At 40.1% G+C, this 129,122-nt stretch overlaps 1 protein-coding gene across 1 annotated transcript; it reads right to left on the bottom strand.

The window, feature by feature from the left end:
- Window positions 1-23,213: 23,213 nt before the first annotated feature.
- Window positions 23,214-65,976, bottom strand: LOC119721379 (nuclear receptor subfamily 0 group B member 1-like). The gene is made up of 3 exons (XM_038191439.1): window positions 65,770-65,976; window positions 62,200-62,992; window positions 23,214-27,752 (listed from the first exon to the last, which is right to left on the bottom strand). Exons 2-3 carry the CDS (start codon window positions 62,936-62,938, stop codon window positions 27,511-27,513), a joined length of 981 nt encoding a protein of 326 aa, XP_038047367.1. The 5' UTR covers window positions 62,939-62,992; window positions 65,770-65,976; the 3' UTR covers window positions 23,214-27,510.
- Between the last annotated feature and the right edge of the window lie 63,146 nt (window positions 65,977-129,122).

Genomic DNA, 129,122 nt, shown 5'->3' with positions numbered 1-129,122 from the left:
TCGGGTAAAATGGCGCACCGTAGATTTTTCGCCTCTGGCTCTAGTGCCTTGCTAGAGTAAAAGTGTTGCCTATAATTTCACGGTAAGTGAAATTTCATCATCAAGCTCTAAACATTCCTGTTCATAAAACTAAACTTTACCAACCCGTTACAAAGTAAGCGGAGATATTTTAATTTGCGTGATTTTCCGATTTTATTTTGAAGTGCACAATGATTCCTTTTAAATTAAATGCGCCCAAAACTAAGAAAATATGTTTCTGACAAACTTTTACATGGAGTTGGGTATATGAGTGGAGATTAGAATCGTTTATCAGAATTTGTCAACTTTACAACAACAAAAAAATCTTAATTAAATGTTAACTTGTGATTTTCTGAGATTTGTTCAAGTGCGCCACGTTAGGGAACACTCGGCCGATTCTGTGCCCAATTTCCGGACACCGGCCGCCATTTTTTAATTTCGGACTCAATTTAATGACACTGAAATTGTTAAAAGGTAAAAGTACCTGTATTTAACTGAGTGAATTTTAAGTTTGTAAAAAAAAAAAAAAGATGTTTTGCAACGCTGCATGTGGAGTGTCGTGTGTATCCGTTGAAGTGCGCCACTATACATGTATATAGAGCCAACCTCGCCCCCAGTGCTTACTTTATTTCCAACCCCGTTTCCAATAGAGCAGGTAGTGGTGGGCGCGTACTGCTCGACACCCTGGGGACGAGGTTGATATGGAGCCATCCCAACCATTCCATTTGGATGACATTGCCTGCCATGATTGGTCACTAGTGGATGTCATTGTCATCAAGACATCAACGCATCACTGCCATCGTCAATACAATTCAAACAATTGTCACAACCGATATTTATAATCCCTTTCCAGCTCAAGCCTTAATTTCCTTCAAATTCATCACTTGTCAGTTGAAAGTGAAACTGACTTTGGCTTCCAGTATCCTTGAGAAAGGTCTAAAAAGCCGGCATGAAACACCGCCCTCGACCTCCCACCGAGTCGCTAAAATCCCTCCCCGCGTAACCTAGAACTTGAGACTGACGTACGCGCGTGCCGTTCCATTCAAAGCGGTCAGTGCGACAGCAGCAAGGACGCAACGAATTGAGGCCAAGGCCACGGCAACCCAACCGAAAGCGATACGCGTTTCACTCGGGCTAACCGTTTGGTTTATATTAGGCCACGGGCCGGAAATCGAAAGAAAAAAGGGCCAACTATAGAATATACCGCAGTAAGCGAATAAGAATGCTATTTTTTGTTACCTCCAAAAGAAAAAAAAACGTGACCGTGACATTATATATGGTGGTGTTGTTTTCATAGGAGGATACAATGGAATTTGATCGATGGTAATTCTAGGTCTCTTTGTAAGGATTCGTTTAGTTGTTACCTAAATTACCCCGCACCTATATTTCGGCTCGGAGGACCAGAAGATATTTAATTAGTTGGCAATGGAGAAGCAGTGTTCAGGAGAGGGAGTCCATGGTTTGGATGAAATTAAATTAAATTTCTGAAGTGTTGGATTTCTCAAAATGTCAGTATATACCTTCAAGAGAAAACTATTAAAGTGGGTCGTTTGATTCACCAGATGTTTTAGAAGAGGACTTTTCGAGTAAAACAAAATCAGTTCACATTTACTGACTGACTATAACAAAAGCAAAATGTAAGTACACATCAATTCAATTCAATTCTATTCTATTCTATTAGACATTTATTTCCATATTGGTGAAAATCAAAGGACAGTAAACAATTACAGAACAAGTATATAAATCACAGATAATCAAGAACTAATTGAAAACAAAAACAAATTAATGACATGAATTAGGAGTACGCCAATATATGGGGGCATTTTCAGAAGCCAAAAGAGGCTCATATTAAAATGCCCGTGGAAAAAACTTTACAGAAGAATAACAAAAGAAAAAAACCCAACTTTATTCAAAGTTGAAGAATAAATGAAACATTTAGAACAATATTTTGTTCGTTGTTATATTACCCATTTCCAATGATCATTAGAAATTGGTTGATAAAAAAAACATTCACTGCCACGGCAAAACAAACTGAAATATCATGCAACTGGACCACTACACAGAAGACCAATTTTATGAATGTCTTTCTCTCGCAAAAATGATATCTATCTCTCTACATCAAGAAATATGAAATATTAACCATTTCGAGGCAGATATGAGTCAAAATATCATCACCTCGCCACACGAACCAACACGGACAATTTCGAGGTAAACAAAAAAATAATACGAGACAACCTTCATCAAGTAATTTTTTGTCAGCGTTATATGCACGAGGCCGCGCCATCGACCGAGGCGTATTTTGCTAACCTCGAATCAAAAAAGCCACGGCCATTGCGCGCGCTTGCAATCGAATTTCAAGGCTTGTAAAAAGAATGAAGAGAAATATTCATCCTTCCAACAAGATGTATGCGATGATGTTGGGGGTATTTTTTTACGAAAGGAAAAGAAGGTCAATAGGTTGTAAGTGGTCCAAATTCGAAAACAACTGTGTTCTAACGTTGGCAGTTGAAAACAATGATCTTTTTTTAAGTCGCATTGGCAAAAAAACTATATCAAGTCAAATATTGCGCCAGTGAAACTGACGGTTAAATTTTATATCAGAGTGTTCTTTTGCAATTTTACTTGAAGCATTGAAAAATATCATTTAATTGAAAGTATGATTTGTTTGATTTTTTTTTTTTGGCTTTAAGAAGAGTCCTTTCCACAGGCTGACACTGTGATTTTTGTTGAAGTTATTTCGTTCCCGTTTCATATAGACTCTGAAGGTCAGACAGTACTTCCCTCAAATTTCTTTTACAATCACCGCGGGGGAAAAAAGTCAAAACTTCAACAAATTCCCGCACAAAAACCACGTCTCAACGGACATGTTTACAGAATTTGACCGTAATTGGTGCTGAAGTTAATGACTGGTTGTTTTAGTTAGAGGCCACGTGCCTGAGGCACGAGCCAGCGGGCTTGGTGCGTACCCATATACCGTCCCCATCACGCCACTTTTCCCCGGGGAGTTTTCTCGGTGTCACGCGGCCGAGGACAGGAACTACGGAGATTAATTAGCTTGACCAGTTGCGATGATTTATGTTCTTCTTCTTCACGCAAAGGTTCTGAAGCGAAATTGGTGATAATTAATCCCACCTGTTTGGCATTGAACTTGGTGGTCTCGGGGTCATTGCTAGGTTAGGTCATCGTGTCGCTGTGACCCGGTCAATGGCACTTCTAGTGGTGAGTTTAGGTAGGGCGCGCATGCAGGCACAAAGACGCGGGCAATGAAAGGGGCGATTGTTGGCCGTATGAATCGGTGGGCTGTTGACCGCCTTTTGTCCCGGTAGAGGATCACCTGTCCTATATCAGCACGGACTTCCAAAATCCATAGTACTTTTGGAGGTCAAACACCTTCTCCAATTGTGTACATAACCGTAGTTACACTATCAAAAATAGGCCAACTTCAATAACTTCAAAAAAGGTCTTCGACTTTCAAATAAAAAAAACACCACATTTACAAATACACTTGAATTGACCAGGTCGAATTAGGCTACACAGGGTATATTAAATGCACTGCAAAAAAAAGTTCAGCTTCGAAACGTATAGGTCAAACAGCTAAGGTTTTCAAATAATGCAAGGTAAAATTGAACAACTGATATGGATGCATAAATCAATCTTTTCAAAAAGACCGTTTTCGCAAACTGGCCGTTAAATAAATATACTTCAAAACAATCGGATTCTCAATGGAACAATACTTCTAGAAAGCAAACAATGTTGTTTTTCGTTTGCTCAATTCTGTTTATCATCATTGCGCCGCTGGTAGGTTTCTTACACCGGAGACAATTCGAAACATTTTGGTTTCCTTGTTTTTCCAGCAAAAATTAATGACTTGTTATGAAGTTGACATGAATCCGCACTGTCGTTCCATCAAGGGCTTCATATGGTGGAAAATAAGCCTTTTTTTCTACGGATTTTCGATATGTAACGTGAACCCTGGCCTTGCCTACGTACCTACATGACCTTCCCTACCCTCAACAAAATTGGTACATCCCCTCCTACAGATCCGTAGTCGTCCCGATACAATACCTTAACAAGTCATGTCTTATTCCGTAGTGTAATTTTTTTGCTGGTATGGTAGAACTGAAGAAAAGATTAAAATTATTTGACCCATGTGCGTGTCTAGTTTGAATGATTGTTGTTTTAAGAGGGACAAAGCTAATACAAATATTTTCTTGGACTAACTTGGTTGGATGCAACGAATACAACCTCAGTTCAACAATATTTTTATCAAACAAAAATCAGAATAATTTCCATGCCCGAATAGTCCTTCAAAAATAACTAAATCAATAAATTATTGTCATGCTTATACGCTTTCCATCGTATCAACAATCTCAAAGCGCTATAAAATTGTTGCTGCCTTTCTTAACCTTATACGGTTGATATTATATCTTCATATAGTTGTGAACTAATAAGCTCATATTTGGTTAAGACTGAAAACATACAAATAAATAAACCCCAAAAGAGGAAACAAACAAGTAAATACATAAAAACCCTAATAACTTAATATAAACAAAGCTCTCATTTTGGTTAAGACTGAAAACATACGAATAAATAAATTTAAAAAAGAAACAAACAAATCAAATTTAAAAAAACCGAATAACTTAATATAAACAAACAAACAAAATTAACGTGAAGGAGATTAGTTCAGAAAGTACCTTTTTAACCCTTAAAAGTAAAAGATATAAAAGTTTTTTGAAGAAAACTGCATTTTTTTGCTACAAATATTACCTTTCTTCCGTTTCAACAGAGAACATTAGGAAGTTTGAAAATAACCTTAATAAATCCAAGTCTCAGAATATTTCCTTCATTTTATGACCCAAAAAAATCCAAAATGATGATTTCCAATTTTACCAAAATATTTCCAATGCTGTTAACCTGTATTAACAATAAACGTCCAGTACTCTCAGGTATAATGAGCATTTAAAATTGGTATGTCATGTGAAATGTCATGGCTAATTAAACGTATACTGAATCAGCGATATTTTTTTCCTTCGTGACCTTCAGTGTTTCATGCATGTATCTATTTTTACTGAAAATGCAATGTATCATGCATGATAATGGTCAGCAATGTACTGCTTTCAACCATGGTATTTCAAATGGGCGAGCGACCATGCATAAAAACCAAGCACATGTGCCCGGCTCGACTTAACCAGTAAATAACAGGCAAACTAAAATAAGCACGGAAAAGACTTACCATAAGGTTGTTGTTTCTATTTTGAGAGTACTACATAATTAGCTAAAATCGCCAACTAAATCTAAAAAAAACCCCACTATATTTAGATAATTAAGGGAAACAGTTATTGAGAAAGTTAGGTATAACCATACCAAATAGTTGGTATGAAATGAACCCAATATAGTTGGTTAATTCATTATACCAAGTTTTTGGGAATTGTCTCCCCCAAAAAGTGTACAGGCACTGGATATTGTGACCAACGTTCTTCAAGAAGTTAAACAACTCATTTACATCTCAAAAGAGATTATGACCTATAGTGACTGCCGTACATCCATGCAGGGCCCCAACTATATGTATAAGAGGCTCTACCAAATACTCTTCTACTCAGAATACCCAAAGTACATGTATATATCTTTGTGCAGCTCCACACGATTAAAGTAGTTGATGTTCCTTCCAGGGCTTGGATCGTTTTGATCAAAGATGAAACGGGAAATGAGCAGAGGCAAAAGCAATGCACCCCAGTTTGACCTTCTGTATAAATTAACTTTGTCGGCCCCTAAGCCGTACAGATCTGCGTTGAACTTGGTTTAAATACAGAGAACAAAGAAGGAAGAGAAAAAAAATATTCAAAACCAGTCAGGAAAGATTTTGATCTAGCTGGACAGCTGATGGATTTAACCCTGACCCGAGCTCAAGTTGAGGTCAAGTAGGGAAGAGAGAGAGACGGAGAGAGATGGTTCAGAGTGTAATGAGGGTAAGTCATTCAACAGCAGTAGGCTGTTAAGGTCGGGGAGTTGAAGGTCACGTGTCATGCCCTGGGGACGTGAATCGTTGTGAAGATTGACTTGTCTGCATGTTGAACAAATTCGATAAATGTTATTCATCACAAACTCGCTGGATTAAAACACGGACGAGTGGGAGCCAAGAGTTTTTTGTTATCTGCGATTGAGATTATGTAAAAAATCAGGCAAACTTAGGTTGGTATAATTATGAAATTGATCAAAAAGTACAGATTCGCGTGCAGAAAGCTCGGCCAGTTACGTGCAAACAGCATTCCGGAATAACACATTGTTTCGTGTAATTAAGGCCACTAACTAAGCATCTCCGAATCTGGGCATTGTTTGGGAACATATGGCTTTATTATTACAATGAATAACCAATAACAACCGCCAGCATACTAGGGATACTTCGAAATTATCCACTTCGTCTCAATAACCTAATCTGCAGTAAAGTGATGAATTAAAACGCACTATAGCTCGCGTCATTATACTGCTTTAACTAATGACAATTAGGAAGGGCAATCACAAACTGTACGTCATAAATAAAATATTTTTCCTGACACGCGGAGCAATTCTCCTGGTTGAAAATGAACACTGCGTTCGTAGATGACCCGTGACGCTGCCTTGACCCTTTGGAAAGGTCAAGTGGCCAGAACGCGTCACCAAGTACAAGTTCATCCGAAACGCAGCTGTATTCACCAAAGGTTTTTACCGTCGTGTCAATCGGTCATTAAAATATTGTTCATAATAAGTCAAGTGGTCGTTATTTTATGGATGCCTGCCATTAGGGATCTGATGAAAAGGAATTGACGTGGCGTTACTAACGGCCAAAAAATACAATTGCAATGCAGTTTTGTTTAAACCATCTGGACGCCAATAAAGTTATTAATAGACAATTTACAGCGCAAATTCCAAGTCAGCAATATTTGTTTCAACCGAGTTTTAATCGAGGAGCAGCCATTAATTCAGATTTTAAAAACAGTTCTACGTAAAACAACAGGATATGCTGACAATTTCCATAATAAAGCTTCTTTCTTTTTGACTCGCAGAGAAAGAGTCACATTATCGCCAAAACCGTTTTGAAGATTTTTTCCAGTGATTCAGTCTTATATTAACCGAGTTCTTTCTTTGTTAGAACCAAAACAAACGCTGTTTAATGAAACTACAGGATTCACACATGAATTGTAATATTCTGAGCTCAAAATTAATAAACTTTATTGATGGTTCTCGGTGAACTACATGCAGAGATCAATTAAAAAAGAGAAGAACATGGCGTACAAAATATATTTGGTATCCGATCTGTCAGAACCCTACATTCAAGTTCACTTTCCGAGGAAATGTGCTGGAAATGAAGGTCTAGACTAGTATAGTGGTCACAGACAAGAGACTGGTCTATCGATCTTCTAAGGATATACGCGCTTTTTTGTAATTTGGAACGATAATAGCCTATCACATTGGAAATCAAGGTCTGGACTCTCAACAATAGAGACCATCTATCTTTTCTCTAAGCTCAGTTGCAACTCCTCGTTGAGCACCATAATTTCTTGCTGAACATTTCCCGTCGTTGTTCCGGGTGAGTCTCATCCCCCAGCGGGCAGAGCGAGAGTAGTCGACCGGGCGCCCGTTTGCTAAAGCCTCCCGCGCCACCACGCCCACGGTCTAGCCTTGATCGTAGTCATCATGCACGCACTCCTCGTCCCGATTTTTTTCTTTTTTTCTTTTTAAATAATAATATGGTGGGCAAGTAGATCGCTTAATTTCATTACGCCGGTGGCCTAATTGTTTTGTTTGCATGCACTTTGCGTCATCCCACTCCAGCCTGGAGGACAATGATGGCTAATTATACCAAAAAATATCAAATTGAATCATGACACGGCGCGCCATACCATGATGTCAACAAGTTCGATCGAGGGAAACCAGCAGATGGGACTTCCACTTTTGGTAGGAAAAAATGTCATTCAAAATTCTGAAGGTAGAATTTGTTTGATTTATGCAAATTGACGACATGTAGAGTTCAAAGGAGAAATTACCGGTACCAAAAGCCAAAAAGTGAAATGGGGAAAAGGAACTGATAATCAGGATTAATAGCCCAAAACTTCGAACAGTCACAGAGAGTTCAGAGGACCGACTGCCCCTCTCTAGCCCCTACCTGCGACAAGCCCATGCACGCACAGAAGCATCGAGTGTTTCATATTTTCATAATTCAGCTAGCCTGTCGAATTCCTTAACTTGGGTGAAGAAGGGCTTAACTCCACACGTATGGAAAATAGCCTATATAAGTATATAGGAGTTGGGACTTTTTTTCCTTAACCAAAGTGGGTGGATGCCTGAGAAAACATGATTTTTGGGACTTTCTTTTACACAGAAAGAAGCCAACGTGTTTGAAATATGGTCTGGGGTTTAACTCGTGCGGGTCCAATATGGTATTCGATTTTAGTAATTAACTAAACAACCATAGCCTAACTCATTCAAAGTAGCCCATGTGCAGTGGTATGTGCTGCAGAGAACCAGCATGCAACGCATTGTTTCGTATTCTACCAATAACCCTGTGTCAATTCCAAGGACTTATGCACAGTAATTATCATTGTTTCATCAATAATAGCTGATGTATGACGGTCGTGGGAAGGCATACGGGACGGGATCTCCCTTCGCCAGCGATAAACCCGCTGGACCGTGGACATGCCATGAACATTTCAAAGCGACGATTGCTGCCAATGCCACAGATAGCTTCCTCGAGATCATAATTATGTTCCCGCACATTATTCAAATCACGCAAACCTGAAGTATAAATACATTGGAAATGAATGACAGAGAGAAGTGAAATCCTTGGAAAATCCACAAACCCTTTTTTCACCGTTATCTCACTCAATTGCCAAAAATAACATCACTTTCAGTCACGATTATCTGTGATTGTTTCGGATCATCGCAAAATGTCTAGGTTCATTGCAATCGATATTTCAAACAATGCAAGGATTAATAACTAAACCGAAATTAGGCACTGGCTTGGTTCAACCATCGCAAACTGTTGCGAAATTTCCTGAAATTTTAATTAATGCCCACGCGTAATGCCGAACAAATTTATTGTCTATTTTACAGGGCTGGTCGGAGTGCTCATTTGCGTGGTTGGCTCATAGTTTAGGATTACAGCGTGTGTAGCGTGACGGCGCCACGGAGAGCAGACAGTGTAACCAGGGAGGAGGAGCACGGTCTCGCTTGGCTTGTCAGACCGTAGTCCGAGGCGTGCGGTGGCCTTGAGGCGGGTGGGACTGTCTCCCCGTTGGTTGGGGACAGGGACTCCCTACAGGCTGGATCGCTGGCCTTGAGGCGGACTATTGCCTCTAGTTTGCATCACACCATTAAGATATACACCATGAAATTGATCTCGGCACATTTTATACAGCGTTTATGCAACCTATCCTCCTCCTCGGCTCCACGAGCCACGCCCCTTGTAACCCCCCCTCAATAAACAAAAACACTCTCACATCCGTTATAAAAACACACTGAATGTTGGTTTTAACTTAGATTCAATTCAGTTCTTTTGAATCTTTGCAGTACCACAGGTGTTGATAAAAAAAGTGTCAAAAATACAGTAAAATATTGTGAGAATGTGGAGGGGACCTGGGCTTTTCGATTACATGACCGCGATATCTTTGCAACGATTTTTTTTTTTTTCAGAACTATAGCAACTCAAGTGAACGCTGCAATAATGGAATCACTGAATCGATTAAAACTTTACAACCACAAAAAAATAATTGAATGAACAAACGAGATGGTTCAATCATCCCTCTCAAGCATCATGTTTTGATTTGAACAGACAAGGGGAAATTACAAGGCGAACGAACAAAGACAATCACTCATCGAGCACAACCAAGGACGAGGTCGTTTTTGGCAACCGAATGGGCGCCGACAAAAAATAAAAACGAACAACTTCCCTTGACGTCCCGTGTTGAGCCTTGAACCAGAGGCCGGTGTTGCCTCAGCCCGTCCGACGCGGGCTGAGCTGCGTAAATTCCCCCTGGCGTCGGTAAAGGAGTAACCCACGCGCCATAACCACGCGTCTCGCTAAAATAAGGTTCGTTGGACTAAAAACTTCAGGTGACAAATTCGAGGGGATTTTGAAATCACAAAAAAACAACGCCTGACTGGCGACTGGGGTATAATTCCCCGAGTCTGAAGGGCACAGGAAGCACAAATCATCAGGGGGATTAGCTGTTGATGAATTGAAACAATAGGCGGAACGTGGAAACACCTGAATCAAATTCCTTCCGACATTTGTGACAGGTGATTAGTACGTGACAAGATTTTAAAACGGGATACCTCTAGGCGGATATTTTTAAACATCTCTAATAAAATCACATTACATACAAAAAATATATGTGCGATTTGGAGATAATTATAAAAGCACTCAAACGCCATAACCACTCGTTCTATTTTGATATCAATTTTGAACCTTGAAAAATGTTAAAATATTAATTTTGAAGAAAAAAACATCACGCGAGATATTAAAGACGAGCAGTTTAGTGAATAAAGGCACGAAAACTACCATTCGTTAAAACAGATCATCGATGTTCCTATACCAGATTTGCTTTGATTTATTTTTCCGTTTTCAATTTATATAACGACTGTTTTATGATTATTTTTTTCCCGGATATAGTCCTTCTTTACTCGAAAACTTCAAAACTCAACCCAGAAATTTGTGGTGCTAAGAACGCATTTGACAGCGGTTTATCGTGACAAGAAGTACACATATAACAGAGGCGCAACATGCGTTCTTCAGATAACAATCATGTTTAATTCATACTTCCTATGTAAAATCTTTCCTGTTTCGTGGGTGTTTTTCATTCACCAAATATATCCTCGGCCCGACCTCAAAAGGTCTTCAAGTATACGGGGATCGGGGCACAAGTGTTTCGAGTCCCCCCCCCCAAAAAAAAAATATGATCAGTTACATTGCAAGGTCTGGGAATTGCGCCCGGAGCGAGGTTGAAGCGAGCGCGAGGACGCCCAAGATGGTGGGGTCTTTTAATGTCATGAATTATTCATGAAGGTCACGTCCTCGATTACCCTGAATAATTTACAGACTTAATGGAGGAACAGATTCGGCGGTCGTCGAATTATGCGAGAAAAAAACGCGCATCCTTGTTTCATTTTTCATGCTCGTTTGTCAGAATTGTCAACTTGCAAGACAATGACGGTGGCACGGCAATGTCAATGCGCAAAAGCCAACTAAATGAATACGTTTGCCGTAATCCACAAACAACAGACTTTTATTTCGATATTGGATCGAATGTACCGCGGATTCAATTAATGAGAAAAAAAAGATTAAACTATTTCATACCCCGAAGAAAAAAATTAAATCACCACACAAACTGAAAACTATCTGTTAATTTTTTGTTTACGTTTAAATCTTCATGAGTGTAAGTACACATTCGTGTTTTGTTTTTGACCAAAAAAACCCTGAATCTACAGGGTGGTGCAAAAAGAAGGAAACCCACTTTTGACAGCAATTTCACCTACTTGTTGAGCATGTTTATAAACATTCAATTTAATGGTATTAAAATATTGACTCTTTTAAATATAAGTGACGAAAAAATGATTGCAAATGCATATTTTGTCTCTGAAAATGTTCATGTGCCAAACCCGTTTGTCCACGGACGGCTTTATTTCATCCGCTTGACTGAGTGAAGACAAAAAAACAACGCCACTACACTAGACTTAGGCTATAGGCCTACACGTGGACAACAGTGATTTCGGTGACATGTATTCAAATTAGCATAATAACACTATTCTTGCGATTTTTCACCACGTATGGTTAAAGAGCTATACCTCACTGCATTATAAACAAACAAGAAATAAGTTAAGTAGGTACGTTTAAATTCCTGTCAAAATGAAATTCCTTCTTTTTGCACCACCCTGTAGCTTGACAAATTTGCGACCAATTTGGAATCACCAATGCCGAAATTACAAAGCAGGTATGCCATGGTAATTCAAAGCGATACTTGGATAGGTACATGCATATTATTCAAGCTAGCTTTGTTTCCTGTAAATATAATGTCCAGTGCTGCATAAGAGTTTCTGGCAACCTGTGCACTCTGCTCGTCAAACTGTCCCAACTCATATCGTTAAGCGCCTGTCTCCTTGAACGAATTTTTACGACGATCGTTGGCCTTGCAAACACTGAGATGACATATGGACAGGCAGTAGATACTAACAACAGAAAAAAAAATGGAAGTCCACACAAATTAGCGTCGTAAATTTCGCATGACTAATAAAAACTCGAAACACTGATAAATTATTAGTGCACTTCAACTCTTCTGGGCGCGCATACGGAGGTCAAATTGCTAAGGTCACATTCAAAACTTAATTTCCTTTTGCTGGTTTTCGCAAATTTAAGATCATTGTCTGGGAAATTGAAGCTTCCTTTCATTAACACTTTCCGTGTTCAAGGACTTAATGGAATTACATGTCACAGCTTGGTTTTAATCCATAACGACAAGGTACATTAAATGGGTACCCGCCTTTTTTTACCCAATTGTGGCCAAAATACAAGATCTTGAGCCGTAATACGATGGCCTAAGAAGGACACCGCAATATCGCGGATTTCCTTCACAACTTGACGGATTTCATTCACAACATCGCAGATTTCCTTGGCGGATTTCCTTCAAAACATCGCGGATTTCCTTCACAACATCGCGAATTTCCTTCACAACATCGCAGATTTCATTCATAACGTCGCGGATTTCATTGGCGGATTTCCTTCGCAGCATCGCGGATTTCCTTCACAACATCGCGGATTTCTTTCACAACATCGCGGATTTCCTTCACAACATCGCGAATTTCCTTCACAACATCGCAGATTTCATTCATAACGTCGCGGATTTCATTGGCGGATTTCCTTCGCAGCATCGCGGATTTCCTTCACAACATCGCGGATTTCCTTCACAACATCGCGGATTTCTTTCACAACATCGCGGATTTCCTTCACGACATCGCGGATTTCCTTCTATATACCGCGGACTTTCTTCACAACATCGCGGATTTCCTTCACAACATCGCGGATTTCCTTCACAACATCGCGGATTTCTTTTACGATATTACCAATAACTTTACAACACATTTTTCACTTCAAAAGTGGTGAATTATGCCGTAAATTTGTCGAAAGGTCATTAATGTTTTCACGATGTATTGGACGTGATCGCGTCGTCTTATTAATTTCTTGTTTTCCCTTTTTTAATGCGATTTTCCCGGGGCACCAAATTAAAGAAAGTGACGTCCCCTATGGGCTACCTGACAAGCTGCCGGGATTGACTATTTAGCGTACCGTGGATGGACACAATTAACTTGTTTCCAGTCGTCAGTACTTTCCGCTTGTCGTTAAGAGAAAGCCCACGTGATTATTTTCTTGATCGAACGCAAGTGAGGTCAACTCAATCGCGACTGATTCGCATCTTCCGTTCGGAGGTTAGTAACCCAAGACTGACCGTGTCGCGGGGAGAGTATTTTTGGGAGAGATGTTGTTTTTCGATGACTCATTTGAGTTCACACCTATAGAGATAAAAATAATGAATATTCTCCATGCGTCATCACCCTGGCGACGCGGTGGTCAAACTCGTCCTGGCCCACTCCCAAGAAGCCAAGGTCGAGAAAGTCGATGACACCATTTCAAGTGTTCAACCGGTTGACAGAATTTGTTGGTGTGCTAAAATTGCCGCTTGCCCGTAAAGCGAGTAAATTTTTGATAAGGCGCCTGGGAGCACGTTTTTTGTTGCATCGGTATAGATCTTGCATCGTGGATTTCACTGATTGTTTTATGCATCATGTGGTAATCGGTGACCTGGTTCGCAGACCGAGTTGCTGATTTGGTTTCGTAATTGTTTTGATGGATCGTTTTAATTTGATATATCCATGAATTAAGAAAGGGCAAACATTAAGAAAATGAATAAAACATCATCTGTACTGAAGAAATTGTTGGCAATTGTTGCTCAACTTCTTGTCCAACGTTGGTGAACGAACTACACGTTTAGACAAATACTTCCCAGAAAGTTGGTATTAATGGTGTTCACGAACCGAACAATTTAATGCGAGAATATACATTATTGCAAAGACAGGTTACCAGCCAAAAAGTCATGGAATGTATTTGGTTTGCGGCTGGTTCCCCGCCCGATTATTAGCTGAGCACCTCAAGTTGCTCAACAATTAGCTGCGCTTTGAAAGTGGACCCAGATGCGAACAGGGGATGATGCTGCAAGATCCGCACAATAAATCGTCCATTCAACGACGCGCGACTGCCGTGTATAACACCAATACATCATCTCAATCATCGTCTAGTTTTCTTCCCAATTCAATTTGCTTTTCCTTCTGATAAATTTGCAGTGGCCATCTTTTGCAAAATAACGACAAAGATACATGAATGTCCCCCCGGTACGCGGTCCGTGGGCGTTCAATAAAGACTAGACATGAGAACAAGGTTAAACGGGGAGATGCGCTGTCGAGCGCGATCGTATGTCAAAATTCCGCCGAGGTTGCCAGTGGCGATTTGAAGACCGAGTTCTCCAATTTCCCTGGAGAGGAAAAGGACATCCAAAATACCTCGAGACACAAGTCATCAAAAAAAAAGCTATCCATTAAGATGTCATCTGACGGTTAGAAGTAATTAAGAGGTCTAAATGGAATTGATGAAATACAAGGATAAGAAAGTGAAGGCTTTTATCTTTAAATTAATCTTAAAGGGAAGAATATTGTATTTTCCGTTCTAGATTTGCAAAACAAAATTGGGTTATGGAAATTAGGGAAATGGTTGGGGTTTCTATTAGTGACCCTTGGGTGTTGAGCTTGGCTGAACATTTGAAAATTAATTTCATGGCATTTGGCCCCCAAAAAATGAAAGTGAATTTTTTTATACGAAAAAGGTTGTAAGTCGTGTAGTGAGTGACAACCGGTAACCAACCAACCACGGGGACTGCTTAGTGACGTCATCCGACTTGTGGCCAATAGAAGCGCAGAACTTGCGATATGCAAGGTAAAGTTTTGCATATCACAATGCAGTGAATAACTCATGTTTACATTAAAAGTTAAATGGTATGGAGTTTAAAACAAATGCTTTATCGTACATAATGTGTTCAATCTTCCTGTATAAGGACGAAACCTTATACTGTTTTAAATTATCGAAACTTTCGGTCTTCTGTAGAAAGTAGTTTACGGGAAAACAAAACGATTAATAAATCACTTTGGAGCGATCAGCCGTTCACAAATAAGTTTGAAATCAATCAACAACGAAATAAGACAAGAGATGACATAATGGTCTTTCCTTGCGAGAACAACAAACAAGGTGATGAAAGCACAATTAATATTGCTGATGACATCACCCAGTCCACGGTGCGCCATTATCGTTATTACAAAACAGTTACATGATGTCGTTCGCGCCCGATACGTCCTTGCCGACCAAATTAAACGGCGATAATTGAGCTTGCCGGCCAGGAAATTTAATGAAAGGGCAAACAAAATATGGCCGACGGGTCCCGGCTCCAAGTAAATTCTATGATTACCTTTTTTTTTCTTCTTTCTTATTTTTACAAAAGCCTTGAAAATTAGACTGGTTGCCAAGCTCTCGCTCGATTTATTATCCTTCACCCACGCTAGATGACTGAATGTGGGGGGCGTGGTCATTCTGTCTGATTTCTTCGTGTATACCATTTTCTCCCTTTTGGTGTGCAATCGTGATTTGCAATCGGGGGGGGGGGGCAATAAATGCTCAGATTTCACTATTACAACGTATAATGAATGTTGCTGGTAGACCAATGTGACTCTGCTATTATTAAAGGGAATGTACAACATTTGCTTTTGCTGCAATTTTCAGAAATAAATGGATTTGGAGGCACACCAGGAGCCATGATTTTACAGGATGCTTTATTAGTAGATTGTCATTCTCTTACAATCCAGTAACTATTTCGTGATAACTTGATCACTTCGTTTTTTGATGTTTGCAAATGTTGTATCTTCCCTTTAAAGTTGTATTAACATTATCTTTGGGAGTCTATGATCAAACTGTAATTGCTAATGAGTACATGACGAGCCAGCTGAATACATGTTCAATCCATGTTGAAACAGACAAAATGCAAAGTTAAAAGTAACATCATGGATCAGCGAGCTGGCGAGGTCGGTGACCATGATTTTTTTTTTTTATAAACTGTGGCATACCTGTATAAAAATTGGCGATTTATTTATAGAGACACTCGATGGTCTTTTCAAAACCGTGTTCTTATATAAGTATGTTATAAGAATAGAATGACCAGCAGGTTGAAGACCATTAAAAAAATATTATCTTCAGCATTTAGCTTGAGTGATTTTTGTTTTTGAGGGTCGTTTGTAGCGCGTTATGATACTGGGTTGATGAACCCGTTCCGCGCCACATTTTCCAAAAGTAACATGTAGGCCTACCTAACGCAGGCCATTATTGTTAAAGATAATATATGACAATAGAGGAACTATCTGAGCGTCTTTATTCGGTTAATCTGTCGAAGGTTTTGTCAACAGTTAACTAAAAAAAAAATGAAACAAAATAATAATGACGCATTTTTTTTTAAAGTAAGCTTCCTTTTCATTGTTTTTATGCCTGTCCGGTTAATGCTTTTTAAATCGTGTGAACTCTCAAAAACGGTTCTCAATAACGGTTGGATTAATTTTGTATCAAAGGACGGCCAAATATTGAAGGGAAAAAACCCTCAAATGCCCAAATTATTATTTACACTGAAAATAAAAAGTTAAGACAGGGACATTTCTTTCCGACTGATACCTTGCGTGTAAAGCATTTGCATTTTTAATGTGTGCCCAGTTAAACCCTTTGCGTAATGTATTGTATACGAATAGAGATAATACATATATAATCCAAAAATATCACAACATATATCATTATTGCAGCCCCAGGCATCCTTGAGCAGACATCCGCTTTAAGGTCGGAGAGGCTCCAGTAAAATGTTGTGATCGATCCACGCGATAAACAAGGCAAATCGTTTGTCCTTGAGTGACGCGTATTGCATCAATGCAGCGCTGTCTGCATTGGTCACAACATCCTATAGTAATTACTAATTTTTGTCCGTCCACTAATTGCGTACAGGTAAAACAAATGGAAGTGAGACTATTGTCTCGATGCGATGGCGAGACCAAAACACAACGACACATGCTACACTGGATTACCATTTTTACATTGGGGACATGTATACTTTTGACTGATTATATAACACCTTTTTCCAAGAGGACCAAACATTACTTTGGCAATTTGCCACACAAAAACTAATTAGGCCTACATGTAGACTAGTCCACAAAATTTGGGACTACTGTGTATGGGAGTCCCGAAACATAAGGTAATGACAACATGCAAAACAAGAAAATAGACTGGCACCTGAAACAACCAGTCCAACAACCCTTCAGTACTGCATCAATCAACTGTGGCAAATGAAACATCTGGCACGTCTGGTACTACTCTCTATTTCTACACATTTCTCATTAGTCAGCCACCAGACCAATAACAAAGAACGAAGAGGTCAGTCTCTTCAAACAGTTGGACCATGGTAGGACATGTAACAGTCTAGTCTTCAGCCTCATTTTGAAATCACTTGATGTCCCTCTCAAGTGCAAAATACTGAAGAAAAGTCGCCTTTAAAAATTGAATTGAGTCTTCAAACTTGGTTGGTAAAATACTGAGGACCATGTCTTTGTCCATGAAAATTTTGGAGAATTTCGCTGGCTAAAGAGTGAGTAAAGTTGGCTTGATTTGTGTTGCATGTTTTCCAGCACTCAAGGTCCCAGTCTGCATGTGGACCAATGTAAAGTTGTACCATGGAGTTATAAAACACAGGCATGACCCTGCTTGTGACTGAAATTGAGTGCCAAAAATTAACTGAATATATACTGGGTTTTTTTAAATGGAAAATAGGGATAGACGACTGAGAAATGGAAACGGTTTGGAAGCTGTACTTAAAATCAATTACTATTTACTGCTTTTATTAAGTGCAGCACATAAGATGTAGCGTTTTTAGATAATCAATTATCAATTCGCATCACTCTTTATTTATAGTTTTTATCAAACGATAAATAAATATATCTGGATTTATCATTTTTTTCACATTTATCATTCCTGTAAATAACTACTAATCGTAATGACTCATAGTTTCCCTTGCACATACATCCACACAATGTGCCTGTGTGGTAGGGCTATTTTAATGGCCTTGATTGCTGCCCACAGCCTGTCAACCCTTACATAATGATTCCAAGTTATTGGTCATCTGACATCGAAAGTTTCTCGGTACAAGCCAAGTTACTAGACCATTGCCTTGAGGTGTAATTGCCCATCCAGTCATTTTCATTTCTGAGAATACATGACTAAAATGTTCCCTTCAATTTTTTTTCATAAGTATTTCTCACAGTATAAGCACTGTCCCATGAGCAGTTCTTTACTGTAAATCGTCAACTCATTTCAGTGCATTGTTCATTCCAGTTCCATTCACTCAGTTCAATTCATGCAATCAGTTCTCTTTTCCTCAGTTAAACAGTTGAATATGTCAATCAATGTATGTAAGAAATTGTTAAGGAATTAAGTCGCGGTTAACACAGTGTATTGACTAACCGATTGACGCCCATGGGGCCATCGCAAATTAATCCTTTGAAAAAAAAATATATATAGGTGGAATTAACAACCAATTTTCAAAATTTTCAAAATGGCTACCATTGCTGGTACCTATATTAAGGGTTGATCTTCGATGGCCCTATGTTGCCAAATATCAGTCTTATACTCTGATTGTGTTCCAAATGACATGCTTGTATCATCAAAGGCATATATATCTGCCGTACTTTATGCACCACTTTTTCATCATCAAACAAGAGGAAAAACAGCAAAGAAATAGGAAAGGTTGGCATGGAGGAGTAAGATCAATGAGGTTATTAAGTGCTTTGTAAGACTTCAAAAAGTAACATTTAATAAACCATAGAGGGGAATTTCAATTCCTTGGGTCTTCAATTTCCGAGGTACGCTTGAAGTCATGCGAGTCACCAAACATACGCACACACGGCTTCAACTTTTCCCCCACAAAGGACCTCAGCGCGGCCGAAACAGAACAATTTCCCGGAACCCGAATTGGAGTACAAAGGTGAGGTCTTTTTATGAATAAAAATAATCATTGAATCATCCGTGTATTACATAAGAGCAGATAATGGGGAAATGCTCCCATGAATCGACCCGGAATATACGAACTGCAAATAAAAAACGCGCGGGAACTCGAAGGCCGAGTTGGAACCGGTTTCTTTTTGCCGCAGCTATAGACGACCTTGCTCAGTGTTTGCTAAACTTGTAGAAGTATGTTCGGCATTTGTACGGAGACGTGGAACGACGTGGCTCTGTAAAGAGTTACATAATACTATACATGGGCGTCGCCAACATTTTTTTCTAGAGGGGGGTAAAGCACATTTTTTTTCTGAGGGTGGACAGGGACATTTTGCCCCCAACCCATTAAATTAACAACAATATGATTTCGGGGGGCAAGCCGCCCATGATACTATAGATAGGCGTCCAGGGTATTTTTGGGAATATTTTCCTCCAATAACTTGCAGTACTGAGGGGATAATCCGGTGCGAGTTACATTTTCAACAAGAAATCACAACAGAAATAAAAGACAGCAAACCTATATCTGTGGTGAGCTATCATGGCACAGAATTCACACACAAATCCATAAAAACATAGGCCCTTGTAGAGTGTCACGTTGTATACATGTACATGTACATGTATCATCATTATACGCAAAAACATACACGAAAAGGAGAGCAGTGGTACGACTTGAGCAAGTCTAGACGCCATGAAACAACAGGCGACCTTCGCACACAACAAATAAAGGCGGGGTTTCATCAGACAGCGTTTGGCAAGAAACCGAGAATTTCTGGGCGAGGCCACCGTAACTGATTCGCAAGGACACAAGCTGTCGGCTATGGTTGTTATTATGCAAGGTCAAATGGAACCGTATCTCATTAACAAAATGTAAGGGCAAGAAACAGCCATATCATCAAGAAAACTCAAGGCAACTTGACCAGATATTTTATAATTTAATAAAATTAACATGGTCGTGTGAGGATTTGCTTTTGCATAAAAAGAAATTGATTTATCAGGATTATATAACACGCCACGCTATTCCTTCCTCCATGCTTCAACAACAGAGTACTAGGACTAGGTGTCCGAAAATCCAATTGAATGCCGGAGTTAAGGGGTCTTAATGATAACTCGGCCATTCACGGCAAGACCTTTCAATTATGGATCCCTAACTTTGTCATATTTCGGAGATGAGGCAAGAACATGGATTGAAGACCACAACTCTCTATCCACTAGTAGAAAATATAAATGACATTTTTTTCATGAGAACGTCATGTCACAACAAACATTATAGGGCCTACATCAGATTAAAACGCGGGCAAGGATTTTTCTTCGATAAGTCAACAAATAAGACCCATCAATCGGTGGAAAATTGTGTCAGCAAGTTTGCAACCATTATGTTGTCATGTTTAGATGGCGTATCAGGAGGCCACGCGGCCACGAGGATGTTATCGCAGTGTTTGCACTAGCCTGACCCAGATATTACATATTTTCCCTATCACTGGCAACCAAGGCCACAATTAACGCATAAGGCTCATGTGATGCGTCACGTGTAGGTTGTGCATACGTGTACAGACTACGTCTATACTTTATGCTGACCTTCTATACATAGATACAGCTACAGTAATGTGAGACAACATAATGCACATTCAGAAGTGTATGTTCAATCACTATTTATTTTCTCAGTTCTGTTCGGATAGTAATGTCACTCACATTGTTTATACTCGGAAAGTTACCTATAGACCTTAATGCGTATAGCGGCCATCTTAGAGGGCATCTTTTGTCATTTTATTTCAGTAACAACGAATGCGCAAAAGGTTCACTCATGCGCATCCCAGCCAAACAAAGGCTTTGCCCTCTAAGATGGCTGCTATACACATACGGTCTATTGTTGATGTTCCCTAACGAGGCGCGGCCCCTAAACGTGGCGCACTTTGATTTTTCGCCTCAAGCGCCTTGCTAGAGCAAAAGTTTCTCGTGAAATTTCACAGTAAGTGAAATTTCATCAAGCTCTATTCATTCCCTTTCATAAATCGTGAGTTTACCTACCCGTTACAAAGTCAGCAGAGAAATACATTTTGGCATGATTTTCTGATTTTATTTTCAAAGTGCACAGTGAACCCTTTGAAAATGCGCCCAAAAATGAAATAATTTTCTGACAAATTTCTTGTTGCGTATGTAAGTAGAGATAAATAATGGTTTATCAGAATTTATCAACTTTAAAGAAATGTTTAAATGTTTAAACTTGGGATTTACTCAACTGCGCCACATTAGGGAACACACAGCCAAATTTGTGCCCAATTTCCGGACGCCACCGCTTTTGAATTTTGGACTTAATTTCATGACACTGAAACTGTTCACGAAAGGCTCAACAGCAAGCGTTATGCAGGTAAAGTATCATTGTTTAACTGAATCAATGAATTTGAAGTTTCTCAACAAAGACGTTTGGCAACACTGTGAGGAAAGTTGGGGGAAACGCCGAAGTGCGCCACGTTAGGGGACTCCACTACAGGCCTAAATCGCGCATTTTGTCGGCGAATGCCGGGATTTAGGGCCTAGGCCCAATTATTTTCATGCATTTTCTACACAGAAAGAGAACTCATTTTTCGCTCATTAAATTATAAATACAGTCCAGATAACTTCATAGAAAAACCCATTAATACATTACATGATGCCAACACTATCCAGGTTTCTATGCCCATCATGCATACAAGTGACACTTAGTGGGAAAGTCAATTGCCCCATTACAAAATTAGGCCATGGTTGATTACTAGATGCAGTATACCGTCATTAATCTGAAATTCGAACAACCGATGGTCTCAGTTAATTAAAAAAAGAGTACAATAAACTTACCGTCAAGGCCAGTCATGTATGCAAAGTGTGTCAGGCACTGTTGCTGTTTTTGGCCTAGTATTCATGACTAGTCAAATAATAAAACTATAACAAACGGAGAGAAAATGGCGAATTCACTTTTGTCCTGAAGACGAGAACTTGAAATTGGCACTCCTCAAACGTGTCGGCCATTTTGTTTGAATTCCTGCGCGGTTTTACCCCAGTCACCGATTGTTCGAAGAAGCCGGAAGTAATTTTAAATAATGTTCCATTTTGGAAACAAGAAAGTTTAGGAAAATCATATGAAACATAAGATTAATAATTTTACTGACATCATGAAGGAAAACTAGCTTGGTTTGTTTTTAACATGGCGTACGTACCTATAGCAGAGCAAAAAGGGTCTGTGGTAAAAAATATCACTTGTCCTTGAAGTTCCCGCATGCGCACATCACCCACACGACGTAGAACAAAAGATGACTCTCACTGCCAGCAATGTAATCATTTGTGTATAGAGATAACTTCTGCCCAATTTCAAATCACAACGATATCCAAATTTTGGTCGACACGTGCACAATTTGATAGTTTTGGTATCATGCAACTCAAATAGGCTTCTTGTCAGGTAGAAATGGAGTTAACCGTGTTTGTGTCGCCTCCCCCCCCCCCAAAAAAGAGCCCCAATAAAGAGACCCGTTTTGTCTTTCCCAATTGTTCTAACAGAAAATTCCCCACACTGCACGCAATACAGGGTGTCCCCAAAAAGTTGTGCAAGCAGATATCCTTTAATTGCTCAAAAACTACTTAGCATGAGTATTTCATCTTGGGTGGAGCATATCATTTACACTCTGTGTGTATATTCAGTTAAAAAAGCCAAGGAACTCCGTTGATGCACACCAGAAATCTAACATATTATAAATGGCTATAGGTTTTTCACCCATTCCAACGGGATGGAATTTACACAGTTAGCTTCATTTACATCCGAGTAAAAAGGCCCATGACAATCTGATGCAGCCTTTTACAATCTGTTAGATCTCTAGTTTGCAAGAACGGATTTCCATGGCATTTTCACTGATTATACACAAGAGTATAATTAATATGCTCCATCAAGATGAAATTATCAAGTTAAGTAGTTTTTGAGAAATTAAAGGTTATCTGCAGTGCACTTTTTTAGGGGTGGGGGAGGAACCATGTATGGCAATAAGCTATGACATGAACAGCAACTTTAACAAGCACAAGAGTCAAGTTCTTGTTTTGTACAGTTCTGTTGTCTGATTTTATTTTTCACCAACGACACAAAGAATAAAGCCTTACAACAACACGCAGACACAAGAATTTCTGTTTGCACAAAAAAAGTAAACAAAATCCACAGTGATCAACCAATCAAATGGTTTTCCCTTAAGCAACAGGATCTCGCCTTGTTTGGCTGTTACATCACGAAGTGATTTCAAAAATAAGAAATAAAAAAAAAATTACTGAGTTATTACAGACAATACTTTTATGTTTAAAAGTCCAATATACTATTGAACTAGTTTGAACTAGTGCTACGTATTTACAAATGACTTTGTCTTCTTTTTTGAACTTGAAAATAGGGATCTTAGTTTTATGAGAAAGGGAAAATTATTATCAAACAAGCTGAAGGGGGGGGGGGGGCATCAGAGCACTACTAACCTGTACCCGATTCAAGAAATAAATTATCTGTACTTGGTTAATGATTAATAGTCGAGAGTGTGTGGGGAATTCTACCTGTCATCTTGCCTTGAATATTGCATCTTGACTCTTCTAGTTCAGTAACCCAGATTCAGGAAAGATGGGGAACAAGAGTGTATCAACACCTCCCCCCCCCCCCAACCCACTTAAGCGATACCTTGATTTCCTCCATTCCATTTCTGCTGGTTCATAACAAAGTTGACAAAAAAAGGACATTGAAAAACAAACTATGGTGTGCATTTGTAGAGTCTTGTAAAAGTATAAATGTTGACAAAGTGAAGTTAATAAATATGAACAAACAAACAACCAACTATTCTCTTCTCGAACTTATTTACAGGCGAACAAACACAGAAAGTCTTTGTTAACAACGGGGGAAAATGCAAAAAATCTTAAGTTTAAATATTTATACACTATAATCTGTGTTTCATTAATACAACTACAAACAATAAACAAGCAGTATTTCAGTGAGGCTCAGGTGTTTAAACAACAAAAAAATATCTGTTCTGATTTTTTTTTCTTTCTTGACTCGAGAACTATTATCGCTCAATCTTTTCCTCATTCCCTCCATTTTGGAATATTATTGTTCTCTTAGTCTTAAGCCTGCAGCGATATTTCAGTAAAAGGACATGTTCTCTTTCCTACTTTGCTTTCAAACACAAAATCTGCATCTTACACGTACTAAAAAATGAAGAATAACTTTTGATCCATTTGTGATACAAGAAACGTTTCTGTAAGTCTTGCGTATCTACTCCATTGTACTGTAAACACAAACATAAAAATAAGGCATTGAGCAGAATTGTTGATTATTTTTTACTAACTTTTTTCCTCCAATCATAAATAGTCTTTACTAATCGCAATAAATAATCTGGGTTTATAAATAACCCACAACACTTCCTTTTTACAACTGTCCCCTTTTTGGAACTTTCTCAATACTTTTTTATTAAGACTCATTACTTTTGAAAACATCTTTCAATTTCGAAACGTTTTCCAAGCAACACACTGGATGTTTTTTTTTTTACTAAATATGAAAGCAAAACAAAACTGAAACATCGCAAAGCGTCTTATACAAAATGCGGCATATTGCTGACGGAATATGTAACAATCGTGAATTCTTGAATTTGAATAAGATAAGTAAAAACATGTGGAAAAAGCAGAATCTATGAGTGAAACAAATCTGTCTAATCACACATTTTACGACAACAATATCTGAACATCGTCACTGCAGTGTCCCTTGTATTTTTTTTATCTCTTTACTGTCACCATGGTGACGAAGGGAAAAACCTTGCGTTCACTGACAAGGCCACAGTGCATTTCCTGTTGTTCAAATTATCTGCTTCACAACATAATATAATTAACGAGAAGTTCTGTGTGTAGTCTGAACTCAAACGGAAGTGGAAACATGTCAAGCTGCAATTTAACATGTGAACAAACAAACATTTAAAACAAAAAGCCAGAAAGCAATTATGTGACTTCCTTTTACTTCCAAATCTGTACGGCATCTCTAGTAACTAGAAACCTGCTGGCACTGAGTAAACGTTGAGCCAGATATTTTACCTAAATTTAAATTACGGCACTATTTTGAACAGTGTCATCATCACAGCATCACAGACCACACTGGCACAACACTGACTTTTAAGCCATTTGAAACAAAAAAAACGGACCAAAACAACAATTACACACAACACGAAATACATACACTAATCAAGTAATCCTCTGTTTTACTTTTTTTTTCTGAGAAACTCCAAATACTTTAAAAACTCTGTACATATCGCTTGCCTTGATTACAACTTTAGGTGGGAGAGATCGAGTAGTCTTACTGTACAGTATACGGCAGCCTGTCTTCTGACGGCCCTATCAATAAATAAACATTTTCTAAAATCACCTGTATGCATAGATTTCCAAAGCCAAATTTTCAAAGATTCCTCATCATCCCCCCCCCCAAAAAAAAAGTCGGGAAAGAAAGTAGTATCCAGACGCCACTTCTTTCGTCGTGTGCAAAGTCTATGGAGAGTCGACTGCATTTTCAAAGTATGTTCTCAACAAAATTGGAAAATGGAAATGTTTCTCAGTCCCAGATTCATGCCTTTTCGACATTTTTGTGCAATGACTGACCATCATTGAGATAATATACGATGAAAAAAAGTGGCGTCAGGATGCAACAATCTTTCCCAAAGTTAAAATTTCAAATGAGGTGACTGATGAACCAGCTGCAATCTAGACTTCTGTTTACCTTCTGAAAGATAAATGTTAGCATCTTAAGTTTTCTTCTTCTTCTTTTTTTTTGAATCTGATACAATCAAATCAAATCAAATCAAAATCAGCGATTTGTATCTCAAAAAACAATTGTAATACTATGCGTGTACGACAAATACTTCAAAACAAAACAAATTAAATTTCCATGATTAAGCTCAGTGAACACGTGGAACATCTCTATTTTTTCTCTAGCAAATATATTCTGTAAATTGGTCTGCTTTGAATAACGAGCATTGAGTAAAGAGAGCTACATTAATTAAACGGTGGGTTTTGCAGGATTTTTTTTTGTTAGAACCAACTTGGTTAAATAATTGAAACATTTATGATCATTTTGCATTTCCTGGTCCTTATGTGCAGCAAAAGCATGAGTAAAGTACATGTATTAAGCCAGTTCGGTGTCTCGATGACGTAGTCCAGGTCAAAGGTCATTCAGGATAAAATCACTGACGCGATGTTACACGATGTTAGGCGAATACCCATTCTGCTTGTAATTAACGCGCGAGCGTCTCGCGATCGTCTCCTTGCGCGTTCATGCACCTTCGAAGAGCATTTGATTATCCCGAATGACATGTGACCCATATCATTGTGCGCAACGCACGCACAGTTGAAACACCAAACGGGCTTATTGAACTCAACCGTAAGTGCAACACAACAAACTGGTTACTATCCAAAAGGGATGCAATAATGTGACGACAGTATGCACGATTAAAAAAAATACTGCGTTCAGTAAAATGGTAACAAATTCCCCAGTTTTTCCATTTAGGTGGTTTTGTTTTGAGTGCTCATATTTTTTTCTTGGATTACCATTGTGCAATAACTCTGATTTTACAATCTTAGATTTCTCACATGACATTGAACATGATAGACTGGCCAACCAGTTCCTTCCCCCCTATTATTAATGCAGGATACAATTTTGTTATACACATAAAATATGAATTCCACTTTGCAGTTTGTACACATTTGTATCTTCCAATTTGTTTTTGTTGTTATTTTTTTTTAAATTAAATTCAAGTAACAAATGTTGGTCATTAAACTCGGTGGCTTCAAAGTTGGCATATATTCCAATGAGTTTTGAAATTTGCACAGCTTGGGTTTGCGACACTTGACCTCCCAGTTACAAACTTTATTGGTTTCCTTTTCCGTCTAAAGTTCTATTTTTTTTTGTTTTTTTAAAAATAATTTTCATGGAAACAAATTGAGAACTTTCAGAACCTAGGCTGTCTTTCATCAAAGTATATGATGTGCAACTCTCTACTGAGTTGATATTGTTGTTGACTACCTACAGGTTGGCACAGGATGGCTAACACTTTTCAAGAAATCAACCTGAAGAAATACAGTGAAATACAGCAGTGTTCTTAAAAATATCCTCCTTTCTGCAGGATTAAACAAAAAATGCATCATCTATAGAAACATGTCTGGGAGGTCATAGCCCCAAATAAATAAATAATCATCAAACCCAAGATGGCCATCTTGCCAACGCTCATTGGAATGAATCTCTGATTTTTCTCCAGAGCGTCGCGTCTCAACAGAGGACGTCAGGGGAAGGAAACGAGGACGTCGAGTCCCCCTTCGTGATGTCCTCAGTGCGCCGTCATCATCTGCTCCAGCAGGTCCTCCATGGGCACCCCGCCGATCAGCTCCCGGAAGAAGAGCTGGCTGATGACGCGGGAGCGGATGTTGCGCAGCGGGGGAAGACTGAGCAGGACCCGGGCAAAGCGCAAGGGGTCCCGGGGCCGCGTGGCCGCCACGTACTCGCTCAGACGCAGCTGGGCCTCGCTCTGAAGGGTCTCCACCATAGCGGGGTCTACCAAGCCTGGAATATCTGTACACAAACAGAGAAACAGAACAGAGACAGATATTAACGAATGTGCACTGTTATTATTTTGTTTGTTTCCACAACACATTTGTTCATCTAGAAATATAGGAACCAAAAAAAAAAAACAGTTTCATTCATCATGATGATGCCATATGTTAAAGGCTAAAGCTTTCAGATTTTCCTATGAAAGAATGTTTATCTCTCTCATTTCAGAGGAAAATCATCCAAATCTCAGACTTAACACATGTTAAGGTTACAACTTTGAATTGGAAAGATGCGATACATGCATTTGATCAAATAACAAATGAGAAATCCCAAAATCTCAGTCTTTTGAGGAAGCGACGTCAATTTCAATCACAAAATCAGATCTTTTGTCATTAGACATGTCGCTTCTGACCTGAATCAAACAATGCTTTATTGAGATACCGAAGGACATGGGCATCACGAGGGGGGGGGGGGGCTTGTCTCCCCCCCCCCTTGACGAGCACCACAAAAAAAACACAAAAAAAGGAAAAAGAAAAAGAAAAAGAGGGGCGAAATCATATTTAATATTTGCTAATTTAATGGGTGGTGGGGGGGGGGGGCAAATATCCCTTTCCACCCTCCAAAAATGATCAATTGGGAAAATGCTGGGAAAAAATAGGGATTTTTTTGGGAAAAAATGTGCTTTGCCCCCCCCCCCAAGAAAAAATCCTGGCGACGCCCATGCCGAAAGAGTCTGTCAATCAACTGTCCAATGTTACTCAGTGCATAGCACAAATGTTTACCCATCATGTCATCCCTGTGCGTCATTCGCCGAGTGTCACGATTAAACAAAAAATAAGAAAGAAAGAAGAATAAACAGATGATCCATTATTGCTGCAGCCCGGTCGTACATCTTGTGTGTCTAATTAAGCATGGTGTGGTACCATGACTAATTAATTTCAAGTGATTAATTTCAAGAAGATGCTGCACACTGGTGCGCATTGTGTGCATTGTCTGGGCCCTGCACGCACGATGGACTAACCTCAACGGTCTATCACACCCCCCCCCCCCCACACACACACACACACGAAGGACAACCTAGTAGAAACATAAAAGAGACCACTCTTTGAAAACTGTAGACCCTTGAAAAAAACCTTCTTTGTTAACTCACGTTATATTGGGGATATTGCTTGTTCCTGGCGAACTTGAGGGACAAAATGAAAGCAGGCACAAAATGCGAGTCAGGAGATAGAGGATAAAGTTTTACAGTCTTCAGCAACTCTCAGCCCCCATTGGGGTGGCATTGCTCTATGGTCAGATTATTCCATGTTAGTCAATATCCAGAGGTAGAATTACCTGGCTGAATTTCTAATTTTTTTTTTGAAACAAAATTGGAAGGAATGCTGAAAAATTTAAAAAATCTATTCCGATTTCTGTTTAGAATTTCATCTGATACAGTCAGCAGATGAGGAAATTAAAAACCCACTGACAATGATTATGATTGACTTGCGTGGCAATGGACAAAAACAAACATATGCTACTCAAAATCAAATTATTTCTATGCATTGTTCCCCGGGGAGCCCATAAACTTGCTCTCGGGGATTCATCCCCTGACTAAGATTACCAATAACCCCTGCTGTTTTTACTCCCATCAAACCAAGGCCAAACTGTTCTAACAACCGAGATGTACAAACACGGGGCTAGGCTTACTCACGCTTGCCTGAAACAGTCCAAACAAGCGCGGCGCGCGGAGTGAGCGGACACTAAAAATACACCGAGGGATGGGAACGAATGCCAACCAAAAAAAACAACAAAATGCAACAACCGGTAAATCAATGCCCCGTCCCTGAGTCCTGCTCCGTGATTGGTCAACCGGGGCTGGCCTCGGACGAGGGAACCAATCAGAGGCAGGCACAAGCAAGGACAACCTTGTTCCCATAGACAGAAAGAAAAAATAATGTTTTAGAAAAATAGAAAGGGAGGGAAAAAACACATGGCTGACTCTCTCTCTCTTCCAAGGACGATGAAGCACTCAAGGACGTCAGCCTGCCAAGGTCATTACTGTTAGTCCCAGCTACGCTAACAACAAGGCCAGATGTTGATTACTGCAGGGCGCATAAAAAAAAATAATAAGGGCCGTCTGATTTCTGCGCAAGGCCATCCAGACTTGTGCTAGTCATTACTGGCAAGGCCGGGCTGTATTTTCGGTTCTGCTGAAACCCCAAAACAACACAAAGATCCTTGTCTTTATTTAGCATTCATGGTCGTCTTTGTCTAAATTACATGGCAAAAAAAATTACTTTGTTTCAACATTAGAGGCAGTGAGAGTTTCATTGTTGTGATTCCAAAATTATTTGAGGTATTTTTTTTAACAGGGTTTTTAATTATTTCATTCAATTCAATTCAATGCAATGCAAAATTTATTTCTTTTAGATGAAACCATGACGCATGAACATTGAGAGATATCAAAGAAAAACAGGGGGGGGGGGGGGAAATAAAAAAGTATTCAAAGTTCGCTTTAAAAAACTTTAAAAAGAAGTATCAATTCCTCTGTACATGTAACACTGAACAACTAAATCAAAATAAACTCTTTTCAGCCCAACTTTTATTTCGTCAAATGTTTGATCTTTTTAATGTTCACTTTTTATAATATTCACATGCATCCCGATGTTTGTTACAAAAACCCAGTCATTTGTAAAAAATCTGAACTGACATACAGTGGTTTATGTCCTCGAGACAACTAGGAAAGAAAATGAAACAGAAAAGCCCGGTTCAAACATAATAGAGAACACGGTGGGAAAAAGACCAACCATTTTACTAAATTGTTTTTTGCATGGACACGAAGTCACACGATCAGACACAATTTCCATTAAGGTAATTGCCATCAACAGAAATATGATCCTTCGAGATATTTTGACAATTAGTGGGGAAAATAAGCTTTTCGTCAGATTTCGACATGAGTTTGAAGCCTTTTCAGAGAAAATTTCTAAATCATGTCTCAAAAAATGCAATTGTTTGTTTGGTTTTGCAATTACAGGGGTGTAAGGCCTTTTACTTTTTTTGTAATTTTTGGGGGCAGTCATCAGATATTACAAAGAACAATGAATGTTTAGTTAAGAAAATATTACAACTAATAATGTGAATCTACGTATATAAACATGGATGTAAACAAAGTTGATATCGTCGCTAGATATTGTCAATTTTTTTTTAAATTGAGAACTTCAGTACACACTGAATCCATTAAAAAAGGGAACAAATGGGGTAAACATAAATGCTATTAATAACTAGAGTGATCTGTAAGTTTCACAGTCTGGCACATGAAAATGTGTTGTTTGTACATGAAGTTAAAAATGTTCCACGATGTGCCACAAATCAACAAAAGGATCACTGTTCCCAGAAAACCAGACAAAATACCCCGGAACTACCCCCCAAACATTCCTTTTGTGCGCGTAGGCAAAGAGGGAACATGAATGTATTACTTTGTTAAGATCACAATTGAATATGCTCACCAGACTGTTAAGCAGTCGAATTTTCAAGAAAGTAACAATTCTGGCAAAAACAGCCAAACAAAAATAAACTGTTTTTTTCTTCGATGGACATACAGCTGCGCATGCATTGCTTAACAGCAAAACCTGTACACTGTACATCAAACAGTGGGAAGATGCTTTAGTTTAGTGGATGAACATTAATATAACCATTAAAGTTGTTTTAAATGTCAGCTTTTGCCTAGTTGAAGTTGTTTTCTGGAACCACAGAAATAAAACAAACTTGGCAAATTAACTTGTGACAAAACAGAACACGATGCACATGTTAGGCCTTCTATGCCTGTGTAGAAATGTTCAGATTAAACACCAAAATTGAGAACAAAATTGCCGTGGGTTCTTAAAGGCATTAACACAACAGTTCTGACGATGTGTGGTGCATGTACTACTAAAAAAAAGAAGACATTTTGTACTCAATGTGAGTAGACATTTTTAAAATACCGAGTCAAATTAAACAAAGTATTTTTAGTAAAGAACTTTGAGACAGTGTAGTGTCGTCTCCCAAATCTGAAGCAAAAACTCAAAAAACTATCAACGAGTGCATTGACACAGTTTGAAACAAGTGAGCGTATTCTCATTCACTTTGGAAACATTGTCAGAATTTGAAGAACAGAACTTAACCAAAACGAAACAAGAAAAGTTGTCTTTTATCCACAACCAACAGGTATACTTGTACCATAAACTCTTTGCTTTAATAACCATATATACAAGCTTCTTTTCTTCCTATATTAATATATTTAAATTAATTCTCCATCAAACATTCATTAAAACACAACAAGTTAAATGGTGGGGATGTCGCTGCACACGATTTCAAGTCGAATGCAACCAATAAATAATGATAAATAAATACATGTACATACTCAAAGCATGACTGGTTTGATAGTCACTACAAACTGTCTCTCTCTCTCTCTCTCCGAATGAGGAATTGTCTCTTGCTATGATTGCACGGCCTGTTTCTTCGATTCCTCCAGGAGTATCTTCAGTTTGCTCTCTCTGGGGCTCGGTAGACCGTTGAGGCAGTGGGGGCTGGTGCAGGAGCAGGGAGCCCCGTTGTAGTAACTGTCCGTTAGCAGTCGGTACAAGATGGAGCTCTTTGAGTCTATCTGCGGACAGTGGCAGCCGGAGTCGACGTGGTGGACCGCTGACCACTGCGTGGCCGCAGCCGCGGCTCGGGCCATCATCTTGGCTTTGCTCTTGGACGGCTGGACGAGGTTGAGGGGCTGACTGGACTCAACGTAGGCATCAGACATGATGTACATCTCAGGAGGGGTGTCAGGGTTACGCTGCTCCCACAAGAAAACAGTCAGAATCTCACCAGAGTAATTCTGCTCAGATGCGATGGCTGAAACTCGGTTTGATGGTTGATGCCAATAATCCAGTTGCAACAACTCTTTCTTTCCTTGTAGCGGAGATTTGGTACAAATGTTAGGCTCTTGTGTTGCAAGTTTGCAGACAGACTTGATGATAGTTATCCCACTGTATGATGGCTTGTGACAGAGTGATGACAGATGTACATGGGTGGCTTGTAGGTAGACAGGACGCAGAAAGTTGTTGCCCAATACAGAATTGCAGAACAAAGTGACGGGAAAAACAGCCAGCTAAGAATCCAACACGCTCCACTGTTCAATTGTGGTTTTACCAAACTGGTTCAACACCAAGCCAGCGCCTGAAGAAACATGTGAAAACTCAGTTGTGACACAAGCTTTGAAAACTGCCCACGTGCGCTGCTACACGTATGTGCGGCACAATAGGTATCTGTGTACAGCCTGTCCGATGATATTAATGGGACAAGAGTTCCACACGACCGTCCAGTGAGTTTGACTGGTGGAGCGGGTTATGCAGCAATACTTGGTGGTGAGCCAGGTAATAAGCCACAGGATGTATCACTGTTATCCAATGAGAGGGCTCCGTAACCACGCACAGATCAAGAGTCCTCATGTGTCCTTGATGAATTATTCATTAGTTCGGGCTGATCTAGATCCACCCATGTGTGACACTAGTTAGGGGAGAATTTGCCTGATAGACCACACACTGGCCATCTATGTAATATACTTGTTTGACTAAGGTTGGTCATCTTAATTCAGTGATCTCCTTCCAAGGTTGAAATTTCAGCGGGGAGTATTTGGGAGGGAAAAAACAACAACAAAGATATCCTAGTTACTGGAGATGATTTGCATGATAATTACTATCTGGCCCTGATGGTGACTGCAGGACACTGACCAGTCACTACTACTGTCATTCATCTGGAGGCTCACCTTGGCAACAAGTCATCCCTGAAGCCACTGATTGGCCAAGCACAATGAAAGTGGGCGGGGTTTACTGGAAAGGAATGCCAACTATCAGCCAATGGAATGGGCAGGACTTTTGACTCACTGCACTGAAGGCCACGCATGCCGAATGAATATCTGGCTACTGTGAGATATTAAGCCTTGAAAATTTTAAAATGAAATTGTGAAAGGGGGGGGGGGAAATTCCCCAGTTGTGTAAATATAAAATCGAAACCATGGCCCTAGGCTATGGATGATAAAAGACTAGAGCCAAAAGAAGAAAAAAAAGGTGCCAACTTTTATGATTGAATACTGTGACAAAGTCAACATTCCAACATTTTTTTTGCATGATGCAACAACATAGTCCATTGTGCATGCTCATGAATATATCCCTTTGATAAACGGAAGAGAGAAAACCTTTCATGAATTTAACCTTGGGACATCTAGTATGTGTTTGTAGGCTGTGTTTGGTTGCGTGGGATGCATTATGTAACACCGCTTTCAGCTCTCCCCCAAAATGGCCTTGCAAAATGTGTTGCTAATGGACATGCAATGCAATATATGCATGCAGTATGTTCCGCCGGTCAGTCGGTCGGGCGTAATGAACTGGACCAAACCTTAAAATGATTCCTGAGTGATTCGTTATTAGTTGGACACTAATTAGGCAACAAACACCGGAGACTGTGCGTTGTTTGCTTCATTTTTTAAGGGGGGGGGGCAACAGATCAACAAGGCCACATTACACATGGCAAAAACAAGTCAGTGCCAGCAAGAACTACAATACGAACACCCACGGAAAAATACTGAGAAATAATGAGTGGGCCATCTTACCATGAAACAACATGATCACTCGAGCATTGTGATAATGCCATAATGACCAAGATAGAATGTGCTTTGTGGCTTTAAACATGTTTTTATTTACTGTTTTCAATTGTCTGTTTCTTATTTACCACTTTTTTAGTTTCAGTTCCATTTTGGTTTACTTGTTTTTGCTCTCTTTTTTTTACTAGAAATTTGGACGTGGGGCAACTTACATTTCTGTTTTGACTGGTGACAGCACATGTTCAATTACTTGGCAAGAAAATGCTTAAATATGCAATCAGAGGAATACAGTGCAATATGAAATACGGGAAAAGCTAAATATAATTCTTCCCCAAAATGTTGAATTACGACAAGTTTTTTGCCAACCACAAAAGAGATTTTCACACGTAGCCACTTGTTGATGCTAGAAAACATGGGAAAAAATATTCACACATTTTTTTTATCAGGGATGATGATGCAGTATTTTTCCAGCCACTGTGATGATATTCCTAATCCCAATTCATGTACATTTACAATGCAATGCCATATGTAGTTGAACTATTCTTAACCTCAACAGTATAATTTGATCACCAGAAATGTTCTTCGGTCAAATTTTATGACACGTACGGCTTACTACAGATGGATGTGAACGTTTTGTATGCAACACATTGCCAAAACATTCGCGATTATTACATGTAGGAATATGTATATCTGAATCCTTCATGTTTCTTTACTGCTCAAGTTTGTCTCCTTGTTTTATTACAGGGAAAATGTACATGTACATACATGTGCAGAAAACCATGGAGCTGCTCTCAGAAATTTCTCAGTCAAGCATGTCTAAATATCTGTCTGCTGCCCTCTGTTGAACTGCTCTGGCCAGTGAAACCATCCACAATGCATTCAACAACAAGTCTAGGGATTTTTTTTGTTGGATTTCAGGGAAAAGGGACTGAAAGTGCTACAAGGAAAAACTCCTCAGGGATTATACAGTTAATTATAATCTGTAAATAGTCTGGTAAACTTGAAACTTCTTTCATTACATTCGTTTAAGCTAGTTATGGCTTGTTTACTTTAAAAAAAAAAACAATCTTTAAAAAAAAAAAAATCCTTTGTATTGGATGGCAATTTTGAGAACCATGCACTTTTTTTTTTTTTTTTTCAACTTCTCAATTCTCCTTAACGACAAAGGAGGCGTTTCTGCAAATGAAATTTAATCTGTGATTTTCCCCGCACAGAACCAATAGGTTCCCAGTATAACGTTCAGAACACAGACCACATAATATTTTCCCCATCTTTCCGGCTTCGAGGTTGCAAATATTCACAGCGCCGGCCTTGAACCAGTGGCTGCGCCTGCTATTGTTAATTTGTTCATGATGAAAACTCCAGCCAAGTGCAGTTGAAACCGGAGTCTGCGACAGAAGGCCTTGATCTAGTTTCAGACAAAACACTCATGTCTGTTTTTTTTTAATGGAAACTTCCTCTTCATGGTAATGTAACCTAAAAAACAAAATACCCGGCGCCAATTTTCGCTACGGTTTGGGGGTTTTATTGAAGTCTTTTTGTGCCTTGGAATCAATTTGTTCATCTTGCATTCTATTTAATGTGTTGGGGAAAGAAAAAGAAAAAAAAAAAATTTACAAAAAATAATAACTCACCTAAGTCGGGATATTGGAAAAACCACATGCCAAGTTATAAATGAAAAAAAAACAAATTCCTCAAGACGGGTATGCAACTGGGAATTTAGAAAAAAAACAAGGAAATTTCAAACCACGCAAGACTTTGTACAGTGTTTTTCAATTTGTAATGGCATTCGTGAGACATAAAAAACGAGGAAATCAGCGGATCCGAGGAAAAGTTGCATGCCCGCCAAGAGGAGCTGAGTTTCACATGAAATCTCCTAACTAGCGAAGCTGCCAATTAGACAGAACGGGGTGGTGAGAAAATGAAATTGTGTCCAAGTGCACTTATGTATGGACAACAAAGTTGAGTAATTATAGAGACATAAAACAATTTCTGTTGGGAATAAAGAGCGCCCTCAATGATCTCTGCACAAATCCAATAGGATTTAGGGACAGTTTTGGAAGGCCTATATATAGGATTTTGTTTTAAAGGGGGTGGCTGAAGATTTGAAGTCTACATGTAATTTAAGACATTTCTACAGGAGGGGGTGAGGAGGGGTTGAAGGAGGAGGGGTTGAGGAAGGGGGAGGGGTGGCTGGCTGTGCGAAGGGACCCTCTCTGTTTGAGAGACCAAGTCTTGAAGCAGTACATTTAAATTTGCAATGGGTCCACTGTACGACCTTTATTTCAGGATACTACTACAATGTGGGCTTTGGAATTTCTTTCCAGTAATCTTCGAAAAACACCATTGTCAGATGAAAGGCAAAGGGCCGGTTAACCACCCCAACCACCCGTTTCAATCCACCATTTACAATCCATATTTCCCCCCCTACAGCACTGATGTGGGGGGGGGGGGGGAATGGGCGGAGCCAGCTCAGCTTAAGATTACACAAATCGGTCATGCTTAAGGTGTAATTCTCAATTTCCTTGGGCTAGGGTGTCAAGGATGTGTGCTCGCTGATGGGAGGACTATTGAGGAAGTCTCGACATTTCCCCTCTTGTGCTTTTTACGCCTAAATTCGGCATCAATCCTGACAATGTGGTAAGAGATATCACTAAAGAGCCGGGGCAAGGGTGACTACAGTGTAACCCTTGCTCTCTTACAGGCCATTGACTTTACAAGCAAAATGTGCAAATACTGAAGTGCTTTGGAGAGTGTAGCAATCCTAACCCCCTAGGCCCTTTTTGCTAGGAACCATCCTCGATCCTCCAAAATCCTCCAAAACTGTGCACTTATGTTTAAATGAAGGATACCCAGGGCCTCAATCCTCCAAAATCCTCCTCTTCAAACACCATTCATCTCAATCCTCCAAAATCCTCCTCCTCTTTAAACACAATTCATTCTCAATCCTCCAAAATCCTCATGTGCTTCAACACCATTCATCCTCAATCCTTCAAAATCCTCATGTTTCCCAAACACCATTCATCCTCAATCCTCCAAAATCCTCCAAAACTGCCAGGAGGATTTTGGAGGATTGAGGTGGGCTTTAGGGTTGATCTATCAAAAGCTTCATTTGTGAAAAAGTTCTTTTCCATTTGTGGCACATGGTTAAGTACGTGTACCTATAACTTCTGTTTCAACAAAAAAAAATTGTAGTGTTAATTGTTGCAACATCTGAAATCAGACAATGACCCAATGTTCATGTAGGTATAATCTGAGCCACAAGGGTTAACAAGAAGATTTGCTTTTTTTTTAAATTTCAGTTTTACAAACAAGAGGTCAAGTACGATAAAAGAAAGCCGTTGTGAATTTTCTACACAACTTCTGAAAGTTTATTTCGATGGAAAACAGAGACTGGATCTTACCCGTCTACCCAAAAATTGCAAGTCACTGAATCACGCCCATTAAACATGCGAGGTTCAAAATGGCGATTTTTCAATCAAGTTAAGAATGCCGGGCTGGTCAGAGCGAATTGCCGAAGCTGATTAAAACAAAAATTGTGTCGTTACGCAAGGAGAGCACAAGGTGATGAACACGCCACAGTTTTAATCACATAATGAAACAAAACCAAGAAGGCCCTGAATTGTGGTGGCTTGGGAAAAAAGAGAAAAGAAAGTAAAAAAAAAAAAGGCGTGTATATACGGGGAGAAAATAAAAATTGGCTAACAAGATCTTGGGCCAAGGATGCATCGATGACCGTGAAAACACTCCTGGCTTAGCTACGAGCGCATCATAAGCCAAGGTCTTTACACCTCTCAGCTCAAAAGACACAAATCGGAAATTCCGTCATGCTTTCATTTTCTGAGGGCGGGCGAAGGACGTGGTCTCAGAGTTATTGAAACAGTAAAGGAATCCAATGCCAACCTCCCCCCCCCCAAAAAAAATCAGTTGTGTACAGTATTTGGAAAGGTTTATGTGACTATGGTAACAGAAGCGAGTTTGTCGTGCTGTTCGATCGCATCTGATCATGCCATATTTTTTAACGCAGGTTGAGCACGTATATCAAACGTCACGAATACTTAACCCATTTTCCCCCACACACTGCCAGCTTCGCTAAGCATGACGACTGACAGGAGAAACGAAGTACAGTGTCAAATGCTTGTAATTGATTTTCGGTTATTCTTCTGTGAAGTGCATGAGAAAATGAAATTGCACTAAAGATAACCTTGGGATGTAAATGCAGCACTAGTGAGGTATTTAGCCATTTTTTTTTTTTTTTAATCCTTGTTCACAACATTTATTTCTGTTTCTGTTCAGTTCGCCTGGGGACTCGTCAGTCTGGTGAACACAGAAATCTTTTGAGAATGACATTCACATTGTCATACAAACAAAACGATCTGCTTATTTGGCGAGGGGGAAAAGCTCATCCAAACGAAACATTAAAATTGCAGAATTGGCAGACTATTTCAACTAGACCCAAAAAACCACTCCATCCTATATGCCGAAATCCCTGCCAAAATACCAAGATAAAACTATTGTATTTTAATAATCATTGGGAAAAAACTGGCCCCTAAACATGGATAAAGGCTAAAAGTCAAGCCCCGGGATAGTACCCTAGAGTGTTTTAAGTTTGCACTTGATGAACACTTATGTCGTAATTAAGTTTGCCCTGCATGTGCATGTTATTCCTCCGAGACATTGCCCAACTTGAAGGAACACAGAAGATAAAATTGGCTGTAAATGATTCATGAGCCTGTGAGCTATAAAGCATTTAGCATGTGCTGGTGAGGTATTGGGTTTTATAATTTACATCTGTGCGTGGGGGGAGGGGGTGGGACAAAATCGGTCAAATGAACCAGTGAGTTTTTCCCGTGAAATTGGCCAGACATTTTTTCAGCAGGAAAAGGAACTGCACAGTATCAGAGAAGGAAAGGTTATCATTCATTTCAGATTGAAAGGCTACAGTTTCAAACTAAAAAAGGACGTCCTTTTTAAGCTGATGGGGTATTAGATAGGTGGAGCTCAGTCAGCAACACAGACTGAAAAGCTAAAATTGGTAAAAAAAAAATTGCAAGCATGGAAATCGACCCCCAAAAAGTTGACAAAGTCAATAATAGAAGCTATGAATACAGGGTACAAGACAGAAGATGTGGGCCAATGAAATCATCTTCAACAAGAAAGAAAGAAGAAGAAAAAAGGGATGCTGATATAATGACAATTTTCAGCAAAAGATCAAGGCTGGAGTCTTAAGTGAAATTTCCCCCCAAACGGAGGAAATTGAATTTAAGACAGATAATAAATGCGGTGACTCTGACTCTGAGAGAAAAAAAACGGTCAAGGTGCCCGACTCGGCTTTTGTTCGCCAACGCAGATTAGGATATTGGACCGTTTTAAATTCCACGGCGGGAACAATGGGGACAAAGGAGCCAGCATCACGTAAACAGCGGAATGTAGGGCAAGGGAACACTGGCAAAACAAGAGTAACGTTTCAAAAATAAGAAGCGACGACTAAAAACGAAAGACAAAAAATGAGAAGGTTTAGCCTCTCCTTCACGGAAACAGCAAATCAAATTTACCCAGTCATCCCAATTTTCTTTTGGTCCGTCCAAAAAGAAGAAAACAATATGAAGGAGCACGAGATCATTTTCACCTTGGGACCACAGCTAGAGGAAGAAAACGAGGTTGGAGTGATGAGGGAAATATATTGGACTGCCAACGGGAGAAATTATCCACACTGCTCATTTTGCGGCCATTGTTAGTCCGCAAGGACGAAGACATGAACCACTTTTATTGATGCCTACACGCCCCCTTTACCTGAATGTATCAAAAACATTGTCGTCAATGAAAACTGGGCTAATAAATTACTTTAAAATGCTGGAACCAAATGTAGGCCATGGACAAATGGACAATTTCTAGTTTTTTTTGTGTTGATCTCGGGTAAAGTTTAATTGGAAAGTCGAGGTCTGAAGGAGGTATTTAAATGTCGGGTTTAAAAAAAAGGGCAAGAATCTAGATCACATCTGCTAACAGGAGATGAGGAGGATTAAATTTGGCAACTGAGGCAACTATGCCTATGTTTCACCAATGACACTGATAAATGTACTTTACATTTCCAGCAGTGCCCAACATCTTGACCATCACTCTGCTTTCCTTCAACAGCGCCCTCTCTTGTCCTGTGCCAGTACACAATGCATTATATCTGTCAAGACTCGGCCTATCGAGAGCTCAACAAGTCAAATGAATTTTTTTTGGAAAATGTTCAACCGCATGAATCCAAACTGTTGTTGTTCCAATTCTGAGATGAAATGTTAATGTTAACCATAAACATAATGGTCGGCTGACCATCGTTGGAAATTGATACAAAAATTCCACTTTCTTGAAAATGACATCACACCAGGTGCCATGATTTCACAGGATGCTGGAGACTATTATTCACTTACAGTCAAGTAAGGTACATTTTGTATTTCTAATAATTTGGTAGTTTTTTTTTTGTTTTTGTATATGTTTTACCTTTATTTAAACCACAAGTCATGCATATTACATGCAAAACTTTCCAAAATCCTTTTCAAATGATTGACTGTATTTTTCCCGGACTGTTCCGAACCCAGCTTACAGCTGTTTTCTGAAACGCGCAAGATGTCAACATGTCAGCAGTTGAGCAAATAACAAAACCTGGTTTCTTCCAAGACGGGACAAGACTGATGTGTCCTCCGTCCAACCTTTGGCACGACTGACCTTGAGAATTGGGCCAATCAGTATGGTGTGAGTATTCCACCAGGGCCGGGTGATAGGATCGGGCATTCCTGCTCCGAGGGGAATCTTGTTCAGTGCCGGTGTGAGATCGTTATCGCATTTATTTTGATCATGGACACAAATTCAATTCAGTTTTGAAACAAAGCGGTTGCATGGATGCATTGATAAACAACAGGCATAATTTCAATTTTGAAAACAAGAAATACCATACATACTTCAATGAAATACCAAGCATATTCTAAAAGCCAAGAAGGCCAAGTCCATGACTTTGCCCCCCAACAAAACCCCAAATTCTTGCATTAGACTTTGATTTGTCCAGAAAGACTGAAGTTTAAATCGATATTATTTGGGGGAAAAAATGTACCCTCGTCAACTTGTCACTATCAAAACAGCATAATGCATTGATGTCTGATGAGATATTGTTTTCATCATAAACGGACTGACTCATTCCTTGTATTCTGTATTTCCCTTTCTGACCGTGACCCATAAAAATTAAGCGGGCAACATCGACCTTGGCCTAGTCTTACACAATGTTTTTTATTCCATTTCCACATGATCAAAAATAAGAGACGGTTCTGAAATGACACATGTGTACAGTTAGCGAGGCCATGAAATTGGGGCCAGGGTTGCATAACAAACTGTCATTACGTATAGATGAAATGAGAAAACCCTCAACAACAAAAAAAGGCAATTTCGAACAATTCATTGAAAAAAAGGCAATTTCGAATAATTCATTGCTATCCAAGCAAAGGCTCCCTACATGGCCCATTAAGATGTTCTAAGAAAAACGGATCTCTCAAGTAGCAGCTTCATGGTTGGTTGATATGGGGGGGGGGGGGGTGCTTCAGAAACGGCAATGGACAAATCTAGGCCAACCTCAAGGCCATCGGGATCCGACAGCTAGCTCTCTGTCTTTCACTTTGCTTCAATGGCCTCGGGGAGAGTAAGGGGGAAAAAAAAGGCCGAGCAGTCAGTTTGTCAAATCAAACAACTATCTCTTTTGACAGAATCTTCCTGGTGTATGATGGCTTTGGCCTTGGCACGTCGGCCCCGCTGGCTCCACCATTGCCTGGCAATGAGTGACACAGTGAGCTTCATTAGCACACATCACAGACGGGGTTTTGACAATGGCATTGAGGTTTAAACAGAACAGCAGCGCTGGCTTCAGATCTTTTCAAGGTTCAAAAAAAAAAAAATTGGATTTAGCAGGAGGATAGAATAAAGACCGCAAAATGAAATGGCTTTCTAAAATAATGTAAGGAAATCAGCAGTTGTGATTTCGCTACAGTAGAGTGGTTTCATTGCATTTTTTTTTTTTTTAGCAATTCAATCGTTTTTTTTTTTTTTTTTAGATATTCATTTCATTGCACAACGAGTCAACAAACAAATTAGTGCACAAACTTAAGTACCATTCCAGTTTTCAAATTAGCTTTAAATACATAGTTTAGCAAATAGGCATACTTGTAAAGTAAACCAATTTCTGTTAAGCACAAAGCCACAAGAAAACAAACAAAATATGTTGGTAAACATGTCAACAAGTTCAGTGCAACGGAAGAAAAAAAATCACAAAGCAAAACACACTGAAACGATATTCGATGAGTTTCGGTATCTACATGTATGGGACAGTTCAAGTACATTTCATACTACAAAGACAAAAACACGAGATTTCTGAAACTGTGTTTTAAAATTATGCAAGGGATTTTAGCAAAATGGTCTTTTCAGATTACCATATTTTCTGAATACTCAAATTTGTTAAATCCTGTAATTCTTTCCTTGCATCCCAATCCATAAACCTAATCACATTTTCGGCTGCATTTCCTCTGTACAATACATATTTACCTTTTTCTCAAGACTTTTCTCTGTAACAAATTCAAATTCAAAATGACATACATTTTTTTCGTGGGAAAACCTCACACAGCTGTTCAAGCTGGAAGTTATATTTAGGTAAAAAAAAATAATCCCATCCATTGAATAAGTCACAATCACTCCTCTATTCAAGAGCAAACACTTTTAGCACACAGACATAAAAATGGGACTTCTCCGTAATGGCGGATTACTTTGAGAGACTCCGCGGGGACAATACCCAAAAAATGCTATTTCTGTAACGCTGCACCGACAGGCACTGACGTCACGGGCATGCTGAGCGCGCTCAGATGGTGCCAACATACGCAACGAGTGACCATGAACCACACACTCCTAGTCAGTGTGCTCTGTGCAAAGTTAACAGTCACGGTCGATGCCACTGGGACAGACTACTTTCCAGAGAGGGGTGCTGTGAAACCCAAGCCCACTTGAGGGTGACATAATCAGCTATTTTTATAAAAACGATGACATCAAGTTTCCTGGATCATTTTTTTACCCCAAAATACTTTACAATATTCAGAGAAAAACACTTTAGCTGTATTTTTTGGGTGTCAAACTTGACAGAAAGATTCAATTTCAAAAGGAGTTTCCCTTGGGCAAATTTGTTACTTCGGATTCAATTCAAAGGCAACAAGTCAAAATTTCACAGATTTTTTAGAGAAAGATTTTGTATGTCCTTAGAAAAACTGGACGGTACTCAGTTTTTCTTGTCACAAACCAGATTGGAGATTATAAGTAACAAAAGTTGCATCCTTGTGAATCATTTTCATTTAACAATTAAGCTCAAAATCTTGAAATATCAAGCAGACTTTTTAGACTTTGCACTCACGGATAAACTGAAATTAAGATTTATTTTTCAAATTTTAAACTGAAAAAAAAAAGTAGTGAAAAAGATGTGTAAGGTTTGCAGTAGCACATTGTAATCAAATCAATTTTTGTATTAAACTGTGTGGTTCTGAAGAGAAGTGGTATTTCAACATGACATTTTGGACAGTATGCTCCGTATGTCTTCAGGAGAAGACAATTAGTGAAAATGATCAGTATTGCTTGTTCACACAGGAAACAGAAACCGGCATCTGCATGGGTGATAAACATTTATGCGACTTGAATTTCCCAATTTCTCCATACTCGGTTGCGCCGGGACCGAGATTTGCCGTGAACCCCTGCCACGCCACCCGCCAATTTCCAGGAAAACTGCAAAGCCATGACTTATTTGGTCTCGGGAAAAAAACACCCAGCTCAAAAATAGAAAGAGTCATGGGCAACAGGATGGATAAAACATCTGCGGGGAAGATTACCTCACGGGCATCCAATCTAAACGAAAAGCAACAACAACAAGCAGCGCAAACTGTGCGGCGTCACAAAGCCTAAAATACATTTAGCTGTATATATATATCTATTGGCACATCTAATCAAAGGCCTTGAATTAGCATAAATCATGTCTGCGCAACATGATCAATGATGATGTTGCAAATGTCCTTTGATGAATAATGTAGGAAGGTATGATCCCGGAACTGTCATTACAACATTAATGGAAGGTCCGATTTTGTTTAGATCCTTCACATACGGTAGCCATGCAAATTAACACTGTGCATTGCTGATAAAGTATTAATGTAAATTCAGACTTGGTTGTTTTTGTTGTATTTTTTCATTACCAAAATTTGGTTAAAAAAAACCTAAGAACTGAATGTACATGTTGCATACATAACAAGGTATGAAGAGTATGTGAACACGGAAACATGTGAGTATACTAGACAGATTCTGTACAGATTTTATTTTTTTGCATGAAATCGACTGTGTTACAGTTACAACTGGTTGCCGTCTAATTGTCTTTCATTCACTCCATGTTTAGCCTGTAGGGTGCTATTAAAAATTGAAAGAGTGCATGGTATGATGAAGAAGAGCAAGCTCTATAGACCATTATCATGTTGCAGCCATCTTGATTTTGTTCCCATTCGTATCAACGTAACCAAAGCAAGGCTGGAAGGAAAAATAGTCCGGCTCCTTTTTGTACAAAAACGTTATCATTCATTGCTTATAATTAATGGATACAGGGAACATGGCTGAAATGGTGGCAGCATGATAAAGGTCTATTTTGTCACGTTATACATGAGAATACGACTGTTTCCAACACCTGAAGGGGAACGATGCTCTGGCCACGCATGGGACCAGGATTTGGGCTTCAGGGGTCCTCCCGACAACTAAACTTTCTACAAACTTTTACCACCTATAAAAATAATAATAAATGGCATTTATATTACAGGGTATCAAAGCGCTTTACAATTATTATTTACCCTGTTCAACAGGCAAACACTCCTGAAACCTTCTCAACTCCCTGGGGAGCATACACAGCCAGTACGCAGCCATTTCGGCACTTTTGGCTGTAATCAACCTCTCACAGTGACAGTAACCAACACTGCCCTCACAGATACCCATCTACTCCTGGGTGGAAAGAAGCAAGGAGTGACAAAGCGCCTTGCTCAAGGGCACACTCACCGTAATACCGGGCTGGACTCGAACCCACAAGCCTATGATCAAACCAACACGATATCAAGACAGGAGTTGGCAGAGTTTGCGTAATAGTGGCAGCAGTGGGATGTCTGGACCTGTTTTCCCCTCTCTAGCCTCTAATTTCGGCCGACAGGGGGAGGGATTAGGAGCATCTGCACGGGTAATCCACCCAGGGTTAACATGCTTCCCGACAATGGACCGTGTCGGAAACGAAATTGAGTCACAGATCTTCAGACGTCCCCCAAAATTACATGGTTTTTCCGTCCAGCCTTTCTAGGGCTGGCTTTACTAGCTTGTAACGAGGTATTGGGGGAAGGGGGGTTTTAAAACCAATCAATTTGTCCTTGAGTGGGGACGCCTTCTGACGAGGTCTCATGCAGGTCAAGTTTACTAAGTAACTTGTAACTTTCCTCGATGAGGATATCCAATAAGCTGACTGGGATGAGGGTTTTTTTTTTAATGAGGGAGTGGCGGGTCTCAGTCAGGGTTAGGGGGGTCAGGGTCATGGGAACAATCGCCGGGGTGGGAGGGGAAGGGAATGACACAGGGAGAGCTGCTAATTGGGAGGAAATACAGAATCAACTTCTTGGGTTGTTGACAACAATTGCTCGATTAGAATGGAGTGGTCGGGCTGTTGACAATGCTAAAGTGATGCTTCTCGAGACAGGACTCTCTTATTTTTTCAGTTGCTGTTTCAGTTTTTTTGTTTTTTTAAAAACTTTTCAATCCTAAGTTTAAAAACTTTTCCACTGGACCAGACCCAAATATGATCTTCCGAGTACAACGAGCAGCATAATTCTTGCAAGAAGTGCTATTCATCATTGAATTTGATCACATATAGACACAGTTTATGTTGTCTTTTGTGTTACCAATATGGCCTACGTGCATGTGGTACAGCTGATCCCTTTGTAAATACACCATTCAGTCTCCGTGTTTATCGATCACCCAGATACAGTTGTCAGTAAACTATTACCGTTCTCATTATGAAAAACCCGCCAACTGGAAACTTGAGAGAGAAAAGAAGTCTTCAAAAATATGACCGATGGGTTGTAAATTGAAATACGCAAACTGACAGGAAATAGCTTTAATTTTGTCAAGTTCATGAAAGCAAAATTGACGTTTTTGGTGTATAAATGGACATTCATTTTAACAGAGAGCTCTTTGAGTTGCTTTTTTTTCTTCTGGTTTCGTTTCAACAACGAGACCTTCCCCATTGTCAAGGGACCGCTAGACTTTTGGTCATTAAAATCCGTCATCCATGCTAGAAATTAGACTACGGAGCCTCGAAATACAACAAAGACTTAAAAAAGATACACAGCGCTTAGACTGGGCGATGAAATATTTCCATCAATAATTCTCCCCCTTTCTTCGTTGCCAGTGTGTGCATGACCTTGAAGACGTTTGGTCGGGCCATTGTGAATAGGCGTAACTGGGTCAGTTCAAGGCTCCAAGTGATGATTGCTCACAACATCTTTACTGAGGATGTGAAAATGTGTTTGTGGACAGAACATAGAAAATAAAAGTGGGGGCCGGGGCGCTGGTCTGAACACAATCGTGGAAATGACGCATGCTGGCACAATTTTGTAAGCAGTCTGGCTGATAAGCTGAGTGACCCACTTACATTTGTACATGTGGCACAGCCGATGCACACCTTCCGAAGCCAGAGCAAACTCTGGGTTCCTACAAGGATAATCCAGGATGTGGGTTTTGATTAGAACAAGGCGGCGACACATACGCAGTCTTGGACCACTTTAAAATAATTTCTTCCTATCCTTAAACGATGCATCATCTCACATGAATAACTGTAATTGTAATTTCTTGTTTGCCATCTGAAACTGAGAGACCACTGTGGTGCGCGGGACGCGATGTCGGCCTAAATGTACACGTTGCTCAAATATCCTGTCGTGAACCCAAGGAATAACCTGGCCTACTTTCATGTAGTTCTACCCTTGTCGTACATGCACCCGCATATTAATTTCGTGCAGTTGATCCATTTGTATGTCCCACCGAGATCGCAACCACTTGCGGTACGTGGAGATGCTGCATTATGAATATTTCATGATACATGTCATGAATTAGAGAGGTATGTGTATGGAATGCCATTTCCACACTGAGACGAACTATTCTAAAGTGAAGAATAGGAAACTTCTTGTACACGTACATGTAGTTTGCTATTATATTCGCGTAAATGAAAAAAAAAAAAAAACTGTGACTCCAACAAATCCGTTCTTTCAAATCCTGAAAGCAGCAGCAATGCACAAAATGTCCTAAGCGTGACATGAATATTGACCTATTTCCTTCCATTCCCCACGAACCAAAATGCACCCTCTATCCTGACAGGATGTACAAACGACGACACTACACGTACACTGGCCTGCCAACTCTCACGCATTGAGCGCGAGACTCACGCATTTCAGGTTATTCTCATGATCTCACGCCCGCATGGGATTTCTCACGCTAAAAAAAATATATAAATAATTGACTTAAACTTGAAAATGATGTTTTTTGAATGATGATCTTTTGCTAAAAAAAATAAATAATAGGTTTAAGTGGTAAGAAATTGCCTCAGATCGCACCACAGAGCGTCTAGAATACAAAATTTTCCTGGGCACTCCCCACGCCGTTATAGGGCTTTACGCTTCACGCTCGTTCTGATCAAGTTCCATCGCCTAATTCTCACGCTCAGCTTTTAAACTCAAAGTTGGCAACCATGCATACATGTTTGCCTCAGCTAGCCGTGAACACTTTCCATTCTCATTAAAAGTGCGCCCTCTATCTTCTGATCCATGACACCAACAGTAGCTATTCCCCCCCCCCCCCCAATCCCACTTCTTTCCCACCAATCACAAGTCCCACTCACTCTCCGCCTTGTTTGTTCCACTCAGCTACTACCCTCCTCCCCCGCTGCTTGGGTTTATTTTCGGTGGTTCTCCAGTTAGTCACTTGGCGGGCTGTGGCCTTGGCCTGGAAAAAAAACCTGCTGGGTATCGCTCCGAGGACAATGACATTATCCCGACAAGTTCATGGACTTGCTTCTGACAAGACTTGGGGGGGGGGAGGAACTACACCACACAGGGCAGACAAAAATGATATTATTCTGAGTGCTTTTTGTAATATTCTTCTTGCAATCAGCATTAGTCTCGCGATAAAGGCAATCAATCAGATTAAAAAGAAAAGAGCAGTTATGAAAATGCTCATTGAGACAAATGGACCAATAACGTTTACACACGTAGTTTCAGAAGTACATAACTAAAGATGTCTGTAAAAGGTTTGACATTCAGAATGCAATATTGGCTTCCTTTCTTATCTCGCATCTCAAACTCTTAAATGTCACAGGAAAAACCACATTAATTGCCACAGGCTTTGTACTTGCAGATTTGTGCTCAGGAGACACTGTAGATTCTGCACATACATGTATGTACATTTTGTAGATTGGAAAGAAAAGGAAAAAAGCCTTGTTAATTAATATTTCATTTGGGAACGGTCATACCGTATGAAACTGGACAGGATGGCTCAATTTAGGTGTGAATAATTCATTGATGAATTGGTTCAAAAAACGTTTCCTGCCAATCGTAAATTGGTGTGATGATTGTCCAATGAATTTCTCCATCGACTCAACAAGCATTCTAGCATCACATACATGTAGATCATGTTTTCATTGATTTTTTATGATGAAATAAACAAAAACTGCCCCAATTTGTTTTCTCCATAAATTAACACCGTCGATATATTGATATTACTTGATTATTCGATATTATTTTGATATTGATATCGCCGATAACAATTTTAAAAAAATATTGCAATTTTTGATATTGAGGAATGATATCAAAAATATCGAAAATGTGTCAGATTATCGTCATATAAATCTCCTGTTTGTGCTTTTACTTTGTGTTTAACGTTTGCTGTATAATGAAATAAAACTCAGTGGCAAGTTGTGCTTGGACTCAAAATATAAACAAATCGCGAAATGCCAAGCGGCGTCGCTTTGTGCTCTGCGTTCGCTGGAATTCGCGGTCTCGCCCAATGTAAAACGTCAAAAGAAACCGCCCGTTCTGGACAAACTCTCGGTGCTGAGAATTGTTTAAAAAGTTTTAGCAATATATACACTCCACAGAAAGCTGTGGAAAATTGGGACTTACAATTGCTTTTTTTTGTTTTGGTTTTTAAATCAAAGTATGATCTTTATGGTCTTGAACTTTTACCTGGGATAATCCATATATCGAATATTCTCGATATTGGATTATTGAAAATTCTAATACCGATGGTGCTTACGTAAAATGTGCCTGTGGTTTCCAGTGCTCGTAAATTGATTTTCGGAGTTGTATGCAGTTGTACAACTACATAATAACATACACGCACACAAAAAGAATTTCAGCTACTTGTACATTGTATAAAACAGGCCTTGGATGTAGGAACACTGTTAATCCACTCAACTCGAACAAAGTCATGAATATTTGAAAATGGCACACAAAACAAAATCTCCTGCAAGGACATTTTAGACATCAATATTTCAAACTGTAAAATTTCACTGTCATGTCAAGGCTGATACGGCCATTGTCATGAACTTGTATACACCGTCGCATTACGCTGACAAACGGGACCGCACTCCATGATGTTACTGTATGCAAACCCTAATGGCGTGATCTACTATTTATAATTTTCTTTTTCCAGGTGTGCCCATGGTTTAGACCACAAACCTTCCTGTTTACCTCAAACACTGTAATAATCTCTGGAAATCTGATCTAGACGTAATTGACAAGCGACCCAGTTAAAAAAATACAGGTCTGCTACGTGTATCTGCAACTGGAACTCCCACGGACCCGACAATAAAACCAGCTTCATTAAACAGGCTAATAATCTATTAACATTGCATCTGCATGTCGGTAAAAAAAAAAAAAAAGCCTGGTAAAAAAAAATAAACATTAACATAAAATTATATGTAATCCACAGTAGTGTGTCTGGACGAGTTTCGGGCAATTTCAAATTGGACTAAAATCCTGGAATTAGAATAAACTGTAAATCCAACATAGTTATTCTGGGCCTAAATAAAACTGCTCTTTTTTGTAATGCTCCAGTTAAATTTGAATGAGAACAGAAAATCCTTATAAAATTACAAACAATTGTTTTCTTCATAATAATAGGAAGACTGGTGAATAATATTTGTTTGATTTGTTTGAAAATTATTACAAGCCCACGCTTTCAGGGGAAACAAATTAGGTCTGATCTCCTCTCCATGCGTGGAATCTCAGGCCAGGGCTTGGGCTGTGTGCTCCCCCTAACCTGCCAGCACTCATCATGTCAGACCCTTTTAAGTGATTAGAGACCCAAACTGCTAGGCCGATAATGAACAGGGATCTGTGCTGGCACAGCTGCCGACCAGCGACCAGCAGGACTTTCCCCAGGCCAGGCCAGCCTGACCAGGCCCCGTCCTCAAATGACCCCTAGGTAACTGGGTCAACCAAGGCTGACCAGTGCCAACAGCTGGTCTGGTCAACAAACACGGCCGGACAGTCATGGGCCCTGGTCAGTCAACCTAGGACACAAAAGAACCCAGGCCAGGGTCCCCGTAAAATAACGGCCTGGACAATTAACATCAAGCCAAATAATAAGTCCAGGTATTAGGTACGAGACCAATTACAACTGACCATTAGTGTGGTCATTCTAGCAATGCCACACTTTTGTACCGCTTTAACCAACCATTAAATCGTAGAAGAGTGTATGGTTAAGTAGACTTGAAGAGCCCCACATTGTGACAACACAAGGGTAATCAATATCCAGCTTGTTGAATGGCGCAGCACGGTTCTAATTACCGCACAAATAACTCGGATTCTCTAGCCAGGGAGGGGAGTGAAGCTGATCTTTCCCTATTTATTATTTTTTTGTTACAAAGAACCAACAGGACTTGAATTGATGGCTGGTAATTTGCTGCCTACATGTAAATTGAGAACCCTGGCAGGATTGTATCATGGTTTGTGCCTCGATAATAAACTGCGGCGCCAGTGTTTTGGAAAGTAATCCCTCGTCTAATTTGTACGTCAGGGCACAATGGCTTCATTGTCCACTTCTAATTGTACTGTTTAAATCCGGCAATTAAATAATAAAAAATCGCCCTTGTTCCTCCTCCTGGCCTCAATCAAGAAACAGATCCTGTCTGCATCTTCTTCACAATGGCCAATTTTGGCTGTTAAATTTTAATGGGGAACAGGCTCATTAAACATAAATTGCAAACATGAATACGCCTCGTTAATAGTTTCAACACACACACACACAAACAAAGAATTCCAAATAAATTTGCGGGGTGGTTCTGTTAATACAGAAAGTGACTAAGAAGCTCCACTTATCACATTGAACAGCACTAATTAATGTATTCAATTCAACTAATATTAGTAAATGAATCTTTTGTTGTGATTTATAAGTGTTCTATATTTGTTGATCTTCTGATCGTTTCATACAAAATGTTTTGTGGTGTAATAACATGAATGAAATAATAAAGCCTTTCGAAATTCGTTGCACATCATCTAAGATTCCTAATATTAATTAAATCCCAGTTAGAGAACTGCTAAACCCTTCTTTTTTTTTACAGTTTACAGGCATGCAACTGGGAATTTAGAAGAAAAAAACGAAGAAATTCCAAACTATGCAAGACTTTGAACAGCGTTTTTTAATTTGTAATGGCATTCAACAGAAGTACAAAAAAAGGAGGAAATCAGCGCCATCCGAGGAAAAGGTGCATGCCCGAGTTTACATAAATGAAACCTAACCCCCTTAGGGTTGCTCAGGACTACCCTGCTAAATCCACCAGAGTCCAACGGATACTTCCTCCTCAATCCAACAGAATCCAACTGCGCCTAATTATTAGTTGTCTGCTGGATCCTACAGAGTCCAACTTGGCGTTATTTATCAGTGCCCAACAGAATCGGACTCTGAATATGTACATGTACATTTGTACAATGGGTTTACTGCTCAATCCTACAGGCTCTTCCAGATTTATGATATAGTTGGATCATGTTGGATTCAGCAGGGTTAGGATTCAATACAATTTGATGCAATGCCAAGTACATGTACCTAAAACAAAATTGAGACTGTAACTTTGACCCTAACCTTGGCCCGCATTCATGCACTTATCCACTGAACAGTCTAAATGCTTATTATTAGCCTCAATCAAGGCTGGGAATAAATAAAATGCAATAAACGGCAAAGCTCCAGCGTCCTCAACCCTTGTCATGTCGGGATTGGCTGTGAGGTCGCAATGGCAGTGAATCACGCACGCACGGCACAGATTCACTCAACAGCCGGCAATTTTGAGGAATGGTGGGTGTTTATCTTCGGGCAAAATTGTTCGGAGTCTGCTTTGACCACTGTTATCTTGAGGTTATCAATTGTGACATCATGTAGCACATTTTTTTATTTTACAGTCTGTTTCATTTGCTATCTTTAGATCTGTGCTGAAATTTATCACCCGTGTTCCGATATGAAACATCAGACATGTACAAACTATGCCCATCTTGCTCACTTCGTTTGTTTGATTCCAACCAAACTGTTATCCCATTTAATTCATAGCCCTGAGGATATCAAAATGCTGTTTGTTCACGTCATATTTATAGAATTCCACCCCCATATACTAAGTTCAACAGAACAATGCAAACGTGGCCGGAAAATCCCCCTGAAATTCCCAACTTGGTCCCCTTTTCACCCTCCACTGCGCCAATTCACAGAATAGAATTCAGCCATTTTCTGAGAGAAAAAAAAGGTAAAAAAAAAAAAAAAAGCAGTGGCCCTCTTGCGATTCGCTACAACCTGCGCAGCGAGACTGAGCAATAGGTACGTTGAGATGCATCGTGAGGCTAAATGCGGCCGGTCGCAGTGCTGTATGCCACTGCAGCTGCCTTGCATCCCTCATTTGCATTTTTCCTTGAACGTTTCAACCCTGAATGGTGGGGCCAGCCTCTCTCGGGTTTGGGCTTCGTAATCTAGAACACCCGATTGATCAGCAACGGTGGATGACCCCGCGCTCCTCAAGGCTGCGCAGGCGAGCCGCTACCACTAGGCTGGCGGGGGTGTCCACTACACTTGAACTTGAACAAAAGGCAGGGTGACAGATAAACAGAGCGGCCACAAAAGACACTCGCTAACAGGGCATGCTGGCAAACAACGTTTGGGGGAGGTTGAAAAAAACATGTATATATAATGCAACAGCCTTCAAGGCCGTCACGCCGTTTTTTTTTTGTTTTTTAAAGAAAATTTATTTTCGATTCCGGGTTTAATTATTTGAAAGGGGTGTTGAGATGGTAGGTTCTAATTCAGGAGCAGTCAGTGACCCCCGAGAACGGACAAGGACTGCCCAGACTCCAGCTGCATGTCAGCAGCAGACTGGGGTCGGCCCTGCATGCTTTCCTGCGCCTGTCCACGTAATTCAAACAGCATTTTCAAAACAGGGCCCCAGACCATGTACAAAAACCGTGGGTGAAAAATTATAGGCAATTACTGCTCAACATTTTAAATTTTGTCTCTTGGTTTTTTTTTGCTGGATTAATAGGGATCTGTTGAAAGAAAGCCTTACAAAAACAAAAAACAACAATAAAAGCCTCCCCAAAAATTGCACTCCAAAAAATGGTAACAATGTCAACGCCAGTGGTTTTTTTCTCCAACAGCATCAGACAATGCTAAAATTCAAATTGTATTTAAATTAAAAAATGAAGAACACTCTTAGTCATCGACCACAAAGCTGACCCTCACAACTACACTGTACATATAGAAACACAGGTACAGTTGTAAGTATATTTCAAAAAGATGATTATTTCAGTTAAATAGCACAAGTAAAGACACAACCATTTTGTTGCTGTGCATGGCAGAAAAACAAAGCTGAATCATAAACAAAATATGGAGGAAAACACCAAAGCAGGCTCGTAGGCAGGGGGTGGTAGGGGGCGGCTGCAGGTCCTCTTTTTCCTCGCGATTGACATTTGAGTTTTACTCTAATGTGTTTACTCTAATGTGTATTTCCATGCGTAATCAACTGTTTATAAGACATGAAAAGGTCCACTTCATTGTAAACACAACCCTTCCCTTCAACCAGGCTGACTACGGCCCTGCAAAGTGCAAGGTTTTCTATTCCCATTTTGTAAATTGTATCAAACATGTACATGCAAATTCTGTTTACCCACAGAACTCAAATCACCTGAAAAACAGTCAATTGTGATCAAACAGATCGCTGAGTGTTTTGCTTTGCCCGGTCAAGTTCATTTCGGTCGTAGCTCTTTTATTATTATAGCGCTGTCGCTGAAAGAGTCCCCCGGCCGGTCGCTGGACAAAAGACGACCTTTACCCCTCAATGGAGGCTAGCTGGCCAGGTCAGGGCTATTTTAGAGAGTGAAAAATGACCCGAAGGCACACGGCAATGAATAGTGAATACTGAATTTGTGTTTGTAATTGGTAAGTGATCAACAATGCTGGAATGAGCGGAGAGGGCTATTTTGGGAGCAGAACATGTCTAGTCAAAAAAAAAAAAAAAAAAGCCACAATAATATTTACATTGTTGTACCCACATTAGGCCTATGTATTGTATATTTCTAGTACCTAGTCTGTATGTTTTGTAATGTAGATGATTATGGTACTCATGATAGCTAACTTCATACATGTACATTGTGTACATGTTTGTGGCTGATCAGTAGCTGGTAAAATGCAACATAACAGGTCAAAGTTCAAGTTCAAATTGTGACTACATGTTCACATACATGTACCTTTCCCAATGTCAGACTCTGTACATGTTTACAACCGGTTTGTGTTACAAACAGCAAAACACTCGTGACCCGAGGGATGATTTCATCGAGCTTATAATGCATACAACTGTGCTATTAAACCTCTGTGCTAGCAAGAACATGTTAATTACCATCCCAAGTTTCATGGGAGCTACTACATTTTGTACATTGTGCATAAAACTCCTCCTGGATGGCTGCTCTCTGCTTTTGGCTCAGCACATCAAATTGCCAAGCAACATTTTCTGGCTAGAACCATGATTTAAAGCAGTGGATAGGGGGAGTGAGGGGGGGGGGGAGGGGAGGGGGAGAGATCAGATGCCCTCAAGTGACTCAGAGGGTTACAAGTACATGTACATGTGCCCCCTCCCTTGCTTTGTTTCCCACGATTCTGTTGGATAGTCTTCAGAACCACAGCACATTCACAATTGAGTTTCACTGATGATAACACAGAGTACATTGTACATACCGGTATGTAGATGTACATGTGCATGCAGTCTTGCAAAGATACATGTACATGTACGTTCAGCCCTCACGTGGTCTCGCAAGATTGCGGGGAAGGTTTCAGACATGTACGCGTCTGTGTTTTCCGAAGTACTAAATTAAGCCTTCCCTTGTCTCCGAACCCTGACACTTGGGACAAAGCTTTCAGCGTTAATGTTAACACTTATCTGGGTTAACATGTGATCCCTGGTGACATTCGCAAAGATCACCCCCCCCCCCCTTTCCCCCACAGAAGCGCCACTGCAAAATGCTACACAAAATTTATAGCCTCTCTAAAATTGGCAGGGGGACTTTCTGATGAAAGTTTATCGTTTATCGTTAAAAAATATGCTACACCATACACATGTACGTGGACCATACGTACACATGCAGGTAGGTATTTACACTAGATTTTGATTATTATAACCCAGATTTGCCAATGTATGTTTGGATAAAACAAAAGCCATGAACAAAAAATACATTTGATGTAAACAGATAGACATAACAAAAATGATTTCGGTTGGTTCATTGGTTTTTTTTTTAAGGACTACCACTCTGGAGTTGTCTTAACGCAATGGAGGAAACAACTGAAATCCACTGAAACAAAACGAGGGTGGGAAAACACAACGAACCGAAACAAAGTTTAATCCTAGTACAATCGGGCCAAAAAAACCTGAGATAAGAAACTGCACATTGTGTGATTCATGAATGTTCGTGAACCTTTGCAGACGCAAAAAAATCAATCCCCCGTTTACAAAACCTTGTTTCGTGCACAAATGCACAACCGCACGCCGAGTGCTTTCCCCGATATGTCTATAAAGTGCAGAGTGTACTTGCACTTTTCGACGCGCAAAAAGGGCGGAAAATCAATTTACAATTTGTGCGTAGACCACATTGTCAAAGGTTTCTTAATCCAGATGAGAACATGCACACAGATGTCCAATTTTTCTTTCTTTTTTTCCAACACACACAACAGCCACACTATCTGACATTTAACACACTTTGTTTTCCCCGAATAACAATTTTAGCCAACTATAATGATTCTATTGCTCTGAATAGCTGATCCAACTCGAAAATGATGTTTAAAAGATGATCTTTTGCTCAAACAATTGGTTTTACTACAGCGGTCAGAAATTGCCTTGATCGCACCACAGATCGTTTTCTGCATGTCTTCTCAACTAAATCCCCCATTTACATTTAACTCCCCACATTTTCAACCCCAACAGAAATACGCCCTTCCCGATCTGTGAACGGGTAAATCAACTTGTATTATATAGGTACTTGTATCATTCGCAAGTTCGCAACTCATCAGCTGACGCAACTTCACGCCCGACCTATTTCCACTCAACCGCCCAAAAATCATCACTTGACCTTATAAATTGGAAATAATTAAGCTCTTCAAATGTGACATTTATTACTAAGATGTACAATGGCCTGCCCTAGCCCCCCCCCCCCCCCCTGCTATGAAGTCATCCAACTCTGTCCTTCATAAGAAAATGAAATGGATTAATATGTGTGCGGGCTGGGGACTCTTGGAGATGATGTTCCCGGTGTCCTCAGGCAAGACGCTTTACTCCTACATTGTAAGCAAGGGTGCAGCAAAGAGCAAGCATTTTGTTTTGCTTCACACTATAAGTTTTGTTTTTTTGAAGTGCAAATGGAGTAGGTGAGGCTGGCTCTGCATTTTCTGTACAGTTATGTATAAGTATGACTAGGGTTTGACACTAGCAGCAGCAGGCTAGCCAAATACTAGTCGAAATAGCAGCGGGCTTGTCAAACTATTTTTTAAGAAGCCCAGCTGGGCTATGGTGAAGAGGAAATGACAGGAAGAAATAAATCATTTAATTCAGAAAGCAAACCTGTATCAATTCGTGTTTTATTTTATTAACTGTTATTATTAAAAAACTGACACGATTGCCTCAGGATACACGTTTTACATGTATGCACATTGTTGTTTATGAGACATAAAAGAGAAACATGCGGGCGGGTGAAAGTGCCCGCAGGCTAGTTAAGAGTCTGTTTCAGTAGCCCGGCTGGCTAGTGAAAAAGTTAAGGTCGAACCATGACTGTAACTGAAGACTTTCTTGAAAAAAGTCGTTGGCATAAAAAAACTACCGTTAAATTTACAACATGTAGGGCCTAATGAGATTACCATCCATATCAGATCACGAGTTGTTACCAAATCCGGTAAGTTGGCTGTATGTCTCATGACAAAGATAATTATCAATCCAACTTTTTCAGGACTCAAGAACTTTTTCTTCAATCCAACTTTGCAACCTGCCACTTCTGCCAGCAAATCAGCTGGCAGTTTTCCATTTCTTTTCTTTTTTGTTTGTTTTCGCCTGCCCCCTTCAGAGTTCGACTTGACACAGCATCGACAGTTCCCTCTCTCGCTTCCACAACAAGGCCGCCACCCCAATGCACTCCTCCGTGTGCGCCAACTGGCTTCAAGGTTGCAATAAAAATTGATATAATAAGCAATTCAAGCAGACAAAATGTGCCTTTAGAGATTGGGACCTCCGCCGTTTTTCACCTTGGAATTTCTTCTGCTTGACTTCAAGGACATTCATCTCCCGACCACGCCGACGAGCGCGGAGCGCGGCATCGGCATCATCACCGTTTGTCGGCTTTGAACTGGAGGGGGGAGGTTAGGGGGAAAAGAAAAAGTGCAAGCGAGCTCGGGGTCGCGGACAGTGGGTGGCAGTCTTTAGAGCTGACAGATGCTGGAGCGCAGTCAATCCCGAGTGCTGGATTGTGCAGCGGCGCGCGAGAGGCTTGTCCACCGACAAAACAAGGGGGAAAAGGAAGAGAGGGAGACCGAGAAGGGGAGCTGGTGATACGCCGGGATTAAACCAATATTGCAATGCGTTCTTGCGTATTACGCGTCAGGTAATCATTACAAGGCAACGGCCAGGGATGCCAATCAATACCCAAAGCGGGGGTTTGTTCCAGTTTCACAGCAGGCACTGACCCAAATAGATAAAAGTGCAGCCTGTGAGAAGACATGAACCCCACCAACCAAACCCTAATGTCAATTTACACTTAGCTGCCAGATCCAGTTGAGCCCTGAAAGATACAATGCCGTCGCTTTTCAAAAGACTTGTGTTTACATGTATACCATTTTTTTTAAAGATCAGAGTTCAAAAGTCACTTTGAAAGTATCAGCATTGGCTAACATTTCAATCCTCAGTGTCATAATTTGCTTTTCATATCAATCTTTTCAACGAGCAATACCTACATGAGCACGGTGCAAGTGTCTTGAATTGGAAAACGAAGATAGAGGATCTTGCAGAGTATTACACAAAGAATTGGAAAGACAAGGTACAATTTATACAGAATTTCAGGTACAGAATGACGACTGACTTCAGAGGAACTTTCATATTGCTTGAGCTTCCTGTCATCTCGGCTTACTCACTGCAAACTCTACCGCCGAAATACATTCACAGGAAGAAATACATTCTAAGGAACACCGTCTGCTCCCCGGAGGGAATGATGAATAATTTGAGTTGTCCTTTGAAGAGTATGACCTCATCGAAGAAATACATGGAGAAAATCATGAGGAACTGCTCCAAAAGAATATTTCAAAAATGGGGCAATTTCAAAAGAAACAAAAATTGGGCAATTTCAAAAGAAAACTGTCAGACAAATTAAGCTGTACCACTAATTTACAACATGTAGTTGGAAAAAAATTAACACAAACAAACTTTGATTTTTAGATCACTGTACAGGAATCAGCACCCTACCAATTGGGCTATCCAGCCCTTTGTTTACATGCTCTCGTTTTTGTCAGCTCTAACGGATTTGCAGTAAATGACAGAAGTATTGTAAAACATCGACATTCATAAACTAGGAGAACTTCCAAGCGCGTTTTTATATAATGAAGTATTTTAGACATGGTGTTTTTTTGTGTTACTACTGGGATCTAGACATTGCAATTCCATACACTAATGACACAAGTACACCCTGTCAGAGCAAGTTCAAGTCAAGTTCAAACCTCCGACACAGGGTGCCATTCTGGGCCAAGGACCAAGAAAACAGAGTGGCATCTGATTGGTCAATTTGACAAACAGGTGGTAAGAGTCAACGAGACAATTTGGATAACACAACAAGCCATCTGCACTATCAACCCACACTGACAAAATCGGTTTGATTTTCAGGTTCAAATTTGGAAGTGTTGCATACACACTAGTTTGGTCTTGAACAAAAAAAGAAATGTAAACTCCGAGTATGTACATGTAAGATAGTCAAAACTAGGAAAGTTGTGGAATACAAATTGAAATGTAACTTGTACATTTAAAATTATATATCTGATGAAATAAGCTCTTCTTTTAGCATGATGAACGGTTCAGTTTTAGCTGATTTCAATGTACGTATGTTCATCTAAATGATCACACGAACACTATGCAGTCATTTTGTTTTACTTTGCCATCATCTCCCCTCCCCACCCCTTTGTTTCTCCCCTTGATTAAAATTTATGATCAAAGAATTTCCACTCGGAAGGTGCGCAACCCTTTGAAACAAATGAAGCGGTTCACACGCTCGGTTCCACTGCACTCTGTATAAAGTGAGCGGCTAAATAAAGACGCATTAATGGCCGAAGATGGGAACACCATCTCAATCAGAAATCAATATCAGCGTGACCTGAGACGAAGTACGCTGACCCCTCTAAGTGTACTTTTGCCCGGGACGTGGTGGGATGGGGAAAAAGTGGCGTTGACGTTTCTAGCATCTTGAGATAGGAGTGGAAGAAAGGGGGGGGGGAAGGTAGGTAGGGGACAAATGGACAGATCGTCTTGCAAGACAGTGGGGCTCAGACAAAGATGACAAAACTGCAAGGATCAGTGTCGAGTGAGGACAATGCACTGTCGAGCTTTCTCAGAGTCGGGCGAGGTTCTTGCATCGTGCAAGCCGGGATCGTAGAGAAAAGGGAAGGGTATCGATGCTGAACAATTGACAGATGGGGTGGTAAATGGAGTGACAGAGAGATCCTGTGAGTGAGTAGTGGAAACAATCTTAAAAATAGAGGGAAAAGGACACCAGTGTATGAACCTAGTACAGCATATACACTCAATTTCAATTCGGTGTTTGTACTTTTGATGAAAACTTTCTTGAAACCAAACGGAGGACTACTGTACAAGCCAAAAAATTGATGTTCCAAGCCAATACACGATGTACGTACAAAACACAAAACTGTCTTCTAATTTTCTTTTAAACTTCAAATGGAGAGATGGCTGGTTTACAGGGTTCGGGGGAGGGTTGAATTAAAATGGCTAGTTAAACAGACCTACATAAAAATGTAGATTTTAGACACACAAACATGACAAACATATTTGTTATAGAAGCAGGGCACGTGCACTTCTCTATTCACGTCCTGAATGAATGCTCATGACACACACAATTTTACGAACAAAAGACCAAATCATTCGCTCCGGCGCCAGCAATCAAAAGGAACCATTTTCACGACCCATTTTACCAAAAGCCTGCCATTGTGCAGGCACAGAATTGGTTGTGAAAGAGCAGCCCAACTAAATGTGCGTGTGGAGTTTGTAAAACTCAGGACCAGACGAAGAGAACACTGAATGGCTGAATCACTCAAGTCCTTGAACCAATCTCGCGCACTTTTAAAAAAAAATTTGAGTCTCTGATCAAAAATTGGGCCAGGGAAAGAAAAAGGCTTTTAAAAATTTGACAAGAATTGGGTGCCGTCACCTCAATGATGAGAGAAAAAAAATTATAATTAATTTGCACATTTGGAAGATGCTGGGTTTGTTTTCAAACTACTGGCTGAAACACTTCAGACTCATGTATCTGCTGGGTTGACAAAAGCTCTTTGCCCCGTATAAGAAAATATATTGAACATCCTAACTTCTTAAAGTGAACATACAACATTTTTGCGGTAATTTTCAGAAATGGATGGATACGGGGTTAGTACTTTATAGCAAATATTGTTACATTGACTTGTTTAAAGTTTTGTGTTCCTACATGTATATGCTGGAAAAACCAAAAAAAAACAATCATGTTCCTGTAGTCTGATCCCTGACCACACCTTAAGATGCAACAGAGCAATTATGGAGGTATTTGAAAATAGCCAGTTGGAAATTGTGCCATGATAGTACAGGATGCTACTGTCATTCACTAACAGTCCAGTAAGGTATTTCACAATAATTTGGTAGTTTTGTTTTTTGATGTTTGCAAATGTTGTATTGACGCAAGGAACATGTCACAAAATTAATATCTTAAATGCAGAGGGGGAAAATTCATACATGTGTAAGGCACTGGTCAGAGATTGCAAAGGACACTTGTTGTGCAAGAAATTCCAGGTATTTAGAGAAACAGAAACTCTGTAAAAAAGACATTGTCGGAGAGAAGATTTCCTTTCATCCTAACTTTGCATCAGTTTCAATGCACTGAAGCTGTACAAACACCACAACTCAAGGAACAATAGTGAAAGTTTACACTGACAACTTTCACTGTTGTTCATTCCAGCTCTTGATAGGTAATCAATCCGACTTACCTGGATTGAACAGAATCGTCATTTTCAGATACGCGTATTCCTTATCGTCCAGTCCCATCAATTCACATTTACTGAAGAAGCACTCCATCATGTGAATGTCCGATTGCGTGGGGATGCCTTGCAGCGCCACCAGGCATCGCAGGAGCATGTTCTCGCTGGTGTGACCGTGACAGTGGTGGCACGTCTGCGAATCGCCGCTCCCGCTGCTGCTGCTGCTACTGTCCATGCCAAAATCAAAGTCCACGTCCTCCGTCTCAAAGTGGAATCGGTACTGCGTCATCATCAAGACTAGGAGTTCGGCCCAGCAGTGCTGGAACAGCGTGATGCGGTCGTGCGGGCACAACCGCTGGCAGGACGGTAAATTCCTGACAAAGTCCACCGTTTTGAGCAAGAGCTGGGCGGCCTGCTGGCAGATGATCTCGTGGTGTTTGAGTGTGATGACGGTGGGTGGGATGAGGGCGCTGTTGGCTCGCCGCCACAGGGCCTGGTTGACGGCCTGCGAGACGGACGGGATACCGGTGGGATACCTTCTGTCGGTGGGTGTTGCTGCACTGGCGGCGTTGCTGCTGTTGTTGCTGCTGCTGTCGGTGTCCATGGCCTCGTGGGTACTGGACGACAGCAGACTGTACAAGATGCTGCCCTCTTTCATTCTTTCCGGGCAGTCGCAGGACGATAGCGGCATGGATGGTGAAGATGGTTCGGTGGATTGTGACGTGGACTTGCTTTGCATCGGTGCCATATCCGATTAAACGCACCACAGAGTTACATGTAGGCCCCGATAAAAACTGTTAACCTAAAGAAAAAATACCAAAAAAACACAATCATTTGTTTGAGTTACATTAACAATTAGAACATTGTATTATAACCCTAACCTCACCTAAAGCTACAAAATACTTATAGTAGTAAACTGTAGTATGCAGTGCTTCCATATATAAGTGGGCATAGTATTTTCTAGTATTTGGGTACCTGCAAACATAACTTTTGTAGTACTATGTAGCAAGTGGTACTTTACCCAAAATAAACTCTTTGGGGATTTGGGTTAAACTCTTCACTTCAGTTCACCAAATTTATAAAAAAAAATCCAGGCCAAAGCACCTCTGTGGAAATATTTTCTTTCAACTTTTAAAATTTCCCATTCGTTAGCTTGTTAAAACATTCAACATTTCCTATTCGTTAACTTGTTAGTGGTTCCTTAAATGTAAAAATAAAAAAAAACTTATAAAAACACCTTTGCATGTTCAATGAAAAATACTTATAAATCCTTCAATACAATTATTTTTCACACAATGAAAGGTTTAGGCAGTGGAGTGAGTGTTCGCTAATGCAGTGTACATGTATTAATATACAGACACACATGTACATGTATGTTACTTTGCCCGAATCATGAGAATTTATGTATTAATCGTCACAGACACATGATAACCTTATCCCTCAATCAACAATGGGCCTTATTCACGAGTCGGCCATATTGGATTGAGAGTGAGGTAAAATCTTCATTTTTGGAACTTGTGTAGAGAAATGAAAGCAATGACGTTACATATAAATACCAGTCTGCTCTGATGAATAATGTAAAATATGTGATTAAACGTACTCTCATGTTTTAAGCCACATTTAAATAAAAAATAAAAGTGACGCTATAGTGAATAGTCTGGCACAATCCCATTCAACAGTTCACAATTTATGAAATACATTCAGGGAACAAGACAAAATTTGCCAACTTTAAGGCCCATAGGCCCTACTGAACGCCAGTTTCAGATTTTGCGTTGACAGATATCAAGAGAGTTTTGATACACCTACCTGTGCAAATATGTCAAATTCTCATTTTCCAAATTTTGTCACAAGAATTTAAAAAAAAAACAAGATTCAATCAATCGTCAGATTTGGTTGAGATGTAGGATATTAAACTGCATGTTAAATTGCAAGATCGTTTCTATATGACCACCTCTTCAGTGATGTCTCTCAACCACTCACTTCACTGAATGACCGTGTAATAACTGGACCAAGTGACCACTGACCATACTAATAACAAGTACCGTCCAGCTGACCACAGAATGCACAAGTGGGTTCAATAATCTTGAGCATTACATGTATTGTGCATGTGACATGTGCAGGCAATATTGACAGTGTTAATGGGTGTGGGGGCTTCAGGAACGACCTTGGCAGTTTTACAGGCCCGGTGAATTGAATTCCAATAAAGTTGTCAATAATGGATACCTGGAAAGGGTTGCTTAAGCCATGCTGGAGAACACTCAACCTTGAGTGTGTGGGAGTGTGTTATATAACAGCGCTAATCATCCTTTACACACACGCCTATTAATACATTGTGGCATCTTGGAGTTGGAGGTAGGTGGCATCCCCCACAACAAAAAAACAGGGACAAAAACAGCACACTGGCTTGCACAAAGTAGTGGAAATGGTTTTTAATGAAGAGGAATTCTTAGAATTTACGGAAAGAATTCTGCATCCTGACGCCACTTTTTTTCATTATATTTTAACTCAATGATCAGTCACTGCACAAGACATTAATTTGTGGGACTGAGAGACATTTCCAATTTTGTTAAAAATACTTTGCAAAATGCACTCAACTCTCCATAGACTTTGTACACAGCCACAGAAGTGGAGTCAGGATGCCACATTCTTTGCTAATTGACTGTCTTGTTGTATTAATAGATAACATGAAGATACCTTGAAATAATTACACACTTAATTACATCATATATCATCGCTGTTTATTAGCAGTTTAAATTACTTTCGTTATCCTCGCATCGCCTCGTACACACGTAGAGTCTAAATTAATGGAAAACTGAATTTGCTGCCCAAGGTGAATTGTCATCAGTAAAGTAATTAAATGATACATTGTTATTGATGACTTGAACTACGACCATCAACTGATTATTTTTCAATGAAATAAAGGCCTTGAAAACATTTTCAAAAAATCACTTGCAAATTTTATAATGCACAGTTTTCCTGATGATTTCATTTTTTTGTGTACACATTAGAAAGTTGTTTTTTTCCTTTAAAAAATAGAAAACATGAGGTAAATCAAACAGTTTCTTTAGAAGTGAAATCATGTGTTTACATCTAAGCCCAGGTTGAAACCTCATACAAAAGCTAAATTGTAAACAAAACAGTTAACAATTTCTCTACAACTACATTAAAATACATTGTTCTTAAAATTTACTAAATCATAAAATTGCAAAATTGACATTTATCCCCTCAGAACTGTAAATTTAACTACCAAAATTATTCAATTTTTGAAGCACAGAGAGAAAAAGAAATACCTCACAGAATTTGGCGAATAATTGAGATTTAAGCAAAGAACGATGCGTGCATGCAGCGGGTAGCGCAACATGATTAGGCCGAGTGCAATGCCTCACTCCCCCCGTCAAGCAAGCACACTGCACTCCTCGACTCTCGCGCGCCGCGTACATAGTGTCATTGGCCTTCACTTCATGTGGATGTAATCTGCACCCCCAAAACAAAACTCGCAACCAGATTAACCCACACAGAAACACACCATTTCCCTCCAAAAACACCCCGAGAAACGGCTTGTAAAAACGGCCTGCTTACCCAGCACGGTGTATGCACCTCCAAGGTCCGATATTCGGGAACTTTGCGGCCACAGCAAAGATGAGAAAACGAGAGGAAAATGTGGAGTTTACCGGTCTTAAAAAAATCCAAGCGGCTTCGCACGAGTTTGCCTGCGTGCATGTGTACTGACGTGCGGTTTCTCTGTCGCGCTACACATGTGCTCGCTTTATTATGAATAGGATTGCATGCAGTGCTGGCTTCAAGTTCGTTACCCCTGACCCATTTAATTGCCGGCGCTGATTGGTTCGACTCGGCGCCTCATTATAATAAAAATTAGCAAGTCGTATTCGCGATTGGTCCAAGTTCGTGGCAGGTGGATACACTATGCGGGCCCCGCAACCAGCACAAATCGGACCACAATGCGGAAGTATCCTTGTGTTTGTGCAAATGAATTGCTTTATAGCAATATGCTGTAACATTGAGCATTGATGTTTTTGCCTTTTCAACGATTGAACAATCCGCCGAGCCCGAATGGCACCACATTTCACCAAGGTCTTTTCCGGATTCATTCCGTAAAATTCGGGTCATGCAAGGTCAAATTGAGAACAAAAAATGGTGACAAAATGCCAGGTCTATGACCGACTGTGCTCAATGCAATCACGCTATGTGCAGCACAGATTGCCAGGAACACAATCGTCATGTTCCCCCCAAGTACTATTATGCACGTAGGCCCAAAATCTTGTGCACAATAATCAATGGTTAGCCCATGCAGGAATATGTTCTTATTCCTCCATGGTTAGCCATAAATAAATTCTTAAAGGGAAGATACAACATTTGCAAACATCACAAAACGAAATGATCAAATTATCACGAAATACCTTACTGGACTGTTAGGGAATGACATTATTTTCGTGGCTCCTGGTGTGCTGACATTTTCAAGAAAAGTTGTATTTTTCTGACGCTTGTTGGCCGACCAGCGTTGGAGAAAACTGGCTATTTTTCAAAAACTGCTCCGAATTTTCATAATTAGTTATTTCGCGTTTTCTTTGCAATTGATTACACACCTGTGAAGGGGTACAAGTCTGCTAGACTGATTTTCTGACCTTACAATTCCCCAAGTCTATAATTGCTCCGTTTCATCTTAAGTGGGGTCAGGGAACCAGACTGCAAGAACATGATTGGTTTTCTTGTTCTTTTCCAGCATCTACAAGCCCAAAACGTGAAAAAAGTCATTTCAACAATATTTGCTTTAACACACTAATCCTCTAAATCCATTTATTTCTGAAAATTGCAGCAAAAGCAAATGTTGTACATTCCCTTTAAACAAAACGTGACCGTAGCTTCAATGTAGATGTTGATATTCACGCAATCTGCAGGCGTGTCAAGGATATTTTCGGATTATTTGCATAATGTCTTTCCAAGTCATAATATAAATAATGTCTATGTTTAGACACACACACACACACAAAAAAACAAGTGCGAGTGCACAAGCTCTGGCTGTGTTGCAAGAAGTCTTGCATGGAAGTCTTGCATGAAATCGATCAAAATGATCCCTGCCAGAGCTGAAAAATGCGACGCCCAAAAATGTGACGCCCATGCCACATAATTATGGAGCACTTTTGGTTAATTATCGGGGACAGACAGACAGACAGACAGACAGACAGACAGAGGGACGTGTCGGCCAGACGGAATTGTGGGGTGATGGCATTGCGTTCCCTTTATCCTTTTTTTTCTAAAGATTCTCTTCTGGGGTGATGTTTTTCTATCATGTAAAAATAGTGAGGTGATGTGTCCTGAAAGGAACATCACCCCACATCAAGGGGTATGGTTAGAACAGACAGACAGCAGACAGACATACCGACCAACCACCAAGTGACATGTAGGCCTAGATGCTCATGCCAGACCTTAAAAACCAGGACGATTTCGTATACAGTCGATGTAAAGAATATAGCAACTTGTATCAAGTAATGGAAGAAAAGTGACGCAAACTTCTGACGTTGATGTATTCCAAAGAGTGTGCTTGTCAAAAACAAATTACACTTTGTGTCTGTTTTGAGTTCCAAGTTCAGTCGTTAAAAATAAACAACAAAATTGAACGTATAAAACAAATTAAAATGTCAAGACACGAAATTATTATGAAAATTAAAGCAATAACCAGTTGGAAACGAAACATCGGTGGTACTATTTTTATAGATATGACGTCAGTCGAAAATAAGAAATATAATCGTCCCATTTTTGAGTCCCTTTTTCCCGTTCAACTTGAATTGTATGAAGAGCACAATATAATATTATTACCCTTTGGTCCACCCACCGCAGATTCAGAGAAGCGCACTGTTACGCTCGACCGTAATCGCCCACAAAAGGTCGGGGCGGCCGGCCACCATTATAATGTCGGCTAAATGTGGACTCAAATGACGTCATCGTCTGTGTATTTCTTGTAATAAGGCAACACTTCCTGATGCCGACCGCGGTCGCATCAGCGTAGTACGTACGGACCAAGGCGGGTGCGGCAAGAATTCGGGTGTATTTATGGTGTCCACGTCATTACATTAAAGACTAAATACTAAATGAGTAATGACATGTACTGTAAAAAGCTATGTATCAGATGACGTCGGTCTGTGTGAAAACAAGCTCATGATCTCGGAAGCTGCGGACAAACGCAGTTGAGTTCATGCATGGTGACGTGATGTGCCATGTCATTTCTTCTGGAGTAGTGTGTTCAGTTCTTCCTCCATGGTACAAACATCAGGTTTTTTACCCTAGTGACCCAATTTTCCAGGACTACCATGCAAGGCTGTTGCTGACGTTTGTTACTAACTAACCAACGAACCAACTACCAGAGAGACACGAACAGTTGTTGAGCTGCTGCCCGCAGCTAGAAATATTAAAGAGTAATGGGCTGCTTTGACGCCGCTTGAATTGCCTCAGAAAACGAGTTCAAATCTGTGCCGACAAAATGCTCGGGTGGTGGCCATATAAAAGTCGAACCGTTCGATAAGCAGTGACGTTCGACTACATGATTGGACGACGATATGAAACTATTCTCCAATCACATTCTCTACCTTTTCGTGATTTGCATATTTCATAAAATTGTCCGTTCCTTTTCACTTGTCTCTATCCTTCAAAGTATGGTGAATCCAATATGCCCAAAATGGCATAGAGATATACAGAGGTGTTTATGACTTTGCTGAACTTGACAAGGCTGTATCGAGCTCAAGATTATGTTCTGCACTAAACTCACCGTATATCCTTGTACCCTGCTAAAATAGTGCAAGTTTAAAGGTTGTGCAATTCGTCCTTCGCTGCTTCACTCGTGATGGCCACCTATCGCAAGGTTTGCAATTTGTCAAATTTGGCGCCGATGGCTTGGGAGCTCTCCTTGTCTGCACACTCGCACGGATTAACCGGCCTTGGTCCGCGTCAAGTGCAGCGGCGACACGCCAAGCGTGCGAGATTCCCAAATTCCCCTACTTCAGATCAAATTACGATTACAAAGCTATGTGTCATTAACGAACGAAATGAATAAAGCATCAAGGTGAAAGAAAGAAAGGTGCCCTGACGCCGCATAACCACGTTTTCGCAATTAATTATTGGCTTGGTAAGACACCTGTTTTGAAAAAGACTGAACGGCTTGGTACACGGCGGTTTACTACTTGTTCAATGTGTTGGCAGTTATCGCTGGTGCCCACGTCCGTTCGCGCCTGATTTATCAAACACGTGTCTAACGTGTGAAGTTTGGTACGCTGAACTTCCGCCTTTTCCTTTGATGGCCTTGAAACGGGCTTGGCGTTCGTGTGAACGGCATGCGTTTAAGTCCCACATCAGGGTGGACACAATCTGATCTAATCTCGGTGACAAAACTAGGGAAGAACTGAAGGCTGGTTATTTTGTTTTTGAAAAGTTGCGATAGAAATACACCTGCGATATAGCAATTTTTTTTAACCAGAAAGGTCTTCCAAACTCGGTCCAGATTCAATGGCGACATGCATTGAACACGTACAAGTCCTCGTAATCTCGTTTCACGTTGTGAAGGCACGAACATTTGGTTTAATGCATTAAAGTGAAACACTATAATTCTTGACCAAAAAATACACAGGGAAGACGGGGAATCGGCAATCATCTGTGCACATCACAAATTGAAGTGTTGTTTTTCGATCATGTACGCGTGATCACTAATACACGCACGAGGGCCCCTTCAATTGTTATGGAGAAACCAATGTGTACCCTATTGTACAAAGCAACTGCCCCATGGCGGATTATCTTAACAATAGCTAGCAGTAGCACAATGCTTTCGCCATGGAAGGGGGCCTTCGTGATAGAATTGATAGCCTTCCTGGAGTGGTATATAGGGGGTCTACCCGATGTTCCCCAAAATCCTTAGGATTATGGTAGTCTTGTAGACTACCAAATTTTTCAGGAGACTTGGCTCTGTGGATAACGGGTGATACTCAGACTAGGGTTAGGGTTGGGGAACATAGGTATTCCGGGGGAAAATAGGTATTGGGGAACATAGGTTGCACCCCGGGTATATAGTCAGTGGGTTTATCATTACCTATTGTTTAGGAGGCGTGAGATGTTACCCCAGCCGGCTCTATGATCCCTGTCTGCCTTCCATGACCTGGATAACGAAAGATACGATGAACATAACAGCACACATTCACTCCCTCGCCACTCTTCCCAGACATGCCATTACATTAGGGGAGTGGGAAATGTGTCCGTTTTTGAACTCCGTATCTTGCATCCCTTGCAACTATTTCGTAATATTGTATTACAGAAGCAAATCCGTGGTAAATAGAGCCCGTCCTGAGCCTCCCTTCTCTTGCCTCCCCCTACACCTCTCCCCTTTTCCCTTCTGCTGAGGTTAACGAACCATTGCCTGTACTTTGCCGACCCGTACGGTCCCGTCGATACTCGTGCCTCAGCGGTGACCCTGGATTTGCTTGCGAGAGCGAGCTTCTCCCTGCGTGTGTGACGCGCGGGCCGCTGATAGAAATCCGTGTTGGCCGACTAGTAGTAGTCTACGCGCCGTGTGCCGCCGAGGCGATGAGCGGACGGGACCGCTCGATGAGAACTGATTCGCACTCTCCGACGGAGCAGCCGACGGCTGTTTTGTACCCCCAATGGCCAGCTTTCGTCAAATCGCCACGTTTCATTTCAGCCAAATTACTTATCATCAAATTAAACCACGATCAGGTTGGACAAACAATAGTTGACTGACGGCGGGATATGAACCCGCGACCTCTGGATTGCCACACCGGATTCAAAAGATACAAACACTGGGAGATCCGCAACGCACAGGGCTGGACAGCACCATTGGTTTTGCACCAGGGTACGGTAATACGGAAGTCTAAGGTTTAATACATTTCGTAGTTCAATTGAACCTTACAGCCAGGTTTGCCTCACCTAGTAGGACTGTTATGCTTGAGGTCCATACCAAAAAAAAAAGATATCAAACGTCATTGAGACGTAACATGTACTTTCCACAAACCATCCTGATTGCTAAAAGTGCAAAATATATGACTGGGGCATCAATCAGCCGTTGGGGATCAGGTATAGAAGGACGACTGAGAGCGGGACAAAACAAAACGAACTGATCACTCGATGAGGCAGCGGTGCGTAAACTGAACATCGGCCGGTTACCCGTGAAGGAAGGTTGCGAGCAAAACTCGCCAGGCTCCGTTACGAGTGCAGAGCACCTCTGCGATTCTAACACCCCGGTACACGGCGGCTATTGCGTGGGGTGTGTGGGTGGTGTTTGTCAGGGACAAAGCAGGGGAAAAAAGTGGGCGGGTGGGGAGAAAAAAATAATGAATGTGAGACTCATAAAATACACCCAGTTTATTAATTTCCATACTCTGATTCAGATAGCTTTGCCAGAAACTTGAACACACCAGCCTTGTTTCTGTCGGGACAGAAATACGATCGAATTTTCATTGAACACGCGGTATATGCATGAACAGTGGCGCGGCTCATATTTCTGATGCGGACTGCCCTCGTAATGATGAAACACAGTCATGTGGAAAGACATGAACGAAAACAGGAAACTGACAGACACACACAGACAAGGAGGCGGACACGGCCGGCAGGTGAATCTTGTAGTTCTGAACATAATCCTTACACAAAACTGTGCTCTGATCGATTTGTAGCTACATGTAGTTGCGGCAGGCATTCTGTACACGCTATGGGGCCATACCGTGTGGTCATTGTGCGCGGTTGACATGGAGTATACGTCACACATTGTAGGAAGTAAACCCCGATGTGGTGAATGGAACAGACCGGCACTTCTGATTGGTTAAAAGTTAGCCAGTGGGCAGAACCAGTTTCCCATACCGCGCGACAGTTCTTTACAAGTGAGCGTTACCGTTCTTAAAGTTCATTGGTTGAAAGTTAAGTTCCCAACTATGATGCGCACAAGACTGATCACAGCAAACCGTATCTCATGTCGATGGCTACTAACTTCAGTATAACACAATAAAAATCAGTCTCACTGTTAACATTAATGTAACACAGTCTTGTGTCCCGTCTACTGACGTGCACAATTTTACACTTTTCCATCCATGACGTCATTCATTCCTTTCCTTTATTCCTAGACTGCGTCTGGCACTTTTGTCCCTTCGGCAGGGATGCTCTTTCCGAAGGAGCAGAATGAAAGATCCCCCATCTATTGCTGAAAGCAGCGATTGGATATCTAATAAAAGGAATGCCTGCACGAATTAGCTCACATCAGGCAATAAAAGCCTCGTAATATAAGCCATGTAACTGACTCTCTCCGAGGCAGTGAGATGCGAAGTCCATCGTTTCAATCTCTTGATCTCCTCAATAAGATACTCTCCTCTACTACCATTCCGTATGGTCACCCTTGTCACCAAATTAGTTCCTTCTTCTTGGGAGGTCATGTTATACCCACGTGACCTTATGCTAATTTTATAAGCCACGTGATACAACTGAAAATGTATTCAGATAAGCCGTATAATGTATTATTTTGTTCATTAAAAACATTATCATGAATATTCACGAATTGTCAAGTTTCGACATTCAAGTTGTGGTTACAATTTGTACAGGGTAAGTCAAAAAAAGCGAAACCCAAATGTCGGGACTGTTGTTTTAGTGAAGTTCTGCATGTAGCACTTTGAAAATCTAGGATATGAAAGCCAAATTCACAAGCTTTCTTTTAGTACAAGAATCATTTAAATCACTCATGTACTTTTCAAGTTAGGGAATTTTGAACACAACCACTGCTTTAAAGTTCTGTCCACGGATCACAAAAAAGGTGCGCGTTCTTTAAGCAAAACGAAAACAATTCACACACATCCCTATGTGATTTGTTTTCGTTCGGCTGAAAGAACACTTACCTTTTTGTGATCCGCGGACAGAACTTTAAAGCGGTGGTTGTGTTTAAAATTCCGTAACTTGAAAAGTACATGAGTGATTTGAATGATTCTTGTACTAACAGAAAGTTTACGAATATCCTACATTTTTAAAGGGCTACATGCAGAACTTCACTAAAACAATGGCTCTGACATTTGGGCTTCGTGTTTTTATTACTCACCCTGTATATTTAGGTTAATGTATACACAGCTCAGCTGCATGATTTAATGCCTGTGTTAAACATAATAACTCCAGCATCGGGTAATCTTCGTATCTGTTAATACTTAATTTGAAACTTAATAATCTCCATATTAATATGTCCATCGACACTAGTTCTAAATTCTGGGTGTTTTTTTTTAACTCTATCATTACAGCCTGAAATAAAATGTTCTTTTCTGCTCGTTCATTTCGCGTATAATTTTATTTCCGGTATTAATAAATGAAACCGGGGATTTCTTCAAAAGCGCCAAAATATTGCAGCCGACAGGTTTGAAGAAACCAGTGGAGAGAATTTACGATTCTGGAGAACTGCACAAGCCCAACTCCAACCGCAAGGCAATTTTCCTTTCAGAAAAAAACCCAGCTGCCAGCAGAAATCCGTTTAATTTTATGATCAGGGCCTTTTTTATGGCATTTTCTTGCAAATGACCAATTAACACTGCGGTCCGTAAGGACACGCGACCTTTAACGGTCCAATGACAGATTATAGAAAATACGCCATAATTATGGGGACATAATTATTGCGCGGCACTGGAAAATTAATGACCCGAACAAACGGTCAATCGGCGCCACAAACAATTAAGACCACTCGGCACCAAAAAGAACAGCCGCTGTACATAGACGTGTCTCGATTCGCACATTATAATGCATTACCTTGGTAAATTTGCTGAATAAAACCACACAAAAAATATTAAAGTGACTCCTGGGTAAAAACAAAATGATAAGAATACGGGCCGGTTCATAATTCACGCAAATTTAATGCGAAAGCGAAGTGATTATCACGTCGTTAAAAGCTGAAATTTCAGGCGAACCAGCCGTTAGCTCCACCGAATTCGCTTCGCACTGAAATTCGCGTGTAACTATGATGAACCAGCCTTTTATCTCGAACGGCTGGTATTCAAGACTATGTCTCAACTCGCATAACAGTATATAACCAGTTTGTCAATTCATTGTCTCCTTCCTTTAGACTCTTTGCAGTGTATCATTTTATTTATACAAAAAGGGTAACCTCTAATACCCACCGTTCATGGGGAGTATACTCCTACAATTTTCTATGAAAAAAATGGAAAATGGTTGAACAGGACCGTAAAGGTAAGTCATTTAAATCAGAATATATCAAAACTAATCTTTCAATATTCCAAGTATTATTAAACACGTACATCACTCCAAAATCTCTCCACCTTTTTTTTCCCAAAAAAATCCTGTCATTTTAAAGTGTCAAGATAATGTGTCAATTCTACTGTGTTTCTGATGTACGCGGATGCGATAGGTGCTTGGTTTAATCACCGGAGTTCGCTTCTTTTCCCCGCGGTGATATTCTCACTTCACTCCCGTTGCCATTCCACGGCTGAGGGGGCCTCTTTCGCGACGAACTCGTTGCGCGTTGTCGTTGTCCCCCGGGAAGGTCTTGAAATTATGAGCGAAGGAAAAGTGGCACATTTAGGCACTGCATTATAATATCTATCAAAAATGTGAATTTCAATCGTAAATAACGTAGGTGTAATATGGAGGAACTTTTAGCTGCGTCATTAGAAAATGTTTTTTTTCTTGAACATCATCCTTCACATCTTGTAAAAAAAAAAAAGCTAAGATAAATCAACAAATTCTACAAAATGGCCTTTTATTCTCTGAAAAAAATTTCCTGGGTTAATTTTACCCAAGCCAGGGTAAGAACTGCAGCTACTCAAAATGTGGTTGTGATATACCCAATTGTTTGGGGTAGAATTTCTGTTAAATTCAACCAAAACTTGTAGTCATACAAGACCAAATTGAATTTGGTCTTGCATGACTACAAGTTTTGGTTGAATTTAGCAGCAGTTCTAATCGAAACAATTGGTTATAGCACAGCCCAATTTTGGGTAGTTGCAGTTTTCACCCTTGCTCGGGTAAAAATAACCCAGGCAATTGTTCAGTGTTCACAGAAATTGAATCTGCAATTCTAAATAGCTCAGCAGCTCTAGGTTTACTTAATGAAAATAAAAACCACCTACCCTGGCCTCATTTTTTTTGTATGCTAAGCAGACCAAAAAACCTAGCAAATTTATGCTCTAATCAAAAAAAATCTTAAGACACTTATACAACACGTATAAAATCAAATTTTGGCTGCATCCTTGTTTACTATAAGCATATACTTTTTGTGCTTAGCAAACGTCTTTGCCTAATAAACAGAAAGTGACCGAGTTAGAAAAAAATCTTTAAAATGATGTGGCTCGCTCCATTTAATGAAAAAAAAAATAACACAGGAATAAAGTACACGTAATTGACGAGTAACTGTGAACACTTCACGCAATTTGCATACTCTATTTACTAGTTATATCTTTTTGAATACAAATACCACAACATTCAGCTGTCCACCACTGACCATTTACCGATATACGCATTGATGAATACCCTTTTAAATACAACGAACCACTAAGGTTTTCCTACCTCCATAAATGGACGAAAACTTGCAAAGGAAAACAGACAAAAACCACCATCACACCATTTCACAAAAGAGTTGATTTGTTCCTCATAGTATACAAACACAAAATCTGAGAGTACAAAATAATGTTTCCCTCTTGACTCAAATCATTAAGATCCCATTTGTACTTGCATGGCTGTGTGTAATCTCTGGTTCTCATCAGCTGGATAGCTTTAAAAACATTTAACATTCCGTGAATGTAGGACTATGAAATACGCACTCTAGTATTGCGCATGCCTAACCGAGGATTGTGAACGTTCAACCAATAAAAGGGTAAAAGGGACTGATTTCACAGGAGTCCAAATTTCATGTGACACTGGAAAAGTGCTTAAAGGGAATATACAACATTTGCAAACATCGAAAAATAAAACTACCAAGTTTTTGCGAAATACCTTAATAGGATGTTGGTAAATGACAGTCTAAAGCATCCTGTAAAATTATGGCACCTGGTATACTGTCATTTTCAAGAAAAGTGGTATTTTTGTATCAATTTCCAACGCTGATCGGCCGATCAGCGTTGGAAACAACTGGCTTTTTTTCAAATACTGGCCCCAATTGACCATTGCACTTGTTTGCAATCGATTACAAACCTATGAACGGGTACGAGCCAGCTAGACTGGTTCCCTGACCTTACAATTCCCTAATGTATGTTAACTGCTCTGTTTCTTCTTTTATGGAGTCAGGGAACCAGACTACAGGAAAATGATCGTTTTTCTTGGTTTTTATAGCATTTTCGAACCCAAAACCTCCAAAAAGTCAGTGTAACTATATTTGCTTTATATTTCCAACCCCCCAATTCCATCCATTTCTGAAAATTACAGCAAAAGCAAATGATGTATATTCCCTTTAAGACCAGCTTCGCTCGTACCCCCCGCCCTGCTGTCTGCTGTTTTATCAACCGTTTAAGACCGGCCACGTGACGGGCTCTCGACCAAATGGAATAAGTAAAACTGTCTTAGGTATCTATGCTTTTTAAAGGGAAAAAACATTAATCCAGGTCACTTTCTTTTTGACCCTCCCTACATTAACGAGTACATCGATATCAGTCAGCATCATGATCTTCCAGGTTTGTTTTCGTTATGTTAATTTATAAACAATGAACGCACAAGAGCTCTAATCATGCGCATGCCAACTGAACAAAAGCACACACCTCCAAGATGGCCGCAGTGCAAACAATCTATACAGTAGTTCATTAAAATTGAACCCTGCGATGGGCCATACCGCAGAGAGTACGAAGTCCAACAACCAAAATAATTGTACATGCCAGACGCGAAGTATAATAATTTTCGTCAAATTGTATGATTTTCACGCTGCGCGGTAGCTATTAATCAGTAAAAGTAATTTCATCTGTCAGTCGCGATTGCGATATATACAGAAGATAAGACTCCAATCGGATGGCTACGCACGCTTTGCAAGGTCATAACACATGTGAACATTATCGGCTGTGATGTTTTGATAAAACAGCTTCAATAAAACAGAGTTCACGAGCGCATATGGCCACAGTGAGCGGCAGATTACCAGTACTTTTTGATAACCGCATCAACAAAATGTTTTGACGTTTTAACAAATATATGTTAAAATGAGATATAACTGTCCTAAACTATGTGAATTTGCAAGTTATGAGTTTTTTCAAACCATATGGCTACCTTTTCGTCGTTCTCGTGTTCAATAAATATTTCCTGAGATAACGAGGATCGCGAAATTCGTTCAAAATGTTCTCGATATATGAAATGATTTCAACCGATACTCGGTGTGACAGAAATGCATGTTTCTTTCACGTGGATCTCTTATTGCGGCGGAACATGGACAAAATAAAGGTATATACAATTTGTAAATGCAATTATGCTTGTAGTGACAAAAAAACAGGATGTAAAAATGTAATTTGCAACGTTTTCAATCATCCATCCTGAGGGGCCTTTGGCTCTGCGGAACCGGCTAAAATTAGAAAACACAACAGTTGGGAGGCGAGGGGAACAATATATCTTACAATATCTGGGAAAATGACTAGGTTTTCACAGGGTATTTTGGGGCTTTGTTTCGTCAAACATTTTATTAATCATAATAATGTATCTTCAGCACCTGCTGTATGTAGCGAAAAGACCGAGGCTGATTTGAAAAGCGGAACAGCTAATGGGAACTGGTGCCTGGATTATTCACCATTTTCAAGCCGCAGCAAACAGGATATTCAGGCTGCAAAACAATGTATCCGCTTAAAAAAAAAATTAAAAATTAAAAAGTCCTGGTTTTCAAGGCTGAAAGAGGCTGCAAAATTAAAGACTTTGATTTCTTTTTTTTTTTTAGATGGTAGCGAATGAAAGAATGTTTGCAAATGCTAAATAATATCATTTTGTAATAATTGTAGTAGGCCTACACGACTCAAGAAAATCTGCTAAAAAAGCATTAAAGGTATTGTCTTGACAAATTAATTTCGACTTTTAGAGACAAAGATGCTGTAAATCAATACATTGTATTAGGTTTTGCTCTTCACCGACGTATAAACACTGTATACTCAAGTGTGTTACAAAGATGCTATAGGCAAATTTGTGTTGAGCCATTTTGAGATTCGTGCATTACGTTAAACAGCCTTGGATTTATCAAAAATCTTTCATCTGAAATCTCAAACTCGAGAAAGAAATGTCTGCCAATTTCTCTTCTTTTTCCCCCGTCATCTTCTTCGATCTTGAAACCCGACTCTCTTTGTCCGGGCGCCCACACACCCCGCAAAGCTCCGAGCCGAGCAGCCACCGCCAGAGCCGTGATATGATGCGCTTGCCCTGGAAAAACTCGGTCAGTTAACCCCCATGGCACTCTCTCTTGACACGCTGGATTATTGTGGCCGTTCGTCCGTGTTTTAGGCGGGCACACACAACGCGCGCTCTTCCCATAAAATCATAAATTATATCCCCCGACGATATGATGTATCGAGAGTTTTTGGAGCATGGCTGTTTTTATATCTCGAAGTCGAAGAAAACACACTACTTTAGTATTCAATAAATGAAGATGTATTTCTTTTATTTCAGTTTCCCTTCGTAAAAAAAGCTTATCTTAATCTTTGCTTGATAACAGAAATCATGAATATTTAATATTTGCTTTACATGTTAAATTCAATAACGGCAAAGATCCCTTGCAGGCTTTCATTTAAGATTCCAAAATTTACAGAATTGGCGTGTCATACTTATAATCATTAATCTGCGTTTTATAATCTAAACTTAACTTGATCTACATGTACTTGAATGCGATATTAGCAGCAGCTATGGAAAGCCACGTGAAACATTTTGCTTAACACTACATACAAGATAATATTAAGAGTGATTTGAAATAACCCTCTTTAAAATGTGGTATGTAGGCCTATTTAACAAAAACAAAAGATCTCGAAAGTGGACCATACACACACAAAGAGAAAGTGATTTATAACGTGGGCCACAGTTCTGTGCAGGTATTTCTTGGTTTTGAAATATGTCAGGAATACTTCTTTCTAAGTCAGAAACAAAAAAAATGAATAGGGAGCAATGAATGGGGTGAGTCAGGGGTGACTGGCTGTCTTTGACTCGGAGTATCAAGATTATGCCCTAGTGGATTACTACACTCTCCCGGTGATCTCTTGATTCATGGGTTTGGCATTCACACTGAAACCGATCCGAACTGAAGCAAACAATCCTCTACGGATTGGGAACACCTCAATACTGAATGGGGGGAAATTTATTATTTTTTGGGTAAAGAAGGTGATTTCTATGAGTAACTCAAGACCACTATATCTTCTGGGAAAGCTTTCAAGCAGATTGAAGCTCGTTCCGCTTTTTCGATTGAAACTCAAGTTTTCTTTGTGGTTTTTTTTTAATATATATAAGTGCGACTTCAATCTAAGATTGAAATTGTTGTCGTTTTTAATCATAACCAAATCTACTCAAAAATAAATAAAACCTTCGGTCTGCCAACGAACTCAATGAACTTAAAATTCTGATTAAAATCTAAGTTTTTTTAAACCACAAATTTTTATAAGCTATATTCGCGGGCGATTTTGTAAAAAAACTAAAATGTTAAATTTGGAAATGTGGCGGTTATGGAAAATGTGAGAAAACGAATCTGAGAAACAAGTGAAAACTGAACTTTACAAAGATTGTTTACTTTGAAAAATGGAGTAGTTCTTTTTGATCGAGCAGATAGTTATGTAAATGGAACGCGTACTATGCCCCAAAGCATCTATAATACAACGATCTAATTTTTTTATGAGTGAAATATAAACTTCAAACTTATTATTCCCATCTCATCCAAGATGAATGCAGCTATCTAGTCGTATTACACAAGCTACCATGGACGTTGTATCATATTGCAGATACTTATCTCTCTATTTCTTTATGAGACAAGGGACGGCGATATGTCAAACGGAATAGGAATCGTTGCCGCATATACAAGCTGGCCCCGGTTCACGGGAGGGTTAATGTCATCCAGCGGGCCGAACCTCTGAGCCGATGGGGTTATTAGCTCTGATTGCCCCGGTACTCCGTACGGCCCGCTCTGCTGACCTCAAAAAAATCCTCGCAACAGATGAATGATTTCTCTTGGGTTAGGTCATAAAATTTGTGTCAAGCATCTGACAGCGAGATTGTGAAATGCCGGTTATTGTCCAATTTCTGTGCTAATTTGTTTCGTACTTGCACAACTTAAGTCGTATTTTTTTCTTTAATAGAAGCTGTATTTTTTACGATGCCTTTTTCACACTATAATGAATTAAAACATTTATGAGGAAATGCCGTATGTTTTACATTTCAAGAAGAGAAAAGAACCTTGCATTTCTTGCAAGTTTCCAGTGACAATTGTTAGCAACAACAAAAGCTGCTGATGTTGATATAAATTCCAGTTGCTTTGCATCTGAGTCACAGTGAGACCAATTTACATAAAATGAACTTATTTGTGCAATAAGAGATATGACTGTCTTCAAGGAAGGCAACTCTATTATATGATATCGGCCATGGTGTTAAACGATGGTCAGTGGTCAACTAACCCATATATTCATGGTGTACAGAAGATGCAACACCAATATCGCGTTTGCATATGTTTTTCATCCAGGCACCAATTTTATCGACACCCCCTCCCCGAAACAAAAATAAGGAAAAGATGGCTGTTTGAAAGCACAACTTAGCGGAAAACACAATTTAGCGAGATTATACTCAAATTTGTCAAAATATCCTCGATTCGGAGCACATCGAAAAATGAGACCATCACAATTTGGTCACTGCAGTCCTATATACACGCCATATGGCACCTGAGCAGGATCATTTTTCTGTCTTCAGTGTTTTTTTCCCCTTGGTGGTGAGTTATAGCCATTGAGCCTCCTCTCGCATAACTTATGACCGTGTTATTAGGCAAGGGGCCGTGGATTTGACCGGGGCAAGTTGTCCATCTAGAGGGGCCATTTATCACCATAACGAGGCAAATAGCCCATCTGTCGCACCTCGCCGCGGTCAATTATTAAGCTATACAGCTTGTAAAGAAATGTAAATGATGCAAGAACTTGGAGCAACACTCGGTAACTCTGACTTGATGACTCTGATTATAGATTAACACTGTGGGGTGTAAGACTAACACTGTGTGGTGTAAAATTAACACTGTGTGGTATAAGATTAACACTGCACGCAGTGTAAGATCATAGTAAGATTAACAACATAAGCAGTGCAAGATTAACATTATTGTTAGATTAACATTATGAGTGTTAGGTTAACATTATGTGCAGTGTCAGATTAATACCTATTATGGGTTAGATTAAAACCATGTGCAGTGTTAGATTAGCACTTTGTGCGGCATTAGATTAACACTTTCTGATGTTAGATTAACACCGCATCCAATGCTAGTTTAACACTGCATGCAGTGTTAGATTAACACTGAGTGGTATCTTTATTGAATGAATGGTTTAAAGTTAAGGTAACACTGATCATACAAAGAAAAACTAAAATTCCTCTCAATAAATAACTTGAAAGAATTAATTAGAAAACACTTCATTGAGAAAAAAAAACAAATACACAGTATCTCAACCCTTTCAACCACAAAAACAAAAGCAAGGGTCAGCAAATTTCTTTCTCATTTCGACCAGTGTCTTTATTACAGATGTGTAACAAATTGATTTTCTATTCAAAAAAATAACAATAAAACAACTTAATTAAAGTCAAACAATATAGTTTATTGTGCATATGGTTCTTACAGTACAGATATATCAAATTTTAATAGGGAAATAATTATGTGTGCATCTATATTTGGTGAAGGGTCACACACCTGTGATTTAATTTGAAGTTATGACTTCAAATCAAAATTGCCAATGAAAATAGGCAACCTTCTAATAGTGATGCTTGTAAATTAAAACTTACAGAATAAAATGAAGGCATTCTTCGGAAAAAAATGTTGCAACCTGACGCCACATCTGTGATCATGCACAAAGTCTATGGAGAGTCAAGACAATTTTCAAATGAAAGTATTTCCTAACACAATTGGAAATATTTCGCAGTCCCAGATTCATGTCTTATCATTTTTGCAATGAATGACCTTCATTGAGATGATATGTGAAGAAAAAAGTGGCTTCAGGGTGCAACATTTTTTTCCATTCGTCTTATACTCAAAGAATATAAATTGACATTTAAAGTAATTTTAAAGCAACTTGAACTGCTTTAGGCAGCAAAAGCTACAAACAAGTTAGTAAAAAAAACAATTCAGGAACATAAATAACAAAAACTCTGCCTAAAAAGGGCAACTTTGCCAACATTGGCTTAGCGCTTAAAAATGCACTCCTGTGCTATTTCCAGCTAACCCTCCTACTGTTTAAACAGTCACAGACAGTCAAAAATTAAATCCACTTCCCCTGCCATGTTTTTTACACAGGCTAGTCACACTCAGTCAGATCATACTTCCAGCAAGCCCTCTGACTAGTCAAATTCAGTCAACAGACAAAAGCAGGAAGCTGGAGGCACAGCTGGCTTATCAGTCACCCACAGTCAAAGTACAGCTGTATCAAGTTACATTAACAGTTACAGCCAGTCAATCCTGCTTTATGTAGGCTGTGACTGGGAGCTCTTAACTGGTGAAAACAGTCACTTGATTGATTCTGATTGAAAGAATGTATGTTTGCATAGGAGGGTTAATTTGAAAAAAATATATATCTGTTTTTCTAATTGTTATTTTTCCTAGCAACATAGAAGTTATTCACTTTTGAATGAGACATCAAATGAAAAAAATAATCCTCTGACGTTTCATTCTTGAATTCTTTTGTACAAACTTTGAATTATTTACGGCCGACAATAATTCGGCTCTTGTAGGGCGGGTTCATTTGTGTGCAAAACCATAGACTAAAGCCCTTTTCCACAGGTTTGCAGACACCCAAAATCGAAGGGAAAAAAGGAGTTTTCTTCGTTAAAACAAAACATACAGAAGAACAGCATCTATTTTGTGAAGAGCACGGGGCACGCATCTTTAAAGCATCCGAGACCGAAGGCTCACTAAGCAAGTAGGCATTTTAGAGGAAGGAAGATATTTCCCTTGGTGGTTCCTTTGTGAGTGGCCTACATCTCTCAGGTTGAATAACCTGACAAAATGTGTCATCTTGCTTCCATCTCTGGGAGCCCAAGGAATTCAGACAGATAGTGTGTCACTTTTTTGTTGTTGGGTGGGGGGGGGGGGGGCAGGGGAGAGATAAACCAGGGTTGAGAAAGCACTTTGCTCAAAGCCATTGTGAAGTGCCCATTGCAGTGACTGTAAAAAAAAACCACGGGTTTCTCAACCTTGAAACTGATAGGCCTGTTCGGGAGGTAAAGCCTACATGTATTTTTTGTGTGAGTAATTTCCCTTCGCTGGTGGAGATAATGGAACGAGTCAGATTCGGTCAAATATACTGAGCGATGAGATTGGGGTGATGTCAACATTTATAAAAAAAAATCAAGATTTTGAACTTGATGTAAGACAGGAATAAAATATTCTTGTCGAGGTTGTTTCATTTAAAAAAACACTGCCAAATTTGGGCAATCAAAACAAAATATTGAATCTACTAATTAAATTAAAAGAAAATGCATACACTTGATTGAGTCTTTGGATTTTTTTGTCTCATTTAAAATGTCGTGGCATAACATTTTTGTGATAAAATTTGCAGAAAATTAGATGCATTTAAAAAAAAGGAAATGTTTTACAATTTTTGTTAATCGTCGTGTCTCTCCGTGAGTCCGTTAGTTAGTAACAGACGTTGACATTGTCTATTGCTCCTACACATTTTGACCGATTTCAACCAAACCTTGTCAAAAGTATCAGTAGTCCAGCCCCAACATGTCACATGACCAAACTGAGGTCACAGGTCATCATAGGGTCACTGGGGTCAAAAATCAGATTTTTTTTTTACTCAAAACACTACTCCTTCCAGCAATTACACGGCATAATCACGTGACTCATGCATGAACATGAATTCGTTGGCCCGCAGTTTTCCGAGATCCGATCGAGCTTGTTTAAACCCAACACCCCCTCACCGTGTTCCAGTTATTTATTATTTTTCCTGGGTAAACAACCTCCGACTGACTCTCCCGTGTCCCCAAACCATTCAGCAGGCAACAATTAAGCACGAGATACCGTGTTAGCCCGTAACAAATCCCCCGGATTTGAAACGCTCTGTTTAAAGTACTTTATTTTTGTTCTTTCTCAAAAGTGCTTGCGGTGTAGAGCGTATCGTGTGTGTGTGTGTGAGCCATCATCATCATTCAAGCAGGGTTCCTCTTTTCTTTGCCCCTCGGAGATAAATGTAATGGCTGAGAGTGTCTCATCAACCTTGAACCAGATATCAGATGAACACCGCCTCCTTTTCATTCTTTTTCCCAGGATATTACTTTCCGCTCAGTTTTTTTTCCCCCCTCTACTCGCCAATCTCGATCCAAACAAGATTTTCTCGGCTTTTTGAACGAGGCCCCCAAGATTGATTACATGTCTTTTATTCTCTTGCAGGCGTTAGGTTTCTGAGAGTGCTCCGGTTTTTAGGGGGTGATATTGGGACGTTTTACTTGTGAGATGGGGATTAAGGGGGATAGAGAGAAAGTGTTTATGAAACAGCTGCGATATCGGTGACACAGATGGGATGTCTTGTCAGAAGAGACTGTGGGGTAAAATCATCCCTCCAATGTACGAGGGCGACATCAGATTAATTACAGTGCGGGAGAATGATGTTTGTGCACATTTCTGCCAGATTTCTGCAGCAATCTTTTGCGAAAGCATTTCAATGGGCCTGGGTCGTGAATGAATAAGTACAAACCGACATTACTCACAGGTTATTGACGCAAGTCTAAATCTTGTAACAGTTCAGAAATTACAGTTTTACAATCGTTGATTTGGAGAGTGAAGTACGGTTGCTAAATTGCTTCAATCAATGTGGTATTTCTACTGTTGCTTCCCAAAAAAATGGAGTCATTCCAGCAACCTCAATCACTCAAAATTATTGCCTACTATACATTTTATCTAGTCAATAGCCTGACAAAGCCACACAAGAAAATGTCCTCAAAGGTAATATACAACATTTGCAAACATCAAAAAAAAAAAAATACCCAATAAATATGAAATACCTTAGTTGACTAGCGAATGATAGTCTCAAGCATCCTGTGAAATCACAGCACCTGGTGTGCTGTCATTTTCAAGAAAAGTGAAATTTTTGTATCAATTTCCAACGATGGCCGGCCAACCATCGTTGGACAAAAAATTTATTTTTTCTTCCTCGAATACTGCCCCCAATTAACCAAATTGAGTTTATTATAGTCCACATTTTGAGGCAAGCCAGCTAGTCTGGTTCCCTGATCTGACGATTCCCCGACATCTATAAAATTGCTCCATTTCAACTGAAGTAGGGTCAGGGAACCACCAACCTCAGCATTTTTGTCTTGGATCTTTTTTCAGCATCTATGAACCTTAAACAGTTCAGTGTAACAATATCAGCAATACAATACTAACTCCCAAATCCATCCATTTCTGAAAATTACAGCAAAAGCAAATGTTGTATAGTACCTTTAAATTCAATAACGTTGCTGGATTTTAAAACGAGATATTTTAGAGACTGATACTGATGTATAGGATAAGCAATCTTTCACAATCTTGCAAAAGTGTCCATATTTCGCTCTCAATTGCAGCAGTTACAGAATTTATCCGCTATTTATCTATTCAGAGGGATGGTTCATGCATGGTAAAAGAGCAAGCAATGTGATTTCCATGACGTCAATCGCCGAGGTTTCGGTGTGATGTCTGCCATTATCGTCACAAATCTGCTTTAATCTTAAAATTGAGCATGGGGCTTGAATGCATTTGACTCGAGTCTTGTTTGATGGCTACATGAAGAGATGGGGTACAAGACCACTTGGAAGAAGGTTCTGATGAACACCAGTCAATTTGTGTAGAATTGAAGATTTAATCTTCATCCCACACAAAACTTTTAGTCATTTTATATCCTCTGCACAAACCAATTAAAAGTGACATCCTATTCAATTACACTTCCATTATACACTCCCATGTTTCAAATGAAAAAATAATCTGCTTGAAATGAAACATCGGCATTATGTATCCTATTTTTCCTTTGGTCATACCCTCCGAGCAAGGGCGTCAAACGCTTCTCAAAAGTGGGGGGGGGGGGGGGGGGGGGGGGGGGGGGATACACTTGCATCAGAATAAATGTGAATGCGAAGCAGTAACGGCGTGGGCCTGGAATTGTTTTTGATTCTAGATGCTCTGTGGTGTGATCTGGGGCAATTTCTGACTACTTTATTCAAGTTTTTGAGCAAAAGATTATCATTTAAATATCATTTTCGAGTTTGGAGTAATTGAATCAGCTCTTCTGAGCTATAGAATCAAATCAAACGAAAAAAGTGTGGGGGGGGGGCCAAACGATATGATGTCCCTCCCACTTAAAAATGTGAGAATGTCCCCCCCCCCCCCCCCCCCCCCCCCCCGATTGACGCCCAAGTATCACACACATGTACTTATAACGGCAACTTGTGTCGTACTTTTGTCATGTAAAGGCCCCTTGTGTGCTACTATGAAGCGTAGTTCATCGACCTTTGACCTGTTACCTTCACTTTTTTTTCAATTCTTGACTCGTCTCATATCTTGGTTGATGCAAAGAGGATGCAGGCTCACCAAGTGCAAGAAGCTACACCATCGGAGAAATCATATTATCTAGAAAAACAAAACAAACGAATCAAGTGCAAATGAAGCTGCAAGATTTAAAAGTAGATTCTATCCTGTCTGTTTCAAGGGCGGATCCAGAACACAAGTTTGGGGGGGGGGGGGCCCCTAAAAAAGATGTTGGCCCTCAAAAAGTGGGTCCAAAAACTAACAGCGTCGGGTTTGGGGCCCGCTTAAGGGCCCAGGAAATTTTTGGTCCCCTTTTGCTCCCCACATTTTCTTTAACTCTTACATGGGATAATCGATATATCGAATATTCTCGATATTGGATTTCTGATTATCTATTGATTACTGAAAATTCTGATATCGACGATGCTTAGGACAGACGAGACAGATTACATTGAATCCCACTCCCCAACAATAAACCTTGAAAACTGAGCTTGTTATGATATATGTGGGCCAATGAACAGGATGTTTTCTTGCATTGAAACTGCTGACAATAGTAGAATGAAATGAGCGGTTGGATCCTGGTTCACATGACGGTCACTACCAGGATAAGGTTACCAGCAAAATTTATAAGAATAAAAGAAAAAATCTGCCAATAAATTGGACTAAAATGAAACTTGATATAATCATCCTTAATACCTTTGGTCCATTAAGTCTAGCATTGGCTTTGCAACCTAATTGTTTTATCTGTCAAGAAGCATGACGGTCACTACCAGGATAAGGTTACCACCAACATTAAAAAGAAATTAACAAAAAAATCTACTGACACATTTGACTAAATTGAAACTTGATATAATCATCCTTAATACCTTTGGTCCATTAAGTTTAGCAATGGCTTTGCAACCTATCGTTTTATCTGTCAAGAAGCATGACAATATTATGAGTCTTAGTCCAATATGCCTAAATGAATACCCATCATCTGATTGGTGGGTTGTTGATCACATGTCATTAAATTATTCCTCCCAACTCATGGTGAAACTGCACTGCAAAAACAGAAGTTCTACTCCACGTAAAATAGATGCTCCATTGCACGGTCACACTGTTTGTGGCTCAATCAGATTTATTCAGGTGTTGTATAAAACAAATAATGAATGTTTCACATTCGTGCAATGGAAAGAATAATTTAAGTTCAATGGAATATTCAATTCCACTTGGCTTCGCCTCAGTTTCGCCTCGTGGAATAGACATTTATGTCTGTCACCTCAAGAAATTATTCTTACTATTGCACTCACAAACATTCATAATTTGTATACTATTATGCTGCATCCATGTTGGTCTGGTACCCTGAGGGCCAGCCAATTTAATATATAAATTATATGAAACTGACTACTCATGAGCAACTACAGACCATGTTCCACTTGTTTAGACATTTCCATGGTGTGGTCACGTGATGTTAACATATTAAATTTCACCGGGATTGCAAAATGAGGATGCTTCAGGATGTTTTAGCTGTTGTGCTATGCACAAACAGTTGACCACAACTTAGTTTATTAGGAATATGTGCACAAAACCTATAGTATCTTCGCATGAGCTGACGGCCGCGCGCCGTCGGCAATATGTTCAAATGTCCCTCCCAGTGGTCTCCCCCAATTCTCCCTTTGTAACCGTTGAGGGGGTACTTGCACACCGAGTCCATAGGTATGAAGTGAGATTGTCTGTGTGGTTTATACACTGGATGATTGAACCCCAGCTAAGGAATCCTGGGACTTGGTCCATGTCCATAAGCAAGATAATTTACTGTAAGGGAATTGTTCTCTCAACCAAGGACCAAATGGTTACTTGTAAGGGAGGACTCAGTTACTGCACGGTTTTATATGTCAAGAGTAAAAAGTAACAAGTTAAGTTTGTCACGAGCCAATGTGGCCCATCAGGCTGGTGTTTATCTCCGCATTCAGTAGCATCAAACGATTGAAAAATATTCCTGTACAGAATGCTGGTCCATCGCAGGTTGTTCCCCAGCTAATGCCAGTACCCATTTATACTCCTGGGTGGAGAAAGGCAAGTTGGGATGAAGCGGCTTTCCCAAGGACACAACATAGGGCCAGTGGCTGGATTCGAACCCATGACCTTGTGATCATGAGTCACAAACCTAACCACCAGGCCACACTCCCCCATGTTTCAGAAGTAATGATACATGTTTATTTCTCAATTTCTGTAGTAAAACTGTACAAAAGAAATGTGTGTACGTGACATCTAACTTTGTTTTCAAGTTTGTGAGCATGTGCATTCGTCAACTTGAAACTACAACTGAAAAGAAAGCCACGACTTGCCTATATTATACCCGGAACTGACAAAACAACTTTTATTTTGGGAAGGTCAAAGTCAATACGGATATATATCTGTTACAGCTCCGTCTGGTTTCATACTACGTATATCCTTTCCACGGACCAACCCAAACAGAGTCAGTCCCGTGACGCCCTTTCACTTTCATTTGCTGAATCATGGAGGTTGGGAGGAATGGAATGATCTCATTCAATTACACATCTAGAGAAGATTGAATATCAGGGAAAAGGTGTCGTCCGCAAAATAATTGTTTTAAAAATAACTTGATGATTTTTTTTCACAGACAATGTTGAATGCCAGATTGTAAACAAAAGATTGTATTTTGTAATTTTGAGTTCTCCACTGTCAAGGTTTATGTTTCTGGTTTTTTAAGGGAAAGTTTTGAAAGGGAAGGCGTCAAAAAAAAAGTTATATTCTTTATTTTTTTTATTTTATTTTTTGTTTAAAATAACTTGATGATTCTTTTCACAGACAATGATGGATGCCAGATTGTAAACAGAAGATTGTATTTTGAGTTCTCGAGTGTCAAGGTTTTTTGTTGGCTGTTTCGGCAAACATGCCAAAACAGCCTTTGTTTTTGTTAAGATTTTCTTTTTCTTTTTTTTTCTTCTTTTTCAGCCATTCCCCATAGCATTTGTACACCTTTTCATCATGCATGGCAGTTTGGGCACGAAGTTTATTCCGCTTGCCTTTATACTTGGCACACACTTAGTCCAGCAAAGTTTTGAAAGGGAAGGCGTAAAACAAAAACTCTTTGAGGCAATGTTTGGCATTTTTGTTAACATGTTTTCTTAAATCCGGTCATGCCAAAAAAAAACCCACAATAACATGGAGGTAACATCTGGAGGTTAACAATAACACAAAACTTGTACTGTTGGACGCTTAGAAATGATTACGATTTATTTTTTAGATGTACACGTATTTCAAAATTTTTCCGGACAAGACACACTCAAATAAAGGGAATCTGAATCTTATATTCTTTCACTTTGGGGTTTTTGTTTTGTCCAGTAATGACGAGACAAAACAGACAGCAAAGTTTACAAGTTCAAGTATGAGTAATTGGCAGGGGAAAAAAACAAACAAACAAAATTTCCATTCTTTCACAATCCTTTTCCGTTTGACCAGTCACACTTGCGGCTCACGGCTTTCAGGTTCATTTATGCCGTCCCATTATGTTTTCCCCCACCCACGTTCTTGTTTTGCAGGAAAGCGGCCACACCGATAGGCAGTTTCCAATTCTCCTCTCCATTGCAACGGCCTTCAAAATACTAGAAACCTACTTTCTGTTTTTATTTTTGCAGACTTATATTTCCTAATGGAGCGTAACTAAAATTGGGAAATTCCCGTCGACAGCTCTGACCGTGAGCTTCTCTTTACCAACAACAAACAAGCCCAAATGAGGGCAATGACTATGGTTTGATGACCAAAACCGCATTTTTTTTTTCCTCACCGGAACAGGAGAGAGAAAGAGAGAGGAAATCGTACGCTCGGGAAGCGTTATCAATGAAGGAAACAATACAAAAAGAAGTGTGTGTTTGTGTGTGGGTGGGCTGCGGACAGGCTGGTACTGTGTAGCAATTGGGCCAACAAAACAAAAAGAAAGGGGACAGTTGGACAGAAGGTGAAACACCGGTCATAACACCAAGGGGATGACGTAGGCTGGGTGGGTTGTTATTGAGAGGGGGGGGGGATTACCCCCCTCAATTTGGGTTTGGAATAAGGATTAGAATTTGGATAAAAGCACTGAAAACAATAGTAATCAGGAGTTGCTGGAGAAAATCCTGAACCCAACCAACCACTAAAAAAAAGCCACTTTGGCACAGGTGAAAGAAAAAAAGATAAAAATAGATTAAGTTGTGCAGAAAAACACCAACAATTTAGAATTACGAGATACAGTGAACTAATAAGCCTCTGTACTGATGACGTCACGCTTTGTTTTACATTTGCACTTTCCTATGGAGCCAGTGGGGGCCCCCAGTCCACTGAGCACCGTAGGAAAGCACACACGTAAACATAGTGTGACGTCATCAGTACAGAGGCTTATTGTCAAAGTGAATTTCTTTTTGTCTGATTTGATTTATCCAACTCGATATGGAAATCGTGGATAAGCGCAAGCCCTCTGCAGCACAACTGAACTTTAACCCTCCTTCTATTTAAACAGTCACAGACAGTCAAAATTTCAGTCCACTTCCCCTGCTATACGTTTAACACAGGCTAGTCACCAGCAGTCAGATCATATGTCCAGCAAGCACTGTGACTAGTCAAACTCAGTCAACAGACCATGAACAGACAAAGCAGACAAGTTGTGAGTACATGCAGCTGGCCTATCAATTACCCACAGTCAAAGCAAAGCTGTATCGAGCTACATAAACAGTCCCAGCCAGTCAATCCTGCTTTATGTAGGCTGGGAATTCTTAACTGTTGAAAACAGTCACTGGATTGATTTTGACTGAAAGGACTACTTGGCACAGAATGTATGTTTGCATAGGACGGTTAATGACACTAAGGAACACAACACAATTTCTGTCCTAGGTACATGCTTGAGTGTGTTTCTCTAACGTGACGGCTCTGTGGGTTTGTGCGCAAATGGGAACAGCGCACTCTGTGCCGTTCGCACGCATTTGAGTCCTTCAATGGTTTTTCTAGAATAAGCCTACAGGCTACAGCTACCGCCTAAAGAAATATACTGCTTTATAAACCGCTCATTACTGTGGACTTATAAATATAAGAGTAGTTCTCAGAAACACGTTTAATCCGTTTTTGAAACGACAAAGACCTGCTCCACAAATAACAAACATGGATACCGACAGACTGATAACTACACATGCAAGCGAAGGAAAAGATGTAAATTAACACAGATAGATTCAATCTGGCAATCATAAATGTGCTGAACTCTATTATTTTTTTTTCATTCCAAAAAAAATTGACTGTGTCACTTAACTAGATTTATCCCAATTAATACTTTAACAGGGTACAAATCTCTGACTGAAGGTCTGTCCATAATCCTCATATCTCCCGGTTGAGGCTAAAAAGGGTTGCAAAATCCCCTCTCAGGAGGCACACCGGCAGCCAAAGAGCCTAGCTGATAACAACCCACGCTGTACGGAGAGGATTGATCATTTGCGGAAAGCGCAGTGACAGCGCTGGAGGCTGGGCTGATGGGGTGAAGGTGAGGGGGCGAAGGTGAAGGTGAAGGGGAGAGGTTGCGGGTACAGAGGGGACAAATGTGTGATGTAGGGTAAAGGGGAGGGTTTATGGGGTGAGGATTTTGGGGGGTAGCATTAAGAGAGGAGTAGGGAAGGAAGAGGGACAGTTGGGGGATCAGAGATGAAAGAGGAGACAAATTTAGGCCTACTAGTATAGAGCTGCCATTCCATGAGAGGGTTTTCAGTCTTTTTTGTATGCAACCCTGAAACATTTGCCTTTTTACAAAAACGTGATTGGTGGATTTTTATGTTTTGGATATCAGATTAGGCTAAGAGCTTTTTCTGTCAAATACTGGAAAAAATCATGGAAACAGCACATTGGGTTGCAGTCTGAGAATATGTCAATTATGTAAAAGAAGCGATTTTTCATCCTTTCCGAAGGTGCTTCAAATAGTGAAACTGTATGCCCACTGTGCAAATGTCTTTCATTTGTTAAATTTCTTAAATATATTGGACATATTTATGATGCTACCAAAAAAAAAAATGTCAAACAGTTTCTGCAAATTAGGTCTTCAACAATGAGTAAGTTCCTCTTTTGGGGGAGGACCAAAATATTCAGTGAATAAAAAAACTGATCAGTGCCCGCTGCATGCACTTTTGGTTTGGATCTGAGAGACACTCGAGTGGTTATCAGCTGTGCAGTTCACACAAAGGAAGTGTCAATCTTGGATTGATCAATTGAACGTCACAGTCCCCAACTGAACAGATGTGTCAGGCACGCGAAGGAACAGATGTACGGCCTACGCGCGCAACATTTTCGTTACACTAGAGAACAGTGACCTTTTGGCTATAGTACACTCGTATCAAACTAGTCATTTTTTTCCTCTCATTTTTTTAAAAACTTAACACCTTCTATAGAAAAGAAGAGAAAAACAAGATAAATTTTGTGGTGCGGGATGAGTTTTTTTTTTTTAACTTCCCCTGAGGGTGTTTAGATAAAAATGCCATCAACAGCCTCATCACAGCAGTCGACCGGCATTAATGGCTTTGGCTAAAGAAATGATGAAACGTGATACCGGGCAGATACTTGCTGATGGCATGGGTGTCGCTGTAAAAACTAAAGTTTAAAGCTTAAAGGGAATATACAACATTTGCAAACATCGAAAAAACAAAATACCAAATTTTTACGAAATACCTTACTAGGATGTTGGTAAATTACGGTCTTAAGCATCTTGTAAAATTATGGCACCTGGTGTGAAGTCATTTTCAAGAAAAGTGGTATTTTATTGTAAATTTCCAATGGTGGTCAGCCGACCACCGTTGGAAAAACCTAACTATTTTTCAACTACTGCTCCAAATTTACAATTTTTTTCAGTCCAAATTTTGTTTGCTATTGGGAACATGTTCATGAACGGGTGCAGGCCAGCTAGACTGGTTCCCTTACCTTACAGTTTTCCGGCATCTATGAATTGATCCATATCATCTTTAGTGGAGTCAGGGAACCAGACTACTTGAACAATTTTGTTTTTCTTGGTTTTTCCAGCATTTTCGAACATAAAACTTCAAACATGTCAGTGTAACAATATTTGATATATTATACTAACCCCTCAAATACTCCATTTCTGAAAATTACAGCAAAAGCCAATGATGCACATTCCCTTTAAGATGGATGGCTAGTTACTGATTCCAATAGAAAATACCCCAATAGGCCATTTGCGAATTACATTCGAGTAACATTTGGTACCCTGACTTGCTCGAATGCTTGGCACATGTTAACTGTAAATAGGCCTCAGACGTAATGATGTCATGCTTTGTTTACATGTGCCCTTACCTATGTAGTAGACGTTCCCCACTTTATCTGGCGTCCCGACTTCGCTCCCATAGGAAAGCGTATATATAAACAAAGCCATTACGTCATTACGTCTTAGGTCTATTCTACAGACCAAAGACTGTTGCTATATCACCTGATTCGGGGCAAGCCTTATGCTAGCAACCCCCTAGCTCTGATGTCTGTTGTGCCATTCTCACCCATTTTATATCTATTTTGTTTGATTTTTTTTTTTCCATTAAAATTTGGCAGTTTTATTTTATGGGAAATTAAGGGGGGCTCATTTTTTCTCAATTTTCTGGGCACAGACAAATGCAAAGCAGAAACACAGGCACATCGATCGAGACAAAGCCTGTGTTCCGAAAACTGTCATCAAGAGTGCATTTACTGACGACGGCATGGCATTTGCTCAATTTTTGGTCAAGTATTTTTGGTCAATTTTCGGGGACAGACAGACAGACAGACCGACCACCTGACCACCGAGTGACATGTAGAAGCTCGTCTCAGAAGTCAGAATTAAAACAGGAGAGGAAAAAGTGGACACCAAATTTATAGAATGACCCATTTATATTGAACCCCCAGCAATGCATCTCACTTCCCAAGTTAATGCTGTTGCCAAGCCTCCGGGTCTTCCATCAGATGCCAATTTAACTGTTAGTGCAGACTATATGACACTGATCAGTCACAATGAAAATGGAAACTTGAAAACCTCTGTCTACACTGCTGAGGGATTTGGGGGAAAAAAATTACAAGCTTGAGCAAATCCTTAAGGAGGAAATGTACAGGAGGATTAAGAACGAAACATCAACATTAGCTATTACTGTGATGAAGAAAATCAGCCTCGTCTCCAGGGTTTTTTACTACAATCTTGTTCTCAATAGGAGAGCAAATAGGATTGGGGTGATACTGTATATGAGGTCTCTGGAAATGAGATTGGAGGGAGGGGGGGGGGGGGGGTGCGCACAAAAAAATGACAGACTTTGCAAGAGAATATTGTGAGGACACTGACCTAGAGCTGTGAAAACTTATAAAGTATTGCATTTGATGTTTGGTTTATCCCTTTTCACCCCTTATCCCTTTTTTAACCCTTGACTCCTCCCCTTGTTATTAACCCATGTCTCACCCCTTATAGTTATCCACAATGGATTAGTATGTCATGTGTTGGTGAGTCAGGCTGGAGGAGTGGTATTTTCCTTTGCTTCTTAAGGCCTTTTCACACTAGACAAATCTTGTGGTTGACGCAGGGTTGAAAACATGTAGCGTTTCACACTTGAACATTTTCAACCCTGCGTCAACCCTGAGATTGATTTCGCCCAGGGTTGAAGTCAACCCTGCTCTAGACCCGGGTTCAAAATGGTGAGCAATATAAGCTTGGTTTGCACGAAAAATAGAAAACTCAAACCGGGGCGGTACATGGTTCACCCAGGGTTGAGTTCAACCTGGGTTGAGAGGCTCTAGTGTGAAAATGGCCTGGTTTTCAATCCCACCAATGTGCTTCCAATCTCTGAAATTGAACATTTCTTTGTTGTGTATTCTTCAGGCATCCTACCTACAGTGCCTGTGCACTATGGAGGAACCTGTGGTTTCATTACTAAGTAAAAACCGCAATGAACAATCATTAATGTATGATTAATAAAAAAAATCGAATTCATTTATTTCCCCTCTGGACATGAAACAGCAGCACGCCGTCCAAAGCTGATGACCAATAAGCCGCACGGACCTTGAGGCTTAGCCGAGCGGCTAGGGCTCAGCGGTGTCTCTGACTGACCCAATCAAGTGGCCCTGGACTCATCCCGGGCGATTCGACTGAAGGCTGAATACATCAAAACGAGAATGTCACCTGATCAAGAAATTATTATCCCGACAGAGCGACCCGTCTCGGACGAAAGAAGATATAGTCTCTTGCCGAGGTTGTATCTCTCTGTGTGTGTGTCGGTAAATATGGCTCCTCGGGTCAGGGTTACTTGACTGAACTTTTTCTCCCAGCAGTGAGCTCATGTAAGGTTCAATTACATTTAATGCGGTCTTGAAGTTCAATGGTGTAGCCAAGGACAGAGTAATCTACCGAGGAAGGCTACAAATACTCCCGGGGGATTAAGCATTTTACGCTGCAGCCTTGGAAGTCGCCCAACAGGGAGAACATTCTTATATCCAGACATCTAGTAATTGTCTTGAAGATATAGAATTCTAGCATGTGTGCATTTACGCGGTGAATTGTATAGATGGGTGCGATACTGCAGTGATTTGGCTATTGGCTGAAGAATACTTGTCTTTTTTTTTTAATAGGCTCCGTTTGGAAACAAGAGAGTTTGTTTTTTACCAGTTTCGAGAGCCCCTTGGGGGGACACACTGTTCTTGTAAGCACATCCTTGTGGGGTACACACATGTACCCCCGCGAGAGAACAATGGACCCCCGCGAGTCGGTCTTTGAATTTCTCTACCCCACGAGGGGAAATCTAAAGAAGAGGGATAACAGAAGGAGCAGTGCAATTCCAAACAAGTACATGTGTACGTGTTCATCTTTTCAAACCGTGGACGAAAAATACCAGAGAACAAAAGAGAACAATATCGTCCACGATTCCCAGCATACGTCCGCGATTGGGGTCGTGTACAAAACCTATGGGAGTCTTCCTAAAAAGAGTACAAACAAAAGAGGGACAAAAGGACGTCCACGATCGACAGTAAACACACGTTTGAGTGTGCGAGGCTGTGCATGTTTAAGGTGTAAAAAGAGGACATACATGTGAAACTTCCTTTGTAATTGAGGACAGTAGTCAAATCGAGGACGTCCTCGATTAGAAAACGCGTACAAAACCAATGGAGCTGTTGCAAAATAAGTGAAAAGTACAAACAAAAGAGGGACAATAGGATGTCCACGATCGACAGTAAACACACGTTTGAGTGTGTGAGGCTGTGCATGTTTATGGTGTAAACAGAGGATATACATGTGAAACTTCCTTTGTAATTGAGGACAGGAGTCAAATCGAGGACGTCCTCAATTAGAAAACGCGTACAAAACCAATGGGAGCTGTTGCAAAAAAAAGTTAGAGTACAAACAAAAGAGGAACAAAAGGAAATCCTCGGTTTACACCATACGCTTACCTGTGCTCTAACATTGCATACTCTTTGTGGGCCTGTACAACATGACATGTTTAATGCAATGTTTGCCGAATTATTTAATGAGATATAAACGCTGTAAACGACTGTGGGTGTTACGCTTTAAGACATGGATTTCTTATTTTCAGTACGCATTGATAAAAGTCTGTGAAGTTTCTTGCGAGAATTTAATGAAATAAGTATGTTCCGGTACATATAGGTTCATTCTATAAAAAAAACACCGCAATGACATGTTACAAAAAGGAACTTTGATGTTTTGGAAACATCATGCTGTTGTTGTTACGGACGTTACATTACAACATTAGGGACGTTACATCAATAACTTCAAACACGTGACAAAAATCATACAGAATCATGGTATTCTAAGTGATATTTTCATAAAATATGAATCTTTCTCACAATAATACTGGCATTTTGCATGTGAAAACAAGATGCCAAAATGATACCTAAAACCTACAATGTGAGCCCAAGAAAACTAGTGTTTTTTTTTACAAAAAAATTACATTTAAAGCTATAGTCCATCATTTGCAGCCATCCAAAAAGTAACTGGCGTAATTATTGTTGAAAAACATACTTGGTTGAAAGATAGTAAGGGGACTAAACTCCCTGTGAAAATATTCTTTTTGACAAGCTGTCATTTTGAAGTAATCAACGAAAGACGGCCTTTAAATTAGTTGTTCGTTTTGTTATTCGGCGAAGCGCGCGCAAGCATTGGCACGACGCACACGCGCGTGCGGTTGCTATAATTCGTCGGATCAGTGCGCGACATCGCATATAGCTGCAATCGGCTCAGTGAGAACGCATCTTGGACGCTGAATTCAAGCCCAATTCAAAACATGATTCAGCAGCTTTTGATTTGAAATTGAGATCCTAGAATGCTGTTTTTCTCGGAAAATACAGCTGAAGCTGAGCTGAAACTTCATCAGGTTAGTTGTTCAGTATCCTTCATTAGATTTTGAACACTTTTATTGCTTCAAACGAACAAAATGCACAAATTACAAATGATGGACTATATCTTTAACCACATTCTATCTCACTGGCGCACCACTCAAATAAACGGTCTTGTTGTCCCCTTTTATTTGATACCACATTGGAGGTTGTGATGCTTGTAGTTCTGAAGATTTCATAAACGTTCCACTTTTCGGCCATGTCTACTTTCGGTTGAATTGCCCACATGCACGACATAGATTACTGAGAGATTTTTAGATTTTAACCTGCGTTTTGTTCAGCAAAAACAAAAAAAATCTTTGCTCAGCGACTTTCTGTGCTCAAATTTGTGTCGCTTAAATTTGTTAGAATAGAAAAAGATATTGGATTCTACTACTAAAGATATCGGTATGATGGGAATATTATCGCAGAGTTAGGCTGGCACAGAGGTTCTTTCCTCGCCTTTCAACTCTCTTGTCCATGTTCGATTCCTGCCCTGGCCCACATGTGGAATTGGGTTTTCAGTCCCTACCTGATTCCTTGGGTTTTCCCCAGAATACTATTCTGGGGTTTTCCTCCCACCTCTAAAACTGTAATGTCTTCTCACTGTCTTTTTTTTTTACAGGTTTGCGAGCTACGGTGACTAGGGCCCTTGTGAGGAATCCTTGGCTCCCATTACCAGAAATAAATAATAATCATGGAGATTTGTGGTTCAGGCCTACATAATAGTAACCTTATCACTACTATATGCTTGACGATATATCCGATAAAAGAAAATATGTTATTACTTTGTTGACAAACTGAATTATGCTTTAAAAAAATTGAAACCACAAGATAAAACTGTGTTAACCATCTGTGCATATAAGGAATTGTCTTGGTTAAAGGGGCACTGCGTTCTAAAATCCCCGAAAATTTCATGTTTTGGATGGTTAACTTATCCTATTTCAAACATCTGGTTGAATGGAAACCAACCTTACATCTTACCGTTCCCGAGAAAAGACCCTGATTGTTTACATCGGACACGACGGAGTGCGATACGTGTTTCGTGTCGTTTTCATACAATGTACGATATACCTTGTGTGTGTCTAGCATTACACATTACGTCATTACAACAGGGGTGACCAATCACAGCCCGACTTTTTCGGGTCACAAAAGTGGACCCCGAAAGTCGTTCTCGCACGTAATAACACAAGAATACTACAAAAGCACCCAATTTTAAAGGATAGTTGTGTGGATATTTATATCCTACTTTTAAATGTTCTTTCCGATTAACATCATTTCGTTCAAACGCTTTTGGCAGCACAATTGGGCATATTCCAGGACGCAGTGTCCCTTTAAATATTTAAATTCACAAAGTGCGGTTCACCAGAGCTTCAGTGGCTCCGTCTGACGGAAAAATGAACAGCAAGCAAACCCATGCCTGGATTAAAATAAAATATGACTACCCGAGCCCAAGGTCTCGCTAAAATTGGTCATGCATACTTAGCTGCGCCCAAGGGCAAGTTTAACCAAAAAAATTGACAAAAAAATACGTTTTTAATCACCGGCATAAAATTTGGCATTGAGGAAAAAATATCATTTAAAAGCCAGCCAAGCAAAACATGACTAACAACTCTAGTTTTTTTTCCTTTCCTGGCAAATGGCCTCAGGTGTATCAATTTTCAGCATATGCGATTATTATCGCGCGGCTTGTTTAGAAAAAAAAAAAAAAACCACACATGAAATAGTTAGCTGATGCGCTCACGTGGCCAAGGACAACAGTCCCTCGTTAATCAGCACTCGCTGTATAAACTGAAAGGGTACTTTGGCTAATCAATTAGCTGTTATCCACTGCTGTCATCGACCAAGAGATGGAAGATAATTCGGCCCGTGGATGACGTTTAATTTGGGCCGTGTAATTGTTTTCTTGAACATTTCAATTGCTTGTCAAACAGTCGTATGATTGAATTCTATATAGACCATTATCATGTTGCGGCCATCATGATTTTTCCCATTCAAATCAACGTGACCAAAGCGAGGCTGGAAGGAAAAATAGTCTGGTTCTTTTTTGCACAAAAAACATTATCATTCAGTACTGTTGTTGGATACAGGGAACATGACTAAAATGGTGGCAGCATGACTGCATGATAAAGGTCTATACCTCCCCAACTTCCATCCCCTCCCCTGGAAGGAAAAATAGTCTGGTTCCGTTTTGCACAAAAAACATTATCATTCAGTACTGTTGTTGGATACAGGGAACATGACTAAAATGGTTGCAGCATGATAGAGGTCTATACCTCCCCAACTTCCATCCCCTCCCCTGGAAGGAAAAATAGTCTGGTTCCTTTTTGCACAAAAAACATTATCATTCAGTACTGTTGTTGGATACAGGGAACATGACTCTGGCATTTATCTCTGTTGATCAGTAGCACAAAAAGACAGAGAATATTTCTATTCCCCCTTGATGGGATGCTGGTCGAACGCAGGCTACTCCCCGGCTAATGCCGGTACCCATTTATACTCCCGGGTGGAGAGAGGCAAGTGGGGATGAAGTGGCTTGCCCAAGGACACAACATATGGCCAGCGGCTGGATTCAAACCCATGACCCTCTGATGAGTCACAAACTATAACCATTAGGCCACCCCCCCCCCCCCCCCCCCCCCGCAAAAAAGAAAGAAAAAATGGAGGTGTAGCAGGGGGGGGGGGGGGTGGGGGGGGGGAAATGGAAACAAATGGAAACTGTTGAAATGAAAAATGACAGATTTGTGGTTAGGTACTCAGATCGGCAGTGATTTGCCTCTTTTCTTTATTTGTCTTAATTAAAAGCGCAAACGAAAACTCATAAAACTCACAAAAAATTATGCTATAAAACAGAACTTTTTGTGCCATTTCTACATCTGACATGTACTACATAAATAGCTCTTGCGACCTCGAAGATGCGCAAAAAATAAAAGAAGTTCTAGCTTCATGATGTTTTATACAGTGTGTAAATTGTTTTAAATTTTTGGCACAATTTGGAAGTTATATGTACAACAGTGGAAATCAGTTGATTTAGGCCTAATTGGAAGTTGCAGAATGTGTGATTGTTCAGAGATGTATAGACTCTCCAGTGGGCAGGGAAATAGGTTATGAATTTGAAACGGATTCTTTTGGAGGGCATTTTGCTGACTTCCTTTCTTTCACATAATGTTCTCCAACATCGTGTTCAAAAGCTGACCATATGTACTTCTTGAAACTGAAAGATCCGACTTCAGCATACAACAGCATTGGATTATACAAAAAGGAATTAAAAAAAACATTGACAACATCAAGGTCAATGTCTAATGAAAATGCAAACCGTCTGACGCACTGAAGGAGGCAGTCGATAGCGTACGTAAACCCCGGGCCGTGCATCTGCTCTGAGGGGGTCATCGACCGTAAGCACAGCATCCTAAAGGAATGATCAGACATTGTGTCGTAGGCACGACAACACAAAGTGAACGACCAATCGCGGACTGACGTGGCAATGCACTGTTGTCTGCAGGTGGCTGATTGATTGCCAAAAGGATTTGGGGGAAAAAGAAGAAAAAAAATGAGGAAAAAAAAACCTCATAAGTTTCTTTATGACAGACTGAAAAGTGCAACTTCATTACGACACGAGTCTTTAATGAGCCTGAGAAGAGCTCACACGGGATGTTTTAAATGACTTGAGGAAACAGTGGAGTGTTTCTAATAAGCCGTCTCGTTTTCTTGTGATTATGGTCGGACAATGACGTTGGGAACATGACGCAAAGTGGAAAAGCAATCCAACAGATACCATGTTACTTTTGGGCAAATTCACTAACAGACATATCTATTTGATTCTTCGGGTCACTTACCTGTAAAGCACACACTCGTAAACTACTCAATCACATATTTAAGGCAATAATATGTGTCATGTTACATGCACGTGGACATGATGTCCTGTGTAAGAAACCAGAGTTTTTGGTACATATGTATGTCCTGTGTAAGATACCAAATTTTCCCCCTAATGATCGCAGTAACGCCAATTTCTCGGAAAATTGAGTGATTCTTTACATTAAAATCGTCAGCCTCCTGAAAAGAAAGCTTAAAGTGTTTTAACCCATGAGCAACTGTTAATCATTGTATTACATTGTTTTATTCCCTGAAGAAGACACAAAACCATGCTCGGTCTGTTCAGGGCGTACCCTGAAGAAGACACAAAACCATGCTCAGGCGGTACAGGGCGTTTTGGGGCGGTACGGGGACTAATCTGCTAAGCCATCTCGCTTTTTTCCGTAATTATGAAGGGAAAAAAATGACTCTATGAACATGATGCAATGTGGAAAAGCAATCCATCCAATACTTATGTTACTTCGCTTAAACCTTATCATTTGGTTGACTCTAGTACGGGTCATTTGAGTACATAGTGCTTTCGTAAACTCTTCAATGCGTAAAGACAGTTGTGCATAAATATGTCACGTTCTGACTTGTGTAACAAGCCAAGCTTATCCCCCATGACATTTAGTCATGCAAATGTCTTGGAAAATTGGGATTTTCTTGAAATTCAGCCACAAAAAAAACCTTTTCTTTTTTAAAGGCAGGCTAAAGTGCAAATTCATTATATAATGATGTTTATGTGGAATGTTACACACACTTGAGAAAACAGTGAAGTATTTTAAGCCATCGTACAGTGGAAAAGTAGAGAAGCATTCAGTGCGAAAACGTGGTTTGTATTTTGGAATATTAAAGGTAGGGTATATCATTTGTCATTCGTGCATTTTTTTTCGTTTGAAGCAACAAAAGTGCTCAAAATCTAAAGAAGGGTGCTGAACAACTAACCTGATGAAGTTTGAGCTCAGTGGATGCTGTATATTCTGAGAAAACAATATTCTAGGATCTCAAAAATGCTACTTGTGTCACAATTAGCTGAGTACCAATCGTTGGGGAATTGTATGGTCGAGGAATCCATCCAGCTGGCTTGTACCCGTTCACAGGTGTGTAATCGATTGCAAACAAACTGCAGACTAACTAAACATGATAATTTGGGAGCAGCATTTGAAAAAAGCCAATTTTCCAATGCTGGTCGGCTGACCAGCTTGAAAATTGATACAAAAATACCACTTTTCTTGAAAATGTCAGCACACCAGGTGCCATGATTTTACAGGATGCTTTAAGCTGTCATTCACTAACAAACAGTCCAGGAAGGTTTTTCGTGATAATTTGGTAGTTTTGTTTTCAGACGTTTGCAAATGTTGTATATTCCCTTTAAGCATTTGCCCGACGGGACACCCAAATGTCACCGGAGAATGCCGCGAGTGCCAAGAGTGCCGCGCCAATTAAACTCCGGACAGGAAATTACCTAACAAGACGTCGTCTTTCGTTACGTGGGCAAGTTGGGCAAATTGCGTGGTTAGTCTTTTGGGAGCACTGTATATTTTCCGTTTTGAAAAAAAAAAGAAGCCAAAATAACTTGATTTCTTGTGCCAAAGTGTGTAATTTGGTTTAAAAAAATTGTGATTCTGTATTTCTGCTCATTGTCAGAACATGTTTCAAGAAACATTGTGGCCATGTTCCTAGTTATAATATAAAGTTTTGCTCAGCAAACAAAACTCTTAAAAGTCTAGACTCCCAAGTTTGATTTCGTTGCACTTTCAGTTAAAGAAACCTTTCAATTTACCCCGTTGATTAATTCCCTTTAACCCAATCACCCAAGCTGGCGATAATCAAACCCAATTTCAAACAATTGCTGAGCAAAAAATATTGCTTAGCAAATTATTGAGATTAGTCGAGTGCCTGTCACGATTAGCTGAGTACCAGTCACGATTAGCTGAGTACTAGTCACAATAAGCTGAGTGCCAGTCACAATTAGCTGAGTGCCAATCACAATTAGCTGAGTGCCAATCACAATTAGCTGAGTACCAGTCACAATAAGCTGAGTATTAGTCACCATAAGCTGAGTATTAGTCACAATAAGCTGAGTACCAGTCACAATTAGCTGAGTACCAGTCAGAATAAGCTGAATATCAGTCACAATAAGCTGAGTACCAGTCACAATTTGCTGTGCCAGTCACAATTAGCGGAGTGCCAGTCACAAGTAGTTGAGGACCAGTCACAAGTAGTTGAGTACCAATCACAATTAGCTGAGTGCCAGTCACAATTAGCTGAGTGCCAGTCACAATTAGCAGAGTACCAATCACAATTATCTGAGTACCAATCACACTTAGCCAAGTATCCATAACAAGCAATGCATATCGAGTGGTATTTTGGCCGGTAACCCGTTCACTGTCAGGAAAAGCATGAAGTGCTTAGCAGATGTATGAAAAATTGGCCCCCTGGCGTTAAAACACTCACCTAAATCTGGTACTTTCGGATGACTCCGTCCCGGCAGCCTGTGTAGAGCGTGTTGCCGTGGCAACACAGGGAGTAAATGGGGTCACAGTCGGAGCCCGTCAACTCCAGTAGATCGTCGGTTTCGAGATCCAGGAGGAAACAAGAGCCATCGGCTGTGAGAGAGCAAGGAAAGTGTCTAGTCATACGGTGGGGGATTACCCTGCCAAATGTGATTCCTTTCGGAAAAAAAAATTGTTGGGGCACTTAACGATGTGAGGGAGGTTATCTGCAGTGCTGGCTTTCTCGGTTAATTAATTCCCTTTGCTTTGGCTTTGTGAACTTTGAAGTGAACTCTAGACCCCTAAAAAAGATGAAAAGCCAATAAAGGAAAAAGACGTAGTTCCTAAGGACATCCATGCACAAGTGCTCCCTCAATGTTCACAGAGAGCTAGGGGAGACCACTGGCCCAGGGGGGGGGGGGGGGGGGGGACTCCTAAATGCATGACCACCATACGCCTGTGAAGACGCTACGGGCTTGCGCACACACAGATAAAAGGGGCATTAAGGCCTGAAACCCCCGAAAGTTTTATATTTTGGACTTATCCTATTTCTAAGGTCTTGTTGAAAGGAAACAAACCTAATTGTGTTACCGTTCCCGAGAAAAGACGGGGAAAAAACCTTGTTGTTTACATAGGATGCAACTGACATTTTGTGCCATACGCACTTCATGTCGTGTCTATTCAATGTAGCATGCACGTTTATAGATACATGCTTCAATACACAAATGTGGGGACTTTCTGCTGTCCCCATAGCGTCTTCGGTCCCCATAATACGATGGGACAACATGCACATGTTTACGTTACATACGTAGTGTGGACATTCCTTTGTTTTCGTGTATAGTAAAGAAAAACCTGTGAAAAAAATCCTTTTACTCATACTTTGAAAACTCTTTCAACCCAATTTTTTTTCTGTGATTCCCTGTAGTGTTTCTCTTCATTTTGCAACAGATAAACCTAACAGGGGGAAACACTGTGTGGATGTGGGCAAGTCCACACAACGTAGCTGCTACCTGGTTTATGTGGATCTCTTTTGTTCAGGAGTCCACACAGTGAATGTAATGTTTGTACATAGTCCCCACATTTAAGGAACAAGAATGTGTGTTCATACACATGGTTCATCCTTCATGGGCTCACCACATTGTATTTGTGACAATGTAAGCACAAATCAGCAGGGAACCAGTCAAAAGCGATACATACCACATGACACTTTAGCTGGTAACCTATTTTGGCTAAGCATGTATTTTCTGAGCTGAGCAAATTTTGGTGCTCAATTGAACTGTTCCTCGTTGGGACTTCACTATAAACTTAACTGTGACACCGGACAAAAGAACCACGGAAGTAATTTAAATTTAAATCCAAAAGATGAAAACTGTCAGAATTGGGACACAAAATAAAAGTATGACGCTCAACAGTTGGACCGAGAGAAATAAGAAACAGCACCACAAATTAAATTTTCGACATCTATAATTTGATTTAGCTACAGCTCCAAAAAGAGCTCGGTTACTTTCAGAGCTGAGTTTTTTTCCTATGAAAAACCTCTTTCAGTTGACCCACATTTGTTCACCCACAACCACCTGTAAATAACTTCAGAAGACACTATTTAGTTTGTTCTAAGTCATTTAATATTGCAAGTTTCCTCCTTTTAAAGGTTTTCGGATTCTCAGTCATGAGGAAACGTTAGTGACAAGCTCACCGACGATTACGTGGACCGACAAAAAATTAACTCTGGCACGTGGGAACAAGATACTGCAAACCTACGAATCAACATTTTAAATATAGTTAAGCGGTTTCACCTTTGACTTTTGGAAGCATACGGTGCATGTGTAATGCCTCATCCGAGGAATTGGAAAAGGGTGTAGAGAATAAGCTTCCAATTCTATCCAAAAAGTGAAATACTTGCTGCAGAAAACACATTTGAAAATGGTGTCAAACTCAAAACGGAAGGTATCGCATTTTGCTTAACCCTCCTGTGCAAACATATATTCTATGCCAAGTTGTCCTTTCAGTCAAAATCAAGCAAGTGACTGGGTTTTTTTTTTAACAGTTAAGAGCTCCCAGCCTTCATGAAGCAAGATTGACTGGCTGTGACTGTTCATGTAACTTGATACGGCTATGCTTTGACTGTAGGGGATTGATAAGCCAGCTTTGCCTACCACTTGTCTGCTTTTGTCTGTTGACTGACTTTGACCAGTCACAGTGCTTGCTTGAAATATGATCTGACTGTTGGTTACTAGCCTGTGTAAAAGGCATACCGTGGGAAGAGGATTGAATTTTTTTTACTGTCTGTGACTGTTCAGATAGCGGGAGGGTTAATCTAAGAAAGTAAATAAAATGCACACACCTCAAAATAAAGACGACACGTAGTGGAAGACTGCAACATAACAATTTCATTACTTTATAAAAAACACCTTTGAATGATATGTTTTATGATATAAAACCCCACATTTATATTCAATAATGTCTGCATCCTACCTGCAAAATTGCTCAACAATGCAACCAACAGATCAAATGGCCATCAACTTGGAATACACAAAGTACACACATGTGTTATACAAGGCAGAGTTAGGGATAAAAAATAAAAAAAAACATCATTATCACCCACTTGAATCGAGTTATGATCAAAACATGAACAGAAAAGGAATTGAAAGTCAACTCTGCAGGTATACCGGGGTATTTACGGAGAAAATAGGAAAAAAATTGGGCGGGGAGCATGTAGACTTGTTTACAATGACAGGAGAATTACATAGAGGGGTTGGAATTCATTTATCAAAAGTAACAGGGACACCAAAAAAATTGAAATTGAAATGAATATTTTGCGGGTATTCATGATGACTGATGAAAGTTGAAGTGGATACTAAAATGGTGGGAAAGCAACCGAACAATGCATTCAAGGGCAGTACAGTTACATGTAAACTTGGAAATGGATGACATTGAATTTCAATTTTTAAGAGAGTTAGTTTCAAAGTGATTGAAATTGTGTTAGCATGTTTTAGCCGCGGGATAGCGACTCAACAAATAATCATGTCTCTCCGCTAAAAACCAACGTTGACAAGCTATTAAAAAAAACTTCGACATTGTCTATTGCTCCTTCATATTTTGACCGATTTCAACCAAATTTTGTCAAAAACTCAGTAGCCCAGCCCCAACATGTCATCTGACCAAACTGGGGTTATAGGTCGTCATGGGGTTGCTGGGGTCAAAAAGCTGTTTTTGGCAGCCATGGTTTAGAATACATACATTTATGTATGTACGTTTATCTTCAAGTAAACGTAAATCCTCAATTCTAATTGGTCGTTCCATGGCAAAAAAACGTGCAACATTATCCCACGTAGCACGTTCCATACCGCATTCCGCGTAGTACGCTATTCTAAGATGCAAGCGCTATTCTAAGATGCGTGCACCATTCCCGCTGCACGCACGTGTAAAAGGATAACTGCTGAAAAGTAAAGCGTGCATATTCCTCGTGGCATGTGCGACACAGACGCACTATTCTGTGATCCACCACCACAGTTACATTTCAGCATACAAAAGCAGCCTCACAAATAAACCAGAAAAAAAGTTCTATTATCCAATCCACAAATCGATGAAAAGTTAGTGTTCTGGAGACAATACCTGAGTCTTATATAGTGCACGAATCTACCAACAATTAGGTACTCAAGGCGCTGGTAATTATGTCTATTTTTTTTTAAGACAGGTAAATGAAGTTTATGAGAAATATGAGACCCATTATGTAGCGCCTTTTATAAAGGGTATACAAGGTGCTGAGGAGCATATTGCAGCCACTGCCAGAAACACCGGGGCAAACCCATCCTCTCAGCGATAAGTGTTACCAAGGGCGGATCCAGAACACAATTTTGGGGGGGGCCAAAACAAATTTTGGTCCCCCATAAAGTGGGTCAAAAAAATTACGGCGTGGGGTTCGGGGCCCGCTTAAGGGCCCCGAAATTTTTTCGGATTCTAGATGCTCTGTGGTGCGATCTGAGGCAATTTCTGATCACTTTAACCAATGTTTTTTGAGGAAAAGATGGTGGTGTACTCAATGCCTGCCTTTATTGCGATGTCACATAAAAAAAAAAAAAAATTGGTTTCGTTTTGGGGGGGGCCATGGCCCCCTTTGGCCCCCCCTGGATCCGCCCTTGAGTGTTACTGGGTTCTTTAACGTCCCATCCGAAGGACGAAGCAACAATGGTAAAGTGCCTTGCTCTAGAGCACAAGGACCATGTTCCCACGGTCAGGATTCGAACCCATGTACCACTGCACACAAGTCGAACACCGTAAACATTGGACTACAGCCCCCCACATGAATGAAGCATTCCCAAAAATATTGTCTCTGAGAACACAACTTCTCAACAGAAACAGGCATTTTTATGAATGTGCAATGCCCCCCCCCCCCCAAAAAAGTTGGGGTATTAATATTGACTGGCATGATGCCAGAAAATCAAGGGGTGCTTTGAGGGGGGCTAATGGTGCTGCTTTCGTAAGTCAAGTCTAGACACAGAGGAAGTGCCCAATTCAGACCGACTTGGTTTTGGTACAAACCCCCAAACCTATTTCAGGCTTTGTTATCAATGCCATGACGTCCGGTGAACTGTTTTAAACTTTCACATTTGCGGTCACTGTTTGGCAGGACAAAGTCCCCCGAAATTATAAATTGTTATGTATGAGAATTATGTGTGGGGAAATTTCCCAGGTTGGAAAGCACTCTTCCAGTATGTAACATTTTGAAATAGATAAATGGTTTTTCGTTTTTTGACATGAGCAAGGAGGAATAGGCAGGGCGGTTTTGAGCGGTATATGGTCCGATGGGTTAAATGACCGAAGAACGGCTATTCACATTCCAGTCCAGAACTCGGACGTACGCCTGTGTCAATCCCACCAGACTCATTTGTGTAATTTCTAGGCTGTTGACATCGTTGTCAATGGCCGAGTGCCCGTAAAAATCCATTAGAAATACAATCTTTCGGTTGTCGAACCCACTGCCTCTGCTCACATGGTCACTTTGGCTTAAATTAATAACAAAACTATAAACCATTTATATGGGCCATTTGCAATCACTGGAGGGCAGTCAAAATGTGCAAGCATGTTTTTGGCAATAATTGGTTTTACAATCTACAAATGCGTGTCCGGGTTCAACTATTCGGAAAAACTGTTCAGTTCAATCAGGTGTATTCAGCTTAAGACCAAACGTTTAAGTTAATCCTGAAATTGTTTCAGCATTTGTAGAATTCTTTGAATCTCACCTAAAAGACAAGTGGGATTCAGTGGTTACTATAAAAGTGCAGGTCATTAAAATGCACTTAATTGTATCCATGAATACGAATGATGCTTTTCATTTAATAGCAGAATGCTTTAGAACAACCTTAAATGCAATTTTGTGAGATTGGCCGAGTTGTAACCAATCACTGATTTTTGTGACTCATTTCGAGTCGAGTCATTGTAATGAAGTGACTCGAGTCGAGTCATTAGGTCAAGAAGGTCGAGTCAAGTCAAGTCGAGTCACAGTGTGTAGTCGAGTCGAGTCAAGTCAGGTCAAACATCTAGCTCAAGTCAATTCGAGTCACTAATATTTCAACACTACCGTATATAACCAATAAAGACAAGACATTAAGTCATTGGTATCACTAACAGTTAACAAGAAGTGAAACTTCTGTCTTTCTTATAGGCTGTCTGGTTTGACTTCTAAAACTTTTTTCGCTGATCGCTGACAACATCAAAACTAAATCGCATTATACAAAACTGTTTCTGATTATATTATTTAAAAGTGGACATGTATCTATTTAGTTTTTAAAAGGAGGGCATAAATTTAGCTGGCATTCAAATCTGAGAGCTCAATAAAAAATCACTCTAAGCTAATGATGAAACCACGATTTCGAATGTATTTGGAAGTCTGGTTCCAGGATAGTATTTTTTGCACTCCAGAACCACAAGGTGGGAGTCTGTGACATGTTGTATGTTTGTACACGACAAGCGGCCGGTGTACCGACTGTATTTGTAAAGTAACGTGAACATAAATTTTGCACCGTAAGTCATTGCAAACATTTTTCGCAAAGTTTTGCTTTTATTTTTGGGACTCGAGTCTTATTAGCCTTCGCTCGAGTCGAGTCGAGTCTTCTGGTGAGGGACTCGATTCGAGCCGAGTCATTTGCTCGCAGTGACTCGAGTCGAGAGTCATTTACCCATAGGGTGGAGTCGAGTCAAGTCACCGAAAATTGTGACTCGAGTCAGACTCACTTAATCCCAAATTGCAAAGTTTTCCTTTTTGTGGAGTGCTTCAATGCTGTCTGAAAATGTAGGTGGGATTGGCCCTAGTTCTGTAGTGTGAGGTGATATTATAGGTCATGACGGAGTATCACCTGAGCATGTGCTCTTCATTAGTATGCACAAGTTGACATTATTTCTTGCAGGTGTTTGAGGTTAGTTGGGCAGGTCAATTGGTAGGTCACAACCCAACCCTGACTTCCTTAACACTTTAGGAGTTACAGATGGTTCCACCCTGACGCACCGTGAAATGTAGACTTTGGGGATTGTAGACCAAGAGTCATTCTAGTTTGACCTTTGGGGGGGGGGTTGAAAAGTATTTTTCAGGAGTATCGTTTCGGTTTGCGGTAACACCATGTGGTAATAACTACTGCTTAGAAGATATTAGTTCTGAAAAGAACTTGTCCTGCTTATTATCAACTTTGCTAAGTAGTTTTTTTGTTCTGATAAGAACAGTCCTGCTGTAAGTTCTAAACGAACTTGTCTTTGGTCTCAACGTTTCGACTAGCCTGCTCTAGTCATCGTTAGGAGACTGATTTTTCAGGAGGTTAGTTTTTGAGAGATTTTTCCTTCTTTTCTGTGATAGGAAGGTTTGAGGCCCATCCAGGCTATGTGAATTTTGACTCCAAAAAAAGGCCGTTTCTGAGTGGATTGATCTCTTGACATGTAAAACAGAGGCCTCATGTTCGAATCCTAAAACGGCCATAATTCTTGCCTCAAAAGAATGGTAGTATCAGGGTTCGACCTTAACTTCTTCTTTTTTTTCACTAGCCAGCCGGGCTACTGAAACAGACTGTTAACTAGCCTGAAGGCTACTAAAACAGACTCTTAACTAGCCCATGGGCATTTTCACTAGCCCGCATGTTTTTCTTTTATAGAGTGTCTCATAAACAACAATGTACATAAAACGTGTATCCTGAGGCAATCTTGTCAGCGTTTTTAATAAACAGATCTAATAATTTAACCCTAAACAGTTGATAAAATTAGACACAAATTTATACAGGTTTGCTTTCTGAATTTAATGATTTATTTCTTGCTGTCCTTTCATCTTTGCCGTAGCCAAATAATGTTTGACTCGCCAGTCACACTACTTAAGGAATAGTTTGACCATCCACCGCTGTTTTGACTAGCATTTGACTGGCGGGCTACCGCTAAAGTAAAACCCTGAGTATGTACCTACCCTGAGTTTTTATGAATTCTGAAATCAAGCTGAAATGATCTCTTGACAAAATCCTGCGAAAGTTCCACGCAGTCCTTGAGTTAGAAAAGATGGATGAGTACATGTACATTACATGACAAGCAAAGGTATCAACACGAAATATGGATTTCTTTCTTGAAAAGAAATTAAGTCTACACAAGTCTCTCCATCATGCAAAGCCATTCACAATACGAGACCTTGAACGAGTTCAGGAGAAGAAAAATATGTTGCCAATGGCAAGAAATGGAACGAAGAATAAATTACATATAACGGGAAAAAGATGTCAGATATTGATTGTAAAGGAAGCCGCTTTTACATTTCTTTTTTTGCTGGGCACCTGAGGCCCCTGGGGTTTTTCTGTCTGTTGTCGGTTCGATCCAGTGAAGCGCCAGACATTGTTTCACCTCGGTTAGTGAACGTGCGGGCTGCAGGCCAAACGGGCAAATAAATAGGCTAAAAAGTGTTTATGCCGACCAAACCATGATTTGCATGCTCATAAATACAGGATGTGCCCCAGCTCTGCATCACATCACTTTGAACACGTATTTCTGACAAATTAAGGCCAAATTGGAACAAAAACATTTAGCTCTTTTATGCAAAAGTGGGGATGATGGTTTCAGGTCTGGGGCCAACTTCAAGACGCTGCTTTAAATTAACAGTCAGCAGAAACAGTTGTGCCAACTATAGCAGAAAATTGTGCTAATACCTTAAGCACTCATGGCGTGGATGAGCTATCAGTTGTGCATGCACAGTGACTTCTATTGTTTCGTCACTGATTTAAGGAGCTTTGTTTTTCCTCCGAGGTCAGCCTTCGTTTTGCTGTGCTTACTGCTCTAATAGCAAAAAGTTGCATGCTAAGCAGCGTCATGAAATTGGGCCCTACTTTTAGGAGGGCCCATCTTTGGACGAAAATATCACCAAAAGTGAACAATGATGGTTTAATAACTTTAACCCTCCTGCTATTTAAGCAGTCACGGACAGTCAAAATTCACTTCCACTTCCCCTGCTATACTTTTAACAAAGGCTAGTCACCAGCAGTCAGATAATATGTCAAGCAAGCACTGTGACTAGTCAAACTGGGTCAACAGACAAAGCAGGAAAGTTGTCATCACAGTTGTTTTATCAATCACCCGGAGTCAAAGCATAGCTGTATCAAGTTACTTAATCAGTCCAAGGCAGTCAATCCTGCTTTATGTGGGCTGGGAATTCTTACGGGTTGAAAACAGTCACTTGATTGATTTTGACTGCAAGGACAACTTGGCACACAATGTATGTTTGCAAAGGAGGGTTTTAATTTGAATTTATGTCTTGAACACCTTGGAGATTTGTAAGTATTTTTATTTATCTTCTTTTTTTTTTTAAGTGAGGGGACTTTCCTTTGGTGTATATAAAAAAAAACCTTGTCTGCAGCCAGTGGTGAACTGTGCATCACTGATGCATAATTTTTTTTTTCCGGATAGGAATGAACGAATTTATTTCACCACATTGTAAAGTACATGCCAGTGTAATCAAAGGAAAGGAACAATGATGACAGAGAAGGGGCAATAGCGAGCCAACATGGGGGTGGGGGAGGGGGACTGGACATCATTATACACTTGAGGGCGCTGTTCATAATACATAGATTTTAAATGTCAAAGGGGAGGTTACAGCATGCAGTTTTCCCAGTACACAGAGCAGTTCATCTGATGAATGCAATCGTAAAACGTCAAGTGCGCAAAACCTTTCCGTCGTGACCTTAAAAACGATTGTATTGACAGATACCGAGTGAAGGCCATTTCAATTAATGCAAACAACTGTATAATAAAATAAAATTTGTGGGATAGACAGTGCGGCACCACCACCCAGCCATAAAAAGCTGCTACTCCTGTTAAAAAAAAAAACCGAAACAGAATTTGAAAAATAAAATGCTTCATCGAGCATGACGAGTTTGGTTTTTATTCTTTTTAATTATTTTGTGAAGTGGAACAGGGAAACGAGTATTCCCGGGTAATTTGTATGGATTCAATTAACGGATAAACAAGCGGTAAATACGCAATCACAAAGTTGACGGCTCCATTGAGGCCATGGGAAAAATGACGATGAACCATCAAGTTTAAAACGTTGATGTGGAATAGACGAATTGGATGAAGAGCTTTTACCAATACAGTTCCCGAACTGATGAATGTCACTTTTCTTTTCAATTTACTTTGTGAAAAATACAGAAATTCACTCATTTTCAAATAAAATAGACATCTTTTTTAATATACACGCATTGCCAACTTCAAATTATTGGGTGACAATATTTGAAAAAAAAAAAATTGTGAAATTTAATAATGACAATAAATAAAATCCCCAAACATAAAGACGAAAACAAGTTGTGGCAATGACATCAAGAGAGAAATACCACAAACATAAAGTTCAATCCTTGTAATACTTGTGATGTTTTTTCCCTTTTTTCTTTTCTTTGGCTTGCAATGTAGCTTCAAGGCCAATTAAGGCAATCCGATTGTCGCTTGTCCTTCGGTGGTTGTCCCTTCCGCGATTTTACAGGATCGTGATAATTGTCAAATTTTATCAATTCTTTCGGAAATTTCCACGTCATTAGCTGGATCTTCTCATGCATCTGGTCACACTGAATGGAATTCTTAGCAGGGGACAAAAAAAAATACAAATAAAAAAGAAAGAAGAGGTATTCAAACTGGCCTTGGATGAAACACCGCTCACGCACGCTACGGCAAACTAAAATAAACTTGAACTTTTTCCCGTCTGCTTGATGTTTCGGGTTGAGGGGGTATACCTTGACAAAGACCGGTTTTGAGTCGGACGGGGTCGTTCAAGCAGAGGGGGAAATCAGACACAAACTCATTCAGTGCTTTTGCCGCACCAAGATGCCGACCGACTGACAACGAAGAAGGGAGAAAAAAAATAATAACAAAACTACCGGGCTCTTGCACTCAGCAGGGCAAGTTGAGTTGAGTGAACGCGTGAAGGTCGAATGGCCGACCGGGTGCAGGGGCACAGTGCACTATTTCCCAAGGCTGTGTCGGGTCGGTACTGGCCGGCCGGTTGGGTTCGGATCGTGGAGGGAGTCTAGCTGAGAAAATATCAGCAGGGGATTGGCTTGTGTCAGCTGGCCTTGAGAATAGAATGTGTACACCCAGACACAGACATGAACTACTGGGAGACCCAGAAGAGATTTAGGCCCAGTTTAAAGAGAATCCTTGCTTTAGGCATACATGCACTACAGTACCCTCCTACACGTACGCATGTGTGCCCCCCCCCCCCCCCAACTCCCTTTGGTTCAAACAGAGGTACGACTGGCTCTGCTGAGCCCATCGTCTGACTGTGACAATGCCAGCCAAGGATTGGAGATTAAGTTCCCGTGTCCCTGCGTGTCCCAGATAACTGAAGGCCAATGGCAATAAACTTGCTTGGCCAGGGCCAATCAAAAAAAGTACTGTACCAGGCAAAAAAAAACCTGCTGTTTCTGCTGGCAGAATGCCCAAGGACGAAAAAGGGCTCAGGGGAACTGAAATGACCCAGACAGGCTAGACAAGGCTGGTAAAACTTGCGCGGGGATTTTTTTTTTTTGAAAGATTTCCAATTGTTTCGGTTACCATGAACTTGTGAATGGCCTGAGTGTTTTAAAGAATTGCATTTGTGTTTCGGAGTTACTCCTTGCCAGGGGGGAAGAGAAAGCTTGGTCACGTTTGAACCCTTAAGAGCTTGTAGAGGGTCACATACCGATTTATTGTTGGGATCTCAATGAAACAAACTTACACTGTGACACGATATAAAAGTGCAACAGAAAGGGCTTTGCTCCAGTTTGGTATTTTTGTAGGCCTATAATTATTACAGTCATTATAATAGAGAATTTGAGGAATGAATTTAAAGTGAGTCTTGGGATGGGATGGCAATTTGAATTTTGAATTTAGACAACTAACATTTGGTGCTACAATGCTGCTTAAAGGTAATGTACAACATTTGTAAATATCAACAACAAAAAAAATACCAAATTATTATGAAATACCTTACTTGACTTTAAAGTGAATAATAGTCTCAAGCCTCCAGTGAAATCATGGCACCTGGTGTGCTGTCAGTTTTGAGAAAGGTGGATTTTTTTTGTATCAATTTCCAACGATGGTTGGCCAACCATCGTTGAAAAAAACCGACTTATTTTTCAAAATTACAGCCCCCTATCTACCAAATTTAGTTTTAGTCCACATTTTGTTTGCAATCGGTTACACATCCCTGAACGGGTAATCTGGTTCCAGACATGAAAAGTCCCCGATAACACAAAAGTTTTAACAGGTCAGTGTAACAATATTTGCTATAAATTACTAACCCCCAAATCTATCCATTTCTGAAAATCACAGCAAAAGCAAATATTGTGTATTATACCATTAAAATGGAAGCTGAACACACAAAGAAGGAAACCAATCGACAAAAGGCTTAAAAGAAAATTCACATTACACTGTCATCAATTAGATGTGATGAAACCTTGAAGTTCCAAAACAGCCTCATTTTAAAATGGCAACTTAAATGACATTCAATACATTTATCCAGTGAGTAGGTGTTAGGTTTTATTTTGCCTGCCACTGTCCCTTTGGTTACTCCAGAGGGCAGCTCACATACCAGCTTGAACATATGCCTCAGATGTTCTGTCAAATGAGGTAAGTTTCTCATATTTGGTAGCTGACAAACACCGTATTCTAAACAACGCTCCACGGATAAACATCAATCCTAAAAAAAAAAATTGAACATGTCTTGTTATATTTCAAAATGCTCACCACACTAATGTTCACTACAGGCCCCACTTTGAAAAAAAAATTGCAGTCCTCTGCCCCTCCCCCCCCCCAAAAAAAAATCAAATATGGTGACACACTCTGTGTCACACACACTGACAGATTGCAGATGCTATTAAAGCCAGAGGAGGGATATCAGAGAGAAACATACCCGCATCCTTCATCTATGAAATTCAATCGTTGAAGCTAGCTCTCTCTCCTCGCAAAGATAAACACGTCCGTCTCAAAATGCCTTGCTAATCCCCGGCTCGATTAAACAGAAACCTCAAAGCTCCTTACGCACTGACAGCTTTTTTGTTTTCTTTTGCTTTTGGTTTTGTTTGCAGAGACGTGAACTCCCGGATTGCACTTTTTTTTTTACATTTTTCTTTTTATTATCTTGCTGGAGTCACGGGCGGTCACTGGCTTAAGCTGGGGCGGGATGGAGAGGCAAAACACCCTCTAGGGGGAGGGGAGGTAAGGGGGAGAATGCAAAATTAACCAAGGGGTATCTTGAGGTTGAACCCCGAGGTATCTTGTAAAAACCATGTAAAACCTCGCAAACCTTGAGGTTACTGAGGTTTACCTCAACCTCGAAATTAACCTCAGAGTTACCACAAGTTCAATCTTCCATTCTCCTATAATCAATGGAAAAAATAACCTTGACATGTGTCCGCAGATATGGTATTTTTTTCTTGTGATGTTTAAAAAAAGAAAAAATTTTAATGATTGAAACTTTTGGAGATATCTCATTCTTGTCGTTATCCTTCATATCTGATGAAGGATTATCTCTAACCTTCCCAAATCCTCCAAAATCCTCTTTGCAAAATGGAGGATTTTGCAGGAATGAGGCCATATGGCAAAATTGAGTGGTTGATTTCGGAGAATGCATTGTTTCGAGGTCTTCGGCCGGACCTTGTGTTGTTTATGCTCAGCCGTGCATAAATTTAGGCCTAGATTATACTTGAAATCCTCCGCACTGGTCCAGGATGTCACTTGCTCTTCCTCAACATATTGACAGTGATTGCTGGAGGATTTTGCAGGATTGAGGTAGTGGTCACCCCTCCAAGGGCCACATTCAAGAAATAATGGTTGATTTTGGAGGATTGAGGCTGTATGCAATTTTTACATGGAGGTAGTTGGAGGATTATGCAGAATTGAAGTTGCATGCTAGCAAAAATGCCTAGGGAGTTAGGGTTAAAGAACTTCAGTTAAAACACGTTATTTTTTTAAGATTTATGCGCTTACTGTGGTAAGCTGTTGATGGTGTGAAAATGTAGATATTTTTTCTGAAGATATTGATATTTTTTTTACAGCTATATTTTTTTTACAGCTTTTTACAGAAATAACTCTTTCTGTTGTCGACCCGTCATATCTGATGAAGGATAACACAACTTCAGAGTAATGTTTGCAGATTTTTTTGACAAATTTTATCGACAAAATGCAGAAAGTTGTTGCTGGCGTGAAAGCATGTCCAAGTCAAAAGCATCGAGTGACATGTAGGACAACCACCTGAATATCACACAATCAAAAGATGATTTTTTTTTTATCGAGTGTTTTGCAAGTTCTAAGGTTTCAGTGTACATTAGGCCAGCCCATCGTAAGTGAGTGAAGTCCCAAATCAATCCATACATCCATCAGACAAGCAGGTAATATTTTCATCTGACATACAAGTATTTAACCAACGTGACAAAATTTGTCAATATTAGATACTTGATTCTTAAAACTTTTAAAAGGTGAACTCGCTGCCTAAAAAAAGTAGAAAAATTTAAAAAAACAAGCGAGCCACTTTTATAAAGTTATTTGTTAAGTGTAGACAAATAATTGACTGGAATCTTAGTTTTCACACTTCATACTTGGCATGACAAAAAATCCATGTTTTTTTAACAGCATCCTTCCTCCTTTCAAGACCTGACAACAAAATCTTTACTTACAGAAAAAGGGTCAAGATTAAAAACAAAGGTACATTTTAAACAAACACTTCTTCAATGTATGAATAATGACAAATTTAAATGTTTCCAATCCATTAACAGAGAAAAACCCTCCAGTCCCTTTTCTTCTCAAAAACCAAATGACAGAAGACACAAATTCCTGAACAGCCTTCCTAACAAGTTTACCGTCAGCAACCTTCACAAAAAAGCACCAGAAATTCAAAGGAGGTAATACTACAGAAATTACAAATTCACTGAGCTGTCATGCGCGTTCCTGAAAAAACGTGACAGCTCAACAGGAATTGTTCGAGAGAGAAAATGCAGCACGAATACATAAAAAAAAGTGAGGGAGAAACGAGACGGCCGAGAACGTGTGTATCGCCGAGATGTGACCGATGAACACTCATGATCCCTCTGTGTGTGTGTGTGTGTGTGTGTGTCCCCCGCGGGCAAGAGCCGAATTGGGTTAATGAATTCACTGAAGCACAAGGGGAGAGCGGCAGCGCTGTGTCTCTCTCGCGGTGGACGGGCGTTGAACCTGGGTATGACTGGTCCCGGGCAAGCCAGAAGAGGGGGATCGTGTTACCGGGTGCGGGCGCCTTGATGAAGTTACCTTGACCCTACTGGCTCGTAAGGGGTCGGTCCTACTGCTAGGGTAATTAGCTGGGGACGTTGTAAAGAGACTGCGTTAGTCACGTAGGCCAACAGAAAAGTATAACTGTGATTTGTTAACAAAAAAAAAACCAACAACAATGAACACTACCACAATACAAACTCGGTATTTTTTTTTATCAAAGAAGTTTTTGTCGTCTGTCTGTGATGTCACCTTTTTACACCTGTGAATGACTTTGACTTGCAGAATGCAATATCTTAAGCCAATAAAAAAAATGAATTGAACGGAACTCTAAACTAGAAGTTCATACACGCTTGGGACGGGAAGTATTCTGAAGGCCCTGTGACAGAGAATTATGAAATGGTATTTACGAAACCACACAAAGGAGTGACGCATATTCTGCAACCCTGACATTTTGTCCTCTAGTTTTCTTCTCTTTCTTGTTAGCTTGCATTTGATCTTCTTCTGAACTTTGTGGTTTCAACTGTGCAAAAACCACACGTACATACACTATTGGTTTCAGACCCGTGAAATCAGTAAATCCTTGTTCTTTTAAAAGTAACAAATGTAAGTGGAATCCAGTTGCTACAACTGGATTCTACTACTTGTTTTTTAACTTGCATTTTTTTTTTTTTTGGAACTTTGTGGTTTCAACTGTGCAAAACCACACATACACCATTGGTTTCAGGGAGGTGAAATCAGTAAATCCTTTCTTTTTAATTGTTCAAAAAGTGGAATCCAGTTTCTACAACTGTCAGAAATTGTTTAACTGTTTGTTGAAATTACATAGGAGATAATAAATAATTTCAATAATGAAGGAAAATGTTTTTCTTCTTTGAAATGTAATATTATTCCTCAAACTTTCAAGGCTGGAAAAAAGTGAAATTTCCCTATAAATCCTGCTCTCCCCATTTTCTTCCTAAACAACTTCTTCGAAAAGGTCGCGTCAAGTTCTACATGGAAACGCTATTCTCATTACCGGCACTTTCACACGTTTCACGGTGTAAACAGTAAAATTCTCAAAATTCTCAAGGCTGGCAAGTAAAATTTCCCTGTAAATCATGATTCGCATCTTTCCTTCTGAAAACTCCCCTTCGATGGTTCAGCCAAGTTCTGGTTATTTATAGCCATGTATGTAGAAATGCCTTTTTCCTGAACTTTACATTTTTTTTTAACGAAGATTTCCTTGAAATCCCATGTGCTAGCCAGATTTCCTGATCTGCGGTAACCCCGAGGTGAGTGGGCAGGCAGGCACAACAGCACAGCCAGACACGCCTTCGGAGTACAGACAGGAAGTTAGACAGACCAAACAAACAATCATGACAAAAGAACAAACACAAATCAAAACATGAATACCAACAAATGAATTACGTAAAAACCAACAAACCCACCAATTAATCAATCAATCAATCTAGTAACCAACCAATTAAGCGACCAACCAGCCAGTCAATGGGAACAAAAAACACTACACACAAAATACATGTATCTAACCAACCATAAAACCGAGTATCAATCAATCAACTTGATCAACTGACTGACTGACCAACTCCCCAAGCCAGCAAGCATAGCTCAATGATGCGGGTCAGCAAGCCAGTAAGCAAGCGAGCAAATAAGCAAGTCAGCAAATAAGCAAGCAAGTAAGCAAGCAATATATCTAGCAGATTACCCAGCAAGCAAGCCGACAAGCAGGCAAGCTAGAAAGTAAGTATGCCAGCTAGTAAGCAGGGGAGCAAGCAAGCAAGCAAAGTAAGCAAGTAAGTGAGAAAGCAAGATGGGGAGCCACCAAGCAAGTAAGCAAGGAAGTAGGTAGACAAGCAGGGGAGTGAGCAAGCAAGATAACTAGCAAGCAAGCAAGCAGGGGAGAAAGAAAGCAAGCAAGGAAGCAAGCAAGGAAGTAAGCAAGTAAGCCAGCAAGATGGGGAGCAGGGGAGCAAGAAGGCAGACAGGCAAACAAGCAAGTAAGCAAGCAAGATATCTAACAAGGCAGCAAGCAAGGAAGCAAGCAAGTAAGCAAGATATGCAAGCAAACAAGCAAACAAGCAAAATACTGAGCAAGCACGCAAGCAATTTACTAACTAACCAACCAAATTTCATGACAGGCAAGCAAGGTTTTTTTTAAAACAGACTAACAAACTGGCATCCAGGCTCACACAAGACAGCTCAACATTCCCATTATTGATTAGTGGGCATACATTTTTAATGTCAAGACATGAAAATTGCCAGACACTCGTCAATTCCTAATAAAAATTTCATCAAAATGCCAGGCTGTGAGTCACAATTACAGAGCCTGCGAGAGATTTACAGACACACCATTAAGAACAACTTTGAAATATCAAACTGGCTTTGTCTGTAATTTACAACCTCGTCCAGTCAGACCATCGGTGCGTCTGATTTCACAACCCTGAAATTCAAGAGGGGGTCATTATTCTCTGGGCCACCCTTGAACTTTGGGAGTCAAGTCTGTCATGAGACAGGGGTCAAGGAACGCTGCGGAGAGGGCCTTGGGAGGAACAAGGGGAGAGGGTCTGACGTTAGTAGGTCAAGACGACATGTGTTGAGGAAGCCGGTATTGCTTCCTGAGATGATGGCTGGGGATCCGGAGTGCTCATCGAGGGATGTAGGAGCGAGAGGGTGGATGGAAGAATGTGAGTGAATGGTGGGGTAGGGGGTTTGTTCAAAAGGTTGGGCGGGGACAAAGTTAGAAAGTGAGAGATGTAGAACATGCAGAACAAGTACTTCCTAGGGGGTTGCAAAGGGGTACTTGCAAGGGCCCACTGAGAGGGAGTCTTGCACGCACCGCCTGTCACGGCTGACGCTCATGTTAAGATGCTACAGTTTGTGCAAATTCAGAAAACAAGGTGATCTGCGAATCAGGTGTCGCCTTTTTTCGCTGTCGATCCCTATGTGTTTTGTGTTCATATTCTTGTAGAAGCAGTTCATTTTCAGTGGAAGAAATAATTGCCTCCTGGAATGTGCATGTATTTAAACAATAGCATTTTCACATTTTTTGCCATCATGAGATGTGACCTCAATTGACCCCTGGATGACCTTTGACATTACATCATCAAAACAACACATCAGCAACCCTTAAAGGGAATATACATCATTTGCTTTTACTGTAATTTTCAGAAATGGATGGAATTGGGGGGTTGGAAATATATAGCAAATATAGTTACACTGACTTTTTTGAGGTTTTGGGTTCGAAAATGCTATAAAAACCAAGAAAAACAATCATTTTCCTGTAGTCTGGTTCCCTGACTCCATATAAGAAGAAACAGAGCAGTTTACATACATTTGGGAATTGTAAGGTCGGGGAACCAGTCTAGCTGGCTCGTACCCGTTCATAGGTTTGTAATTGATTGCAAACAAGTGCGATGGTCAATTGGGGCCAGTATTTGAAAAAAAGCCAGTTTTTTTCAAACGCTGATCGGCCGATCAGCGTTGGAAATTGATACAAAAATTCCACTTTTCTTGAAAATGACAGTATACCAGGTGCTATGATTTTACAGGATGCTTTACACTGTCATTCACTAACAGTCCAGCAAGGTATTTCAAAATGATTTGGTAGTTTTATTTTTTGATGTTTGCAAATGTTGTATTTTCCCTTTAACCTTTATTCTCAGTAATATTAATGAACGAGCCATTCATTTCAGTCGCAAGCGACCAAAATTGTGACTCGAGACAGACTCTGAGTCCAAGTCCTAGACTCTGGTCCTACAGCCGTGGTGAGGCACCACCTTAGAAATAGCATCTAATTGTGGTCGCAGGATAAGTCTGTATTAACAAAAGAGGTGGCCAGTCAGACAAGGAAAGCAACACATGGAATGTCAAGAACAGTGAGTCAAGATGACGTACATGTACATATGGTCAAACTTAATAAGTATAGCCGTGTAGTAAAGAAGGAAGCGTGACTGCACCCTGTGAGGTGTGTCTTGCATTGTCTGCCTCCGTCATGACTAAAATCGACCCCAGGTATCCTTGAATTTGCCCAAATGGGCTACCTTGGGGGTTCGAGTTTCTGTTTCAGCCAACTCCTTTCCCTGCGCAAAAGGTCTGGGTCAGTCGAAAGGCTATGCACAGAGAAAATCAGGTCAGCGTTTTTCTACTCTAGACTTGTTTCTGATTATTCACCCATCTGACTGCAGTGTCCCAGGCCTGCCACGGATAGTAATTGACTGGAATAATCGAGAGCAAAGGAGCATGAGAGTCACAGATCAGGGGGAAAAAAACTCTCGGGAAAGTCAGCGATCCACACTTGTCACTGTCTCCTTGAAGAAAATTTGTTTCCAGGACAAAGAGTTGCATTTTGACCTTCTGCTCAACTGTATCACCTGACATGTGCAGAATGCATAAAACAATTGCAAACGCTGTACGGAGAGATTTTCTGAGGTAGTTAGTCTGCTAAACTTTGTTCAGGAGACTATGCAATCACTGTATCTGTCCGTATAGTATGTATGTGTAGTATGTACATGTATGTCCGTGGTATTTTGGTTAAGTTTCGTAAAATTGGTCTCATTTGAAAAGTTGAAGTGCAATTGGAACCAAACTTGGGTCATAGAAGCAACATGGCAACCTTCATATGATAATGATGTCAAAGGTCACATTCCAAGGTCAACGGTCATCTTAGGTGAAGTTGTAAAATAGGCTGATAATGTAAAATTGGTCTCATTTGAAAAGTTGAAGTCCAATTGGAACCAAACTTGGGTCATAGATGCAACATGGCAACCTTCATAATGATGTCAAGGTCACATACCAAGGTCAAAGGTCATCTTAGGTGAAGTTGTAAAATAGGCTGATAATGTAAAATTGGTCTCATTTGAAAAGTTGAAGTCCAATTGGAACCAAACTTGGGTCATGAATGCAACATGGGAACCTTCAAGTACTTATGATGCCAAAGGTCACACACCAAGGTCAAAGGTCACTCCATACAGGTAATTGCGAAAGCAGGCGAGATGCATGGTTCGAGAACCATCTTGTTTATAAATTGCCCCCAAACCATTGAAGATTATATCCTGAACTCTAGCGTCACTTCTAATTTTGGTGGTGTTTGATGCCCAGTTTACATTTTGTAACTTATACCGATATTTGAGTATGAAGTATATCCCTTGCGTGTCTGGTTTTAAGACGGTTTCTCACAAAAATTCCTGCGGGAAGTAGCTACAGCTAAGTTCACAAATTGACAAATAAAAATAAAAAATACCTTACAGGCATAGACATGCAATTCCTGATTTTTGAAAATCAAATTTGACAAGACAGAGCCCCCGCGAATTCAAGAATGCAAATATAGACTTTTTGAATTACATTTCTCAAATCCCCAAACTAAATTTATTCATTAGTACATTATCCCTTGCCAGCAGGCAAAATATTCGGGGGGAAAAAGAAATCTGCTAACAATCCGTATAAATATTGTCATGAATTCTGAACAAAAAGAGATGAGAACAGAAAACCAAAACTACATTGATGCCCTAATCCTTGAATCTGGTCGGCAGCAAATATAGCTTTATAGCAAAAGTTATGTGCTAAGCAGAATAAGGACTGGGAACCAGTCACAAGCAATATTCACTGCATGTTATTTTTGGCTGGTAACCCAATTGTGCTTAGCAATTGCTTTTCCTGGCTTAGCAAGTTTGTGAGCTTAGCAGCTCCAAGAAAATGGCCCAAGCGCTTTTAAGGCCAAGTAAAAACAAATAAAGCAGTTTCTCGTCTTCCTTTTTTTCCAGCCGCCTCTAAATCAAACATTTGCAATGGTTTTTTGTGTTCGTCCATCAAATTTGTATCTACGCATGAAAGTTTAGAATCTGTTACAAAGCGTTACAGCTCATTTGGACAGAAAAGTATCAGGAGAAGAGTAAAAATAATGGAAGACTCCATCTTGGAGAATCCACCATCTTGAAAAAAAAAAAAAAAAGGGTTGCCTCCACCCTTTTTTCAAAAAGTCTGTAAAACCCTTTTTTTTCTAACTCGACCTAATTAGAAAACAAGACTTGGCAAGTCTATTAAAACTGGTCCCAGACCACTTTTGGTCTAAGGGATCTCGGTAGTCTTCCGAGTACACATTTCAAGGGGAGGCTTAAAAGCAGTCAGGGAGTCAGACAAATTAGGACTCTATAGGCTGGCTCTCTGCGATCAGCAAACAAAATTACTCATCAACAACTCTAAAGTTCCAAGCCACTAACGTTTTCAACGAGGGGGTCTTTGAACACGTTCGTGATGCAGTTTTTGTACATCTGCGCACGTACACCAGTTTAAAGAATCACGATTTTGTTTATGTTTCTCTCTTTTGTTTGCCTTGACCTGCCTGACATTCCAAATCTCCCTTTAATACAAAGCTTGGGCTATAGGGTGAACGTGATCGGCAACTGAAACAATACACTGTCGGTGACTTGTGATGCATGTCCAACCCGGTCTATCTACCGGCCAAGGCCGGTGCTGTCTGTCACTAAAACCGTCCTGCTTTACCTCACTTTGGCATTTTTTTGTCGTGAGCTTGGACTTGTCAAGCGTCAGGGCCCATAAAATGTTGTTCAAAAATTTATGGGGAGTTGACAGCTTTGTGGGCCTCCAACAGTGGATTTTTTTTTTTAGCTTTTAGCGAAGTGTGTGCTAATTGTTATTTCATGAAAGTGGGAATCACTTCGGCTGGGTACTCCAGAAAAACAGACAATGCAGGAAGTTTGACGGTACATGCTAAAGAGTAGCCTCTTTTGCATTTATAAACAAAGCTGTTCATATTTTTAATGGGTCTTCATTACCAAAGTAACTGAATTAATTTTTTTATAAAATTTGAAAGTTGAACAAAGAAATTGACTGGAGCGGAGTTTGAACCTGCGACCTCGAGATTGCTGTTCAAGTGCTCTACCAACTGAGCTATCCAGCCCTATGATGTTAACGAGTTCTCCATTTTGCTTTCAATTCCAGTTTCAATTCAATTATATATTATATCCAGTCTAGAAAATTGTTTTGTCAACAGATCATAAAAATATTATTTATATGCAATAAGAGTAATAAAAATCTAAAAATACATTTAAATTGGTTAAAAATGTCACAGATTTAAAACGAAAGTAAATTAAGATATATACATTTCACACCCTCAATCACAATGCCCTCCACACCAAAACTAGTGGCGGGAGAAATCGCAGACTTCAAACCCGGTTATCCGAATTTCTATCAAACCGAATAACAGTATCCAATTTCACCGGAAGTTCCATCCAGCTCACAGTCATGCCAGCAAAATCTTGACAATTGTAAGTGAAGTGCCACATGAAATGCCCTCCCAATGACTGGGTATAGTTTGCAGGACTTAATGACCACTGGGCCTTTGCAAAAAAAGCTCCAGAGCTGTAATGTTGAAAAAATGAATGGGAACTCTCTGGTAAGTCATACGGGCAGGCTATTCATAAATGCACCAAGAAGACCACTAGCGAGGGAATGCAGTTACAATCAGAGACCATAGAGCAAATCGGGGGATGTTCCAGTTTATTTCTTTAGCCTGTGCCACACACAAAAATGGAAGGCTGAATTTTTTCAGGTTGGTTTCGGATATCTGGTTTAAATCGAAACCGAATAGTGCAATTCAAACCAAAATTTTTAAATCCGGATTTAAATCCCATCACTAACCAAAAGTAGATCAAAATTCTAAAACTGCCATTACTAAGAATATTACACAATACAAAGTAATGATTTGCCCTTCTAAAATTAATCTGGCAAGTTGGCTCATAAAGACACCTGATAAGATAGACTACCTGCAGCAAGGACAATACCAATGTCTTTGTTCAAGGGGCCATAAAGTCAGAAGCCGTAAACCTGTATATGCCATGTAGCAAGGAATTATGCCAAAAGTCACGATGCTAGTAACATTAGCAAATGCTGCCAACCTGGGAAATAGCAAACGGGGATCACTCAGGGAGTTCATTTGGATTAATGCACGGTAACCTTCATGTGAAACACATTACAGAGGACAAAAAGTAGCCATCTGCTTTTCTGCTATCAGAAAAGCCGATTGAACTTTTTCGAAAGATATGTATATATGTCTCCTTTTCTGTTTTTCTGCTACCAGAAAAGGTGTGCGTTCTTTCAGCAAAATGAAAACAATTCACACACATCCCTCTGTGATTTGTTTTCGTTTTGCTGAAAGAACACTTACCTTTTTGTGATCCGTGGACAGAACTTTAAAACGGTGGCTGTGTTTAAAATTCCGTAACTTGAAAAGAACATGAGCGATTTGAATGATTCTTGTACTTAAAGAAAGCTTATTAATTGGGCTTTCATATCCTAGATTTTGAAAGTGCTACATGCAGAACTTCACTAAAACAATGGTCCTGACATTTGGGCTTGGTTTATTTTGACTCACCCTGTACAGTGTGACCTGAACTTGCGTAATTTGCCACGCTATTGTAAATTGCTCCTAGAACAACATGCATAGCCTGTACATAAATTTCACGGACCGGCTTTAAAACAGATACGGAGAGGTTACTAGTTTACCCATTAGATAGATATATTACACAAGTCTTGTAAACACTTTCAGTAAACATAAACAAACGAACAATGGAAAGATACCAGAAAGTGCAAGTGCACTCCTGCACTTTTTTTTTCCGACTTTTTGTCCAGCTTGGGAACTCCCTGTGTTTATTTGATTAAAATTTTGTTTATTTCCTCAAGTGTGGTTTATTCCGCCATCCAGCTCCATTTTCCCGCCGATAAGGAGCAATTTGTCATGACAAGAGGGTTTTTTTTCTTTTCTTTTTTCTTATGTAACGGTCTAGCTGCCGACTTGTTTTTCCAGAGAGGTGCATTGTGGGAGTTGAAATTGAGGCCAGCGCAGTGTCATTAGTGCGCTCGGTGAATTCCTGGCTACAATGTGGGAAAGTTATTATGTTTGATCCAGGGCCGTGCTTAATTGTATGGGCGTATATATGTTTACTGTTGCTACTGAATGCTTTAACTCATGTACAGGTGACATGACAGTGCAGATGCCTTTACATGTAGGTTAATGATCGCGCCTGCCAGAACATCAATTTACCGTACAGGTGCTATAGGGCTGTTCAGAATATACAGAACATTTTATCATCATTCGAATATTCGAATAGCTTTTTGCCTGTTTAATCTTCGGGGAGAAAAAAAAAAACTATGCACATGCACATATGACTGTGAGGTTATTTTAAAGGGTATTACCGCTTGGAATGCGCCCAATTGGGCTACTTACAGAAAGCGTTTTAAACAAAATGGCATTAAATAGAAAGAGCATTTAAAGGTAGAATACAAACGTCCACACAACCTTTCTTTAATTGCGAGAACCGTGCGAGAACAAATTTCGGGGGTCACAATTTTGTCCCCGAAAAATCAAGCTGCGAGCGCTAGTTGTGAATCCAGCTGCACAGTGGTTCATTTTCTGCGGATGATGTGAACAACCAGGTTTTTTTTTTCATCTTTACTCGGGAATGGTAAGACATTAGGTTTGTTTCCTTTCAACCAGACCTTTGAAATAGGATAAGTAAACAATCCAAAATACTAAATTTTTTCGGAGATTTCGAGCCGTAATGCCTCTTTTAATCGTAAAGCATTTGCCCCACTCTTACCACCTGTAACCACTGGCCATTTTATCCATCAACTGAAAATGCCAACTAAAACTCAGTCACCGTACAAAATCTTCAAATGCGTCACATATTTTGCAGGCAGTGATAAGCAAACTATGACCGACAAAAACTGGACTCGAAGCTCAGCCCCGCAGGCAGCTGGTCAGGTGTTCAACCAACCCCCAACTTCTCATCACCCCACAAACTTGGCATTCTTCCAAAAGAAAAACA

This window comes from Patiria miniata, unplaced genomic scaffold, assembly GCF_015706575.1.
Source record: "Patiria miniata isolate m_02_andy unplaced genomic scaffold, ASM1570657v1 HiC_scaffold_13, whole genome shotgun sequence".
Classification (NCBI taxonomy): Eukaryota; Metazoa; Echinodermata; class Asteroidea; order Valvatida; family Asterinidae; genus Patiria; species Patiria miniata.
This window is presented reverse-complemented; position numbering and strand designations above follow the sequence as displayed.

Bases quoted from the DNA above. Each gene is read 5' to 3' on its own strand.
- LOC119721379 (XM_038191439.1), bottom strand. From the start codon at position 62,938: ATGGCACCGATGCAAAGCAAGTCCACGTCACAATCCACCGAACCATCT. The intron at 27,753-62,199 runs GTAAGTCGGATT...GTTTGTGTACAG, and splicing joins GACGATTCTGTTCAATCCAG to ATATTCCAGGCTTGGTAGAC.